Source organism: Lycium barbarum, chromosome 11 (assembly GCF_019175385.1).
Source record: "Lycium barbarum isolate Lr01 chromosome 11, ASM1917538v2, whole genome shotgun sequence".
In the NCBI taxonomy this organism is placed as follows: Eukaryota; Viridiplantae; Streptophyta; class Magnoliopsida; order Solanales; family Solanaceae; genus Lycium; species Lycium barbarum.
The window spans coordinates 122,428,821-122,562,132 of record NC_083347.1 but is presented as its reverse complement, the minus strand read 5'-3'; the positions used below and the strand labels follow the sequence as shown (position 1 = coordinate 122,562,132).

At 34.7% G+C, this 133,312-nt stretch overlaps 8 protein-coding genes and 2 pseudogenes across 11 annotated transcripts; 3 read left to right on the top strand and 7 right to left on the bottom strand.

Annotated features, from left to right (window-relative positions):
* Nucleotides 1-1,584: 1,584 nt before the first annotated feature.
* Nucleotides 1,585-2,019, bottom strand: LOC132620264 (protein S40-1). The gene has a single exon (XM_060334937.1). It carries the CDS (start codon nt 2,017-2,019, stop codon nt 1,585-1,587), a length of 435 nt encoding a protein of 144 aa, XP_060190920.1.
* A 32,216-nt stretch (nt 2,020-34,235) lies between these two features.
* LOC132618513 (GDSL esterase/lipase At5g45670-like) lies at nt 34,236-40,094 on the top strand. The gene is made up of 5 exons (XM_060333548.1): nt 34,236-34,606; nt 35,455-35,579; nt 37,379-37,624; nt 38,679-38,934; nt 39,693-40,094. The coding sequence occupies exons 1-5, from the start codon at nt 34,348-34,350 to the stop codon at nt 39,914-39,916; spliced, it is 1,110 nt and encodes a 369-aa protein (XP_060189531.1). The 5' UTR covers nt 34,236-34,347; the 3' UTR covers nt 39,917-40,094.
* A 14,685-nt stretch (nt 40,095-54,779) lies between these two features.
* On the top strand, nt 54,780-60,863 carry LOC132618514 (GDSL esterase/lipase At1g29670-like). Its single transcript, XM_060333549.1, has 5 exons — nt 54,780-55,087; nt 56,108-56,232; nt 56,859-57,104; nt 57,988-58,231; nt 60,509-60,863. The coding sequence occupies exons 1-5, from the start codon at nt 54,838-54,840 to the stop codon at nt 60,733-60,735; spliced, it is 1,092 nt and encodes a 363-aa protein (XP_060189532.1). The 5' UTR covers nt 54,780-54,837; the 3' UTR covers nt 60,736-60,863.
* Nucleotides 60,864-61,690: 827 nt separating this feature from the next.
* On the top strand, nt 61,691-66,200 carry LOC132620263 (GDSL esterase/lipase At1g29670-like; annotated as a pseudogene).
* LOC132618516 (sphingolipid delta(4)-desaturase DES1-like) lies at nt 63,728-64,887 on the bottom strand (annotated as a pseudogene).
* Nucleotides 66,201-72,418: 6,218 nt separating the features above from the next.
* Nucleotides 72,419-86,917, bottom strand: LOC132618009 (integrin-linked protein kinase 1-like). Of its 3 annotated transcripts, none has more exons than XM_060333077.1 (12): nt 85,471-86,900; nt 80,176-80,250; nt 79,110-79,205; nt 78,408-78,493; nt 78,157-78,277; nt 77,354-77,433; nt 77,086-77,145; nt 76,830-76,948; nt 76,053-76,138; nt 75,631-75,752; nt 74,466-74,577; nt 72,419-72,861 (listed from the first exon to the last, which is right to left on the bottom strand). In XM_060333077.1, the coding sequence occupies exons 1-12, from the start codon at nt 85,783-85,785 to the stop codon at nt 72,754-72,756; spliced, it is 1,380 nt and encodes a 459-aa protein (XP_060189060.1). In that variant the 5' UTR covers nt 85,786-86,900; the 3' UTR covers nt 72,419-72,753. The 3 variants fall into 3 exon arrangements, 1 of the variants encoding a protein (XP_060189060.1); XR_009573914.1 differs by lacking the exon at nt 72,419-72,861 and adding an exon at nt 75,296-75,503 and having other exon boundaries at nt 85,471-86,914; XR_009573915.1 differs by lacking the exon at nt 75,631-75,752 and having other exon boundaries at nt 72,825-72,861; nt 85,471-86,917.
* A 2,849-nt stretch (nt 86,918-89,766) lies between these two features.
* On the bottom strand, nt 89,767-94,994 carry LOC132619281 (cyclic phosphodiesterase-like). Its single transcript, XM_060334228.1, has 3 exons — nt 94,384-94,994; nt 91,226-91,280; nt 89,767-90,128 (listed from the first exon to the last, which is right to left on the bottom strand). The coding sequence occupies exons 1-3, from the start codon at nt 94,783-94,785 to the stop codon at nt 89,923-89,925; spliced, it is 663 nt and encodes a 220-aa protein (XP_060190211.1). The 5' UTR covers nt 94,786-94,994; the 3' UTR covers nt 89,767-89,922.
* Nucleotides 94,995-96,631: 1,637 nt separating this feature from the next.
* LOC132618475 (oil body-associated protein 2A-like) lies at nt 96,632-99,222 on the bottom strand. Its single transcript, XM_060333519.1, has 4 exons — nt 98,877-99,222; nt 98,227-98,309; nt 97,617-97,731; nt 96,632-97,257 (listed from the first exon to the last, which is right to left on the bottom strand). Exons 1-4 carry the CDS (start codon nt 99,142-99,144, stop codon nt 97,001-97,003), a joined length of 723 nt encoding a protein of 240 aa, XP_060189502.1. The 5' UTR covers nt 99,145-99,222; the 3' UTR covers nt 96,632-97,000.
* A 5,091-nt stretch (nt 99,223-104,313) lies between these two features.
* On the bottom strand, nt 104,314-110,305 carry LOC132620261 (protein NRT1/ PTR FAMILY 4.5-like). Its single transcript, XM_060334936.1, has 7 exons — nt 110,264-110,305; nt 109,756-109,852; nt 108,813-109,030; nt 107,430-107,873; nt 106,837-106,964; nt 105,685-106,028; nt 104,314-104,885 (listed from the first exon to the last, which is right to left on the bottom strand). The coding sequence occupies exons 1-7, from the start codon at nt 110,303-110,305 to the stop codon at nt 104,314-104,316; spliced, it is 1,845 nt and encodes a 614-aa protein (XP_060190919.1).
* A 6,964-nt stretch (nt 110,306-117,269) lies between these two features.
* LOC132617473 (uncharacterized) lies at nt 117,270-126,557 on the bottom strand. Of its 2 annotated transcripts, XM_060332473.1 has the most exons (4): nt 123,280-126,557; nt 120,893-120,970; nt 120,428-120,691; nt 117,270-120,063 (listed from the first exon to the last, which is right to left on the bottom strand). In XM_060332473.1, the coding sequence occupies exon 4, from the start codon at nt 120,049-120,051 to the stop codon at nt 117,937-117,939; it is 2,115 nt and encodes a 704-aa protein (XP_060188456.1). In that variant the 5' UTR covers nt 120,052-120,063; nt 120,428-120,691; nt 120,893-120,970; nt 123,280-126,557; the 3' UTR covers nt 117,270-117,936. The 2 variants fall into 2 exon arrangements, with proteins under 2 accessions (XP_060188456.1, XP_060188455.1); XM_060332472.1 differs by lacking the exon at nt 120,428-120,691.
* Between the last annotated feature and the right edge of the window lie 6,755 nt (nt 126,558-133,312).

Genomic DNA, 133,312 nt, shown 5'->3' with positions numbered 1-133,312 from the left:
TCGAAGGTACTAGGTTCATATGAATCTGATGCCACTACGCTACTGCTGCCTTTGCATTACAGGGAAAACACTCCCTATTAAAGTTTACATACCCACAACAAACAATCAGATATACAGAGAATGGTGAGACGAATAAGATCCCTTCACTCGAAATTGGAGGTCTCAGTTTCGAATTTTAAGAATGAAAATACTTCTCATAAGAGCGTTTTTCCCTTTTAATTAAAGGTCTCGATATTGTGCACTAAGAATGGCGAAACCCTTGGTAGGAGTTGTTTTTTGCTTTATGGCCCTATCACTTGCCATGCGAATCTGAATTAGTCAAACTAATAAATTACAAATATCAAATAACAATAATAATAATAATAATAATAATAATAATAATAATAATAATTCAAATGATGATAGGATAATCCAAGAAAACCGACTCCCTAATGGTTCTCTTTTTTCCTTTTGTTAGTATTGAATAACATAAACTATAAATAAAAAATAGTAATATATAGTTTATTGGTCTTTAATTTTTATACATTAATTTATGTACACTTCACACTTATTAAAGAAACATAGCCCTGCCATCCTTCAAAACCAGCTGTTTGTGTTTGGCTTTTTCTTTTGATGAGACAAAAGAAATGTGCCATTACTTGGATTTGCAATTCTCGTCACCAATTCTTTCACCATTGGCATTGTCACTAAAAAGACAGATCTGGAATTTAAAATTTACAAATTTTTATATCAATACCGAATTAATTTATAATAATACTTGAGTTGATAGTCGAAAGCTATTGATCAGTTCACGTAAACTCGTAATTTATATGTAAATTCCGCCGTGGCGTAAAACATAATTCTAGAATCTATTATGTATTCTAATGGAATAATCAAAATTCAAATTCTTGTTTTTTTTTTTTTTCTTTTTGAACATTTTTTTTTTCAACTTTGAGATCATACATGCACGCATGCGCACATGTTTATATACACACATGCATACATATTCAGAAATGATTTTAAGAGCAGAACGAAAAGAAGTACATAGAAGAGTTAGTCAAAATCAATTGTTTTGATGGAATGTTTTAATCGACTAGTGCTTCAATAACTCTCCGACTTCAACAGTTCAACTCGGACTTGATAATATAGGCGGATCCAAAATTTATTCGAACTTTATGACTTCGGTATGCTACTAAATTTGCTGCCCATTAGGTTACCGGATTCAAAATATATTAGTACGTATTCAATAGATATTTCTTAACATACACATGGTCCGAGCTTCAATCATTGAGTTAGACTAAAGTCTAGTTTATATTGTACATCTGCCACTACATGACCTCTTCAAAAGCTGCATAATAGAAGTAATTTACAACTAAGACTAAGGGTAGTAAATTCAAACATCATATTTGTAATATTTTTCCACACTTTATTGAGTTTTTTCTAACTAGTGGAATAATGAGTTTTTGTTTGAATTACTTGTATTTTCTCCAATACAATGATGAATGGAAATTAATGAGCCTCCATAATTGGAACTCAAAAAAAACAAAAAGATGCTACAAATATATTTTTTCTTTTTTCCATTTTCCTATCGACTGAACTCTAAAGTTATGTTTCAAGAAAACCAGTCATCCTAAGAATTGAATTCCTTACTTGACTCAAATCTCTTCCCTTTAATGTCCTTCCATAACCACTACAAACAGAAAATGTCATCATTTTTCCGGCGATTCTCCGGCTGGTGATCACATGTGGTGGCACCATTTCTCCGTCATCGTATTCACCGTCTTCCAAAAACCGCGATTCATTATTTTCCACGTACTTGAACCATGAACTATTTCTAGACAAGTTCTCGGGAATATTAATGGGGACGGAATTGGACATTCGCTTCGGCCTCTTTCTACTCTGCAGCTTCCTAGTGTTTGAACGGATAGAATCTCGATTTTGGAGTTTGTAGTACTCTTCTTGATCATTTTCTTCGTGGATTTCTTCGTTTGAAATGTTTTCTTGAAAAATGACTTCGGATTCTTGAAATTCCTCCTCCATGGGAAAAATGTGTATTTGAACAAGGGAAGATGAGGAATTGGATAAAGTGAGGAGAAATGAGAGGAATTTATAGGGAATTGTGGGGAAGTAGTGAATGATTGAGTTAACTTTTTGAAGTCAGTATATGGTGTGGGGTGGGGTGGGGGGTTGGGGGGGGGGGGGTTGAGTGTGGTCCCCGCATTCGAAGTTGTAAATCCAAAAAAAGACGAAGCTTTCATATATTGTTACTTGCGACTCACGGCTTTTGGTTTGTGTGTAACTATAGGTTTGCTTTGTGCATGCATTAACTACTTGACTATATATCTAATGATTGGGAAAGGAAAGTGTTGGTGGTGTAAAAAATATTTATGTAATTAAATTGTTTATAAGGCAACTATATATAACTCTTATGATAAGTGCTACTCGTATTTGGCATACTTATGGTAGGAGTAAATGCTCTCGTTTTAATTTACATGGTAAAGTTCAAATAAATATAGAGTTTAAGAAAGAAACAAATAATTTTCGAACTTGTAGTAATAAAGATCACATATTATTTGTGTGGTTAAAAAAAATTGAAATACATATTTATATTTCATATAATCTATGTGGTTATAAAAGCTCTTACACAACAATAAATTTGGTGTGATCTCATAAGTGGGTCTAGTTAGAAACAGTGAGATATACGCTGACCTTACTCCTATCTTTATATATAGTTATAAAAGCTCTAATTAAAGATAAAATAAAAAGTTTCAGCTAAATTATTTCTGAATTTAGAAAGTAGTCATTCGTTTAAAAAAAACACTAAAAAAAAAATATTATCACATAAATTGATACAATAGAATAACTAATTTGCTATCATAAGTTACACTACAATTATAGTGCGTAAAAATGAAGTATATTTCATACTTTTAAGTTTTAATGTTGAAAGTGTCAGAGTTCTCGAAGGTACTCAAGGACGCAATCATCAAATTTCAACTTCTTTCAATTTGTAAAGAGATTGTGATAAAAAACACACTTGAACTATCATTTTTTCGCAAGTTTCACACCTCACTTGAGTTGTTCCCATTTCTTACCTGAATTATCACCGTCTATCTATCAAAACACACCTTGATGATAGTTCAGGTAATAAAAGGGAACTCGAGGTGTGTTTTAATATATGCATATGATGATAGTTCAAGTAGAAAAGGTGAAAAACTCATAGTTTTAATGTAAAATTCACAAAGAAAAGCATAATTCAAGTGGTTTTTTTTTTTAATCATTAACTTATTTATAAAAGTTGAAGCTTCATGACATTATCTTTGAGTTCACTTATGCAGAAAATAATTAGTACAACTAACTTTTACCTTGGAAAAACTAGGCAAAAGACAAGATCGTCGTTCTAAATTTAATAATATTTGATAAATAAATGAACAGAATCCAAAAACAAAACCTACATCAAAAGTAAAAACAACGCAGCAAATACTGAGGCAAATAAATGACTTATACTTCACTATTAGGCTTAAAAAACCTTATCTAGCTTTAGATTTGATTCTAACCGTTGATTCGAAGCTACCCACACAGCTTGGCGCATCTGACGGTCCATCTTTCGTGGTCCACGCAATTATGAATTATCCACAACCCAAATGCAAATAATTTTAAACACGACAAACCAATATATAATTGTGCCATCACACGCCACATGCTCGGAAGAATCTGGATTATTCTCTCTTCTTTCTTTCATTCAATTTCACCTAATGTTCGATATCTCAATTAAATTCGAATTCATATGAGGATATTTCACATTGGGAGATAAACTGTTATGTAACAGAGATGATTTTATGTGTAGGACTCAAACTCGAGATCTCTGATTAAGGTTGAAAGAATACTTATCACTATATTCGATCTTTTGAGTCGAGGGTCTATCGTCAGAAACAACGTAACCTTTCTAACCACAAAGATAGGGATAAGGTCTACGTACATCCTTCCCTCCCCAAACCCCACTTGTAGAAACTACACTGGGTATGTTGTTGTTGTTGTTGTTAGTACTTACAACTCCATCCCAATTCTTGTTGGTCGATTATTCTCTCTTTACCACTGCTAAAATAGTCTCATATATCTTAAGTTCCAGTTATATCCATGTTAGTATAAGAATTTTTTTTATATTATTAGGTTATTTATTGTATACTCCCTCCGTTTCAATTTATGTGAACTTTTTCGGAGTATGAGGGTCAAACTTTATAACTTTGACCTAAAATTTTGGCATAGACTTTTCGAGTTTGTAAAAATAAAATTTATATGTTTAGAAACTACATTAGAAGTACTATAAGTCATGATAATTTATAATTCAAATTATTTAGAAAAAATATAAGGAAAACGTGGTCAAAGAACCACCTCGTAGACTCCCCAAATAGTAAAAGGTTCACATATATTGAAACAGAGGGAGTAGTAGATAACCTCTTTTTATGTTCAAGATTACAAATTCAATATTTTAAGAAGTTTATCTATAGATATACTTTGAGTGACCTGTAAAACATTCTTTACACTAAAGGTGTATATAATTTTTAAAACATTTATGTCAAAGTTTCCAAGATATGAAAATAGATAAATGATGTAGGGATGTATTGAACCATTTTCTTAGTATATTACTATTGTATAAGCAATACCATATGGTACTTTAATAATTACAGAATCATTGAATGAAAAGTTTTATTGAACTTTAAGAGTTAAAGCTCACGAGATGAATTGTTCAATATAATGTGGAATGATCTAAAACCATACATCTCCATATTCTAAGCATGTCGAGCATGAACAACATAACATAAAATATAACCATAAACCACATATAAATAAATCATGACTAGGTTAAGAGAATCTAGAATTAAGCCTAAAATGGCTCAACGACAAAATTTTGCACGTCTGGAAGAGTTTTGAACTAATCGAATACTTCGAATTGACCATTGTAAATTTTCAAAGAAAATGACTATAGTTACGTAAGACCTTGAACAGTAGGTTTGTTTGACAATAACTGAAAAGGATGGACTAATTCCTTCTCATCTTCAATCACTGACCATAAATGGTGGCACAAAAACCTTTGAACTTTTTCACTCCACGCCATTATTGAATAGTTGAATTTATTAAGGATAAATTTAAAATAAAAATTAAATACAAAACATAGAATGCATTAAAACTTGGAGAAAATTTAAAAGCCAAAAGTAAACGTGCATGCATTTTATCTAAGCATAAATATATAGATCAATTATATAACTATCAGTTGTATTCAAATATTTAGAGAGCTTAATTAACAGCATATGAGATCTTAAGCCTTTTTTTTTTTGGGTTTCTCACCACCAGATGTCTGATACATAAGTTAGGTGTCTGACTAATTCGGATACGCGCCTAAAGTCTCACTTTTCAGGTTAAAACACTCCTATCAAAGACAATTTTATTACAATTTTATTTCCAGATGTTTTGAGGTTGAGTTAGGCCCATGATCCATTTCTTTATATGGTATCAAAGCAGGACCCATCTCACCCGATGTTAGGCCCCCAAATTAAATTGCCCACGCTCCAGATGTCCAGCCCTGGGCGTGAGGTGGGGTGTTGAAGAATGAAAAAAAGTCTCTCATCGGTGGTTAATGAGATGGGTGGTCTCCTTATATGGACTTGGGCAATCCTCCCCATATAAGCTAGCTTTTGAGGTTGAGTTAGGCCCATGATCCATTTCTTTACACCAGAACTCGAATATGAGACCTCTTGTTAAAGATAGAGGAGTACCAAAAGCTCCACCAAAAACCTATCGTGATAGATTTTAAACTTCACGGTCATCTCGGAGTTTTTTAGAGGCCTCATCACATCCTAAGGTGAGCCGTATTTTTCTCCTTTTTATAAATGGTATTTGTTACATTATGGTATGCTGAATTCTAGAGGAACTAGTATCACATGCTTACTTACTATTTGAGTAGAAAAAACTGACTCTATACTAAGATCTCCGGTATATTATTTACAGAATTATCTCATATGAAAAAGGTCATATAACTAACTGGTAGCTCTGTACAATTCCATGTTTGTAGCTTAATAAGTAGTGTATGTTTATAACAAAAAAGTTATAAACGAAAGAGGGGCCAGTTGCAAAGCATCTTTTTTGCGCGGATTGTCCTTCAAACGGACTGGTCTTTAATATTTGTCCCTAATATTTGTGGTCTTTAATTTTTGTCCCTATTACTTATTTAATGAAAATATCCAAACCTGCGTCACAAGACATAATTTATATAACATTTTTATTTTCGGAAACTGAATTTTTGTCTCGCTCGCACAAATTCTGCAGGAATTAAGTTATGCGGCATAAGTTCTGTATAGTATTTTTCATAGTATGTTGGGGGTTGAAAGTTTTGTCTTGTCCGGCATAATTTGTGTGGATGTTATGATACATATGGCGAAGTTAAACGTAAACTATGCGGAGTGAAATCTAAAATTAAGTCATTTTTCAGAGTATGTTGAGTATTGAAAGTTTTAACTTGTCCGCCATAATTTGTGTGTATATTAGAGACATAAGTTACACGTAAACTATGCCTTGCGAAATCTCTAAATTATGACGCGCCAAAAATGTTGAAGGCTAAAAATTAAAGACCGCATTTGAGAGCCAAAAATTAAAGACCACCCACAAATTGTGACATTTGTGCCAATGGCCCTTGCAAAGTGAGAACGTGTACTAGCCCAGATACATTTTAGCCAAACTTGAACAGAAATGGCCCATTATAGACATCATAAAACAGAAGTCTTGAGGACCAGTGGGTCATTTGCACGATTATCCTTCAAAGGCACTGGTCTTTAATTTTGTCCCTCAAATTGGTGGTTTTTAACTTTTTGCCTTCGTCTAATATCATGAGGTTTGGGATTCGAATCCCGGCTCAGTAAAAAAAAATAAAAAAATCGCAAGATAGAGTTTCGTATCAAAATTAGGCCTATTCGGGCCAAAGTTAGGCTTCAGGCAGAGTTTTGAATGCAAAACTCTACCTCAGGCAGAGTAAATGTTATCCAGTGGCAAAGTTAGCCCAGTACAACCAATTTTTTGCGCGGATTGGTCTTCAAAGGCACTGGTCTTTAATTTTTGTCCCTTAAATTGCTGGTCTTTAATTTTTGTCCTTCGCTTAAAAAGGTGGCCGAAAATACACCCGAAGTTCTGGGTTCGAACCCCCGTCAGTCAAAAAAAAAATCGCAAGGGATGACTTTGCAAAAAGTCTGCCTTTTGCGATAGAGTTTGACTTAAGACATAACTAAAGTTATGCGGCAGAAGTTGCCTTAAGGCATAACTAAAAATCTGTCTTATAAGGCAAAGTCTGCTACATAGGCCAGACTTTTCGTGAAGCCTTGCATTGCGAATTTTTTTTTTTTTTACTAGCCGGGGTTCAAACCCATCTCGGAGTATTTTAGGCGAATGACAAAAATTAAAAACCAGTAATTTGAGGGACAGAAATTAAATACCAACCCCAAGAAGGACAATCGTGTTCAATTGGAGTAATTTACAACTAAGGCAGCTGCATGTACAGTAGAGTTAATTTACAACTAAGGCCTACGGGTAACAAATTCGAACATCATATTTGTAATATTTTTCCACACTTTATTGAGTTTTTTCTAACTAGTGGAATAATGAGTTGTTTTTTGAATTCCTTGTATTTTCTCCATTACAATGATGAATGGAAATGAGATTCCATAATTGGAACTCTAAAAAAAGAAAAAAAAGAGCTTAAAATATTTTTTTCTCATATTTTTACCCTTTCCTCTCGACTGAACTCTTAAAGTTAATTACGTTTCAAGAAAACCAGTCATCCTAAGAATTGAATTCCTTACTTGACTCAAATCTCTTCCCTTTAATGTCCTTCCATAACCACTACAAACAGAAAAGGTCGTCATTTTTCCGGCGATTCTCCGGCCGGTGATCACATGTGGTGGCACCATTTCTCCGTCATCATATTCCCCGTCTTCCAAAAAACGCGATTCATTATTTTCCACGTACTTGAACCATGAACTATTTCTAGACAAGTTCTCGGGAATATTAATGGGGACGGAATTGGACATTCGCTTCGGCCTCTTTCTACTCTGCAGCTTCCTGGTGTTTGAACTGATAAAATTGCGATTTTGGAGTTTGTAATACTCTTCTTTATCATTTTCTTCGTTAATTTCTTCGTGTGAAATATTTTCTTGAAAAATGACTTCGGATTCTTGAAATTCCTCTTCCATGGGAAAAAAGTGTATCCCACAAACGAACTTTTTATGTTATTTGGAGAGAGGGAAATAGGAAATGGATACAGTAGAGGAATTGGGATAAGGGATGGAAAAGGGAAGAATTTATAGGGAATTGTAGGGAAGTAGTGAATGGTTGAATTGATCGTAGTGAGTATAGTTTTTGGTCAGATGCGTCATGAGTATCATTCCCTCCCATTTTAAAGGTAGGTTTAGCTCTTTTCACGCCTACTACAAATATAATAAATATAAGGTATATAGTTACTAAGTTATTCTAATTTATTATATATTTTTTCTAGAATTAGATAATAGTAAAAAGAACAACTACTTTAATACTAAGGCTATAATTAGAAATAATTGTCAATCTTATCTTGAATTTTCAAAGTGACACTCATTTTGAAACGATATTTTTTAAGTTAAAGTGGCATTTTAAAATGAGACGGAGGAAACATATAATTGGGTTTGCGGTGGGGGTGGGGGGTTGAGTAGTAAATCCAAAACAAGACGAAGCCTTTTCTCTATTACTTGCGATTCACGTGTCTTTGTGTATATCTGTAGTTTTGCTTTGTGCATTAACTAATTGACTATATGGATTTAATGTAAAATACATAGTTTATCCTTGACATTATGGCTAAATTTTGTGACATGCCTTATCAATAGGGATAACATTTTATATATTTAATTTTTCTTAATTGTCTTTTGCACACTACTTTTGTGCTTGATTAATTTTTGAAACATGAATACCTTGTGCCCCAATATGATCGTGTGCAGTGGCGGAGCCAGAATTTTCACTATGGCGTGTCAAAATATAAAAAAGTAAATTCACGAAGAAGCCAAAAAGTGTCAATTTGTAATATATATAATAATAAAATTACCTAATTATACAGTGTAATTTTCCGACAAAGGGGTTGACACCCCACAACTACATGTGGCTCCGCCACTGGTCGTGTGAACTTGTGATACATGTCATAAATATTTAAAAAAATACCAAAATTTACCATTATACTACCTTTTTTTGTTTTTTGTTTGTTTTAATCTTTCCGTCTTCTCTTACTATGACTGCCAGCACCATGGTGTCCGTGAGAAAGTTTTGCAATAACACTAAAATTCAGTCACAACATCTAAACAATTAATTGATCAAAGCTTACCAAACCCAAAAATCAATAAGGCCAAGTTGAATTTTCAAGTTTTGTTAATAACCCAACATTAATGGTGGAATTTTAGATTTTTGAACACTCATAAAATCAATGTTTACGCTTTTAAATCTAGTATTCCCTCCGTTCATAAAATCAATGTTTACGCTTTTAAATCTAGTATTCCCTCCGTTCACTTTTACTTGACCGGTATTCGAAAAATAGATTTCACTTTTACTTGTTACTTTTAGCATAAGAGAAGACAATTTTAGTTTTTCTGTTTTACTCATAGTATTAATTACTCACTTCAAATCATTTTTTAAATTCAATCAAAATATGCACTATTTAATGTGGGCAGAGGGAGTACAAATAATCGATTTTCACAAGATTTGAATAACAACACTCAATTTTTAGATTCTAAATTTTGTATCTCCTATATGGGAATGAAAAAGGGGTTCTACGGGGGATGTGGGACAAAATATGGGTTGAGACGAAATTTTCACAGGCATAACGAGCCTATTTGTGAGCAAAATGCACGTTTGTCACATTGCAAGAATGGTATGGCTTAGATACATTTTGAAACAGTTGAATGCGTAAAAACTTACCCTTATTGGAGAAATGTCTCACAAAGATTTGATCTCAGTGAATAAAAGTTGGAAGTATCGACGGCATATATCTTTTTTTTACTTAATCCGCCCCTAAGGTTGTGTCGAGTTACATAGGGAGCAAAAAGAAGAGCTCCTAAAGAAGGGTAAAAAAAAAAAAAAACATGCATCACGGTAAAATGATACTCCCTAGTTATACTGTAATCGGTAAAAACTTATTCCCGTTGGGTGTTTGCACATCAAGCCAAGCCAATAGATACATGATATGTGTCACTGTTTGTACTTAGAATTTTAGTATTTAATCATTTAATCATAATTAACTAACATGCATCTCATTAAATCAATTTTAAAAGTTAATTATTTAATCATAATTAATTAACATGCATCTCATTAAATCTCTTAACTGTGAGGAATTTACATGATGTGGTTTAAACATTTGGTGCAAATAATTTTCTACCAAGAACAACTAAATTTACTTCTCAACAAGGGAAAATAAAAAGGAACAGCAGAAGTAAATGATTAATTTCATTAAGATTTACATGAATCCAGATACAAAACAAAACCTACAACGAAAGTAATAAGAACAACGCAGCAACTAAATGACTATTACTTCACAATTAGGCTTAAAAAAAAAACCCTTATATTTCTAATGATTTTATTTGAGCCGTGCATTTGAAGCTCCCAACACAGCTTGACAAATTGGACGGTCCGATTTATGTGGTCCACGCAATTATCCATACACACACCACAAGTGCAAATAATTTTAAACACGACAAGCCAATAATTATGCCGTGACACGCCACACGCTCAGAAGAATCTGGATTATTCTCTCTTCTTTCTTTCATTCTATTTCACCTAATGGTCGGTATCTATATTGCGTCTCAATTAAATTCGAATTCATATGGAGAAATTTGACATTAGGAGATAAAACACTCCGTAATAAAGACAATTTGATACTTAGAATTCAAATTCGAGACCTCTAATTAAGGATGAAGGAGTATTTATTACTCCACCACGATTCTTTTCGGTCGATTATTCCGCCACTAAAATAGTCTCATAACTTTCTTAATTTCCAGTTATATGTATGTTAGTATAAGAAATTCTTTTATAGTATCAGTTCTATCTTTATTTTATACCAGTAGATAACCTATCTTATGTTTAAGATAGCAAAGTCAACATTTTGAAAAAGGTTCATTCATGATATACTAGTGATCTGATACTATAAAATATTCTTTACGTATAACACTTGAACTCTTATCACTCTTAGCTTGTTTTATCTCACAGTAGATAACCTATCTTATGTTTAAGATAGCAAAGTTAACATTTTGAAAAAGGTACATTCATGATATACTAGTGATCTGATACTATAAAATATTCTTTACGTATAACACTTGAACTCTTAGAACTCTTAGCTTGTTTTATCTTACAAGTATACAGGGTTCAATCTGATTTGGGGCTGATTATAATTTTTTTAAATTTTTTACATCAAACTTTCCAAGATATGAAAATATACAAAATTTAAAGGGTTGTATTAAACCATTTCTTAATATATTGTATAAGCAAGTATATATATATATATATATATATATATAGACTAATTCCTTCTCATCTTCGATCATTGGGAGATAAAACGCTTCGTAATAAAGACGATATATATATAGAATCATTGAGATAATACTCTTAAGTTTATTTGGAATGGTCTAACATCATATCTGCATATTCCAAGCATGTCGACCGTGAACAACGTAACATGAAAATATAATTATGAATAAATCATCATGACTAGGTTAGGAGAATCTAGAATTAAGCCTATGGCTCAATGACAAAATTTTGCATGTCTGGGAAGAGTTTTGAACTAATCAAATACTTCGAATTGACCTTTGTAAATTTTCAAAGAAAATGGCTACAATTACTTAAGATCTTGAACAGTAGGTTGGTTTGACAATAACTGAAAAGGATGGACTAATTCCTTCTCATCTTCGATCATTGGGAGATAAAACGCTTCGTAATAAAGATGATATTATACTTGGAGCTCAAACGCGAGATTTCTGGTTAAGGATAAAAGAATACTTACCACTCTATTCGACCTATTGAGCCAAGGGTCTATCGTCGGAAACAACATCTCTACCCCACAAAGGTAGGGATAAGTTTTGCGTACATCCTTCCCACCCCAGACTCCACTTGTAGAACCACACTGGGTATGTGGTTGTTGAGTACGTACTTTTTTTTTTCTTTTTTCTTTTTTTTTGTTGAGTACGTACTTACTACTCCATCACAATTCTTGTTGGTCGACTATTCTCTCTTTACGGCCACTAAAATAGTCTCATATACAGTCAAATCTCTCTATAACAGCATCGTTGGGTCCCATTTTTTTGGTTTGTTATAGAGAATTGTTGTTATATACCTATAACAGCATTTGCCATTTAAATAATAGTTGGCTGTTATAGGCAAAAAAAATATATAAAATCTATTTTATTTTTATTTTTATTATTTAATGTTGTAAAAAAATAACAAATTATTTGAATTTTAAATCTCAAAGATATGAATGCTTCACTAACTAAACATTAAGGAAAGTTAATACAATTTTAATAGAACGCTTGAATTTATGAAGATTTGCGTCTAAACTTTCAGCAAACGGGTATTCAATTACTTTCCCTTGAAGGGAATCTAAGAGTTGAATTGTTGAATCTTCTTACCCAGTGCAACTAACAATAGGTTTAGGTTCTCGTCAACACTTTCATTGTCGTCTTCGACTTCCATAGTCTCTTGTTCTTCCACTATAATGACATGGGCAATAATCTCTTCATCGGTGAAAGTTTCAATGATAGGAAGTATTGCATCAAACTCCACATATGTATTCATATGTAATATTTTGTCATAAATATGGGATATTAATGTATCAAATTAAATATTTGGTCAAAATCTATACTACTTATTATTAGTAATCCTAGATATTCTATTTTTTTTATAAAGATGGTTAATACTTACATTACCAAAAAAAGCATATAGCTGTTATATGGGGGTGATTTTACAAAGAGCTTAATGTTATAAAGTTGATTGTTGCTATTATACGTAAAATGTTGTTATACAGAAGTAAAATGTAACATAAAAACGTGCACTTTATCTAAGCATAAGAAAATAGATCAATGATATAAATAAAAGTGATCTTCAAATATTTAGAGATATTAATTAACACAATAATGAGATCTTAAACCTTTTATTGGTTTCTCACCCTACATATTTTGGTGTTTGGCTAATTCGGCAACCCGGCGAAAAGTCTCACTTTTCATGCTAAAACTCTCTCTATCAAAAACAACTTCATCTCAGGGCTCGAACCGAGACCTCTTGTTAATAATGGAGGAGTACCTATCACTCCACCATAACTTTGGTGATTGATTTTAAACTTCACGGTCATCTCGAGCCTTTTAGAGGCTGCATCATCTTAAGGCAGGGTCGGCTCATCAACAAATCAACTAAAGCAAACGCAAAGTTGGGGCCTCACTTTTTCCTAAAGATAGTATGTATGTATGTATGTAAATGTGTATATATATATATATATAGACACACACATATACTATTAAAACAATAATCTATGTATGGTTAATTTGATAAGAAATTTGTGGAGAGAATAACTTTTTACCTTTTAATGTATATCCCTCTCTCTCTATATATATATATATACTATTAGAAAAACAATTTATGTATGGTTAATTTGATGAGAAATTTGTGGAGAGAATAACTTTTTACCTTTTAATGTATCCATCCTTTAGTGAGTACTTATTTTATTGGCTCATTTATAGTTAACAACTAACATGAGGCCACATTAGTATTCCTATATTTGCTTTTTTCATTGTCACTTTTACTATTCTTATTCTCTTATTAGTATTGAATTTCTGAAGTCTCTCAAACGATGAACCCTCTGCATTCTCCAAAACTTACCGCTCTCTGCTTACAATTTACAAAAGATCAAAACTTGATTTTTGGTGTCTTCGCCAATATTTCAAGCATTTCCACGAGCAATCATTATATTGAAGCAACGCAACACTATTTCGATATCGTTATATCAACTTACAAATTCTTGAGCTAGGTTTTGTTATTTTAACTTTATATTATGTTTTCTCATTAAAAAATTGTGATTGTTGATATTCTTATTTCATAAGTATATATTTTTGTTTAGCTTTTATTAACATTTAAATTTAAATATGTCGACTAGAAAATATGATTCCGGTTACTTAAAAAGAAAAAAAAATGCTTGATTCTTTTCCAAATACATATATTGCTCATAGAATAGTGTTAATAGTTCCTGTAACTATTGCATCAACCGAAAGAAGTTTTTCAAAACTAAAATTGATAAAATTTTATCCAAGATCAACAACGTCTCAAGAGATTGAATGGATTAGTTATATTATCAATTGAAAAGAATTGTTAGAACAAAACGATTATAAAACAGTAATTAATAACTTCACATCTAAAAAAGCTAGAAAAATAAATTTTAAATAAAAATTATATATATAGCGATCTTTCCCTTTAAAAAAAGTTAGGGTCTCTCTATGAAGTTTGGCTTTAGGCCCCCAATCTTGTTGAGCCGACCCTATCCTAAGGTGAGCCATATGTTTTCCTTTTTATAAATAGTTTTTATCACATTATAGTGTGTTGAACTCTAGAGGAACTGATCTCATATGCCTACTTACACTTTGAGTAGGAAACACTAACTCGATACAAAGATTTCTTGTGTTTTATTGACATAATTCCTAGACAATTTTTTACGAATCTCGATCGTATTAAAAAAGTCATATAACTAATTGGTAGCTCTGATCAACTTTGAAATTGCTCGGTACAACTCCAAGTTTGTAGCTTTTTTTATGGCATGGGAACCCGCAGCCGTGCGCACAGGGTAAACCCAGCTCCTTTGCAATAGCTCGCAAACCACACAGGAGAGATAACCTGCACTAGGTAAGCCCCGTGCGATGAGCTCGACCCAGAAGGCAAATCCCCTGCTGTCGTAGGCAGGGGGTTTCGAACCTGAGACCTCCAAGTTTGTAGCTTAAAAAGTCAAGGTGTTTGCTTAAGGTAAAATTACACTGATGCAGGATGTTAAAAAGTAATTTAAAAGAAGAACATTTTTTTTATGCGGATTACCCTTCTTTTTGGGGTGGTCTTTAAATTTTGTCTCTCATATTTGTGGTCTTTAAGCTTTGCCCTTCGCTTGAAAATGTGAGTGAATACTTGAGGTTCTGGGTTCGAACCCCCGCTCAGGGATAAAATAAAATAAAAATCGCAAGGTAAAGCTGGGGGGGGGGGCGTGTATACCGTATCCGGCATAACTAAAAGTCTGCCCCATAAGGCAGAACTTTTCCTTAAGGCATAGTTTAATTATGCCTTATGGGACAAAGTTTTAGTTAAGGCATAACCAAAAGTATGCCTCATAAGGCAGAACTTTTTCTTAAGGCATAGAGTTAGTTATGCCGTAAGGAAAAGTTCCGCCTTATAGGGCATACTTTTAGTTATGTCTTATGGGGTACACTTTTAGTTAAGGCATAACTAAAAGTATGCCCTATAAGGCGAAATTTTTTCCTTAAGGCATAACTAAAAGTTTGCCTTGAAAAGTAAAATAAAATAAAATAAAATATATGCCTCAAGGAAAAGTCTGCCCCCTCCGGCAGACTTTTAGTTAAGCATAACTAAAAGTCTGCTTGAGGGGACAGAACGAAATTCAAATTTTGCCTTGCGAATTTTTTAAAAAATTTTAACTGAGTGGGGGGTTCGAATTTGAAACCCATGAGTTTTAGGCGAAAGGCAAAACTTAAAGATCAGTAATTTGATGGACAAATTTAAAGATCACCCCAAAAGAAGGACAATTCTGCGAATTGTCCACTACTTTTAACCGAAAAAGGAGCCAATTGCAAAGTGAGAACCTGCACTAGCCCAGATACATTTCAGTCCAGACTTGAACAATGGCCCAATAGCCATCTTAAAACAAAAGGGACAATTTGCACGATTGGTCTTCTTTGGGGAAGGTCTTTAATTTTCGTCCCTCAAATTGTTGTTCTTTAATTTTTATCCTTCGCCTAAAGCACCCCGAGGTTCTAGATTCGAATCCCGATTTAGTCATAAAAATTTAAAAAAAAAATCGCAAGGCAAAGGTTCGCGAAAAGTTTGCCTTATGCGGCAGACTTTGCCTTGACGCATAACTAAAAGTCTACCGGATACGGCAAACTTTTAGTTATGCCTGAAGGTAACGTCTGCCGCATAAGGTAGACTTTAGTTTTGCCTTAAGGCTAGGGCTGGGCGTTCGGTATTCGGTTCGGTATTTTTAAAGTTCGGGTTCGGTAATTCGGTAATTGGTAATTGAAAGTATATACCAAATACCGAACTTTCAAACTTCGGTTCGGTAATCGGTAAATCAAACTTCGGTTCGGTACGGAATTCGGTAATACCATTTTTTTGCTAGCGGCTGCATTCATTCATCATGTGCAAGAGATATTTTCAATATACAAGCTTACTTGAAATTCACATTTTGTAATTTCACAGTTTTATTTCACAATTTCACAGTTTTATTTACTTGAAATTCACATTTTGTAACTACATGATATTGAGATGGATCCGCGAAGAGGAAGAGAGGATAGCAGCCAACAAAGAAACTGCAATCAAATGTGTAATTATCGACATGACAGGTCAGTTGAAGAAAAAAAAAATGACAACATTTGCTCATCTTTTGTATCCAATATGTTGAGTAACAAAATTATGTCTTCCTTCACCAACTGTATCAACCATAGATTCAAGTGGAATCGACACTATATGTGAACTAAGAAGGACGCTGGATAAACGATCTCTTAAGGTAAATCCATCAGCCACATAAAATATGCTTCTTTGTTTCCCTTCATTAGTCAAATATTTTTCTTACAAATATTTGTTGTCCTTTTTCACTTTTCAGCTTGTGCTGGCAAATCCAGGTGGGAATGTTATGGAAAAGTTGCATGAATCTAGTGCTCTTGAGGGCTTCGGATTAAATGGAATATATCTAACTGTTTCTGAAGCAGTGGCTGATATCTCATCTTTGTGGAAGAATGAACCTGAATTGTCAGTATAAGATTTGCATTGTCAAGAAAAAAATTGAAGTGACATGTGATGATGATACAACTCCAACTCAAGTTGGAAAGCTTACAATATCGAATCGTTAGTTGAAGTTTTTTATATTAGAGTTTCGTTCAAAGTTAGTAGAATTATCTTTGTGGCAAATACATGAAAACATTCAGTAATCCTAAATACTACTAGTCAATGAAAACTTCAGTATGTAAGTATGATGTATCACTAGTTTGATAGGAAAAACGCAATACTCCCCCATCCCTTTCATCCCAGTAAGCATTCCAACAGCCACAAGAATCTTGTAGTGCAAAGACTCAGGATTTCAGTTTGGATTATTCGGTATTCGGTATTTACCGAATTATCGAACGGTATAATGGTAAATACCGAATACCGAAACCGAAATATTAAATTTTACATTTCAGTCCCGAATACCGAACTGAAAACCGAATTCCCGAATACCGAAATAGCCGGTTCGGTTCGGTAATTCGGTTTTCGGTATTTTATGCCCAGCCCTACTTAAGGCAACTCTGCCGCATAAGGCAGACTTTCGCAAAGTCTTGCCTTGCGATTTTTTTTTTGACTGAGCGGGGATTCGAATCTAGAACCTCGGGGTATTTTGGACTACCTTTTTAAGCGAAGCACAAAAATTAAAGACCTGCAATTTGAGGACCAAAAATTAAAGACCAATGCCTTTGAAGGGAAATCCGTGCAAAAAATTGAAACAGAAGATCAGAACCAGTTATCTAGTGGCAAAGTTAGCCCAATACAACTCATATTGAAGTTCAAATACTCCATCTTTCCCAATTTATGTGATATAGTTTGACCCGTTACGGAGTTTAAGAAAAAAATAAAGACTTTTAAATCTTGTGGTCTAAAACAAGCCAGATATATTTGTGTGGTTATAGATGATCTCGTTAAGTATAAAAAATAAAGTTTAAAGTTAAAATTGTTTCCAAATAAGAAAATGTATCATTCTTTTTGAGACGGACTAAAGAGAAAAGTGTATCACATAAATTGAAACAGAGGGAGTAGGAGTTATAGCGAAAAATTCACAAATAGCCACTTTTACGACTTTATTTTGAAAATAAGTCACCGTTTTAAAATTAATCAATTTCTTCATTTCATTAGTAAAAATAATATATGAACAAAAATACCTCTAATTTTTAAAAGTGGAACAAACCTGCTTCTTCATCTTTTCCGCTTTTCTTGAACTCCATTACAATATGCTGGAGTTCAAGCTTCTACAAGTTAAATGTGTTGGGAGTTCAACCTTGAACTTCAATAGACTGGCGTCTTTTTTGTCTTTTAGCTAAAGGTATTCTGCAGTATTTGTTATTCAAGATTGTCATTTTGAGTTTTGGAGCCTGTTTGAACGGGCTTATGTCTATAAGCTTGAACTTCAATATACTGGCGTCTTTTTTGTCTTTTAGCTAAAGGTGTTCTGCAATATTTGCTATTCAAGATTGTCATTTTGAGTTTTGGAGCCAATTTGGATGGACTTATGCTTATAAGCTGTTTGCAGCTTATAAGTTAAAAAAAATAAGTTGAGGTAGTCTAACTTATTTTGTTTTAGCTTATATTGTTTTCAGCTTATAAGCTGCTTTAGATAAGCTAAGTCAAATGGGCCCAATTATTTTTTTGAGCTTATTTTAAGCACAAAATGACTTTAAGCTAACCAGCTAGCCTGTTTGGCCAAACTTATTTTCTCCCCAAAAGTACTTATTTTTTCAATAAGTACTTATTTGAAAAAAAGTGAGGTATTTGACCAAGCTTTTGGGAGAAAATAAGTGCTTCTGGGGAGTAGCAGAAGCAGTTTTTTGGAAGCTAAAAAAATAGCTTTTACCCAAAAGCACTTTTTTGAAAAGTACTTTTGAGAAAAATACACATAGAAACACTTTTTAAAAGCTCGGTCAAATATTAATTGTTGCTCAAAAGTGTTTTTTAAATTAATTGGCCAAACACAAACTGCTTTTAGCCAAAAATACTTTTTTGAAAAGTAAGTACTTTTTAAAATAAGCTGATTTTAGAAACTTGGCCAAACAGGCTATAAACACTCAAAAAACTTGAAAACGACTTATAAGTAACTTATAAGCCAATCCAAACAGGCTCTTGGTCCATTTTTGCTTATGTCATTAGCAAGTTATCTTCTACTCCCTCTGTTTCAATTTGTTTAAACCTATTTCTTTTTTAGTCCGTGCCAAAATGAATGATCTCTTTCCTAATTTGAAAACAAATTCACTTTATGAATGATTTACAGTTACACAAATTTTCAAGCCTTATTTTGAGCCATAAGTTTCAAAAGTCTTCCTTCTTTCTAAAATGTCGTGTCCAGTCAAATGGATTCATATAAATTGAAACGGAGGGAGTATTTGTTAGTGGCATTAACCAAGCTTCTTAAATGGTTGGGCTCCATTTAAAATTACCCTCAATTCGAAACTACGTCAATGTATTACGGCAAAACAAGACTTTTTAAAAATGAAAAGGATAAATTAGACCAAAAATCTAAAAAATGACAAAATTATTCAATTCTATTATGAAATAAAACTATGAAGTAAATACACAGGAGAAATATGTAGAGATAATATGTAGAGAGATATCAGATTATATTACTTCTGCTCTTTCAACATTGCATCTGTGCATCCTATTTATAGGAGCAACAGGACATGGGATATTTTGAGATATTTTGGGATATTTATAACTTAATGGATATCCACTACTTGGGTTATTTATAACACTCCCCCTTGGATGTCCATTAATAGATGATGTACCTCGTTAAACCTTATTAAAAAAAAAAACCCTGTGGGAAAAATTCCTAATGAAGGAAAAAGAGTGCACATATCTAGAAATACGTTTTGAGAGCTGCCTCATTAAAAACCTTACCAAGAAAACCCAATGGGACAAAACTTGGTTAAGGAAAAAAGAGTACAACGCGTATTTCACTCCCCCTGACGAAGACCAAGATTCAGATGTCGGAGTCTTCGCATTCTAATCTTGAATATCATCTTCTCAAGAGTTGAAGTTGGCAAAGATTTAGTGAACAAATCTGCAGGATTGTCACTTGAACGGATTTGTTGCACATCAATACCACCATTCTTCTGGAGATCATGTGTGAAAAATAACTTTGGTGAAATGTGTTTTGTTCTATCTCCTTTTATGAAACCTCATTTTAATTGAGCTATGCATGCAGCATTATCTTCATATAATACTGTGGGTATTTTTGTATCACACTTCAAGCCATATCTTTCTCTGATGAAATGTATCACTGATCTCAACCACACACATTCTCTACTTGCTTCATGAATAGCGATTATCTCAGCATGATTTGAAGAAGTAGCAACAATGGACTGCTTGGTCGATCGCCATGATATAGCAGTACCTCCGCATGTAAACAGATAGCCAGTTTGAGATCGAGCTTTATGTGGATCAGATAAATAACCTACATCTGCATAACCAACAAGATCTGTACTACCTTTGTTAGTATAAAACAGACCCATATCGCTAGTTCCCTTCAGATATCACAATATATGCTTAATCCCGTTCCAATGCCTCCGTGTAGGAGAAGAGCTATATCTTGCTAGCAAATTAACAGAAAATGCTATGTCAGGTCTTGTAACATTAGCAAGATACATAAGTGCACCTATTGCACTAAGATATGGTACTTCAGGACCAAGTAGCTCTTTGTTTTCTTCCTGAGGTCGGAACGGATCTTTGCTCACTTCAAGTGAGCGAACAACCATAGGAGTACTTAAAGGATGCGCATTGTCCATGTAAAACCGATTTAAAACTTTCTCAGTATAGGCAGATTGATGTATAAAGATCCCTTTTGCGAAATGTTCAATTTGCAAACCAAGACAGAGTTTTGTCTTTCCGAGATCTTTCATCTCAAATTCTTTCTTCAAATATTCAATCGCCTTTTGGAGCTCTTCTGGAGTTCCAATGAGGTTTATGTCATCAACATAAACAACAAGTATAATGAACCCTGATTTTGTTTTCTTAATAAAAACACATGGACAAATTTATCAAGTACTCATTTATATATCCTTCATTTATCAAGTACTCACTTAGGCGATTATACCACCTACGCCCTGATTGTTTTAAACCATATAATGATCTTTGTAATCTGATTAAATACATTTCTCGAGACTTTAAACCAAATGCTTCAGGCATTTTATATCCTTCAGGAATTTTCATATAAATTTCATCAAGTAAGCCACATAGGCCGTGACAGCATCCATCAGTATAATTAATGTGACATCTTCTGTTGTTTAGACTGCTGGCCCAATAAACATTACGTTTACCAAGATGGATCATTTTACTTGGTAATTATTCTACGTCAACGTGTTTTAAGAGACGTAGAAATCAAATCCTCACAACCTTATACAATATTGCGCGCTATATTGTATATTGTCGACAAGATATCATGTTGTATCGGTTCGCAATTCGACATAACTTACTGAGATCTCATCACTTCATTATTTTCAGGTACCTGAACCTCCTATAAGGTTTATGAAGTGTTATGTCGTAGCTCTTCAAGAGCACATTGCCTCCTTATTATGATCATTTGCTCCTCCTTTTTTCAAGGATTATTATATTTGGAACCGATTGGTCTACCATGCTCCATGCACGCTGTAGACTTTGTCCTTCAGGGACATTAAGAGCATTTTGCAGATGAAATATGAAATAGTTGGGTCAGCAAATGCTTCCAGCATTTGACTTGAATTATCTGAGGATCATACTGATGATAATTCACAACATATTTCTTAGCTGCTTATTCTCTCCCCCTTATTTTAGTGACATACGTCCCCATTTTCTTTGGGAAAATCCATCTGTGTGCATCATGGTATATCCATTAATCATGTACCGCACATCAAATGCTAAAAGATGAAAATATCTAGTTCCTGACCCTGAACCAAATATGAGGGGAGAATTTATCAAAATTTATTGATTTGAAGCATACAAGTGCTGTTGTAAGCAATATATCATATCTGAGACCAACATCTGAAACTCTGTTCTCATAAGTAATGGTTTAGCTGTATTATGGAGGCATCCAATGCCAAACCAACTTAGATATAAATCAACATTATCAAGATGATTGTCTTGATTACATATTCTGAAAATTGTGCTTCCAACTCAATTATTTTGAGCAAGCAACTTTGTAAATGTCAAACTGCCAGTTGACAATAAACATACATGTGACTGTCTTAAATAGATGCATCTATTTAAGACATCACATTGCAGGTGAAGGGGCCCACATTCACCTTTTATATTTTTCAGAATTTTGGGGATTCAGTCCCAACATTAGCTGTTGTAATCAACTTATTATGAGAACAAGCAACACAAACAAATTCTTGAAGAATCTTCTAGTTCTTCAATATGTTTTTTAATACTCAATTAGCACATCAGATTTAAATCAGGACGATCAAAATGGTCTTGTCAACTGATAAAATTATCTGTACCCGTAAACTTCAAGTTTACTATGACGAGTGCTATATCTTTTAATAAACTTCTGGTTTACTATTGCATAAAATTTTATGTCAAAACTTCTGGTTTGTTGTGACATGCGATCTCATCATGCTCGGGTAACGCTTTACACACGTGACCCTACCCGTAATAAGTTGGAGATATTCAATCTTCCAATCATCTGTAGTCTCAATATGATGACCATTTTTCTCGCTAGTAAACTTCAGGTTTACTATAATTTATTTTCCGATCGAAATAATTATGATCTGAGATGAATGGTACTATCATATATAAGCTCTTCGAGAGACATCAATTTGTTCACCATAATCATATATTATTTGGACACTGCTAGTGTCATGATACTTGTAAATAAATAATTAGCTCTTCTGGAGCCTTTGATCATTAATTTCTATTACCAAATATTTCTTAAATACTTCTGGTACCATTAAAGCAAATTTCGACACTACTGGTGTCACGAAATAAACATTGAATTCTAAACTTCAATATTTCAAACATCTCCTTCAGGGAGATTCATCATTAACTGAGAATTTTGTATCTAAGCTCAAACACATAATAATCAAATCCTTCATAAAGAAATATTTAATTGTTATTTCCTTCAAGGAAATCAATAACAACTAACCATAATGTATTAATGTGGTTATAGGAGAAAGCATTCTACTCTTCTTCCTTTTGCCTTAGAAATATGTTTCGACGTACGACATGTACATATAGCAATGTCTGACTTTCATACCACCAGAATATAACATCTACATTCCTTGTATTTTATCCCTCCAGGAGATAAGTTGTGGTATTTGTTCATTCACTTCGGGGAATGAAACCTGATTATTTAAATGTGCTTGAAATACGACGCTCATCAATAGCTCGTTATTTTGCTCAAACACAAGAAAATATTGCTTCAAAGTATTTCTCAGATATTTTGGTAATTCTTTCTGCTTCAGGAGTAAAGTTTCAGAGTTTTACTGCTTCGGGAGTAAAGTTTCAAGTTTTACCACTTCGGGAGTAAAGTTTAAAGGTTGACTAATTCAGGAGTAAATTTCTGAATTCTACTACTTCGGGAGTAGATTTCAGAGTTGTTTCAGGAGTAGAATTAAAAACCTTACTACTTCAGGAGTAAAATACATAGGCTTACTACTTCTAGAGTAGAATTGAAAGTTTGCTACTCGTGGAGCAAAATTATGAGTTTAGTACTTCGGGAGAAAAGCATATAATTTTCAGAATATTTCTTTTCAATTATTCTACCTCTTCTGGAGATGGATCATGATATTTTCACAATCAAATGCATGTTTATATTTATAGGCTTTACTACATATTATCACATTCACTTCAGGGAATGGATCTATATTTATAACATTTATCAAAAGTTTTAATTCTTCAGGAATAAAACATAATTATCTGAACGCGCCTTAAGCATATCAAATCGTGATAGCTTATAGCCTCTTTTAAGATATTGCTACTTCAGGAGCAAATCGAGGCATACATATAATGTGGAGAATTTTTCTCTAACACATCTTCAATCATAAACACAATAAGCCTGTAAAAATATTACCACTTCTGGTGTTCACGGATATAAACTCATTTAATCAATTCATATTTGCGAACTAACCTTCCAGTATAATATTGGCATAAGGCCTTCAGCAACTTTGGTTTCAAGATATTTTGGCAAAAAGAGGCCGAAGTGCTATATTCCATAGTAATATTTAAAAAAAAAAGGCCATGTTTCTTACTACGTTGATGGTGAGCTTCTCCCAAAAATCAGTTTAAAATTTTCATAGTTGTTAAAGTCAACAACAATCAACCATCAAAACAAAGATAGAAAAATACTTGGAACATGTTACCTGAACTGTTTAGACTAAATAAGTACTGCAAGTCCTTTACTTTATCTCCAGGAGGCAACGACTTGTACTCAGTGTAATTCCAAGAATTGCACCTTCGAGGCTTTCAAAGTATTTGCTCAAGATGGCTGAGGCTCGTGCTGATAACGTATTATGAAATAAAACTATGAAGTAAATACACAGGAGAAATATGTAGAGATAATATGTAGAGAGATATCAGATTATATTACTTCTGCTCTTTCAACATTGCATCTGTGCATCCTATTTATAGGAGCAACAGGACATGGGATATTTTGAGATATTTTGGGATATTTTGGGATATTTATAACTTAATGGATATCCACTACTTGGGTTATTTATAACAAATTCCATATAGTACAGACATAAATTTGATCAATTCCTCTCAATCAAAGTCACTATCTAAATAAAACCCCATCCCCTGATCTGTTTGTTGCCCCAGCCAATGTAAGTAATCCACAGCTTGGTTGACCAATGTGCGATAAATTTAACGTCAAATGTCATTTTCGCTTTACCCTAATCTCCATTCGGTAAGAATTTAATAGCACCTGATATTATATCAAACCGATGATATATATATACACGTATTCTTCATGATTTATTTTTATGGATTTTATTAACTTTATTTCTCTATTTTCCATTACTTTCACTGCATCATCTACTTTAATCTTGAATTTAGTATTACTATTATTTGCCATCTTTCCTAAAAATCCTACACATATTAATAAGTTATTTCCATTACTCATTTCTTCATATCCTTTAGTCTGTATCCCTATCTTAATATGTTTTCCGAATTCTGCTAAATTTATCATAAAGTTTGAACTTATAAACAATAATAGAAATTTATAACGTAATTATGGTAAACCTCATTAATTTAGTATAAACACCAAATGCGAGGGAGTTCTTATCCTCTCGACAATTATGCCTCATTCCGAAGCAAGTTAGGATATGTTATATGAATCTTCACTCCTTCATTTAAACTCAATATATCATCATCATACTACTTACTATAAAATAAAAAATAAGTTTAATATATATCATAAATAATTATAATATTAAAAAGTTTTCAAACAAGTCTTTTTCTCTACTATGTTCTATATTTAGCTATGAGGGTTTATAGGTCTTCCGAAATAATTTCCTTTCACGTGATTTTAGGGTTATCTCATCCCCTTTTAACACCTTTACTTATCATAATTTTACACTTAGGGACCAGTATATCTGTAAGGTGACATAGACTTATCCAAATCATTTCAGATTGCTACTCGCACATTTTGGCGAATACAAAGAACACTAGAGAAGGCCATTTCAAGACAAGACATGTTGGCAACTTGACTAATTAATGGGCAATTAATTTCTGCATATTAATTGCACAGCAAAGCCACGTGGGCAACAATATAATATATAGTACATTCATTTAATTCGCCATACCTATAAAGCTTCATTTCACGATCAATTCAAAAAGTCAGCCATCTTTGCATTAACCTCCACGTGACTTAGTTTTGTAACCCCGATAGAAAATATTTAATAATTTTAATTATGGAAAAGGGTCAAAAATACACCTAACCTATTGGATTTGGCTAAAAAATACTCTCCTTCAGCTTGTTGGTCCAAAAATGCCCCTCCATCTATCTATTTGGACAAAAAATGCCCTCAACGTTATCTTTTGGCTTAAAAATGACCTTAAAACTAACGGTTGACTAGATGGGGCTTTATAAAAAATCAAGTGGCAGATACTAATTCAATGTGAATCAAGTTACTCAACCCATATATATTGATGCAACTCAACTCCTTTCTTCTTCCTTATATATTTACGGGAATGTGATGACTAATATACGTCGCTCATATTTTGTCATGTACAGATATAATAGACGATCATCACATTAGTTCGATACAATTATATTATTACTGCTACTCTCAAGTCTAAGAAGCAACAACATTTAGTAAAGCTATAGGAAATTAGTCACAAAAATATAACGAAGAAGAGACTTATTATGGTTAAATGAAGTGATTTTCTTCTTGACTTCCTACAACAAATTACTCTCGCCTTGGTCGAAATGAATTTTTCACACAAAGTAAGGTGCAATGCAGATGAAAGATGTTGGGGTGGTGGTTAATAATTAGGAATTAGGGTTTAATTATATGGGTGGGTTGGATTAATACATATGAGCTGAGTAATTTAATTCACATTGAATTAGTATCTGGACAATCATACACTGCCACGTGGCTTTTTATAACGCCTCATATAGTCAACTAGTCAGCCGTTAGTTTTAGGGGCATTTTAAGCCAAAAGATAACGTTGAGGACATTTTTGGTCCAAATAGGTAGACGGAGGGGCATTTTTGGACCAATAGGTGGAAGGAGGGTATTCTTAAACCAAATCCAATAGGTTAGGGGCATTTTTGGCCCTTTTCCATTTAATTATGTAAGCCTTACGTTTAAACAATACCATTTACATCATAGTTAAAAGATATAATGGTACGATGAATAACCAGACTTAAATATAGTTACTGGAGCCATTCTAATTGAAATTAGCATTACTTGATGAAAATTTTAGAATCAATTTCAAACTATCTGCTAGAAATTGATATATGTACGTATTTTGAAATTGATTCTAAAATTTTCTATGAAATCAATCTACGTACATTATTACTATATAGAAACGTCAGTTTCTATATAGTTCTCGTTGTCAGTCACTATTTTTTTTTTAAAAAAAAGGTGGGCCCCAATCTTCTTTAATAATAGTAGAAAAATTGTAAAAAAAAAAGGTGGGGCCCATTCTTCTATAATAGTAGAGATTAAAAAAATAAAATAAAGTGGAATTCGCGTGGAGAATTAGGAGACAATTGCTTGGAAAAAAAAATTAAAGTAGGGTCCAAATTAAAAAATAGTAGTTCTTCGTTTATGTCACACCCTAATCTCACTAGGGTGTGATGGGCACCCGACTCTTACTTAGGGCCGAGCGAACCCTCAGACCCTTAGTGCACACATAATCTTCTTAGACTTTTAAATCAAATAAAGATGAAATACATATTATAGCTTTCAGAAATATTCTTTTTTCATCGTTATTCTCAAATCAAACAAAATCTGTAATCATGTAGAATTTATCACATAACACAGAGTGACATATCGGCTGATGGAGCCGCTTACAAAACTGACATTCTATACCCACAACTCTGTCTGCAAAGTCTCTAACATCTATCAGAAATCATAACATATATATTCAGACTCGGCAACACTCCGGGCGGAAGTGGAGCTCGCCAATCCTGCTGAAACATCTTCTAACAAGATCTTCCAATCGTCTGGGTGTACCTGCGTGGCATGAAACGCAGCCCCCAAAGAAAGGGGGTCAGTACAGAATATATACTGAGCATGTAAGGCATGGAATACAGAACAGAGGATCATAACTGAAACAGAGATTTACCAGAATCAAGTATGACCTTTTAAAACATCAAAACACTTGCCTTTTGAAACGAAAATCATGTAGGTCATCATCATAAATCATAAATGAAAGTCATGTATCAATATAATGCCGTGGAACGTACGGCATGATCCCTATATCATAATGTATCAATATAATGCCGTGGAACGTACGGCCCGATCCATATATCATAATATGTCATGTATGCATAACGTGTCCCGGCCCTCACGTGAGGGACTCGGTGGATAGAATCATGCATGTCAACATCATATATCATGTATACATATAATGTGTCCCGACCCTCTATTGAGGGACTCGGTGGATCAGATATACATAACGTGTCCCGACCCTCTATTGCGAGTCTCGGTGAATAAAGTCATCATATGCCATCCTGGCCGCCATCCCCATATCATCATATCATCATATACACATACATATAACGTGTCCCGGCCCGCAAGTGAGAGGGACTCGGTGAACAATGCAGAGGAGTGCGCACGATAACATACCCGGCCCGGGACTCGGTGAATAGACATATTGAGACTTGCGCGAACAGAGTAGTGCGAAACCACATGCACATAAATCAAGACTCGATAGATACGTACTCTTACCGACATCTGCAGCTCAATTGGTATGAGGCGACTCCCTCGGGAGTGTAAAGAGGTGTAGCGTCGCGGGTTCGAAACCTCATGGCCTACGCGCCTGGGGGCTGCTGCATGCAGTGGTCAGGGACCGTCGGATTAGATTTGCGCGTACACGTGGACAGTACCTGAGTGAGTCGATCCTCACAACAACCCTTGTCACAAAATTCCACGACATTTCATTTATATTCAATTCAATCACATTTAGTCAAGCTAACATCAATGACCTCACATCCAAGTATTAATCCGAAATCCTTCAAACATGGTTCAAGAATACTTCAAACAATTTTCATAATATTCCAAACAACCCAATCAACATATTACTTCGTCCGAAACCTTCCAAATTCAATAAGAATAATAACGACACATTTCATTCTTTCAAATTCAAACACAACAACCCAACTTACAATATTCCAAACACATGTCTTACTTCCAAATTCATGAATTATATTTACAAGCTACACATTAGCAATATCATTCCTACAAGTATACGAAACCATACTAATGTCATACTAACTTCTTCAACATTCCCACAACAATTTCAACTTCATTTCAAACCATTAATTCTTCATTTAACATCATAGAATCCACAATACAACAACCAAAATACCAAATAAAATCAATTCATTTGTGTTACACAACACAACTATATTCGGCCACCACCAACATACCCATATTTCATGAATTTCATCCTTTCCTACATACTACAATACTCACAATCATCCATAACACATGAAAGAGGATTGAATACATACCTTTTTCCACACATCTCTTCACTTGGCTAGGGGTGTATGTTTGCACAAATAAATGGTTTGCTTGCTCCAACAACCACTCCATGTTAAAGAGGACCTTCCAATTGCTTGGAATACTAGAAGAAATAATTTTTCTTGATCAATTTCCATGACTTCAAATTTTGGCCATGGTGGCCGAATGCTTCTCTTTCTTTCTTCTTCCTTTCTCTTCTTCTCCAAGCTTCTTTGATTTAAAGAATGAATATGTATTATTTGCCACCACATATATATATATATATATATATATATATATATATATATATATATATATATATATATATATACACTTGAGCCCTACAAATAAAAATATGAACACATGGCCATGGGTGGGGCCCATATACACCACACGGCCATGGTGGAGCATTCTTGATCTTTCTTGAATTTTTGTGAAATGTCCTTCTTGCCCCTAGCCTTTCTCAATGTTACCATGAGCCATCTTGTGAATTTCCCTTTTTACCCTTAGCCTTTCTCAATATTTTCATGCCAATAATACTCATAAATAATATTCATAAACAACTTGTACATTAAAATAATTTTGGAAAATAGTCTTGCCCTTAACTTCTCGCAATTATCTTGAATTATCCGAACGTACAAAATACGGGCTATAACAGTTTAAATAGAAAATCGAATTTCTACTTTGTTTCGTTTTAAACATGTAAAATTAATTTAATAATTTGAACAATTTGAACTAATATAAATTTGATTTAAATTTAGAATTATCCAAATCAAAATTTGATAAAAAATAATAAGTATTGTTTATGTCCAATCAACATACATATTAACAATAGAATATTTTACACCTTTAAATTAATCCAATTAAAATTCAAGTTATCAACCGATGCTTAAATATTGCTATTGTTTTGTCTCAAAGAGGGGAAAATAGTTTCCTTTTAAACAAGTCTTCTCTTTTAAAAGGTATTAATAATTTTTTGCAAACTTTATATTCGTAGCAAACATTAATATAATAAAGTTTTGGATACGGAGCACAAACCACAGTGTTATATTAATCATGTTTTGAACATACAACTTATTAGTAATATAAGTACAAAGATTGAATAAATTTTGAAATAAAAGAAAAATATATGGGTCAAAAAAATAATTTGATGTGTAACTATATAACATAAACTTTAGTAGAATTTAAATTAAATTTTAAAGAAAATACATTTATGATGTGAGACTACACAATAATATTTTCACTGAATTGATATAAATGATAAAAATACTTATTAACAATATATCATTTTGTAATTATGAAAGAAGAACAGAAGCAAATATTGTATCATGCTAATAACTTTTCTGCTATCTGACGAGATAAATTACACATTTGAATTATGCGCTGAACTTTCTAATTTTTATTTGTGAACGGTAAATAAGAAATGATTGATCTTCAGGAGATTAATGTATAATGACTCACGGTTATTGTATAAAATACAATTCAATCTAAAAAGCAAATATATATCTTTGCAAACCTAATAAATTATAGCATTGAGCGATGGTAAAAAACAGATAGAATGTTAAATTCTTAGTGCTTTACAACTTAAAAAATGAATGTTCTCATAATTAAAAATAATAAGTTGTGTTACTTTATTAAATAATAGAAACTCACGTTTCTATATAGTAGCAATAAAGTAATTTAAAAAAAAATAAGGTGGGGCTCACTCTTCTATAATAGTAGAGAAATTTTTAAAAAATCAAGTTGGGGCTGACTTTTCTATAATTGTACAAATTAAAAAAAACATTAAGGTGGGATCCACGTGAAGAATTAGGAGATAATTGTAAAAAAAAAAAGTAGGGTCCATGTGAAGAAGAAAAAAAGTAGGACATTTAAATAATGATAATAAGTTCAGAAAATGGTAAACGTACGCTCAGAGAAAATTTAAAGAAGAGAAATTCAGGAAAAAAAGAAATAACGATTTAAATTGAACACAAAAACCACTAAAGAAGTCATAAAACCAAAAGATTTAAAACTTATACATTTGGGTATAAGTTTAGACACATTACGTCTCACACAAATAATGGAGAATAACATCGAGAAGACGAAATATAAACGGTCAAGAAACGTATTTGGCCACGTGCCACTTTTAAACTCTTTTACTTTTTACTATTTTATCATGCTCACATAATTCCACTTAATATACAAATAATATTTGTGTATATGTATTAATGTTCATCTATATATATGCATCGACAGTGCAAATTTAGGTATGTTTATTATCAATATAAAGTATATATAATATCACTACCCAATACATAAATCTTTATAATTGTACACAACTACATACACACTAAAGTGTTGGGCTGTGAGCAGCACATGCATATATCATCTAAGTATATTTAAAAAGAAAACAAATAAAAGCTAGCTGGAAGTATATTTTTAATAATAAACTCTTGAATCATGACCTTGATAAGCACTTTATTTTACAATCATTGAGAAAATGATTTCTTAGACGCCAACTACTATGGAATTCACAGTTCTTTTTTTTTTTTTCCTTCTTTCTTCCAAAGATAAAAAAACCAACCCTATCCTAGTCCGATGCCCATGCAAACTCGTAGAAACTTAAAAGTGTAAAAATTTACTAATATGTTACTTAATTATCATACATATTATTATAGGCTATCAATAAATACTTATTAAAATAATATTTTTTACAATTATATTCTACTAGTGTATATATTATTTACGTTGTATAAAAAATTTAATTTAACTTAAAATCTAGGAAAATGAAGGAAAATTAATGCATGCATGGCTACCAAAAGAAAATTAAAAAAAAAAGTGGATCTTTAGTGTCACTGCATGAAATCTAACGCACACAACATGTCCGCGTGAAATTTAATGCTTCCAACTAACTTCCTATCTGTAAAAGTGTTGAAGCTATAAGATTAATGATTGGAAGTTGTTGTGAACTTGAAGTTCCCACATCGCTCGCACACGGGATTGTGTGCGTGCTTATAAGCAGGGCCTGAAGCCTTTACTCGTAGACGCGTTTTAAAGCCGTGAGGTGCGCCAAAGCGGACAATATCTACAAGTTGTTTATAACACGTTATCAGCACGATGCTCGCGATGGGAGGGTGTGTTGTGAACTTGAAGTTCCCACATCGCTCGCACACGGGATTGTGTGCGTGCTTATAAGCAGGGCCTGAAGCCTTTACTTGTAGACGCGTTTTAAAGCCGTGAGGTGCGCCAAAGCGGACAATATCTACAAGTTGTTTATAACAGAAGTGTAATTATTTGAAATTTGTTTTTTTTGGAAGAATCTGTCCCACAATTTAATATTCTTTAAAATACAAAAAAACTATTTCAAATAAATTAAGAGAGAAAAATCTAAGCAAAGAAAGTTGTTCTTTCCCCCTTTGAATCAAACAAACAAAGAAGGGAATTTTGTTGAGTTACATGTTGACAACTCAAATCATTCGATATAGGAATAAACCCAATTCAGATTGAATATGAATCATAAAAGAAAATACCTTTTAACCGGTTACAAGAATACTATAGTTACAATACATGTACCAATATTTAATTATAAATATTAGTTTAGAAGCTTATGATTTTCTCCTTGCGGAAGCGGATCTATGACAACCGCGACTTGATTCACCGATTGTTGAGAACCCTCAAGATACAAACGAATTCCTTTTGTCCACAGCCTAAAAATCCTCTTCTAAGATGCATATATTTTTTTCTTTGCAAACCCGAGCCGACATATCTTTGTGGAAAATTCGTGTCTTCCAACCAGTGGCGGAGCCAGAGTTTTCGGTAAGGGTGTTCAAACTTCGAAGAGGTATATACATATAAAAAATATCTACCGATGGGTGCACCGAGAAATTTAAGTTAAACTATATATAATATTAAGCCAACTCATAAAAGTACTTGTTATAAAATTAACAATAGTACAAATCAAAAGTAACGTAAAATTCAACAAACGAAATTCTGTTAGTGAAAGTATAATTTGAATCTGTTATTCAAATCGTTCGAGAAGGTAAATAATTAATACTAGATACTTTTATTTATATAAGCCACTACAGAATCCCAAAAAATTCATTATTCATGTAGTGCAGTTTATTTAGAAGACTAAAATTCTGTAGTATTTAAAATATTTTCCTATTGAAATTTCAAACTGTATCACAAGGTATTTTAATTAGAAAAGATATAATCCAACAAAAAAAAAAAATGGAAAATAGAGCTAGGCAACTGTGCTATTATCACCAGGATATTCATGGACAATGAAAAGGGCGTTTTTACTTTGCACCTAATCTTTTTATGCATATAAATCAATTTTAGTGCAAAGACAACAAATTAATTCTCTTCTTTAAATAATAAAAATTATTATTCTCATCAAAATTTTAGTGTTCTTCCAATAATAATAGAAAGAGCCCTTACAAGAATTATATTATACGAGGGAATCATGTTGTTAAAATAAATAAAAATATAAAGGAGGAGAGAATATTTCAACAGATAAAATTAGTAAACAATAAAAATAAGATGCTGCGAGATGATAGGAATCGAACTCGCGACCCTAGGGTATATTTGAACACCCTTGACCGCTGAGCCATCACTGTTGGTATTGTCAAGGGTGTTCATCAGTTCGCATTTATCCGATATATACAATATATTAACTATATATACAACGTAATTTTCCGGCGAAGGGTGTTCGGCTGAACACCCTTCCACTAGTGTAGCTCCGCCCCTGCTTCCGACACCAATAATTAATGGTTTATTTATATGTTATAATTAGAGTTTAGTAGGAGGACAAACTAATGACCTATTAGCGCCAGTTATGAGTGGTTCCAACCCAATAACATTTACTACAGTACCTATTATATATCCAAAGAGGAATTCTTTCAGTAGTATCAGCTATTTACCCCACTTCCCTTCAAATTTCATTAAATTTTTAATATTTGGTTGTAAGAAAATGACTTATTTTTAGAAAGTATTTTTCTTTTATTTTTCCTACCAAACGCACCCTTCAATTCTTAATGGTCTTCCCATACTCTTCTATCTTTCTCTCATCACTTTCCTTCAATATATATACACACACACATTGACAACACAAGACACATTGCCTTCAATCTTTTCCTTCTCTCAAAAGACTCTTCTTTCTTCTCTTTATTTATTATTTTTTGAAGGATTCACAATGAGTGAAGATCCCAAGAGAATATGGATAGTGTTAATGTGTGTGATGGTGTTAATGTTGAGTTTATTAGGGGATAATTATGGGATTAAAGCAGAACCACAAGTTCCTTGTTACTTTATATTTGGTGATTCATTGGTGGATAATGGGAATAACAATGTGATTAGGTCATTGGCTAGAGCTGATTATTTGCCTTATGGTATTGATTTCGGTGGACCAACTGGCAGGTTCTCCAATGGTAAAACTACTGTTGATGTCATTGGTGAGTACAATCATAATATACTTTTATTTATTTAATTATGTTTAACACGTACATCCTTCACGTGGGAGATTCTTTCTAATAGGTCAAATACGTGAAGAAAATCTTTTTTGTCAATGGCTAGCCTTAATTTAATATCCCTAATGCTAATATTATATGTGTTAAATTATGTGATCATCTTATTCAAAAGTTTAAACTATTAGAGAGAGTAATTTTTTATTTATTCGATAATAATGCATACAACAAATGGGTGTGTGTGAAAGCCTTACCTTAAGATGTCACTTAAGGATCTGGAAGAATAAAATGGTACTTTAAAGTTCACAAATGCTAAAGATTTGTGTTTTAATAAGATTCTACATATGTACCGCAAGATAGAATTAATTATGTGCATGCATGGTGCAGCAATTAATTATGTGCATGTATGGTGCAGCTTGCTTTACAAAATTTTATTATGATAAGCAATTATTTGAGCAAGTTAATTATACCAATAACTTATTGGTTTAAATGATTGACATGTCATATCAGTTCATGGAGACAAAATAGGTTAATTATTTAAGCTTAAGCATATGAGTATATGTGCTATAGTAATATGTTAACCTGGAAAAATTAATGTTAGTAACCACCAAAAAGATATGTGATTTGAACCAATAATCCAGTTTAAAATAGTTTAACAAAACCAAAAGAGATATTATTAAAAATTCAAATTATGTGCCAACTTTAAGGTTTGAGCCATATGTGTACCTGTAACTTCAAGGGCTATTTCTTTACAAAATTTTGGTGCTTCCTAATTTTTCTCATCTCTTTTATATTTTCTCACTATATTATTATGCTATTTATTTTTGTATTTTCAGCTAGGCTTTTGGGGTTCGATGATTATATTCCACCGTATGCAAGTGCAAGGGGTCGAGAGATACTGAGGGGTGTCAATTTTGCATCTGCTGCTGCTGGAATTAGAGATGAAACTGGCCAACATTTGGTACCTTTTTAAAAAAAAAATGAATTTAAGATCTTTTATATACTGTCGGTGAACTTTATTCCGTGATAGCAATTTAGTTATAACTTTATTAGACTACGAATTATTCCTCCGTCTCGATTTATGTGGTGGTATTTGACTGAGCACGGAATTTAAGAAATAATGAAAAATGTTAGAAATGTGTAGTCTAAAACAAGTCATATAGATTTGATTGGCTATAAATCATCTCCTTAAGGGAAAAATGAGATGTTTACAGTATATCACATAAGTTGAAACGAAGAGAGTAATCAAGAGATTTACTTGTAATTACTTAATATATAACCTGATTGTGTAAAGATTATTTTAACTATCAATGTATAGCATTTAAACTTATTTTGTATTCCCTCAAACGTATTTCATCTTATATGATATCTGGTGCATAACATTTGCGAGGCTATAAAAGATAACGATAAAATTAATGAAAATTTTAAGTTAAATAATTAATAAAATTTCGAAAGGAGTTCATTTTTTTTTTGAAACAGACAAATGAAAAAAGGGTCACATAAGCTAAAACAAAGGGATTATCTTTCCTCTTGTTTCTCCTATTCTTTTTAACTAGTATCCGTACTCGTGCGTCACGCGATGCGCGGTCGATATTAAAAAATATTAATTGTAATAAATTGTATATATCAAATTATTAAATACATAAAATTATAACATTTGAGACTTCAAACTTGCACCCCTCTCCCCCCCCCCCCCCCCCCCCCCCCGCCAAAACCCACAACCAACATTTTATTTATTTTATTTTTAGCTTTGTCTTTTATTTATGTAGTCTTATCAATAGATAGAGTTTTTCTCACATAATTTCTTTATACAAATTTCTCATATCAAACTCAAATAGGCTATCCTTACTTCTTCTTCTTTTTCTGTAAATTTTGAATTTTTACTTTTTTTCTCTTTCTTTTTATATTCTTACAATACCATATATTTTTTAAAGCAAATATATTTTTCTTCTTTACCGTAATTCTACTACAAATACAAAATAATTAGTTTCTTATCTTGTAACGTTTTTAGTAAACTTTCTAATAAATCCATACTGTAGGTTTCTTTGGGATTGATGATTTAAAAACATTTAGCATTAGACACAATCTAAATTTTAAAAAACTTTATTTTCATATTCAAGGATTCGATTTAATATCACATTTGTGATTACATTAGACGTTTTGATATAACAAAACTAACATTTCTATAATATCCCGTTAATATATATATGTATGTATAAAATTTATAAATCATTAATATAAAAACATTTTGATTTAGTAAAATGATTTTTTATTATATCCAATTTGACATATTTTAACCAATTAAAAATAACTATTAAACATAATAAAGCTTTAACATCAACAACCATGGTATTGATATTTTTATTCAACAATTAATGTGAACTAATAATGAGAAGACCATATAGCAATATACACGGAAATAAATAATTTTGTTGTTGAAATGAAAATAAATTTACACAGCTACAAATAACAACTCTATAAAAGAATACCATTTTCTTTTCTTGTCTCATCTCCTTTTATTAGATCTCCTATCCAAAAGAGAAAAGTACTCTTCGCTGCATTTTGTTGTGTCGTTATGCCTCTACTTCAATTTTTCAAATTTGAGTATTGAAAAGCCATTGAAAATTAAGGATTTCCCATGAAAAATCTGTTTGAAACAACTACGACGGATTTTCGGCATAACGTCCATCGAAAATTCTAATTTTTTTTAAAGTAGTGAGTGAACACTTTTAATCTCCGTCTTTTTAACTGGTTTTTCAGGGAGGAAGGATAAGTTTTTCAGGTCAGGTAAACAATTACAGGAACATAGCTCAACAAATAGTGAGAATAATAGGAGATGCAAATTCAGCTGCAAATTATTTGAGCAAATGTATTTACTCAATTGGAGTTGGAAGCAACGATTATCTCAACAATTACTTCCTGCCTCAATACTACTTAACTAGTAGACAATACAATCCTCAACAATATGCCGATGTTCTTATCCAACAATACACTCAACAACTAAAGGTAGCTAATTATCTCTCTTTTCTTCTCCATTTATACATAATAGATCTCGAATCCAGTAAATCAATCCCTTAAATTCATGTGGTAGAATTCAAGCTGGAACTGATACATGCAATGTTCAAATTCTGAATCGTCTCTAACAAATTCCTTGCTAATGGTGTCATCCACATCCATTCGCGAAAAAATTAAATATATATAGTAAGTTGACACTCGTTGAATAAATAATGTAAGTTGCACGTTAATTTGGGATCGGAAGTAAAACCTTAGAACCTCCGGCCTAGAATCAACTATGTGTACAAGTCGAACTGTGATAATATATAGATTGATATTATATCCCATGTGTAAAGTTGTGTATGTCAGTGCCGCTCATCCAACACCCTCACCCTGACATAGAAACAATAGAGAAAAACAATGAAAGCTATATCTTGTTGTAGTTTACTTTTTTTTTTTGTTCTAAGGATAAGAAGTTATGTCACATTCATGTGATGATAAAGAGCCCGTTTGGATTGGCTTATAAGTTGGCTTATAAGCTGTTTTCAGCTTTTTTGAGTGTTTGGCTGGCCAGCTTAAAGTCATTTTATGCTTAAAATAAGCTCAAAAAAATAATTGGACCCATTTGACTTAGTTTATCTAAAGCAGCTTATAAGCTGAAAACAACTTATAAGCCAAAAAAAATAAGTTGGACTACCCCAACTTATTTTTTTCAGCTTATAAGCTGCAAACAGCTTTAAGCTGTAAGCCAATCCAAACGGGCTCAAAGATGAGAATGAAAATTAACAAGTTTCACATTTATTGCAGATTTTATGTCCTTGATCATTTAGACCTAATATACCCTGAAAGATCCCTGCTTCATTTTATTTACCTTTCCTAAATACCTTACCTAATTTTCATGAAATTTAAATATTTTCATTAACTGATATATCACTCTCCCTTTATCCAAGTTTTTATCTTTTTTTTTTTTTGAAATAAAATTTATATATGTTAAAAAAACACAAAAGTACTACATTCAACTGGACTTGGTCTTCCTAATTGTGGGCGTGTGGGCTTGTTGCTACAGACATTACACAACTATGGAGCAAGGAAGTTTGTGTTGAATGGAGTGGGCCAAATTGGATGCAGCCCAAATTCTTTGGCCCAAAACAGCCCAGATGGCAGAACTTGTGTTCAAAATATTAATGTGGCAAATCAATTATTCAACAATAAGCTGAGGGCACTTGTGGATAATTTAAACAGAAATACACCAGATGTCAAATTAATCTACATCAACGCTTATGGAATTTTTCAAGATTTAATTGATAATCCAAGAGCTTTTGGTAACTTTCTTTTCCTCCCTACTGTTTCCATTTTAATATTTCGTTTTGTCCATATTATCTGTTGTTTAAGGTTCTCTTGGCGCTTGAACTTATGGTAAAAGTATTTATCTATACTATCTTTTATATTTATCTAGCTAACACGTCTCAATTAACGCTCAACCAATTGGAACGGTAAGGTCAGATTTGAGAAAAAGAAAATTTTATAACTTAGTATGTGCCCTTTATCCTTTAAAAATAATGCTCATTGCATACTTTTTCGGTCCTGTTTATAAAAATATCCACTGTGATGGAGTTTTAAATTCCACTTTCCCTTATGAATTTAAAACTCCAAGATAAGGATTATTTTTCAATTATGTGGGCTGAAAAGTGACTGTGTGAATTAATTATTTTCCCTTTTTTCCTCCCTACTATTTCTTTTAAATTCTTCATTCAATTCAAGTAACTTTGTAATTTGTATGGTATATTATTCAAGAGGCAATATTTTTCCTATTTAGACAACACTTTTCATGAGACAAAAATACGATTTACACAAAAGCATAACCATTTAATTGACCAAAGGCCACACTTGTAAACCATTTAATGAATTGTTTTAATAATTCATCAGTAATCCATTGGTAATGACGATGGAATTTTATTTTTTTATGACAGAAGTTGTCCGCCGCTAATTCCTCTTCTTTTTGTAGCGATCAAAAAGAATTTATTTCGACCTTGTACATTGTTTAAAGACATTTCTGACGTTCGACTTTATTAACCTTTAGGATTTAGCGTGACGAATGCTGGATGTTGTGGAGTAGGACGGAATAATGGGCAAATAACATGTCTTCCATTTCAAATTCCATGTCAACACAGAGATGAATATTTATTTTGGGATGCATTTCATCCAGGTGAAGCTGCTAATATAGTTGTTGGGAGAAGATCTTATAGAGCTGAAAGGCCAACTGATGCATACCCTTTTGATATTCAACGTTTAGCACAATTGTGAAGAAAAAATAAGATGGTTAAATATATATCAATTAAAATCTACATTCTAAACAATTTGTTATTATATATGCCTATCACTAATATATATTTATTCAAGTTATTTTTATATATCGCTGTATTCTATTTTTCGTGTCGTATTTTTGTTCTTTATATGAAAATCAAATATTTTGTTTCTCGTACACCATGGCATCTCATTTCCTCAAGCATTTTTTACATGAAGAGGCACATCGTTCAAAGCTAACTCAATTACTCTCTCTTTAACTCATTTTTAACCTTAATTAATTAGAGAATTTGTGAGACTTTACATAACGAAAAGTGTATTGTTGGATGCCTGTCACGTCCCACGAGAATATGTAAGTCGTGACGCTAGTTTCGTTCTTTGCCAAACATGCTATAACTTAAAAATGTGCTCTAATTTGACATAAGTGTATCTAATTTAGAAATGTTCCCTTTTTAGAAATGCAAAAGTGCAATCGCAAATGGCAAACATTGAAACAGAAGTATAAATTGTTATTAAATTAAGTCCATTAATTACAATAGCACTGTACCCAAGTTCTTGAACTAATTTTTCACTAATTGCTTGACCAAACGCTAAAAGCCACACACAACGTAACAAACTAAGTTAGTTTAGCATTTTAATATATATAGGGATAGGGATTTAAAGTCCAGCTTTACGTCAAATCGTGCCTAAATTTGTAGGAATTTTCCTATTTTATCTTTCTATTCTCTTTTACTATTTCGCCATACTTTTCGAAATTAAGAGAAGAAGGAGATGAAGTCAAATCAATATGGTGGTATGTGGAAACAATTGATTAGGAATGTTGAGCTAACCAAACCAAGGTGTGATAGTAACTTATATCGTATTCATCAAGTCTTTGAACGCAAGTTGGCCCCGAAATAATAGATCAAGGACACGTCTGTCTCGATGTAACACAAAGAGGTAAAAAAATTTTTTTTAAGTCGAACTCTACCAAACTTCTAAAATATTAAGCCAAGTCCAACCGGAGCCAATTAGTTCAACCAAACTTTTCTATAATATATACTGCCTGACTCGAGCTTTCTAATGTTTGTCTGTGTATATGCGATTAGACATTAAAAAAATTCATAATAAACTTTTGATTAAGAAAAAAAATACAAGCATCAAGCCATCAATACTTTAGATTGAGAAATGAAATCAAATACGATTTAAGTATATAAACTAAATTGTAATACAATACATTGAATATAGAACATAAAATTGAAAATTTTGAAGCCATTAAAAAATTTAACAGTAAAATAAAAAATAGTTGAATCGAACTTCATTGACTTTTCAAAATTAATAAATTAAATTAAATTTAAATTCATCACAGTTTCGTTATATTTGAGAGAGACTAAAAATGCTCATTTTAACGAACCCAAAGGACCGGTTGACCATCTTTTTTAAAACTATTTTCTCAAAAAGAAAACGCCTCTCTCCTAGGTGCATATGGGCAGAGCAACAACGGGTGAGGATGGTCACAATCTTTTTTATTTCTGTTGACTATGAAATCGTTATTATTTAAGCACATAATGCTATAAATTATACAGTCTTACGTACAATACAATTCACCCAACATTACCAACAACTAGACCAACCCACAGAAGTTGCAATTTCATGACGTGATTTCCTTTGATTTCTTCACAATTCTGAAGTCAAAGAAGAAAAAAAGGCAATGTCCATATGGAAGCTAGCTGGATTTGGATTCCCCACAATTTTCTTTTTTCCACTTTATTATATCTCTAGCCAATATTACGTGTTTGTATACATGCCATTTAAAATAGAGTTTGTAGTATATTTTAATATAACAAAAACATCATATAACACTACTCCGGTTCTCCCTATATATATGGAGTTTGGAATCTAAAGGCAATTATTGAGGTAGCTGGACCTTTTGAAATTTATGTTAGTTGACATAAGCCGTACTTTACTATTAGGTAGGGCTCGGCCTCCGAACTGTACGTGAGCAGGGGCGATTTTAGGATGTAAAATTGAAGTACGTGAGCACATGGTCTCTCAGTAAAATTAGGTATTTTATGTATATATTTTTTAAAATTAGTATAATACTATCTGATGGAACACATGTTACAAAAAAGTTACATGGTGCACTTAGTTGAAGATTTAGTTGTTTAGCTAAAGGTCTATGGATCAAGTCCCATTTAATACATTTTTTTTCCTTCTTTTTTTAGTGGTGAACTCATGTTCCAGAAATCCTAGATTCGCCTCTGTATGTGAGATGAGTTTTTGCGTTTGTAGTATTCCAATTATAAATATCAGTTTAATAGACTTAGAAGTTTCTCCTGGTAGAAGCGGATCTGCAACAACAATGACTTGAATTATCGCACTACTACAATACGCGTTTTTTCAAGGGAAAAAAGCGACAGAAATACGTCGAAAATTATAATTTCAGTGAGGAAAACCGATATACACCGTCGGATTGTTTGATAGCCATCATTGGGTAAGTGTACATGCATTGCACATGCGTATTGCGTGAGCCAATAAGTAATTTATAAAAGAAGAGTACATTTTTCACTAAAATAAATTGTCTATATGATGAAAATGAATATTATTGCGTGGACATAATAGTTGAATTCAATATTTACAATCAATGTGAATTTAGTTAAATTAATTCAATTATTTGTAACTATAGATATTTTAGTATATGAGAGACAAGTATTTATGTTGTTGTATCTAACATAATATCTCTTTATAAACGGCGTTCTTAGCGTATTTTACGTTCTCTTATATTGTTTTAGTTGCTCTATCATGCTTTAACCTTTTTATCATAGAAATTGATATCACTTTTGAAAGTGTAACCTATAGCTGTTCAAGTGAAAAATCATGTTGTAACATATATAACATAATATTTAATATGCTTTATTTATTTCGTGCTTTTAATATAACATAGATAGATTAATTTAAAACGAAAATGGTATTTTTTGACAACTGGAAAAATTAAACGAACACCAACAGAGTCCCTCGTTATTGTTTACCCCGGATTCGGATAATCAATTGAATTTGTAAATGGGTATAGGATATGTGCTTCGTTCTTGATGTGTGTTGGATAAAGAAAGCAGGTATTTGAGAGCACCTTAATAAAACGGCTAAAGATGATAGTTGGCTAATAACACAAATGTCCGTGTATAATGTATGATACTTGATGGATTGAATGCAATGACAATAATGACGAGTGGCCTTGGCCGAATCAAATAATGAGAGAGATTGTATATATGAACTCTTCTATTACAAGTGTTCTTTAGAAAGTAAAAGGAGCCAACCCCTCTCAGGGAGGAGAACATTCTCTATTTATAGTGCCCTGCTCCTAGATCTCACACAAATGAGGACTAATAAAATAATCATGACAAGGACAGCCCTTCACGGATTTGGTGGGATTGGACTGACGGCACCGTCTGACACACGCATGGTAGGTAGTTGACTATGGCAGCACGCTACTGGCGCGGGGTCCGTATGCAACGGCCACTCAAGTCATCGTTCTCGGATGCTCGGGTCCCCGGGCTTGGGCGTTCCGACAATGCCGAAGGCGGATCAGTCGATGCCCTACTCCGTCCCAAACAATACCCCGGTCAAGGGCTAATAGTACCCGGTGCATTCTTATTCTTGCCTCGGGTTTCGGTCCCACCGGTTTGGCTTACATCCGGTTTTTACCGTATACAGATAGCCCCACACTTCTCGGATCTGCGGTCTACCGGAGTAACGGGAAGTGGATTATCCCCGAAAACCGGTGATTCCTGCAGCTCGTTGTTATCTTTTCATTTTGGCGGGAACGGCTGCGCAATGTCTCCGCTTTCGTCGGCCACGTGTCCCGCTCCGGATGGTTCGCCTCTGCCAACCGCCTTTTTCACGTCGTTTCGAGTCATTCCAAATTAATGACGGGACACGTGGCGCCCCCTGATTGGCCATCCTCGGTAACCGCTCCTTTTCTTCGCCTATATAAGGCCCTCCATCTCCTCATTTCTCCACTTTCACGCATTTTGCTCCTCTTCAACTTCACACCATTCTCTGCACTTTTTCATCTCCATTTCACCCAATCAATCTTCCCATTCGATCTGTAGCAGGTTCTTTGGTGCACACAATCGTGCGAAAGAGCCAATTCTGTTTCCTCCTCTTATAGTCGTCACTAGTCTCTTCATCTTTATTAAATCCCTCTCTCGGGCCTTCCCTCTTTCTCGTCATCTCGATGTCTGAATCCACTTCTCATGATGCTCCACCGGTATCGTCCCCAAGGGCCGAGCCTGCGACCCCGGTTAAATTCGAGCCCACGGCCTCGGATATCATACCGGCCAAGTTCAACTTTAACAAGGACCTTGAGGTCGAGAAGCCTTCCTCCGTTTCAGACAAGGGTTTTGACGTGAGGCGGTATCCCTCGTCTATCACCGAGGAGAGGCTCGACATAGTCCGGGCCGATTGCGGGTGGGACACCCGTCCGGTTCGAGTTTTCGCCCCCGGGCCAGGTGAATCTGTTACCGACCATCGTGAAGGGTTTTTATATGTTTATACATACCCCTTCACTCTCAAACTCGATCCCCCGGTGGATCCGGTCATCCTCGACATGTGCCGGACCTACGGTGTCACATTGGCCCAGATCGGCCCAAATATTTGGAGGGTCGTAGCGTGGCTCCGGTTGTTAGCCAACAGTGCTGATAAGGAGCTCACCTTGGCCCACCTGATACGCCTATACTCCCCGAGGCTGTTCCGGGGTGGCGTAATGAAACTGGCCAAACGCAGCCGGAATCCCTTCTTCTCGAAAATGGACGAGGACAGGGACCGGGGGTGGTTGGAGCGGTATGTCCGGGTGAAGACCGAGGACATCATCCCGGCCGATCACATGCCCTTCCCGGAGAAATGGAACAACAAGCGTAAGTCCTAAGTCTCGAATAATTGCCTTAGCGTTGCCTTGTTAAATTTTTATTCGGCCTTCTCACTGTCTTTTCTCTGCTTCCGTCAGCCAACGGGTACGTTCCTCCCGTCATTCGGAATCTGAGTGACTGGGTCACCGTTCTCCTCGACCAGCATCCTTATGACGACCGGACATGGGCCCACTTGTCGCGCGGCCGATGGGTCGCCCAGAACCACGGTAGCCCTCTACCTCCATTCAGCTGCATCTTCCTTTATTCGTTTCGTCCTTCGACCTTCTCTAACATCTTATTTTTTCAGGTTTGCCCAAGGGCTCGGTAGCCCCCAGACCGGAATCGGGGACCGTTCCCTCAGTACCGGCATCCGAGTTTGACACAGCGGGTTCTTCCCGTGTTCTTGCCGACACTGCAAAAAGAAAACGGCCCTCCGAGAAGGGGCAGACGCCGAAAAGGAAGAAAGCAAGAAGCGTCGCTCGGTCCTCAAGGGAAGAGACGGAGCCCGACATCATTATCTGGAGTGTCGGCTCTGTTCCCTCCGTGGCTCCAACACCGGAGGAGGCGGTCTCCGTTCCACCCCTTCCTTCTATCGGCGAAGGTCTGCTGGTTCCTGCTCCACATTCAGGTGCGGAAGAAATACTTTCACCGGCTCCTCTTCGGTCGATTGACTTTGTCGACATTTCAGGTGAAACTTCCTCGGAAGACACTCCCCTGCAAAGGAAAAGGTCTGGGGAAGCGACTGCTGCTGAAGCCGACAAAAGGCCCGCCCCAGTACCGGAGAGCGAGGCCCCCATAGGTGCTCGCTCGTCTCCCGAGCATGGGCCTGCTAAAATTGCGGAGCCCCCGGCCTTTGCCGAAAATATTGAGGCTGCTCCAAGTTCATCTTCCCCGGCTCTGCGGGTGGATGATTTCGATGATATGTTCTCCAGAACTCCCCCCGCCACTGGTGAAGCTGCGGGCTTTGGTCATCTCCCTATTCCTCGGGCCACGAGGTCGGCCAACCGGACCAACGACTCTGGTGCCAGGGATAACTTGGTGAATATTTTCCCGGCCCCGAGCGTGGAACCAAGGAGAACCCGATCGGCAGTAATCACCGTCCCCGAGGACTGCAGCTTCTTGTCGTGTCCGGTGGGTGTAGCGAGCTTTTTCCGACCCCTTGTATCTGATTCGGACAGGCGCAAAATGACCGGGGTCACCTGGCAGTGACTCATTAACGAGGGTGTGCACGCGGGCAACCGGGTAAGGTTCTTAGCCATCTTCGTATAATTTATCTGGGGATTTTACCCTTACTTCGCCTAAGTCTTCTAACTTGTTCTACCTGCAGAGTGTGGTGCTGGTTAATGAAGCTTTCATCCGTGCCCAACATGAGATAGACGATCTTCGAGGCCAACTGGATGCCCAGGGCCGAGAAACGGAGAAGTACCAGCATCTTCTTCAGGAGAAGGAGGAAGAGTTGAATCGGGCGGCCGTGCTGGCCAACCTCCGTCCCGAGCTTGACGCGGCTAAGGACGAGAACCGTCGTTTGAAGAGTGAACTGGTCGCTATGTCCGACTATAACCGGAGCCTTGAGTCTGAAAAAATCGGCCTTAACCGGGATAAAGCCCAGTTTTCCTCGAGGCTAGATGAGCTCGAGACCACGGTTTCCCGACTCCGAGGAGAGCTGGACTCGGTGAAGGCTGATGCAACGGGCTTGGCCGAGAGGAACCGGCAGCTGGAGTCCGAGGCCGCCTTGTCCAACGAGCGTAGAAGGGTGTTCGAGGAAAAAGCAGAGGAGCGGTCTCGGATATGCGAAGGCCTAAGGGCCGAGCTCGAAGAGGCGGTTATCGCCAACAACGACCTTAAGGCCGAGCTGGAGGCAGCCACTGGTAGGACAAGTGTCCTTGAGGAAGACCGGGCTGATCTGGAAGCGAAATTGGCCAAGGCTGAGGCCGACTTGGAAGAAACCTGGAGAAGTATTGAGGCGGCCGAGGCTCACACCGCCATTGTTGCCGAGTATGAGAAGTGGAAGTCTCGGCGGATCACTCTCGAGCAAGCCTAACACGGTCTCTCGGATCTTCCGGCCCTGATACTCGAGGCCAAGAGGATGGAGGAAGAAGCCAATCATGCCCTCGGGTCCGAGTCAGACGACTCCGAGCGAACTGTGTCCGAGCACTCATCCACTTCCAGCCATGCCGGATAGTATGGGGCTTATGCCTTGCTTTTTGTTTTTGTTTTTTGCCTTTGTAGGACTTTGTTTTTCTTTTGATGTAAGAGATATCCATTGTATAAATAAAAAATGCATCTTTGTTGCTTCTTCGTTTGAATGTTTACTCGTTGCTTTTGCTACAGTTGCTGATCCGTTCTAGGACAAGTCGACTCGTAGTCGTTAAATCATCGTGCCCGTAGGTCTTATCCGATATTTTGGGGCCGGTGGCTTATCAAATTTTGGCTAGGATCATTATGATCTCGTCGCCTTTGTCGAATTTCGATCATGGTACCCGGCGTAGGGTATGCGAACGAGGCAGTATCGAATACGGTTTTTATCAACTGGGCAAAGTATATTTGATAGGAAGTTGTTATCCCAACTTTTGATAACTTTTTGCAGAATGCTTATACATATGAGAATTTTAACTCTTTCTTCTTTAGCCGTAGCAAATGTAAAATGAGACACGATTCGTTATGATCGTTTGGTCCTTACATTGGAGGCTATGGCCGGTGGCCGGGCCTTAACTTTGCCGTAGCAAAATGCTAAATGGGACACGATTCATTATGATCGTTTGGTCCTTACATTGGAGGCTATGGCCGGTGGCCGGGCCTTAACTTTGCCGTAGCAAAATGCTAAATGGGACACGATTCATTATGATCGTTTGGTCCTTACATTGGAGGCTATGGCCGGTGGCGGGGCTTTAACTTTGCCGTAGCAAATGTTAAGCTTCTCCGTCTGCTTTAACCGGGGTCATCTTCAGTGTGGCATAGTACTCCCCTAGCACTTATCCGATGTCCGAGGTCGGATGAGTGCTATTATGTCCCCAATCGGAGGATGTGACACCGGGTATCCGGGTACTTGCCCTTCATATCCGTTAAGTAACATGTTGTACTCGTTGCCTCATTAAAAACCTTGTCGGAAAACCCATTTTGGGATAAAACCGGACTAAGGAAAAGAGTGCAACACGTGTTTTCAGGCCTAAGACTCTAACTTTATCCCGCTCTTGACTTCCTGCAAGATAGAAAAGTTAATAAGAGAATGTGGGTAGACCATACCTCAGCAGTAGTATCTCTTCAGATGGGCCACGTTCCAGTTATTACGCAGACGCTGCCCGCCCATGGACTCCAATTGGTACGATCTTTTGCCTGTTATTCCGGTTATCTTGTACGGGCCTTCCCAGTTCGGCCCCAGCTTTCCTTCGTTGGGGTTCTTGGTGTGCAAGGTAACTTTTCGAAGCACTAAATCCCCAACTTGGAAATACCGAAAGTTGGCTCTTCGGTTGTAGTATCTTTCCATCCTCTGGTTTTGGGCCGTCATGCGGACCGACGCGCTTTCGCGCAGTTCATCTGCGAGGTCGAGCTTCACGGCCATGGCCTCCCCATTTGACCCCTCGGTGGTATACTTGAAACGGAGGGTCGGTTCGCCGACTTCCACGGGGACAAGGGCTTCGGCTCCGTAAACCAATGAGAATGGGGTTTCTCCCGTGCTCGATTTGGACGTGGCTCTGTATGCCCACAGCACCTCAAGTCTTTTCCTCATATTTTGGATTATTGTTTTGTTCGTGGATTCTGTCTGTCCGTTTGCACATGGGTGATACGGGGTTGACACGATTTTCTTGATCTTCAACCCCTCGAGGAAATCGGTGACCTTGCCACCCACGAACTGAGGACCGTTATCACAAGTAATCTCGGAGGGGACGCCGAAGCGGCAGATGATGTGATCCCATATGAAGTCGATGACTTCCTTCTCTCTTATCTTCTCGAGGGCCTGTGCTTCAACCCATTTAGAAAAATAGTCAGTCATAAACAGAATGAAACGGGCCTTACCTGGTGCCTGAGGTAACGGACCCACAATGTCCATTCCCCACTTCATGAAAGGCCAGAGTGAGATCACCGAATGCAGTACCTCCTCGGGCTGGTGGATCATCGGAGCGTGCTTCTGACATCCGTCGCATTTTCGGACAAAGATTTTAGCGTCATTATCCATCCGATTCCAGTAATAACCGGCCCTGATGATTTTTCGAACCAGAGCTTCCGCACCGGAGTGGTTACTGCAGGTTCCCTCGTGTACCTCTCTTATCACGTATTCCGTTTCACCAGGACCCAAACACTTGGCCAAAGGACCGAGGAAAGAGCGTCGATACAGTTGACCGTCCACTAAGCAAAAGCGGGCAGCCTTGGTCCGTAGCGATCGTGACTCCTTCGGGTCATTTGGGAGCTTACCATCACGCAAGTAGTCGATGTACTTGTTGCGCCAATCCCAGGTCAATCCCATTGTGTGTATTTCAGCGTGCCCGGTTTCTATGGCTGTGTTCGATAAGTGCACCGTTGCCCCGAGGTCGATTTCCTCCCCCTCGACCGAGGATCCCAAGTTTGCTAATGCATCGGCTTCGTTGTTCTGCTCCCTTGGTACATGCTGCATGATCCATTCTTTGAATTGATGAAGTACCACTTGGGTTATTTTGAGGTATCGCTGCATCCGTTCGTCCTTTACCTCGAACACTCCGTTCACCTGGTTCACGACCAAAAGCGAGTCGCACTTTGCTTCGATTGTTTCGGCTCCCAAGCTCCAAGCTAATTCCAAACCTGCAATCATAGCCTCATACTCGGCTTCATTGTTAGTCAGCCTAGCAGTTCTAACGGACTGTCGGATGACCTCCCTGGCCGGGGTCCTAAGGACAATCCCGAGTCCGGAACCTCTAAGATTCGAGGCCCCGTCTGTATGTAGAGACCAAACGCCCGTGATCTTTCCCGAGGTAAGCAAAAGTTCCTTCTCGACCTCGGGGACCATGGCCGGGGTAAAGTCTGCCAGAAAATCGGCCAAGATTTGGGATTTGATGGCTGTTCGAGGTTTGTACTCGATATCGTAACCGCTAATTTCTACAGCCCATTTTGTTAATCTACCCGATAACTCGGGTTTATGCATTATGTTTTTTAAAGGGTAAGTGGTTATTACATATGGCATTGAAAATAAGGTTTGAGCTTTCTGGAAGCGCTTACCAATGCTAATGCTAGCTTTTCCAAATGGGGATAACGGGTCTCTGCATCCCCCAAAGTTCTACTCACATAATAGATAGGGAATTGCGTACCTGATTCTTCTCGGACCAAAACGCCGCTTACCGCCATTTCGGAGACTGCTAGGTAGAGAAAAAGCGGCTCATCAGGCTTCGGTGTGTGCAGTAACGGGGGGCTGGACAGATACTTCTTCAACTCCCTTAGGGCTTCTTGGCACTCCGGTGTCCAATCGAAGTCGTTCTTCTTCCTGAGCAAAGAGAAGAAACGGTGACTCTTGTCCGAGGACCTCGAAATGAAGCGACTCAGCGCCGCTATCTGCCCGGTGAGCTTCTGTACCCCCTTTATGTTGTTCACGACCTCGATGTCCTCGATGGCCTTGATCTTGTCCGGGTTGATTTCAATTCCCCGGTTTGACACCATGAACCCCAGAAATTTACCGGACCTTACGCCGAAGGCACACTTTTCCGGGTTTAGTTTCATGTTGTATCTGCGGAGTACATCGAAGGTTTCCTGCAAATGCTTTAAATGGTCCTCTGTTTCCAGGGACTTAATAACCATATCGTCAACATAAACCTCCATTGTTTTCCCTATTTGTTCTTCCAACATCCCATTAACTAGGCGTTGGTAAGTTGCACTGGCATTTTTTACTCCGAAAGGCATGACGTTATAACAGTAAGTCCCATAACGGGTGATGAAGGATGTTTTCTCTTGATCCTCCGGGTGCATCTAGATTTGGTTGTACCTGGAGTAAGCATCGAGAAAACTTAACATTTCATGCCCGGCCGTCGCATCGATCATTCTGTCGATGTGAGGCAATGGAAATGAATCCTTCGGACATGCCTTGTTTAAATCCTTATAATCGACACACATTCGAAGTTTATTACCTTTTTTGGGCACCATCACCAAGTTAGCAAGCCAGTCCGGGTATTTGACCTCCCGGATGGAGCCTATATTCAAAAGCTTTGTTACCTCGTCTTTCACGAAGGCGTGTTTTTGCTCTGACATGGGCCTTCTCTTTTGCTTCACCGGTTGAAATTTTCCGTCCAAGCTGAGTTTGTGGGACGCTACTTCCGGCGATATACCTGTCATGTCTACTTGCGACTATGCAAAGCAATCGGCGTTAGCTTGAAGAAATTCAATTAATTTATGCCTGAGCTCCGGGATAAGCCCCGTGCCCAGGTATACCTTCCTGTCCGGTAAGAACTCGAACAAAATGATCTGCTCCAGCTCCTCCACGGTTGACTTGGTCGCGTCCGAGTCATCCGGCATGACGAAGGATCTGGGCATCCCGAAGTCATCCTCTTCATGTACTGGATCCGGTCCAGTGCACTTTAATTGCTATTGGGGGACCTGCCCTCCGGTTGTACCCTTCTCTTCCTGAGCCGGTTTCTCGTCTATTGCAAACATTTCCTTTGCTGCGGGCTGCTCGCCCCGGATGGTTTTCACCCCCTCCGGAGTGGGGAATTTCAGCAACTGATGCAGTGTTGAGGGAACTGCCTTCATGCTATGTATCCAAGGTCTGCCCAATAACGCATTATATTTCATGTCTCCTTCGATCACATAGAACATTGTTTGCTGTATGGTGCCATCCACATTTACGGGCAATGAGATCTCTCCCTTCGTGGTTTCGCTAGCCATATTAAACCCGCTGAGTACCCGAACTACCGGCACAATCCTGTCGAGCAACCCTAGCTGTTCGACCACTCCCCATCGGATGATGTTGGCCGAGCTACCTGGGTCAACCAAAATTCGTTTAACCTTAGTTTTAAAGACAAGTACAGAAATTACCAGTGCATCGTTGTGCGGCTAAACGATGCCTTCCGCGTCTTCGTCATCGAAGAAAATAGATCCCCTGGTCGAATGGTCTCGGATGCGTTTTTCATGAACAATTGAGACCTTGGTCCGTTTCATTACCGGTTCCCGAGGGACGTCAATACCTCCAACTATCATGTTGATCGTATGCTGGTGTTCGACCGGTTCGACCCTTCGATGAGCTTCCCGCTCTTTGTAGTGACTTTTGGCTCGCTCGCTCAATAGATCTCGAAGGTGGCCGTTTTTTAATAACCGGGCTACCTCTTCTCTCAATTGGCGGCAATCCTCAGTTTTGTGACCATGGATTCCGTGATACTCACACACCACGCTAGGATCCCGCTGTCCCGGGTCTGACCTCAGTGGTTTCGGCCATCGCACATCCGGTACTCAGCCGATAGCCGATACATGGCCCGAGGTATTGACGTTGAAGTTGTACTCCGAAATCTTCGGCGGACCCCTATGGTTGACAGAACTTCCGGCGTCGCTTCTGAACGAGAGTTCCCGGCTGTTCGACGGGCGCTCGACCCGCTTGCTACCTCGACCGGAGAGGTGGTTTGGGTTCTCCTTCGACCCGTCCGACCTGGAGTTTGGTCTCTCCGGGTGGGAGTATGGTCGAAACTTTTCTTTTGATGATTCAGACTTCATCTCATAACCCTTCCTCGACTTCTCGAAACCTCTATCCACTTTTAACTTTACCGGGGAGAGCTCGAACTGATCATCCTCCACCCGAATCTTCGATTCATACCGATTGTGGACATCGGCCCATGTCACGGCCTCGTATTCCAGCAAATTTTCCTTCAACTTGGCCGAGGCAACTGAACTTAGCATGTTGAGCCCTTTTGTGAAGGCTTGTGCGGCCCATTCTTCTGGCACCGGGGGTAGCTCCATCCGTTCCCTCTGGAACCGGGTTACGAACTCCCGTAGTAGCTCATCGTCCCTTTGAGTTATCCAGAATATATCGGCCTTGCGGGCTTGCACCTTTATGGCACCGGCATGTGCCTTTACGAAGGCATCGGCGAGCATTTCGAAAGAAGTGATCGAGTGCTCGGGTAGATGGTCATACTACGTCAGCGCTCCCTTCGACAGAGTTTCCCCAATTTTTTTTAGCAATACCGACTCGATCTCATCTTCTTCCATATCATTGCCTTTTATGGCACAAGTATATGAGGTCACGTGCTCGTGCGGGTCCGTGGTGTCGTCATACTTCTGTATGTCGGGCATCTTGAACCTCTTCGGGATCAATTTCGGGGCTGCACTCGGTGGAAAAGGCCTTTGGATGTACCTTTTCGAATTCGGCCCCTTCAGTAAAGGTGGAGCCCCCGGTATCTGGTCCACCCGAGAATTGTATGTCTCGACCCTCTTTTCGGTCGAATCTACCCGTTTCGCCAAAGTCTCGATCATCTTTAGGACCTCTGTCGAGGAGCCGGCTCCGGAGCCGCCGCTCTCGACCATTCGTACTTCGTTTCTTCCGGTTCCGACTGTACCCTTTGCCTTTACCGGCCCTGCTTCACCCTTTCCGCTCTGCAGTTGGGCAATTGCTAACCTTTGCTCGGCGATTGCCGCCCTCTGCTCCTGCAGCATTTCAAAAATTAAACGTAAGTTAATGTCGTCGTTTGGCGCGTCCGGTTCTCTCCGGCCCCTATCCCGGGATATCGTAACGGAATGGTGAGTGTTGAGAGGATCGGTGACCGGTAGGGCGGCGTTCTCTTGATCTACGGTATTTTGCCGGTTTAGTCCTTCCCTCGAATCAACGGGGTTCGGATCAGCGGGGTTCGACAATGCCCGCAGTCCGTTCCCTTCGTTTTTCGCCACGATCTCGGTATTATTGACATGACCGGATTGTTCGACGTCAGCCATTCGGACCGTTTTCACAGAGATGGGTAGGGACGTTTTCGGTTTCGATGAATATGGTAGGAATCAAGGCTGAAGACCACTATTATCCTAGCCCCACGGTGGGCGCCAAACTGTTTACCCCGGATTCGGATAATCAATTGAATTTGTAAATGGGTATAGGATATGTGCTTCGTTCTTGATGTGTGTTGGATAAAGAAAGCAGGTATTTGAGAGCACCTTAATAAAACGGCTAAAGATGATAGTTGGCTAGTAACACAAATGTCCGTGTATAATGTATGATACTTGATGGATTGAATGCAATGACAATAATGACGAGTGGCCTTGGCCGAATCAAATAATGAGAGAGATTGTATATATGAACTCTTCTATTACAAGTGTTCTTTAGAAAGTAAAAGGAGCCAACCCCTCTCAGGGAGGAGAACATGCTCTATTTATAGTGCCATGCTCCTGGATCTCACACAAATGAGGACTAATAAAATAATCATGACAAGGACAGCCCTGCACGGATTTGGTGGGATTGGACTGACGGCGCCGTCTGACACACGCATGGTAGGTAGTTGACTATGGCAGCACGCTACTGGCGCGGGGTCCGTATGCAACGGCCACTCGAGTCGTCGTTCTCGGATGCTCGAGTCCCCGGGCTTGAGCGTTTCGACAATGCCGAAGGCGGATCAGTCGTTGCCCCACTCCGGCCCAAACAATACCCCGGTCAAGGGCTAATAGTACCCGGTGCATTCTTATTCTTGCCTCGGGTTTCGGTCCCACCGGTTTGTCTTACATCCGGTTTTTACCGTATACAGTTATAATTGGGACTCATAGTTTTCTTTAAAAGAAAAATAAAAGATTCATATTTTCGCATATTTAACCGATGTTCGTCCGTCTATTTTCTTTTAAAAAAAAATAAAAACCGATGAATTTCCGTTCTTAAAATAAACTTTTTGATTTTCGATTGGCTCTGTCGGTTATTTTAATGGAATATACAATAGACGGCGTCCATTAATATTTTTTTTAATCATAAAAGCGCATTTTTAAATAACGTCACAAAAGCAAAGAATTGTTTTATTTCCACAAACTTGATATCTTCTATAAATAGGTAGTGTAAGTTCCATTTTTTGAATCTATCATCATTCTTCCTATTCTTCTTTGATCTCTTCATTCAATAACTCAAGAATGTCTTCTAGTGGGAATGTAGTAATATGGTTCATTTTGATGGTATCAATGTTTATTATGATTTCAATGGTAGAAGGGGAACCACAAGTGCCATGTTACTTCATATTTGGAGACTCCGTGGTTGATAATGGGAATAACAATGACCTTATAACAACAGCCAAGGCCAATTATTTTCCTTATGGCATTGATTTTCCCACTGGTCCTGAAAATGGAAGATTCACCAATGGCCGCAATAAAGCTGACTTTCTAGGTTAATTTCCTATCTTAACTCTTCTTTTGTTCGTGGATGATGTTCGAAATTTAGTACATATATAAACTCCTTTTTTTTTTTTTTAAACATATATAAACTCCTTTTTTTTTCTTTTAAAAACAAATTGTTTTCTGTCAGTCACCTTGTAGCTAATCTGGATCTTACCATTAAAGGATGTGGTGCAGCGGATGGGGCTGCTCCTCACCTAACCAGAGGTCTTAGGTTCAAGCTCTGGTTATGAAAAAGTCCTTGGTTGGGAGCGCTTCCTTTTCTTATGAAAATGGAAGATTCACCAATGGCAGCACAAAAATTGTTAGTTTTCCTTTTCTTTTCTTTCACCTCAAGTCAAGATTTCGTTAATGATGTTCAAAATTTAATACATATCTAAACTCTATTTTTCTTTTAAAAATAAAGTTTTTTGTCAATCACGTTGCAGCTAACCATTTTCATCTCATCTTTTCTTTTTCCTGAGTTCTTATTCACGACCAACGCACCAGAATGATCGTTGGTCACGCGGTGGGAAAAACTTTATTATACAGATAAAGTGATACTATTTGACTTATATATAGATTATTCTTACATTCCAATTTATGTGACACACTTTCCTTTTAGTTTATCCTGAAAAGGAATGCTTTTTTAATATTTGGAAACGATTTAGCTTTATAATTCTTATATTACGTTTAATTAGAATTACATTTATCTACATAAATGTCTACAACTTATATTAGAATCATGATTTTTTTTTTCTTTTTCTTTTTCTTTTTTCAACTTTATAGCTAGTCAAATTAGTGCCACATAAAATGGGATGAAAGGCAAGACAGAGCTACATTAGCCGAAGGATGGTCAGTTGACCATCTTTTGTCAAGACACACACACACATACACACACAAATACATGTGCTTGAAAATTTTTAGCAAAATTTCTGACTTCGTCAGTGGACAAAGGAAATATAATTTTCCAAAGAATCTTCGCAGACGGCGGCACCGCCCCCTCGACTAATCACATTTCATTTCTGTGCAGCTGAACTTATAGAATTTGACAATTTCATCCCACCATTTGCAACTGCAAGAGGCCCAGAAATTCTTAAAGGTGTCAATTATGGATCAGGAGTTGCTGGAATTCGTGATGAGACTGGCTATCGATGGGTAAAAACACTTATTAATTGTGATTATTCTGTTATTTATTTTTGACTTATATACACATATATGATTTTCGACGAACGAAATTTAGTTAGACCCCTCCCACCATCACAATTCCGCCCTTTTCGTGTACCTGTAGTTTTGTTTAATTTCATTAAAATTTCATGTACTGATCATACGTGCATGCACGTTATGGGAGAATATTCATGTGAAACTTTCACAAATTTTACACGTGTAAGACATGTTCGTCCTATTTCACCAAGTAAACCTCTTCACATCACAATGCCTATTGCATAAGCTTGGCCTTTCATACATGCAGATAAAATAAATTGCATAATAAAGATGTTTACTATCGGTTCTTGATTTAACACACTTTCACTGTAATGTTCGAGTAGATCCTGCTATTGTCTTGTATAGTAAATTTTTTGAATTCCCTTAACATAAGAGAAATGCTTCAAATTCCAGGCACGGTATCTTTAAATGTTTTTTAATCTCTTTATCGGAATTTTGACTGCGTCACTGCATGATTACTCAACATTATATAGTTTCAAAAAATTAAAATTGTTTCCATTTTCACTTCGTTGCATGTAATTGAGAGATTAATTAATTTCTTGGAAATGACTATGTTATAGGGTGATCGGATCAGCATGAACAGGCAACTATTGAACCATCAAGTCACAATATTAAGAATTAATTCCATACTTAGAAATGTTACTGCAGCTAAAAGTCTCTTAAACAAATGCCTCTACACTGTTGATATGGGCAACAATGATTACCTCAACAATTATTTACAGCCCAAATATTACCCAACTAGTCTTTTGTATACACCAGAAAAGTTTGCAGATGTCCTTGCTCAGCAATTTTCAAGACAACTAAAGGTATGTAATTTGTACTATTTAATTACTATTACTTTGTTTTACTTTCCATGAACGTTATATGGGTGATAAAATTAGGTTATGAGAATTTGATTGGTGCCATTCCTCTAATTGTTTCTTTGGTACTCAAGTTAGAAACCAAGTCTTGTCAATCTAGAAGTTGGGTTGAAATTGAAACATTAGAAAACTTGTCAAAATATTTTCTAATCTTTTTTATTTAATCAGTATCTTTTATTTGTTCTATTAGTTGTGTTTGGTAACTAAATAAAGGCAAAATAAAGAAATTAAAACTTGGTTAGAGTTGGACGAGTTGAACTATGACTCAATATTTAGATAGAAATAGCGCTCACTGACCAATTTTTGCCCTTATTTTTGAAAAGTACCTACTGTCGTGGAGTTTTAAATTCCACATGTGAAACTCCATGACATTGTCTTGGTGTTTGACCTATGAAAATTTGAAATTTCAGGACAATGACTATTTTTTCATTACATGGGCTAAAAAGTGGCTATTTGTGAAAATTTTCCAATATTTTAGATAAAAATAGTGTTTACAAGCCATTTTTCGATACTATCATTAAAAGATTAACCATTGTAACGAAATTTCAAATTTTGTAGGTGAAAATCCAGGATAATGTCATGAAATTTCACATGTGAAAATTTAACTTTATACAATGAATATTTTTCACTTTAATGGGATGAAAAATGACTAATAAATTTGTGAATTTTACGCTATCTTTAGCTTATGGTGATCACTCAGTCCAAGTAACCTTCGAACGAGTCATTATTAATCAAATTAATATGTTCAAAGTTAATTCGACTTGCCCATTTAACACTCCTATATATCTCCAAAACATTTTCTTGGATTAATTTTTTGGGCATGTTTTAGACTTTGTATGGCTATGGAGCAAGGAAGGTGGCTGTATCAAATATTGGTCTATTAGGTTGCTTGCCAGAGGAGACAAGAGTATTTGGAAGAAATGCATCTGGATGTGTTGATTTTATAAATAACTATGTGCAGCTATTTAATGACAAACTCAAGCCTCTCATTGACGATTTGAACACTAATCTTTCTGGTGCAAGGTTCACTTACATAAATATTACTAGCATTTCATCAGGGGGTCCAGCCAATGGTAGGCTTATTTCTTTCACTCCTCATTTATTATGTTTCATATTTTTCTACATTAGAATTGATAAACAATTGTTGTCACCAGAAAAAATGCACACACACACAAAGAAAAAAACAATGTTAGTTACCAAAAAAAAAAAAAAACACAAAAGAAAACAATAAGTTGTTTTCTACACTGTCACAATAACTTACTTCGTCTCAATTTATATGACATTTTTTCAGAACGGTTTAAAATGCACTTCTTTTTTAATCCTAAGTTATATGTTATACTTTTCTTTTTGGTTTTATTTGTTCCAACAATAATTTTACTTGGGATAGAGGGAGTAACGATCTATCCGATTCATGTAAACGATTTTTTTTAGATCTTCCATAAAAAATGATAGATTTCAGAGTTAGAAAAAGAATAACTTAAACTCAATTTTACTTATAATGACAAGTTCCAAAAGTCCAACAGTCACACAAATCTTATGACTAGTTTACGATCATATATTTCAGAATTCTTAATTTTTGTGTGCACTCCTGCTAAATTCAAACTATGTCAAATCAATTCAAATGGAAAGAGTAATACTCCCTCCATTCTAGTTCATATGATACTATATATTTATTTCTTAATTTGTTAAGAATAACATAACTATAATTTGAAAATAATTACTTTTTTTATTTTTCATTTTATAGTAAATGAAAAGCTTTTATAGTGACACAAATGTTATGACTTGTTGAGGCCGCCATAACATGTTCAAGACCTCAAACTTCATTTTTTTTTCTTTAACTTTATACTGTTTCAAACTATATCACATTAAATAAATTACTGAAGGTATATTTAATATGACAAAACTGAAGAAAATCTAACATAATGAGATGGGCTAAATAGCACAAGGTTGAGTCAATTGTAATCGTTGGCAACAATTAATCTTTGTTCATGCTTAGTTACCAACCTAACCAGCCTACCCCTATTGCCCACCCTACCCCAGGCCTCGCCCACTTTAAAAGATTTATATTTTGTTTCGCGTTTGATTAAATTTTTTATTTTGAGATACATGAATTCAAAATTATTTATATTGTAATTGTTATTTTATTTTTATACAACACTCATTGTTGCACTTCTGCATTTTATGTCTAATATTGGAATTAAACAAATTTTCATTTTCTTTGATGTACTTTCAGAGTTTGAGACTTTGAGTTCGTCGTCCTTTGTTTAATTCTCTTCACTCTATTTAGTTCTTCCTTTGCTTAGTTAAATTCTTCCTCCGTTCACTTTTATTTGTCAAATATACTAAAAAAAAAAAAAAACACTTTTACTTGTTAGCTTTAGCATATCAAGAGAGAGACAAACTTTTTTTCTTGTTTTACCCTTACGTTAATTCTTCATTTCTAAATGATTTTTCAAGTCTATTGAGACTATACACCAATTAATATGAGTATCATGTTAAAATACATATTTCATTTATTAATTCTTGGGACGTGTAAAATCAAAAGTGGACAAGTAAAAATGAACGGAGGGAGTATTACTATTGAGAGATGTCACTCTATAACGTCTACTTTTACAATGTATCATAACTTAAAGAGGTATTGGCCTATAGCTACAAAGTTTTTTTTTTTAAATGTTCTAAGAAATAAAAACTCTCACATCTTAATTCCATTATTCTTTCAATGTGTTCCTTCATTGAATTTAACACAAAAGCCGAAGGGGATGTAGTATTTAGCTAGCTAGGGGTTAAACCAGTCCCGGAATTTTCCATACATAGTATATATTTGCATATTAAAAATTATTAATATATCGACAAATATCAAACCCATAATTCTAAAAGTTCAACAGGTTTAATCAAAGGACATTAGTTAAATTTCATCAGTTGTTTTTTTTTTTTTTTGTAATTTATGAACTTTCTATATCACGGTTTAAAGATTTTTTTTTTTGGAGCAAATAAAACATCTTATGAGAAAACTAAGATCACAGTCTAAAATTTTATGAGTTATTACAAATGTTAGACGACTAATATTTTATCTGTAAGATTGAGAAATATATAGGGAAACACTAGACCCCAATCTAACATTATCCGGAAGAATAACTTCCCAAGGATTATATTTGTACAACATTTTAAAATAGCGACAAAATAAAAACGGTGGCCAGAAAAGGAACATTTGCATAATTCATCCAATATTTTAAAGGTCAAACCCATTATATTTAAATCTTGGATGTGCCTCTGAATTAACGAACTTATAAACTACTTACATTAGGTACTAATTGACATTTAAGTTTTTGATTTTCATGTTTTTGTTTCAGATTTTACAGTTTTCGACAAACCATGCTGTATAGTATCAGACACAATAGCTAAAGGACAGTGCCAAGAAGGCGAAATCCCATGCAGCAATAGGAATCAATATATTTTCTATGATAATTTTCATCCAACAGAAGTTGCAAATCTGGCCACTGCTAAAAGATCATACAATGCTTTTCTACCAACTGATGCACATCCAATGGACATCAGCCAGCTGATACAAACCCAATAATAATAATTCATTTACAACAAGACTGTTGGTTACACAAAATACTAATAAATAGTTAACTGGTATTTAATGCAGTTGTTGGGGAAATTTGACACAATAAAATGATATAAATTTATATCTTCTGATCGGCATATTTCAAATTCGTGTCGCCTAGGGCCATGAATCCACTGTCGATTAATTTAAATTTGCATCAAGTGGTGCCAATTAAAGGGGAAGCGATCTCTACCATGAATGTACGAATGCGCAGTATTTACTGCAATTGCCAATTTATGCCTTCAAAGACATCCCATGTTAACATGAGAAGGTTTTTTTTTTCTCTAAACCATTTGGTATTCAAAATTTACTGACATGATTAATCCAGATTAGCGTTATATAGGGCCCAGAACTGACTAATTAATCAAGATTCACATCATGTAAAGCAGATTTAGAGGAAGTAATCCCCACCAAGAATTTACCACTTGCCAATTCTCTTCAGTGCCCGGCAAAGACATCCCATGTAACATAAGAAGCTCTTTTTTTTTTTTCCCCAACCATATGGTATTCGGAGCACATTAATCCGATTAATCTAGATTGTGTTGGGCAATAGATCCACTGATCAGATTAATTCAAATCCGCCTTGTGTAGAAGCGATTGAGGGAGTAGCAATTTCTACCAATAATTTACTAATGAGATTCTTTTCGATGCCCCAAAGACATCCCATGTAATAGAAGAAACTTCATTTTTCTAATCATCTAGTATTTTGAAAGGGCAACTTACATAAATAATTATCTTTTAATTCTTGCTTTCAATCAATAACTACCTTTTTGTTATTTACAATTCGTAGCTACATTAGGCATTTTCAATATATATGATGTATTTCAATGTATTACACTGTTTAATTATATCCAACCTTATCTGTTGCTACATGTATTTGAATGTATTCGAGCTGCCATCCGTGAATCTTCCATTTTTAGGACCAGTGGGAAAATCAATGCCATAAGGAAAATAATTGGCCTTGGCTGTTGTTATAAGATCATTGTTATTCCCATTATCAACTACTGAGTCTCCAAATATGAAGTAGCATGGCACTTGTGCTTCCCCTTCTACAATTGAAATCATAATAAACATTGATATCATCAAATCTCTCAACTCTTTTTTTTTTCTTTCTTTCTTTTACCTCAAGTCGGGATTTCGTCAATGGTGTTCAAAATTTAGTACATACATAACCTCTATTCTTCTTTTCATTTGTTTTCTATCTGTCACCTTGCATCTAATCCTCTTCGTATTATCTTTTTTTTTTCTTTCTTTCTTTTGAATGTTGATTTTATTATTGTTTAATCATCTGGGAGTATAGATTATCACTTTTTAGATAGAAATTCACGATCAACGCACGGAGATGATTGTTGGTTGGTTGGGAAAACTTTATTAAGTATACGGATAAAGTAACATTTGACCTATGTATATAGAGTATTCTCCCGTACATCTAAATTTATGTTGCGCGCTTTTCTTTTTAATCTGTCCCAAATTAAAATAATGACACTCTTTTATATTTAGAAATGAGTTAGCTTTATATTACACTTAAGTAGATGAACTATACCTACATAAATATCTACGGCTTATGTTAGATCATGATTTTCAAAAAATCTTTTATTTTTATTTTTTAACTTTATGTCTAATCAAATTAATGCCCCAGAAATGGGACGAAAGGCGGGGCAGAGCTACATTAGCCAAAGGATGGTTAGTTGAACATCCTTCGTCGATACACACATATGCTTGAACAACTTTAGCTAAATTCTTGGCTTAGTCACCGGACGAATAAAATATAATTTCCGACGAATCTTCGCTGATGGCAGCACCCGCCCCTCGACTAACGGCATTTTACTTCCATGCAGCTGAAGTCGTAGGATTTGATAATTTCATCCCACCATTTCAATTGCAAAAGGCCCAGAAATTCTTAAAGGCGTCAATTATGGATTAGGAGTTGCTGGAATTCGTGATGATACCGGCTATCGATGGGTAAGAAAACTCATTAATTGTGATCATTCTATTATTTTTTTTTGACATATATACACAATATATAATTTTTCGCCGAACGGAACTTAGTTAAACCCCTTCTTCCAAAGAAACTCCCACCCTTAGCTTTTTGTGTACCTGTAGTTTTATATATATTACTTCTCAATATACTTTTCTTTAATTTCATTAAAGTTTCATGTGCTGATTCTTGCATGCCCGTTTTAATAGAATATTCATGTAGAACTTCCTCAAATTTTACCCTTATAATACATGTTTGGCTTATTTCAACATGTAAAGCTCATCGCATCAGCTTGACTTTCATAAGTAGAGGCAGAATAAAGCGTCTATAATAAAACATTTATATATTGTTTATCCTCAAGTCAATGCACTTTCACTATAGTGTCCGTGTAGGTATTCCTACTTTTTCAAATAATTGTTTTATTCCATTAACATACGAGAAATGCAAATTCAAATCCGGGTACGGATTTTTTGATTTTTTGTAATTTTCTTATCAGAATCCTAACTCTGCCACTGCCAGAGTGTATGCTGTTAATATTCTATTAATTCAATTTTGGAATACCATACTATTACCATTTTCACTTCATTTGCATGTAATTGTGACATTAATTTCTTGAAAATGACTGTTATAGGGTGATCGGATCAGCATGAACAGGCAACTATTGAACCATCAAGTCACAATTTTAAGAATTACTTCCTCACTTGAAAATAATGTTACTGCAGCTAAAAGTCTCTTAAACAAATGCCTCTACACTGTTGATATGGGCAACAATGATTACCTCAACAATTATCTACAGCCCAAAGTTTACCCAAGTAGTCTTTTGTACGCACCAGAAAAGTTTGCAGATGTCCTTGCTCAACAATTTTCAAGGCAACTAAAGGTAATTTGTACTATTTAATTACTAGTATTACTTTGTTTTACTTTCCATGAATGTTATCATTTTTTTTTTTTTAACCCATAACTAAGGATTTTATAGAAGTTGAATAGATGAACTTCAGTCACTGCTACATCAACTCTATTGCACATGAAGCCGGAACTCTCTATTACATTGTTACAAAGAAGACAAGAGGGAATGGAATAAGAAACATCACATAGTAATACTGAAAGAATCAGCAATAAAGAGATCTGACTATGATCACTGCACCAACTTTCTCTTCATTCTGCTGAAAGGTCCAACAGTTGGATCCATTATGTACATGTAGATGACTTGGCTCCACGACTTGTATGAGTCCAAGTTTTCATAATATTCCGGTGCAGTCTCCTTCACCTTGTAAAGCTTGCTTCCAGGAATTCTAGGAAAATCATGGTGCTCGTTGTGGTATCCTACACTCCAAGTGATAAGGTTAAGTGGCCCGTAGTAGGAGTATGTCTCTTGCTCGGGTTTGAAGACATAATGCTCGGAGATGAAGTGAGCAGCCATTGGATGCATCCCACCCCCAACAAAGGTGGATAGGATCAGATAAGCGAGCGATTTCCAGCCCCAGAAGTAAACCATAGCTCCATCTAGGGATAGCTGGACAGTGAAATTAATGAACTCCCACAAGCTAGGTGGTTTAGGTTTGAGAAAAAGAGGCCTGAAAGCATAAAAGAAAAGTTGGGCAATGACCCATATAGATTTTGCAACAACATTTTTCACAAAATGGGCTTCAGTAATGCTGGGGATATCCATATCAATTCCATCAACTCCCTGGAACCGATGGTGCTCGAGGTGATATTTTTGGAAGGTAACAGACATGGGCACACCAATGGGAAGGTTGGCAAATATTCCAAGCCAACGGTTGTAGACTGGAGTAGAGAAAGCGAGGTTGTGACTTAGTTCATGAATGGCCAGAAGGAGATTGTGGTTTAGGAAAGAGCCAAAAAATTAGGCAACTATTAATATTTTCAGCCAAGTTGCATCATGAAGGAAGGTAGCAGTCCAAAGCTGAAGCAAAACAACTCCTGATATCTTGAGAAAGGCAGTAGGGTCAGGGCCAAAAAGGTGTTTGATCTGAGAGTACTGAGAGAGGATCTGTCTTCTACGTGAAGCATGTGGTTCATCTGTATATGACCAAAAGAAATCATTTGCCATTTTTACTCCTTCTAATTCTTCTTCTCTCTTTTCCCCTTCAAATCCCATTTCACCCTTTTTCATTGTTTCTTTCTGTGTGTCTGGCGTTTTGTTGTTTGTGTGTGTCGAATGCCATCTTAAATATGGGTGATAAAATTGGGTCATGAGAATTTGATAGGTGCAATTCCTCTAATAGGTTGTTTGGTCAAGTTAGAAACCAAGTCTGTCAATCTAGAAGTTGGGTTGAAATTGAAACATTAGAGAACTTTTCAAAATATTTTCTAATTTTTTTATCAGTATCTTTTATTTGTTCTATTAGAGGGTGTTTAGATTGACTTTTAAAAAGTAGCTTATAAGCTAAAAGCTAAAAGTCATCTGTTGACTTATTTTTGTACTTTTCATGCCTAAAAGTAAGTGCTTTTAAATATTTTTTATCTTTATCAAACATCATAGAACTAGAAAAGTACTTAAAAGTCAATAAACACTTACAATAAGCCAATCCAAACACCCTCTTAGTTGTGTTTGGTAACTATTTACAAAAACAAAATAAATAAATTAAAAATTAATTAGAGTTGGACGGTTGTGCTATGACTTTATATTTACGTAGGAATAGCGATCACTGGCTATTTTATGACCCTCTCTTTAAAAATTAGCAATTATCATAGAGTTTCACACTCCACGTGTGAAACTACTTGATAATGTCCTGGAATTTCACATGTGGAATTTGAAACTCTGTGATAGTTCTATTTGTGAATTTTACCTGATATTATTAGGTTGAAGTGGCGTTACTAGCCACTTTTCGGCCCAGTCTTGAAAAATTAGTCTTTGTTATGAAGTTCCAAATCTCACTGGTAAAATTCCATGACAAATATATATCTTGGAGGTCCATTTGTGAATTTAAAACTCCATGGAAAATATATATCCTAGAGTTCCACTTCTGAATTTTAAAACTCCATGACAATAGTTTTTTTTACTAGTTAATATGACAATAGTTATTTTTCAATTATAGATGCTAAAAAAGTGGTTATTTGTGAATTTTATCCAATATATTTAGCTCATCTTGACTCAGTCCAAGTAACTTTTTGTCAGATCATTATTAATTCAGCTCATTTTAACCCGTTCAAATATAGTTTAAACTTGTCCATTTAACACTCCTATATATCTGCAAAACATTTTATTGAATTAATTTTTTTGGTATGTTTTTAGACTTTGTATGGCTATGGAGCAAGGAAGGTGGCTGTATCAGATATTGGTCTATTAGGTTGCTTGCCAGAGGAGACAAGAGTATATGGAAGAAATGCATCTGGATGTGTTGATTTCATAAATAACTATGTGCAACTATTTAATGACAAACTCAAGCCTCTAATTGATGATTTGAACACTAATGTTTCATTTTTTCTAAATTAAAATTGATAAACCAGTACACACAAAAGAAATGTTTGTTTCTTACACTACCCACACAGACACACATAATGATCTCAATTTATGTAACATTTTTCTCAAAACGGTTCAAAATGCAATGTTTTTTTAATTCTAAATTATATGTCATACTTTTCTTTTTAGCTTGTTCCAACAATAAAGTTACTTTTCTATATAGTTAGAAATAATTAACTTTAATTTTTTTAATTGTATTCTTAATAAGATGATTTATAATCACACAAATGTCTTAAATTCTTTACGCAGTCAAACAATGCAACATAAATTGGGATGAAGGGAGTAATTATCTATTCACTTCAATTTATGTGACGACATATTTTTAATTTGTTCCATAAAGAATGGTAGATTTCAGACACAAAAATTAACTTAAACTCAATTTTACTTGTACTGAGAAGAAAGTTTAAAAAATCTAATAGTCACACAAATGTTATGACATATGTTTAACCGCATATTTCAAAAGTCTTCGTTTCCGTATCACACTCGGTGCTAAATTCAAACTATGTCAAAGCAATTTAAATGAAAAGAGTAATATTCCCTCCATTCTAGTTCATGTGATACTCCTTCTTTCTTAATTTGTTAAGAATGACACAACTATATATTTAAAAATAATTAACTTATTATTTTTCATTTCATTCTTAATGTGAAGTTTTTATAGCGACACAAAAATGTTACGACTTTTTTAGGGCTGTCATGACATGTTCAATACCTCATGTTTAACTCTCTTTTTTTTTTTTAACTCTACACCGATTTAAATTATGTCACGTAAATTACAACCGATGGAGTAATTAGCATGACACAAGTGAAGAAAATCTAACATGACGATACGGGCTAAATAGCACAAGGGTTGGCAAAAATTAATGTATTTGTTTTGCATAGAAGGAAGTGCTTAGTTCCCAGCCTAACCAGCCTACCCCTATTGTCAACCCTACCCTAGGCCTCCCCCACTCTCAATTTTTTTTAATTTAATTTCGCGTTTGATTAAATTTTTATTTTGATATACATGATTTCAAAATTAATTATATTATAATTGTAATGCTATTTTCATACAACACTCATTGTTGCACTTCTTCATTTTATGCCTAATATTGGAATTAAACAAATTTGCATTTTCTTTGATGTACTTTGAGTTCGTCCATTGTTTAATTCTCTTCTTCCTTTGCTTTGCTAAAGATTATTGAGAAATATCATTCTATATCATTTTTGTTTAAAATGTATCAAAACTTAAGACGTAAAGCTAATAAAGTTTGTTAAATAAATGATTAGAGAAATAAAAACTCTCACATCGCAATTCCATTATTCTCTTAAACAATTCATATTTAATGATAAGATTTTAGTTAAATTTCATCGGTTGTTTATTTATCTTGCAATTTATGGACTTTTTAGACCACGGTTTAAAAATTCCTTTTAAGCTAACTGAAACTCTTATGAGAAAACATTAGATCACGCTCTAAAATTATGAGTTATTGCAGATGTTGGATGACAATTTATCTGTAAGATTGAGAAATATATTAGCAAACATTAAACCCGAGTCTAACGTTGTCCAGAAGAATAATTTCTAAGGGCTGTATTTGCACAACTCTTAAATATAAGGACAATCTAAATGATGGTCGGAAAAGGGACATTTGCGTGAATCAGCCAAGATTTTAAAGGTGAAACTCATTACATTTAAACCCTGGATCGATCCGTCTCCGAATTACCAAACTTATAAACTACTTGCATTAGGTACTAATTGACATTTAATTTCTTATAACTTCATTTTCATGCTTTTTCAGATTTTACAGTTTTCGACAAATCATGCTGTATAGTGTCAGACACAATAGCTAAAGGACGGTGCAAAGATGGTGAAAGAAATTCCATGCAGCAATAGGAATAAATATATTTTCTATGATAATTTTCATCCAACAGAAGTTGCAAATATGGCCACTGCTAAAAGATCATACAATGCTTTTCTACCAACTGATGCATATCCAATGGACATCAGCCAGCTGATACAGACCCAATAATAATAATTCATTTACAACCAGACCTGTTGGTTACACAAAATACTAATAAATAGCCAACTGGTATTAATGCAGTTGTTGGGGAAAATTGACACAATAAAATCATATAAATTTATATCTTCTGATCGGCATATATCTGATTCGTGTCGCCTAGGGCCCTGAACCCGCTGACTCGATTTCTTTTAAATTTGCATCATGTGATGCCTATTAAAGAAGAAGCGATCTCTACCATGAATGTACTAATGCGCAGTATTTACTATAATTGCCAATTTATGCCTTCAAATACATCCCATGTTAACACGAGAAGCTTTTTTTCTTCTTTTCAACCATTTGATATTCAAAATTTACTGACATGATTAATTCAAATTCGCGTTATATAAGGCCCAGAACTTACAAATTAATCAAGATTCACATCGTGTAAAGTAGATTTGGAGGAAGTAATCCCCCCAAGAATTTACTACTTGCCAATTCTTTTCAATGCCCGTCAAAGACATCCCACGTAACATAAGAAGCATTTTTTTTTCTCAACCATATGGTATTCGGAGCACATCAATCCGATTAATCTAGATTGTGTTGGGCAATAAATTCACTGATCAAATTAATTCAAATTGGCATTGTGTAGAAGCGATTGAGGGAGAAGCTATTTCTACCAATAATTTACTAATGAAATTCTTTTTTATGCCCCAAAGACATCCCATGTAATAGAAGAAACTTTCATTTTTCTAATCATCTAGTATTTTGAAAGGACAACTTACATAAATAACTAGTACCTGTTAATGCTTGCTTTCAATCTGTAGCTACCTTTTTGCTATTTACAATTCGTAGCTACATTAGGCATTTTCGTTGTATTTGATGTATTTCAATGTATTACATTGTTCAGTTGTATCCAACCTTATCTGATGTCACATGTATTTGAATGTATTCAAGCTGCTACGTAATTGAATGTATTCACTATATTTGAATGTATTTCAACAAAATTTCAAATACATTGTGTACATTCAAAATACATATAAAGCCCAATACATTCAGATACAAGACAAAGTCAAAATACCTTCAGATACAAGACAAGAAGCTAAATACATATGAGATACAAGACATATAAGCCAAATATATACGAGATACATATGATGAAATGTACTCAGATATGAGATACAAAGGAGAAGAAGCCATGGATTCCAGCTAGATGAAATACAATCAGCCAAATACATTAAACTTATATTTACAGTAAAAAAATGATGAAAATACACTCAAATTCTGAAATACAAGAAGGAGAAGAAGCAATGAATTCCGATCAAATCTTTGGTCAATCTTTTTTTAAAAAAGTTACACTAAAAAATTGACTAATGTATTTAAAAAGGAAGAATACAGTGAAAACCGGTCGGATCTCCGGTGAAACACAAAGTACCACTATAAAAGTTCCCAACTTCTTGTTGTTTGTTTATTTTAAACACTTCTCTATTTTGCCAAACACCCAAAAAAGTTTTATAAAAAATGGCTTATAAGCGACCAATCCACCCCGCTCTAACTCATGCCCTATAACTTTGATTTTGTGCAACATGTGATTTGTAGATTAAGCTCACCGCACAATCATGAGTCAAATAAAGATCAAGTTGACATAGCCAAAAAAAAAAAAAAAAAGAGAGAATATTCATGAATTTATTACTATTAAAATTTTACAAAAATAAATTAAAAAGAGAACTAACAAAACTAACAAAAACATTCTTATATGATTGAAATTTTAACGTAAACACTAGCTTAGTGTATGATAAAAACAACTATCTTTAAGAATTAAATACGAATTACACAGAAAATATAACAGAAGCCTTACAAACTTCAACCTTGTTTGATTTCTTAAAAAATGAAGGAAAATAATGTCGCATCGACCCATTCAGATCAAAAAAATCGAATTAAAAAAAAAAAAAAAAAACTTAGGGAAAGTATTATCCCAATGACAAGAATAGAAGATTTTGAAACTAGAAAATAATCCAACAGCCTAATACTAAAAGCAACTGAAAAAATCTGCAGACGTGTGGAGTGTTATAAAATGAAAACTATAAAGTAAATGCACAGAAGAAATATGTAGAGAGAATATGCAGTGAGATCTCAGATTATTTTTTTGAATTTTTCTTTTGCACAGCTTCATGCTTTTCATCCTTCCTTTTACACTGCTGGTGGTGAAGGGTATTATTTGTTGCAAGACGAGAATCATGATTAAAGTTCCTTCCTCGACCACGATCATGACCACGACTGGGGCCATGACCTCTTCCACGCCTAGAATGGCGAAAATTTGCCTCATTCACTTCAGGAAATGGGACAGTACCAGTGGGTCGGCTTTCATGATTTTTCATTAATAATTCATTATGTTGTTCAGCCACTAGAAGATGTGAGATTAGATCAGCATATTTCTTGAACTTCATCTCTCGGTATTGCTGCTGCAAGAGCATACTCGAGGCAGGAAAAGTGGAGAATGTTTTCTCCAGCATATCATTATCAGTAATATTTTCACCACATAATTTCAATTGAGAAATAATTTTAAACATTGCAGAATTATATGCCTTAACAGATTTAAAATCTTGAAACCTTAAATAGAGCCAATCAAAACGTGCTTGTGGAAGTATTGGAGCTCTTGAAGAGTTGCATCATCGCCGAATAACTGGTTGATGATCTGCATCTTCCTTTCTCAGATAGAGTTGCATCATCGCCGAATAATATTGTTGCAATCAGGACAAGTACATCATGACTTGCTTCATAATCTTTTGTTGTCTTTCTATCATCAACAATATTATTCGGCGATGATGCAACTCTTCAAGAGCTCCAATAATATTCAAGTCATCAACTTGCATAATAATATGAAAGGTTCTGATTATCATATAGAGACAAGGGTAAACATGATCTTATTTGTACCCTTCGTCAATAAATATTCATTAAGACGATTTCAGTACATCAGCCTTGATTCATTTAATCCATTTAAGGATTATAAACAAGTTTCCCAAGAATTTGTATATGCTTCAGGCATTTTGAATCCTTCAGAAATTTTCATATAAATTTTGTCAAGTAAGCCATATAGGCTGTGACAACTTCCATCAATATAAATAATGTGACATCTTTTGTTGTTTGGGTTGCTGGCCCAATAAACATTACGTTTACCAAGATGCATCATTTTACTTGGTAATTATTCTACGTCAACATGTTTTAAGAGACGTAGAAATCAAATCCTCACAACCTTATACAATATTGCGCGCTATATTGTATCACAGATATCATCGATGAGATATCATCTCGTATCGGTTCGCAATTCGACATAACTTACTGAGATCTCATCACTTCATCATTTTCAGGTACCTGAACCTCTCATAAGGCTTATGAAGTGTTATGTCGTAGCTCTTCAAGAGCACATTGCCTCTTTATTATGATCATTTGCTCCTCTCTTTTTCAAATATTATTATATTTGGAACCGATTCGTCTACCGTGCTTCATGCATCTGTAGACTTGTCCTTCCGGGACATTAGGAGCATTTTGCAGATGAAATATGAAATAGTTGAGTCAGCAAATGCTTCCAGCATTTGACTTGAATTATCTGAGGATTATACTGATGATAATTCACAACATATTTCTTAGCTGCTTATTCTCTCCCCCTTATTTTAGTGACATATGTCCCTATTTTCTTTGGGAAAATCCATCTGTGTGCATCATGATATATCCATTAATCATATACCGCACATCAAATGCAAAAGATAGAAATATCTAGTTCCTGACCCTGAACCAAATATGAGGAGAGAATTTATCAAAATTTATTGATCTGAAGCATACAAGTGCTATTGTATGCAATATATCATATCTCAGACTAACATCTGAAACTCTGTTCTCATAAGCAATGGTTTAGATGTATTATGGAGGCATCTAATGCCAAACCAACTTAGATATAAACCAGCATTATCAAGATGATTGTCTTGATTACATATTCTGAAAATTGTGCTTCCAACTCAATCATTTTGAGCGAGCAACTTCGTAAATGTCAAACTGCCAGTTGACAATAAACATACATGTGACCGTCTCATAGATGCATCTATTTAAGACATCACATTACAGGTGAAGGGGCCCACATTCACCTTATATATTTTTCAAAATTTTGGGGATTCAATCCCAACATTAGCTGGTTTAATCAACTTATTATGAGAACAAGCAACGCAAACAAATTCTTGAAGAATCTTCTAGTTCTTCAATATGTTTTTAATACTCAATTAGCATATCAGATTTAAATCAGGACGATCAAAATAGTCTTGTCAACTGATCGTCCTGATTTACTTAGCCAATAAGCATATATTTTCCTCTATAAATAGTGGTCATATGTAGAATTGAAAAAAGGGAATATAATATGATATCTCTCTACATATTTCTTTTCTCTCTACATATTTCTTCCGTGTATTTACTTCATAGTTTTTATTTTAAACCATGGAGAACTTTATCACTCTTTTATGCACAGTTGATTGAGCAAATGAACTTTTGCTTATTTCCAGAACTTGCTAGATGTGACGCGTAGACCGAGATGAATGATTCCGGCTGCTTAAATCTGAACTATCTTTCTTCCACATTGCCTCTAAATGCTGAAAGCATCTCAAAGGTCTAATTACCTGCATGTAACAAAATATTCATGATGAAAATAAGGCACTTAAGTATCAACAGAATGATATGTTATGCTAACTGCAGTAGAAGTCATGGCCATAAAACTAAGGCCATTGTGAGACTAAGTCTCTGTATAGTGTTGGCTTGAGATAAATTTAAATAGGGAACGTAACATGATTATCAGTGACAATTCATATAGCAGATCCCGTCTTGTTAGGGACTAAAGGGCCGTTATTGAGTCAAGCAAAGAAATCACATATAAGCTAAAAGCAAAATTTATAACCGTGGTGTCTGGGCCAGCTTGTGCACATCTCGACTAATACAACGGGGCGCCTGCTACCTCCCCCACCACAGGTACTAGATAACTCTATCCATGAGCAGATGGAAAGAAATCATTTAGTGTTTTTTTTGGGAATTGAACTTGTGACCTCATGGTTCTCACTTCACTGATGACTAGACCACGCCCTTGGGTGCACATCTGAGTTAATTATAACTAACTCATCCACTCATATTATACCAAGCAAGACCCTTTTGCAGTTTACTCATTTGCATACCGGTGGCAGCTTCGAAGAGGTTGTATTATATCAATTTCTCCTTCTAGAAACATCTAGAGGAAAGGGGTTTGTGCACCAATATCAAATAAAAGGCCGAGCCATAACAATTAGGCATAATAGTAGTTGTTGTTGTACCGACAATTCAAATACAAAATTACATGCCATATTTCTAGTGAAGGATTATGACAGTTCCACCCATTCCACCCATACTACTGGAAAATGGAAATAACTCCAAGAATCAAGGAAAAAGAACAAACTGAAACTACGCGGCAGCCAGCTATAGCTTGGACACCATGTTTATTTGGAAGAAAAAAAACAGAAAGGAAAGAGAGAGAGAACGAGACTAGCTCAAAACGGCATACTCCCTTTGACCCAATTTATGTGACTTTTCCCTGTTTAGTCAGTCCCAAAGGAATGACATTTTTCTATATTTAGTAATCATTTAACTTCAACATACCTATTCTACCCTTAATGAGATGAATTTTTGAATATAGGTAAATAAGTTTAATAACTGGGAATGTTCCGTATACCGGAAGAAGAGAACCTACACCAAAATATGGTTCTCAACAAAAGAGATCCAATCCTATATACAAATAGGGACCTCATAAGTACACCAAAAAGAAACTAACGACAAAACACTACTTTGCAATTTTACAAAATCCTGTTCCACCCCTTCAAAAGCCCTCCTATTTCTCTCTTTCCAAATGACCCACACAAATATCTATAGCTTATTTTAGACCACAAGTTTCAACAGTTTCTTTTATTTCTGTAACGGAGGGAGTAATACTTATGCTGGAAATCTAGGTGATTTGTATCTGATTCACATGAGCTACTTACCAAATCAGAGCTGGGATATCATTTTCACTAGAAGTCTGGATTTCACAAAAGCATGCAACTCGAGTGATTTAGCTAATACATCTCTCTATTTGATGAAACAAATGGCAAATAGTTTGATTCATTGATGACCAAAATTTGAAAAGCTCAAACATATAAACACCAATTACATAATAAAAAATGCACAGAAACAGTCGGCAGGGGAACGATGATGGAAATTTTACCTTCCAACGCTTGTTGTGGTCAAACTTTTTATAGATGGACTCGAGCCTTGGGATAATTTGCTTGAAACTTGGACGATTGGCTGGCTTTTCATTCCAACATTCTTCAATCAGCCTGAAAACCAAAATCACCCCTAAATATTACCACGTCGGTAACGGCAGCAAATGATGACCCATTTCTAAAACTTCTATTAGGAAAGGGGAAAATGAGGACATTTACCAAGATCCGAGTTTGTTAGAATGCTACAATCTATCAAGTAAACACCCCAGCTGATCAGTTATAACACTACTAATCGGTATATTAGCAGAATCAAGATTGATACCCATGCACTTGTTTTATTTTATTTAAACATTTACTATTTTTGACACGTCAATTTTACCAAGGATATGGGACAATACAACATGGTGTATATGACAAGAGTGACACAAACTTTGAGACAATAATGAAATCACTTTCTCAAGTTTGACAGGAAACTTTTTCCACTGAGTATATTGACCTAGACTTGAATGTCTTTCTCTAGTTGGCTTTGATATGATGTGAAGAGAGACAAAATCTTGTTAGGGAGCACTTCCCCCCTTAAATAGGCTTTACACAGCGCAAATCCGGATTAGTCAGGGCCCCACTGCGGGTACCGGACACCAGATGGGAAACCAAAAAATTTGGTGAATTTTGGCAAGTTTATCTTGACGAAGGTCATGCTATGCAAAAATGACTTCGCTCAAGTCAGAAACAGCTAAAACCATTGAGACAATGACCAAACATAGCATAAACTTGAGAAGTGATTCCGTTATTGTCTTGAAGTTTGTGCTCATCACAAACAAGTTGAACAAACCCAGAGTTTCATCACAAAGCAGTCGAAGACGAACACAAAGATCAGAACAACCCTTTTCACGGTTGAATGAGCATGTTAAGTGGTCCACATTGATTGAGGTAATGGGCTACTGTCTCCTCATATTATCTTCGGCAATTTTCACCTCATGATCTAACTTTTGGGTCTGAGTCACGCCCAAAGTCCATTTTTTTAGGTACATCTACTACTCCTAATCGACATGCATTTTCATGTTTCAGATTATAAGAATCGATATTTACCTGAGAATTGCATGGTTTATTATAGTAGTAAGGTATCATGATTTATAGTAGCAACTGAGAGGTAAAAATAGAACTTACTCTTTCAGTCCATGGGCATAAAACTTTGGCAGGGCTTTAAAAGGAGGGCGCTCTTTAGCAGCATATAATTTAGGTATATCATTTTCTTCCTTCGAATGGAAAGGGGGGTAACCTTCAATCATCTAAAATGCAACACATCATAAAATAAAATTACTTTAAAACTTTTGCAGGCAAACAATGTAATAGATCGGATCAGGATTTAAGTAAATGATAAATGTGAATTGCAAATAAATGATGTATTGGGATGGCAGAAAATGAAACCTGGAAGTATATAATGCCTAACTTAATATATGTTTTAAAAAGTTATTGCTTAAACATAAAATAAGATATTTATATACAATAAGGTCCCACAAGAGTGCAAAATGCAAACAAACTGTAGTTCCACAAATGTTAAAACATAAACACGATAAGACAAAATTTACCTCTTGTAAAATTAACGCAAATGAAAAGACATCAACTTTGGTATCATATTCCTCGTTCTTGAAAACCTCTGGAGCTACATATCTGCCTATTCATTGCACAATAATTGAAAAGAAAAAAAAATGAAAATGTTAGAAGAAATCCAAATATTTTTTCTCAAATATCAATCAACATGATCAGATCACAACATCTCAAATAAAGAAAGCTTTTTCCTGGAGCTATAAGCAAACTTGAAAACACTCCGATAGACGAGAAAATGACAAAACTGGTCCCTTATGTTACGGGTAGGTTCAAAATAGTCCCTTAAGAATGCACTGAACAATTCTGGTCCTTTAAGTTTGTCAAAATTTAATACTTTTAGCCTCCTTCAAACATTTACCGAACTTTGTCCGTTAGATTTGACGAAACAATGGAAAAAGGGAAATTAGTAGGAACTCATATTTAGAGGTACAATTTTCGTAATTTCTGCTACTTTTTATTTAGTATTAGAGTCTGATGCAACTTTTTGAGGTGTAAGTTTTATGTGTTGCATTTTTTAAGATTTGATGGGACATTCTTGGTGTTTATAGTTAGATCTTTTTTGCCACTGTTTCAGTCAAATCTAACAGATAGAGTTCGGTAAATATTTGATAGAGACTAAAAGTGTTAACTTTTGGAAAACTTAAAGGACCAAAACTGTTCAGGACTATTTTGTACCTACTCTCAAACATAAGGGACCATTTTTGTCATTTTCTCAAGGAATAGAGGATGATTGAATATCTAAAAGAAGCAATACTCACGATAACTGTCTTCGTACGTCAGAGGTTTGTTTTCTTTGACCCTTTTTGTAACTTTAAGTAGCTTGCTTACTCCAAAGTCAGCAACCTTCAGATGTCCGGTATCATCCCGCAAAATATTTCTGTTATCTTACTCAAAAATAATAAACTATTACTACATGAAGAAACTCAAATCACAATATAAAAGCTTTATCGTAATTGATTCTACTCGAAAACTTAGCCTGGAGTTAGTATAGACAAATGTAGAAGGGAAACTTACGAAGGCTCAAGATCACGATGAATAATTGCTTCTTTAGTTTCATGCAGATAGTTCATTCCCCTACAACCAAATATAATATATGAGAATTCTTATACTCAGCAGTAATACTCCAATCAAAGGAATAAATACATTGAAATTTTACTTTCCAAGAAAAGTTTTATAAGTAATACATAACGAAAAGTTGTTTATTTCAAAAATTTAAACCATTAGTCTTGCAAATTTATAAGGAGTTTATAATATTGATCAATAGCACAAAATGCATGTGAACCTTGCGATGTCCATTGCAAATCTGAGAGCTTTAGTTGGTTTAAGCGCTCCTTTTCTATTCAAATACTCACGGAGATCACCCTGGAAACATACGGCAATGGAAAAGTCATTGTGTAGTGATAGCTTTCTTGAAAACGTTTCAAACATATTACTTATTCGAGAAAATGACAAAAATGGTCCCTTAAGATATGTACTTAAAATTTTTGGTCCTTTAAGTTTCCCAAAAGTTAACACTTTTTCCATCAAATATTACCGAACTCTGTCGGTTAGATTTGACAGGAACCATGAAAAAAAAGGGAAATTAGAGGGAACTCATATTTAGAGGTACAATTTTTGTAGTTTCTGCTATTTTTAGATTATTTCTAGAGTCTGGTGCAGCTTTTTGAGGTGTAATTTTTGCTATCTTTTCTATATTTTTTTAGTGTTTAGTGTAGTTTTTTGAGTTGCATATTTTAGGATTTGATGGGACTTTCTTAGTGTTTATAGTTTTTTGTAGTTCCCATCAAATCCAACAGAGTTCGGTAAATACTTAACGGAGACTAAAGTGTTAACTTTTGGCAAACTTAAAGGACCAAAACGTCCAAAACTGTTAAGTGTATACTTAAGGGGCTATTTTGAACTTACCTTCAAGCACAAGGGACTATTTTTGTCATTTCTCTACTTATTCAAAAAGAAGAAAGAAAAATAAAAGGAGAAAACAGAGAAACAGAACAGGCAGACATGGATTGAACTATATAGTTCAACCAGTGTATAGAAATGCTGTCACATATAATTATGCATATTGATGTAGTTAATAAGTAAGACCTTTGGTAAGTATTCGGTCACTATCATCATAGGACTACTTTGTGTTACAGCACCAAGAAATTGGACCACATTAGGATGTCGTATCTTCTGGAGCAACGCAAGCTCATCTCGAAATGCGCTCCTGCAGAAGCTCTAATATTAGAGAACATAAATCAAAAATAAATAAATGAGAAGAGCTAAACAATGTGAAGTAGCAACTAAGGCTTTTTTTAATAGAAAAATAGAAGCAATATCAGTTTTAAGTTACTCACACTTTATCCTCATCAGCAATCACATCCTCCCCAAACTTTTTTACAGCGACTTGTATTCCACGCCATAAGGCAATATGGAAGGTTCCCTACATTATATTTGGGATCAGCAGAGAAGTATAGAGAAAAACAAATTCTATATTGGAGAAAAAAGATATACTAGGGCATTTAAGTAAGCAATAAAATGTGTTGCCTAACAGGAGACTTAACCCTTATAACTTACTAAGCTTGTAGTACGAATTTTCATCATTAGATGTAAATATAAGTAAAGAGAAAATATATAACTTGAATCATATAAATATTCAGAACAGGAGCCAAAAAATTCTATCCTGGACAGATGTTTCTATTATAAATCATCAACAGAAAACCGCAGCAAGTATTAACATATCCCTTATCAATTCATCAGTATTAATGACTACCAAAAACTAAAACCAGATATCATAAAGGCAAAGTATCACCAAAGAAAAAGTATTTATGACTGCAAAGGGATGAGAAATATGACAACAGTACAATTAAATAGATAAGACTAGGAAAAAGAAAAAGTCAGTACAAAGTCTCAGGCTGGAGAATGAAACTAACAATGATGGGAGAGATGGACAATGGATTTTGATGTATAATTCCATAGGGAAAATAAGGACTAGCGAATCAACGGAAAATAGCATGCATAAATCTCTACAAGACAGGAGTGGAAACAAAATATATTACCTTGCTCAACTCAACGCTATTAGTGAAATCAAGTTCTTTAGCATCAATCTCATATTCTGGAACTTCAGGGCAAGTGTTAACATGCATGGGAGCCATCTGGAGGAAAAATTAGTTTAGACAATCAAAAATGACAAAAATAGTCCCTTATGTTTGAGGGTAGGTTGAAAATAGTCCCTTAAGTATGCACTTAACAGTTTTAGTCCTTTAAGTTTGCCAAAACATAACTCCTTAGTCATTTACCGAACTCTGCCTGTCAGTGTTATCAAAAGCAAAAAGCGCAAAAAAGCTCTAAAGTCAGCTGGGGCTTTAAGCGCAAAACGCAAATAAAGCGTGGGCTTTAATGAAAAAAGACGCAATTGTGCAAAATAATAATATATATATGTTTATCCCAAGACTAATAATAATAAGCTTGGATAACACATATATGGACAAACAAATCGTAAAAACATAACGATAGAGTGAAATATCAATTATCTGGTGTCATCTCTTCAAGAGAGGCTAATTGGCAAGGAAAAGTATGTCTTAGAGCCTTGATGATGACACTGAAGCGCACATAAAGCAAGGCGAAGCGCTCAACACGTTTTGAGCCTCGCTTCAGGGCTTAAGCGCGCCTTTGACAACACTGCTGCCTGTTAGATTTAATGGGAACTATGGCAAAAAATAAGCGGGAACTCACATTTAGAGGTATCATTTTTGTAGTTTCTGCTTTTTTTTAATGTATTTCCAGAGTTTGGTGCAGCTTATTGAGGTGTAATTTCTGCTATTTTTTACATCTTTTTAGTGTCTAGTGCAGCTTTTTGTGTTGCGTATTTTAGGATTTCATGAGACTTTCTTGGTGTTTACAGTTAAATTTTTCTTTTCTATTGTTTCCGTCAAATCTAACAAACAGAGTTCGGTAAATATTTTACAGAGACTAAAAGTGTTAAACTTTTGGCAAACTTAAAGGACTATCTTGAACCTACCTCAAGCATAACAGACCATTTTTGTCATTTTCTCTCGAGCCAAGTCACAATATGAAATAAAAGCTTTTTCCTGATCAGTAGCTAGAATGGAATAGCAAACTTACTGGAGGCTTAGCACCATGTTTCTCCAGTAGCTTAATCACCGCATGATTTTTATAATGTATCGCATCTGCCAGGGGCTGTTCAAGCAAAGATTAGATTGTTGCCAAAAATGTAAACCCATAAGCAAAAACAGGACACTCAAACTTTTCAGATAACATTCAACTAAAAGTGTGTCCTTAATACTTTCAGAAATCAAATTATCCTTTTATTTGGTGATTCCTTTTATGATACTTTTGAGAAATCAAATTACCCTTTTTTGGTGATTCACGATAATAACATTGTCATTTCTACATTCTTTAGATTTTCAATGATAGATGAACGAAAATTTCCTTTATAAATAAGTCCGAGGTGCAATAATCAAGTGCATGAGATTGCAAAGCATTATTATGAACCAAAAGTGACTTAAACCTGCGTTCTACCGAATAAAACCAAAAGTGAATTCTTTCTATCCGCCTAAAATAGCTTTGCAGAGTTACCCTTACCCAATATCTATGTTAGTAGGTAGCAAGTACCTGATGGAAGTAGAGTGTCCAAATAATAACCGTAAAGGTAAGACGAGCTAAAGGAAGGGAAATAGCTGTCAATTCAGAAAAATTACCCTCAACAACTACTACATACCCAAAAAACAGCCTTTTTTAATTCATAAGCTAGATACCAAGAAGTAACTATACCAACAACAGCAAACCAACAGAAGATCAGAGTGATAAACTGATAATCAAACATTAACAAACCAAATGGGCAAAAGGAACGGTAATAGCTATCAATTGAGCAGTACTACCCTCAATAACCAGCTACATACCCAAAAAAAAAACCTTTTTTTATTGGCTGAAATGGTTAAAGCACCCCTAAACTTGGCACGTTTTGCAACTTCAGTCCCCAAACTATTGATGGACTTCAAGACACCCCTAAACTCGGTTAAATGGGTTTTATTACACCCCCGTGTTAGGACACCTCAGCAACGTGAATCCAAGCACTGTCCACTTGGCAATTTTTTGCTGTGCCACGTGGAAACACAGGGTGAATTTAAATTCAGTTGGTCAAGTTTAGGGGTGTCTTGAAGTCCATCAATAGTTTGGGGACTGAAGTTGCAAAACGTGCCAAGTTCAGAGGCGTTTTAATCACTTCAGCCTTTTTTATTTAATACCGAGTAGTAGCTCTTCCAACAACAGCAAACTACTCTCAATAACCAGCTACATACCCAAAAAGAAATTTTTTTTGTTCTTTCAGAAGCTAGATACCAAGAAGTAAATGTACCAACAACAGCAAACTACTCTCAATAACCAGGCTCCTGAGGCGCTACCGTAGGAGCCAGCACAGACATAAATTGCCCACCCCGCTCCCGATCAAAAAGAGCATGCAAGACTTCAAAGGGACGTTTACACTTTGATTCTTGAGCAACATTACAACATTGTGAAAGGGGGAAATGGCGGCTGTCCCCAAAAAAGAACCTTTTTAATAAATTTCATAAGCTAGATACCAAGAATTAACTGTAGCAACAACAGCAAACTACTCTCATTAACCAATTACATACCCAAAAAAGAACCTTTTCTTTCTTTGTGATTTCATAAGCTAGAGCCTAGATGCCAAGAAGTAATTGTACCAACAGAAGCAAGCTACTCTTAGTAACCAGCTACATACCCAAAAAAAAAAAAAAAAACCTTCTTTTTTTAACTTCCATAGCTAGATACCAAGAAGCAACTGTAAACGACAGCAAACTACTCTCATTAACCAACTACATACCCAAAAAAGAACCTTTTCTTTGTGATTTCATCAGCTAGATGCCAAGAAGTAACTGTACCAACAGAAGCAAACTACTCTCAATAACCAGCTACTCACCCAAAAAAGATACCTTCTTTTTTTAACTTCCATAGCTAGATACCAAGAAGCAACTGTACCAACAACCGCAAACTACTCTCAGTAACCAATTACATACCCAAAAAAGAACCTTTTCTTTGTGATTTCATAAGCTAGATGCCAAGAAGTAACTGTACCAACAACCGCAAACCGCAAACCGCAAACTACTCTCAGTACCAGCTACATACCCAAAAAAAGAAACCTTCTTTTTTTAACTTCCATAGCTAGATACCAAGAAGTAACTGTACCAATAACCGCAAACTACTCTCAGTAACCAGCTACATACCCAAAAAAGAACCTTTTCTTTGTGATTTCATAAGCTAGATGTCAAGAAGTAACTGTACCAACAGAAGCAAACTACTCTCAATAACCAGCTACATACCCAAAAAAGAAACCTTCTTTTTTTAACTTCCATAGCTAGATACCAAGAAGTAACTGTACCAACAACCGCAAACTACTCTCAGTAACCAGCTACATAAAAGAACCTTTTTTTTATTTCATAAGCAAGATACCAAGAAGTAACTGTACCAACAACAGCAAACCAACAGAAGATCATAGTGATAATCTAACATCAACAAATCAAATGCGCTAAAGAAAGGGAAATAGTTATTAATTGAGCAATACTATTCTCAATAACCAGCTACATACCCTAAAAAGAACCCTTTTCTATTTTATAAGCTATATACCAAGAAGTAACTGTACTTTTTTTTGATAAGGACCAAGAAGTAACTGTAATAAAAACAGCAAACCAACAGAAAATCATAGTGATAAACTGATAATCTAACATCAACAAACCAAGTCGGATAAAGGAAGGGAAATAGTTATCAATTGAGCAATACTATTCTCAAATAACCAGCTACCCAAAAGAACCCTTTTTTGTTAAATTTCAGAAGCAAGATGCCAAGAAGTAAATTTACCAACAGCAAACCAATAGAAGATCAATAGTGACAATCAAGCATCAATAAACCAAATAGGCTAAAGGAAGGGAATAGCTGTCAATTGTGCAATAATACTCTCAATAACCACCTACATACACAAAAAATAACTTTTTTTTTTTTTAATTCATAAGCTACATAAGATAAATGTACTAACTTATAGCAAACCAACAGAAGATCACAGTGATAATCAAACATCAACAAACCAAATGGGATTGTCATCATATCACAGTAAGGCCCCAAGGGTGGCCTAAAGATTGAAGTGCTAGAGTGATAATCCTGGGAACTAAGGTTCAAATCCTACCAGAGGCAACACTCAGTATATTCTTTCTGTCCACCTAAAGATTGCTAGGCAGAGTTACCATTACCGTACCTATGCTGGTAGAAGGTAGCAAATACCCGATGGATTAGTTGAGTGTCCACAAACTGACCCAGACACCAAATAATAATCGTACAGATAAGATGGGTTAAAGGAAGAAATAGTTGCCAATTGAGCATACTACTCTCAATAACCGCTACATACCCAAAAAGAACTTTTATTTAAGTTCATAAGCTAGACAGCAAAAAGTAACTGTACCAACAAAAGCAAACTACTCTCAATAACCAGCAACATGCCCAAAAAAGAAACTTTTTTTCATTTCACAAGCTAGATACCCAGAAGTAAATGTACCAAAAACAGCAAACAAACAGAAGATCATAGTGATAATCAAACATCAAGAAACCAGATGGGGTTGTCATCCATACCACGCTTCCCCAACGATCTTTGGGATCTTTGATTGTCATCTATATGCCTAAATTGCTACGTAGAGTTACCCTTACCCAATACCTATGTTGGTAGAAGGTAACAAATACCCATGGATAAGTAGAGTGCCAACAAACCTACCCTGACACAAAATAATAACCGCAAAGGTAAGATGACCTAAGTGAAGAGAAATAGCTGTCAATTGAGCAATACTACTCTCAATAACCAGCTACATACCAAAAAAGAACCTTTTTTTTTGTTTCATAAGCTATACACCAAGAAGTAAATGTACCAACAACAGCAAACTACTCTCAGTAACCAGCTAGGTAACCAAATAATAACCTTTTTGTTTATTTCATAAGCTAGATACTAGTAACCGTACCAACAACAGCAAACTGCTCTAACTAACCAGCTAGATACCCAAAGAAAAAACTTTTTTTCTTTTGTTTCATAAGCTAGATAACAAGAAGTAACTGTACCAACAAAAGCAAACTACTCTCAATAACCAGCTACATACCCAAAAAAGAACTTTTTTTTTTTTTAAATTACATAGCTAGATACCAAGAAGTAACTGTACCAACATCAGCAAACTACTTTCAACAACCAGCTACATCACCCAAAAAGAACTTTTTTTTTCTTATTTGATAAGCTAGATAACAAGAAGTAACTGTACCAACAACAGCAAACTGTAACTGTACCAACAACAGCAAACTACTCTAAATAACCAACTACTTACCCAAAAAAGAACCTTTTTTGTATTTATTTCATAAGCTAGATACCAATAAGTATGGGGTAGTTTGGTTAGGGTGTATTAGGTAGAATAATGCTGGTATAAAATTTTAGTACAATGTCTGGTTGCATATCTCATCTATGTACAACTACGACCAGTACTATTGATACACCCTATTCAGTACTTTTTTTTTTTTATAACCATGGTGTCCAGGCCAGCTTGCGCGCACCTCAACTAGTTCTACGGATACCCTATCACCTCCCACCCCTATTTAGTATCAATCTTATACATAGTAAACCATGGTATTTTTCAATACCAGTACTGTTCTTATACACCCAATTCGTACTACTATTCTTGATAATGCAATGCCTGTTATTTTTAATAGAACAAACCAAAAGTCGATAAGAAATAATGCAATGCATGTTCAATATCAATCTTATACATAGTAAACCATGGTATTTTTTCAATACCAGTACTGTTCTTATACACCCAATTCATACTACTATTCTTGATAATGCAATGCCTGTTATTTTTAATAGAACAAACCAAAAGTCGATAAGAAATAATGCAAGCATATCGCCGCATAACTTGTATTCACACCAAACGACCCTTAAAAGGGGTGAATTTACAAACTAAATTTGGGGCACGTGACCCATGGTGTATTTTATGTATATATTTTCTAAAATTGGTATAATATTATCTGTTGAACCTATGCTGCAAAAGGGCCAAATGGTGCACTTGGTTGAAGGTTGAGTTATTACCTAGAGGACTAGGGATCAATTCCTACTCAATACGTTTCTTCATTCTTTTTTTTAGTGGTGTACCCGTATTCTAGAAATCCTAGATTCGCATCTGCCCCTAAATGTACCAACAACAGCAAACAACAGTAGATCGTAGCAATAATCAAACTTCAAAAAAACAAATTGATTATCATACTTGCCTTCAAACCAAACGACCTCTAACAACAAACCAACAGGGCAACAAAAAACGCCAACCAATAGACATGTAATTAAAGAAAGTGAATAGGCCATCATACCGTGCTTCCCCATCGATCTTTCGGATCGACTTCAGCACCATTATCAAGCAACAACTGCACAACATCACTTGAACCTTGACAAGCAGCAACATGAAGTGCAGTCCTCTTATCAATATCTCTAAAATTAACATCAGTACCACATTCCAAAATCTCCTTTATACCTTCTATATCACCCTCATTCGCCGAATACATCAACCTTACCCTCGGATCAATAACAAATTCACTATCCTCTTTTTCACCTCCTATTACTTCCCTTTCTGGTGCTAATGATGATTGTTTACCTAATTTGAATCTAACCGGTGAATTCGGTTCCATTTTCGATAAAATCACACAAATTACACTACCCCTAACAATTAAATCTGCAAAAAATGTACTTAAACAAGAACCCTTTACAGATTAAAGGGTAAGTATAATTTGCTAAATTAAGGGGGGGGGGGGGGGGGGGGGGGGGAAGGGAAGTGAACTTTAAATTTGGGAAATGAAAACAAATTTGGGTTCCATTTTCAAGAAAATGAAAACAAATTTGGGTTCCATTTTCAAGAAAATGAACACAAATTACACTAACCCTAAATTTTTGAAGGAATTTAAAGATTTAAACAAGAACCCTTTATAGGAAATATGCTAAATTAAGAAAAAAATGAACTTTCTAATTTGGGAAATGAAAAAAAAAAGTGTTCTTTTTGAGAAAATGACAACAAAATACACTACCCTAACAATCTAAAAATAATGAACTAAAAGAGAGCTTTTTGAAACATTAAACTGACTAAGAGAGCTCAAACTAAGCAAAAGCAACAAACAAACAAAAAAAAAAAATCAAGAATCCATAATTGCAAAAGGGTATAAGCCAAAAATAGTAAGTTTTGAGAATTTAAAGGTTTAAACAAGAACCCTTTATCGGTAATTTGCTAAATTAAAAAAAAAAAAGTGAACTTTAAATTAAATCTGAAAAAATAATTAACTTAAGGGTAGCTTTTGAAACGTAAAATTGACTGAATAATAAAGAAGCTCAAAACTAGACAAAACTACCAAAAAAAAAAAAAAAAATCAAGAATCCATTATTGAAAAAGGGTATTAGCTAAAAATAGTAAATTTTGAGGAATTTAAAGGTTTAAACAAGAACCCTTTACAGGTAATTTGCTATATTAAGAAAAAAAGTGAACTTTCAATTTGGGAAATGAAAAAAAAAAGTGTTCTTTTTTAGAAAATGACAACAAATTACACTACCCTAACAATTAAATCTGCAAGAATTGTTCTTAAAGAGGGTTTTTTTGAAACATAAAATTGACTAAATAACAACAAAAAACTGCTCAAAACTAGGCAAAAGTACCAAAAAACTACTTCAAGAATCCATAATTGAAAAAGGGTATTAGCCAAAAATAGTAAATTTTGAGAATTTAAAGGTTTAAACAAGAATCCCTTTACAAAATAAGGGGGTAGGGTCCACTTTCTAATGTAAGAATTTGCTAAATTAAGAAAAACAAAAAGTAACTTTAAATTTGGGAAATGAAAAAAGTGTGGTGTTGTCAGAAACAGCTGGACTGTTGGAATAAAAGACAAAAATTAGGAATGAGGAATATAAGTAGGGTTTGGCCATAAGAATTATTCACGTTATTCTGGATTTTTTTTCACTTTTCAGCATTTGGCCATAAGAATTCCGATTATAACTTGAAGTTGTTTTCCGGAATTTTAAAAACTTATTTTTCAAAAAATTTTACTTTTGTCACTTTTTTATAATTACATTTCACTAAAAATTACAATTTCAAAAACTATAGTCAAACACAACTGCAACTTCAACTCCAAAATTCCAAAAAAAGTGATTTTTTTTTATTTCTATGGACAAACGGGGCCTAAGAAAGAAACTCTAGAAGCAACAAAAATATACTCCCTCCGTTTACTTTTACTTATCCAATATTCTAAAAATAGATTTTCACTTTTACTTATCACTTTTAGCATATTAAGAGAAAATAATTTTTTTTCTATTTTACTCATAGTATTAATTACTCACTCCAAATCATTTTTCAAATTCAATAAAAATATACACCAATTAATATGAGTACATTAGTAAATTATATATCAATTACTATAGGTACATTAATAAGTTAAGTACTCCATTTATTATTTTTAAATAGCATGAAAAGTTTAAAGTGGATAAATAAAAGTGAACAGAGGAAGTACTATAGTGTGTATATATATATATGTACATATATTATGTAAATATATACGAGGGATTTAGGGGTTGGGTACTTTAGGAAATGTTGGAGATGTTGACATTTTTGGATTGTAGGAGTGTAGAGGCACGCTCTAAGTGCTGCAAGTGGGGGATAATTTCATTAGTCCTTGTATAAAATAAAACATATTCTCTCCTAACCAATACATCATACATATATTACTAATATCTGCAGAAGTATAATCGACTACTAAATGGAGGAAAATTTCATTAGTTGTGACGGCGCAAATTGGTTTTTTACTCCACTTAGGGGTAGTTTAGTAGTCGATTATAGTTAAGCAGATATTAGTAATATACGTATAATGTATTAATTTTGAAGGAATCTATGTATTATCTTATGTAGGGATTAGTTATTCCACCTTCTATGCAGTATAAAATAATAAACTTTCTTATAACTTATACATGTGATACTCCTATTACTTATGCATCTTTCTAAATTGCAATCCAAACACCGAATTAATTTTATATATGAATATCTTACCTCATATTAACCACCTACCAAATATGATATTACTTATGCACGATTTAATACCTGCGTAACTAACCTCCAAAGCCAGCTACCAAACGACCCCTTAAGATCATAAGATCATTTTCTATAATATAAGAAGGATTGTAGCACAAAGTGTACTTCTAATTGATTGGCCCACTGAACTTTTATCTTATCTATATGGTGAAGAAATCAGGTAGTGAAGGGATTCTTATTTGTACAGAATAGTACTTGTAGCTTAAAACGAGCATGAAGAGATTAATGATATTTCTTTAATTTTTTTAGTTATTCTACCGCATTGGTCGCTCAAAATCTTTGCTCTTTGCCTTGATCTATAGAAAAAATGGGATCACTTCTTATAGACTCGTTGAGAATGATTTTGATCTAATTCATGATCTATTAAAAGTACTCGATGCTCTGGTAGAAACTTCACAAACAAGAAAAGATTACAGTCAGTGTGATAAATGATCGAGATAATAAGAAATTATTCTTGTTTTCCTCCAATTGGCAATCAATGCTGCGTCAAAGGTCGGTAGATAATCAACATGCACTCATTTTATTGGGAGTCAACCAGTTCTTAGGTCTTCCAACTTGTATAGTTGCATCGATTAACTATAAACTACTCCAAAGGAACATGGATAAGACTTAAAGAGGATGCAACTAATTATAGGCACTTAGACTTGTTCTTCTTTAGGTACTAAATGGATAATAATGTTGGGCTATTTCTAATGTATATGTAAGGTCAAAGCAATATATTCATGAATATTCTCTTCTTTTTTTATTTAGTTTTTTGTTACGTCAACTTGATCTTTATTTAACTCGTGACTGTATGGTGTGCTTAATCCACAAATCACATGTTACGTGTACTTAATTACCAACGAACCAAAGTTGTAGGGCATGAGTTAGAATACTGGAACTTCTGGTTTAGGTTGATTTGGCCATTTAGCTTTGGGTTTGTGTACACCTAATTCACACTGCACGTGTTGTGCTCTGATTAGGTAAGCAGACCCGCATTTCTCATCAAACAAATACTGACAAATTCATATTGAAGAAGCTATTAAGCCAGCCCCTTCCTTCGTAGAGCCTGTATATTGCAAGTGATCCAGAACCGCATGGAAAGAGCCTCCAGTAGAGGCAGGTGAAGTTAGCGAGCCCAAGAGTTCACATTGACAAGTAGGTTTGAGTCGTACCTATGATGTTGTAACTATCTCATTAGGTTCAAAGAGGACTCCACTATTAGCTAGGGTCTTTTTTTTTTTTCATAACCGTAGTGTCTGGACCAGCTTGTGCGCACCTTGACTAATTCGACAGGATACTTGCTACTCTCCCACCAAAACATGTATCGAATAACTCTGTCCACCAAAACGTGAACAGATGGTAAGGCATCGCCTAGTGTTTTCCCTCCTTAAATATTAAGAATCAAAGAGAACATATTGATTGCTACTCCATGGAGCTGGACTTGTCTATGAAATTCTTGGCAGAGTAAGCAAAGATCAAAGTATGGTAATTACAATGCTTTATATGCTTGTATTATTAACTTCCGGAAGTTACTGCAAAAACCCCAAAAAGTATACAGAAAAGGGAGGCCACAACAGAACAGTTCTTATGTATAGCACATCCAAAATACTCAAAAATTACAGGCAATGCAAAATTAAGGTAAAGATAAAGTAAGCATTTTCTCGAGTTAACAGTGTCGTTAAAACTAGTACATTTACTCGAGTTAACAGTGTTGTTAAAACTAGTTAGTGCTGAGATTGTACTCTTCGATCTTCTCCCACGATTTGAGGCTTTTGTCTTCAGTGTCTGTTTTGTACAATGCAAGGCGAGTTATTTGGAAGCTCAGGCTGCCAATGCTCTCGTCAAGGGTGTAAGCTTTTTCTTGAGCTTTCTTCTTTTCTTCATCCGTCAAATCGGCATAAAGCAGGCTCAGATGAGGCATATACGCTGCATGATCACAAAAACTAAACATCGGCAATAGAGAACCTAGCTCATGATAGGAAGAACAATAGCATAGAAAGATCAAAACAAGGGGGAAGGATTGGTCAGGCAAGTAATCCCATGATACAAACTCCGAGAAACATACGTAACATAAAAGATTAAAGATCGATTTCTAAGAAGGTGAACATCCACATTTTAAACTAGAATTGGTTCTGTTTTTCAGCAAGTAAAAGCTGGAACTTCAGAAGCCAATGACCCTCAGAAAGAATTCATGCACTAAATTGGTCAAGGACTTGAAAGTTGGTAGAAAGAAAACAAAGTGTTGACAGCTCGACGAGTAAGTTTAGGTCTGATACAAATTGTACGAATTTGCTGCTTTCAGAATAGCTATAGCATCTTGCTTTATCCTAGAGTTTAGGCGCACTCTGTATCCTGCCACCCCCCATCCCCCCAACAGGAGAAATAAGCTCTTCCTTGTTCTTCTTCAAGAACCATATAAGCATAACAATAACATAATCACAATCCAGCAAATACCACTTATGAAAAGACATGAGTCATTCACCATAGCAGGTCCAGACATTTAAGACTTTCGAACTTTTACAAAGAACCTCGTGTACGCTAACCGCTGACAAATCAACACCAATTCCAAGTTTCAGGCAAGAGGAGTCTTTCAATCTATGTTGCTCAGACTCTTCAAAGATGCTACCAGGTGCCAGTCGAATCCTCCCAAATTAGTGCATTTTTGGAGGACCAGACACGGATGCGGTAGCATTTCTGTAGAGTCCGAGCAACATAGCTTTCGATTTAGTTCTCAAACATATTGTATAAGGAATTGGGGAGTTTAATATTGCAATTGATATCTCTAAGCAATGGTGGAGTTCTATGTTCCAAACGAGCTATCTCTAAGCAAAAGGGATCGGGGTGTTATCCTCCCTACTATCTTTTTCTATTACTAGTATACTGGAGAAGTATCCTCACTTCTATAATGTAACAAGATGCAGAAACAAAGAGCAGTTGTATCCACAAAAGAGGCAAAAGCTTCTTGTGACTAAATTATGAAAATCGAAAGGCGAGAAAATCCAAAGAAAGAATGTATATCTTACGACTTGAGCTGTTGAAACCAAAGGTGCTGCAGCAGCGTGCACTAGCCTCAACAACCTGGTAGAAAGAATTTCATATTTATCATACATTAAAAGAAAATCATGGAAATGAATAAGTAGAACTTTCATAATTCCTAAATATGGATTTTGCTTTCCCTGTTCATCCAGTTGCACGATAGACATTTAAACCGACAGTTTTGCCAGTTAAACTTCATTTCCCAGAGGTTTCAGATAATTTAAGAACTCTGGCATTTTAGACCCTTCAAAAGTGGAAACACATTAGATCCAAGCTCTGACCTCTGATATTTTACTACTTTTTTCCATGCAACCTTAGTTTCCAACTTTCCACGCCATTCGGTACTTCTCTTATGTTATCTAGTTTTCAGGTTTCAAGCCAAAATTGTATACTATGTCAATATAGAGCATGCTATAACCAACAGCGGTAAAGTTAGAAATTTATGTAAGAGGATTCAATGTTCCTAAAATGTCATACTTGGGATTTGGAAACTATAACCTAAAGTAAATTTTGAACCCTATTTGCCGCTACACCAGAATCACCTTACATCAAGGGAATTCTAACAGTTTACATATAATTAAAACATTCACTTATACTCTACTTAAACGGTAGAAGGGGATTCAATGGGACCCCCTTGAATCTATATAGCCCCGCCCCATATTACTTGTCCACTTTCCTTTTTTAAAAGTCAAAGTACACAAACTTTGACAACATTTTGAGATATATTCTTTGACCATATTGATATGAGAAGAATTGCAACTTGTAGTACTTTTTGTGTAGTTTTTGAATATCTAAATTTTAGTTTTAAAAGTTTGAGTTGATCTAATTCAATTTAGCTCCGAAGGTTAGTCAACTTGACCCACGAGAAGCGAAACAAGACAACTAATGTGGGACAAAGGGAGTATAAGTGTATAACAATAGAAGAATTTCCCCCTCCTTGTACTTTGGCTCTTTTTTCATATATCTCTATCAAATTTATATAATTATCTTCTTCATGAAACTCTCCACTTATCATCATAGAGAGGAGGACTTTGGCATTTCGAGCTCTATAACAACCTTATTGTCTTCAATTCTAAATGTTTCGTCTTGAATTCACTTCTTCTGTTGTCTTACCATCTCCAACAGGGATTCTTAACTTATCCAAAAAAAAAAAAAGCAGATGGATTGTTTAAGAACCCTGATCACTTTTTTCCAGAATATTTTTTCACTTCATTTGAAAATCTTTGTTGGCCATGAAAATTCCAAATCCAAACTTGAGTTGTATTTCAAATTAAGTAAACAAGTTATAACCTGTTTTCCAACTCACTTTTCACTTTTGAAGTTATAAGCACATTCAATCAGAACATTATTCCAAATATTCTTTGCAAAAAGTATGACCAAACACAAGGTAGAGATAAGGTCTGCGTACACTCTACCTTTCCCAGACCTAAGTATGGTGTAGTAGTTGTTGTATGACCAAACACAACTACATCTTCAACTCCAACTCCGTAAATTCCAAATAAAGTGAAAATATTTGGAATCCTATAGCCAAACGCCTACTAAATACAATATTAAATGGCACCAAGGAATACCAAATCAATAATATACTAAATCTCCATTACATGATGCTTAAATATCACTCGAAATTAAATTTTAAGAAAATGAGAAAGCCTATTAATGTATGTCAAACACATCAAGAACGAGAAGTGTCACATGAACTAGAACGAGGGTACTAAGTACTCCCTCTGTCCCCATTTATATGACATTCTTTCCTTGTTAATCAGTCCCAAAAAGGATGAGTATTCATAGCAATTTAGCTTTAAAATTCTCATTTTACACTTACTGGAATGATTTACAATCACACAATATGACTTGTTTTAGACCACAAGTTTCAAAAAAAATTCTAAAATCTGTGCTCAGTCAAACAACTTTCACATAAATTAGGACAGCAATAATACTAACTAAGCTAGCTGAAAGTAAAAAAGAGTTTGCATCAGTCAACTGATATAGCAACAAAACTTATTAGTTCTGACTCATTTCTGTATCAATCAAACAAAGAACAAAACAGCATTAACAAAAATAACTTTTTACCTCAGTGGTTGGATGCAGGGGCGGATCTATAATTTAAATTAGGGGTTCAACATCTTAATTTTTTAGCACCAAACCATTATATTTCTAAAGTTATGGGTTCATATCTACTATTTATTATAATTTTAGTAAATTTTTACACATAAATTTATATCCCGCATTAAAAGTTTGGGGTTCAATTTAACCCCAAGTTATAGTGCTACATCGGCCTCTGGTTGGCTGAACCAAAAGATAAACACACTGATTAAAGAAAGTGCCTGTATCAACTTTCTTAACAGTAGCACTATACAGTATACACCATCTTCACTCCATCAGATCCCTTTGTAAACTTGCACGTGCCTCATCCTCCGTCAACCCAATTTGCCCCGACAACAGTCACGTGAGGCTCAAATTGGGGCCCACCAAACTCCAATCGGATCCCACTCATAAATTTATAGTCGCATAAATATATATAATTAAGGGTGTGTTTGGTATAACGGAAAATATTTTCATTAAAATTTTGCGGTGCAATATTTTCCTGATCAATAAGAACACACCAATGCATCCCAACTCACCCATACTATCCACCACCCCCTACGTGCCTCCTCTAGCCACCCCTACCCCACCGCCTCCTACCCCCACGGTCCCACCTACCCCCAACCCACCCCACACTATCCACTCACCTCCACCCACCCCTGAGCCTAACCCCAACTACCTAATCCCACCCCCTACCCCGCCTATCTCACCGATTTCTGTAACAATCAATATGAATCAAAAGATGAAAAGAATAGTTAGAGCCTGTTTGGATGCAAATAGCTTATAAGCTAAAAAAAAAAAAAAAAAATTGGTAGTCTAACTTATTTTTTTAATTTATAAGCTGTTTTCAGCTTATAAGTTGCTTTAGATAAACTAAATCAAATGGACCCAATTGTTTTTTTGAGTTTATTTTAAACACAAAATGACTTTAAGCTAGCCAGTCAAACACTAAAAAAAAAAAAACTGAAAATAGCTTATGAGCAACTTATAAGCCAATTCAAACGGGCTCTAATACTAATTTTCAAAACGAATAAAAATCGTTAAAGAAAAGATCGTTTTTTACCTCAGTGGTGGGGTCCAGCAAAAGGTAAACACACTGGTAAAAAAAAGTACCCGTGTCAACTTTTTTAACAGTCGCACTATACTTCTTAACATCTCGACATCCTTTTTGAAACTTGTCACGTGCCTCAACCTCATTTAACCGAATCGCTCCAACAACAGTCACGTGAGGCTCAAATTGGGGCCCACCAAACTCTGATCTAAGCCCACCCATCAATTTCTTGACCCGACCCGTTACTTCTTCTGATGGAAGCGCCCACACAGAATAAACTTGTGTTTCTGCTTCAGGGAGTTGTACTTCTTGCATTGAATGTGGTACTTCCATGAGGATTGAATAGAAGAGTAAAGAAATACCAATGAGTCCAAGAAACCCAAGGAATCTGATGACAAAAATGTTATTGAGCATGAATATGAAGATGATTAAGGGATTGTAAAGAACCCATTTTAAAAAAAAAAGATTTGATTTTTATATTTCTAAATAAAATTTGGTGGAATCTTTTGTATTGAGTTGAATAGTATATTGTTAGAGGTAATGGTTGAGAAGTTGGTGGAATTTTACAGAGATGTTTTAGCTGGGTTTTGATAGTTTATTAATGGTATTTATACTATATGCTAAAGAAGTGGGGAACATGATTCATTATATAAAGGTTGTTTTAATATTGATTGTGATTTGTGCATAATTGTGTGTATTTATTCTTTTGGGTCATTAACACAAATGTCCTTATTTGGGGTGGTCTTTAAATTTCGCTCCTGAAATTACTGGTCTTTAATTTTTGTCTTTCGGCATTTTAAGTGGCCAAAAATATTCTTGAGATTTTTTGTTTGAACTTTAGTAGAGTATAAAAAAAATCGCAAAATAAAATTTCATAGCAAATTAGGTCTGGCCTAACTTTTGTAGAATCTCAGCAAAGTAAAAAAAAAAAAACATGTCTTGTGAAATTCTGTCTTATAAATCCGAATTTGTCTTAAGGCATAACTAAATTCTATCTTATAAGGCATATTCATGAAGCCTTGCCTTGCGATTTTTGTTTTTTTACTGAGCGGGAATTTAAATTCAAAACCTCAAAATATTTTTTACTACCTTTTCAAGTGAAGGTCAAAAATTAAGACCAACGCCTTTGAAGGCAAATCCACTCAAAAAGATGTATTCTTTTTGGGAGAATACGTAAATACCCATTAAAGTAGTCTTGATTTTGATAAATGGGTAGTCTTGATTTTGATCAATATATTTTGGCATAATATATAGATAGTCCCTTATTATACTCAGACACTCCAACTAAGTTTTATTAATTCAATTAAACACCTCAACATCTAATAAAATACTTCAATTAGATATTTTCATTTCAAATTTTTGGAAAAAAAAAATGGATGTATTTTTATTCATCTAGCTAGGTAATTAAGTTAACCCCAAAAATATGCCATTTTTTGTAATTATACGTATCAACCTGATGAAGCCTCAAGAAATATGTATCAATCTCAAGTAGAAAATGTATGGAACTTTACAACTTATTGAGCTGAATGCGTATATTTAAATAAAATGACATATTTTATGTGATTAATTTAACTATTATGAAAACAGACAAAAAAAAGTTACATTTAAACCGAAAGTGATGTTTAATTGGAACATTTTATTAGGAGACGTTATATTAGGAGTTGAAATATCCAATTAGAACATGCATAGAATGGGTTGCATTAAGCAATATAATCTTTGTTCCAATTTATGTATCGATTCTTTTGTTGGAAGAATTATAATCCAATTTATGTATCAGTTCTTTGGTGGAAGAATTTTGATAGAAATACACTCGACACAATCATTAATAACATAAAGATAAATACTTGAAAGCTTTTTTTTTATTTCATATTTGTTTGGAAACCCCGTTTTATGGTAAAGTGTATTCATTCTGTTAACTCACAAAAGTCATGATTCTAAATCATGATCTAAAATGTTCACAAATTACTAAAAGAAAAAATGAAAAAATCATTTACTTACCGTTGTTCCAAAAGTAATTTGATTAAAAAAAATTGCTTTGTGTATAACCTAGATTCAATTTCTCCGAACCTTTACCAATCATGACCTAAAATGTTCATAAATTGCTAAAAATAAAATTAAAACTCATTTACTTACCATTGTTCCAAAAGTAATTTGATAAAGAAATTTGCTCTCGTGTAGAACTTAAATTCAGTTTCTCTTAACCTCTACCAATACAAATATGATTATACGTAGGATACAACCTATCAATATTACTAAAAGCTTGACATAAACATATTTTTTCATCCCAACATAAACATTACATATATATACACACTCATATATGCCTATACTGTACATAACCAGCAAAATATTAAACACAGATGCAAACTACGTGCTAGTTTTTTAGACTCATGGAAATGGTGCTCTCTTCTTCGTCTCAACATCTTCAACATCGATCTCGAAACCCTTGTGGTGCTCCATCCAATAATCCACAAATATGATTATACGTAGGATACAACCTATCAATATTACTAAAAGCTTGACATAAACATATTGTTTCATCCCAACATAAACATTACAATATGCCTATATTGTACATAACCAGCAAAATATTAAACATAGATGCAAACTATGTGCTAGTTTTTTAGACTCATGGAAATGGTGCTCTCTTCTTCATCTCAAGATCTTCAACATCAATCGCGAAACCCTTGTGGTGCTCCATCCAATAATCCGCCATGGGATTGAGATGCGTGGGCTCGGGTATATCACCCCTCGTAGTTTTTATGGCATCGGTCGATATGCCATACTTGTCATCTCTTTTCTTGACTAGCCCTATTTTCACAATGCCCAAATCCACTGGCTGTGGAGACATCATTAGTGATGGAGGCCCAATTGGTAACTTGTCACCTTTGAAATTGCAAGTTCAATTAATCATTAGTATCTCACTTTGATTTTATTTTTTTTAACCTTACAAGGAAAAAAATTAACTACACCATACACTTAGCTTGTATTATGACTCTAATTTCAAATACTTACACCCCTATATTATGAAACTGTTGCAGTTACATCCCTTTATAATGGACTTACACCCCTTTATAGAAGGGGCCTATATTATGAAAATCCTGCACTTACGGTAGGATTTTCATAGTCGTTAGGACCATAAGTGTTTGATTTTTAATCCTTAACAGAGTCCTAGTACAAAGGTGTTTAGTGTAGTTAGACCGTTTAGAATTATGATTTAAGTTGGTCTTGAAATTGTAACTTACCTCTGTCAGTCTGCCACGTACACCAGAATTTGCCATAGGTCTTGGTAAGGCTTTCTAGTTCAGGCCTTACAACCATTTCTGGAACTCTAGGATTCATCCAAAGTCCTGATTTTATCTAGATACATATTTTCACAAAAATCAGCGTCACCGTAACATGCTAATTAATGAAGTAAATATAATTACTTGCCAGCCCACATCGATACTACATAAGCTAAAGAAAAATCGTACACATGTTTACCCCATCTGCTCCAATTTTAATGTCTCACTCAGGCTCAAAATTAATATCACCTTCTTCTAATAACTCCTTAATTAGGAGATCCCAGTTAACATGTTCAAAACCACAATATTCCAAGAAAATTTTGGTATATCACATATATCTTCAATTTAAGATCACAATATTTAACGAAAACTTATTTGCTTTGTTAAACTTAATGTCCAACCAAAAATTAAACTGGGTGCACAACAAAAGGGGAAAAGGATTGGTGAGGTAAGACAAGGTCCAGCCCCCTATTGGGGATTAAGTTTTATTATTAATAAAACGGTCACTAGACAGAGCACTCTGTCTAGTGGTATAAATTCATATTGAGAAAAAAGGTGAAAAGGAGCAAACCTCGTGTGCATGAGAATGCCAAAGCTTTTGTTCTTCTTGAGGCAAACTTTCAAAGATACGATCAGATATTATATACTCCACTCCTGCACGTAATCCGTATAACAACAATTTCAATAAACCCTATGAATTCTTTAAGGAAAACGATACCAAATAACACTACTAGTTTAAGGACATCCTATCTAAAGTTTAAACTTTATTAATTCTTGATTCGACGATGAACTTGATTTTATATACACTACTAACTACTCCACTAAAGATTTTTTCCACCTACATTCATTTGTGCTATAAATTTTTTTCCCACCGACGTATATTTTCTCAGTGGGAAATTAGTGGGTTTTATATACACTATTAACTACTAGAAATAAAGATTTTTCCCACTAACATTCAAGTGAGAAATTTGTACTATAAAAGTTTTTCCTAACGGCGTACCGTGAAAAATAGCGATCGATATTTTTTTGGATGGAAAATAGAAATTTTTTAGTAGTGATATTTGGACAACGACCTCAGTGGTTAGTAACTGAATTTGACTAATTATACTTATTTCGCAAATTTTTCAAATAAAAAAAAAATGAATCAAAATTATTGATTCTGCCGAACACGTATATTATAGGGCCTATACATAAGTGGCCACAAGGTTCAGGAAACAATACCGATAAGGCGCCCGGTGGATTCATCGGAGTCGTAAACAGCACACTGGAGGAAATCTTGATTCACACGCGTAACGTAATGATGTGTCTCAATTTGACGGTGCATGTCATGGCTATACATGGCAAAAGTACAAACATGTTGGCTCATTTGCTTGATGGGTGTCAAAGATTGCAACATTTGTGCCCCTTTGTCTATCATGTGTTGCCCCATTGACATGGATGCTCCTGGTGGAACTTGCTCCCCACCATGGGTTTTTGTTGTTGCAGCCATAGTGATAGAAAAATATTGAGTTGATGAAATTAAAAGTGGTTCTTGAAATAAATTGTAGTAGTAATTGAAATGGATGATTTTGTTGCTCCATTATGAAGGGTTTTTTGATGAGTGGAGATGGATGACGTGGAGGGAATAGGAGTAGCACGTAAGCATGCATGAATTTTGAGGTGGCTGGTATGGATGGGACATGTTGACACGTTGAGTTGAATGTGGAAGTCTATTTTGATAGACACGTTTTCATAATACTCCGTTTAATTTGTTTGACACTTTTCGCTTTTTGAAAGTCAAATTTTTTAATTTTGACTTGTATTTGAACATAATATGTTTACATTTTTAGAAATAAAATTTACATAATTAGAAATTACGTAAAAAGTACTATAAGTCACCATTATTAATAATTTAAAATATTTAAAAGACATGAAAAAATTACGGTTAAAAAACCACTTATTTGTCTCTCGAAAAGCGAAAAGAGTCAAATAAATTGGGGGTTTGAAGTGGAATTATAGACCGACTGGTTTGAGCTAGAAACTTACATGACAAAGATGTATATCTACTCTATTTTCTTGTTTGCAAGCATCCAGAATTAAAGGTTACTGTATCTTAAAGTGCCGTCATAAGCGTATCACTTTTTTATTAGTATAAAGTTCGTTACTTTAGTTTTAAATCAACATTTAGGAAATGTAAGATTAATTTTTCTATGTTAATCTAACAACCATAGTCATATATATATTGCAGGATAAATGAAACCCCAAATTTAGAAGAGGAAAATAAAAAAGGAGTTAAAGTTGCATTAGAAGAAAGTAATACTATATATAGATGAAACTGGACAGATTGTTCCTTATTTAGGTATTGAAAGTTCGAGAAGGCCTTATATAGGTATAGTATTCCAGTTACCTGATAATTCATGAAAAGTTTATTTTTGATTATGTTCATCGTAGTAATTTTAGTATGTATCGAGGTCATATGACTAAATAAAAAAAGATAAAATCAATAATTGCTTAAAACACGAAATAACGAATTTCGCTCAAATTTTTTTAGAGAGCAATAGACCGCGAGATGAAATTAGAGGACACAATATGAAAGGGTTGTTATATGTATCGATTCCTATAATGGGCTGCTTGTAGGCTTGTTGCTGACCACAACACACATAAACAGTGTCCTATCAATTCGAGGAGATCAACAATGGGGCATGCATTCGCGAGAGAGAAGGATTAGTTCATGTCTGGGTTAAGGGGACGAGTGACTTGAACCCTCTTCCTCCGATAAGGGCTATCTAATTGTTGTTGTCTTGCTATAACCTAATCTTACTCGTTCTTACCTCCCAGCCTGTTTTCCTTTTCCTTTTTTTTTTTTTTCGAGAAACAAAGTCATGAGATGTAATTCACCAAAAATGTGAATGGACCAAATCAAGATATAAAACAGAAAGTTTTTTTGCTAGACAACCAATAACACCGCTCTAGCTCATTAATACTTCAAACAACTGAATTCCCAAGAACAAAAAAGAAGGTTAAAAAAGAAAGAGCAAATTATAGCAAAGACAAACACAACTTTCACTACTAAATATTCATAAGATCACTTGTGACTTCTTCATCTGATCCCCCAAAGCATGTACTCTGCTATCATCCTGATCACTAAGCATTTTTCTGTACCCTGTACTTCTACTTACTAGCAACAATCAAATAAATTCCAAAATTCAAACAGCACACACTACTAAAAAATATCTACTTTCTCACTAAATTTCCCAATGAAAAATGTTCAGTGGGTATTTCCCATTAAATGCCGGTAGGAAATATCTAAATAGTACTGATTTCACACGGAAAAATTAGGAAAATTCTCACTGATTCAATGGAAACCTATTTCCCACCATGTGTTTTCCTAGCGATTTAGTTCGGTAGAAATGAGGCGGAAAAATCATATTTTATAGCATCAATTTCCCACCGAATGTTGGTGGGAAAAACCTCTATTTCTAATAGTTACAACACAGCCAACATCAAGTAGAATAAATTCAAATGGTTCCTATTAAAATAATTCCCAGCTAGCCAGCCTCTACTATTTGTAACTTTTTTAGTTGCCTTGTTCACAACCTTCACAATAATTGAACACAAGAAGTAGCCTATTGACATTGAAGTCCAAAGGAAACGAGATAGACACATTTTTGGTCCATTCATATCTCTACCATCAATGTTGGAGTCACATAGATCAAAAGAAGGTCAGTTCAACACCCTTCGTCGGAAAGAAGGTCAGTTCAACACCCTACCAATTTTCCCTTTTTTTTTTTTGGTTTGAGAAACAGAGTCATGAGATGTAATTCACCAAAAATGTGAATGGAGCAAATCAAGATATAAAATAGAAAGATTTTTTGCTAGAGAACCAATTACACCGCTCTAGCTCATTAATACTTCAAACAACTGAATTCCCAAGAACAAAAAAGAAGGTTAAAAAAGAAAGAGCAAATTAATTTTCTTGCTAATTTAGCAAAGACCAACACAACTGTACTCTGCTATCATCCTGATCACTAGCATTTTTCTGTATCCTGTACTTATACTTACTAGCAACAATCAAATTAATTCCAAAATTCAAACAGCACACAATACTAAAAAAATATCTATTTTCCAACTGAAAAATATTCAGTGGGTATTTTCCACTCAATGTCGGTGGAAAATATCTAAATAGTAGTGTTTTCACATGGGAAAATTAGGAAATTTTCCAATGTTTCAATGGGAACCTATTTCCTACCATGCGTTTTCCTAGTGATCTAGTTCGGTGGGAATGAGGTGGGAAAAACATGTTTAGTAGCACAAATTTTCCACCGAATGTCGGTGAGAAAAACCTCTATTTCTAGTAGTTACAAACCAGCCAACATCAAGTAGAATAAATTCAAATGGTTCCTATTAAAATAATTCCCAGCTAGCCAACCTCCACTATTTGTAGCTTTTTTAGTTGCCTTGTTCACAATCTTCACAATAAATGAACACAAGAAGTAGCCTATTGACATTGAAGTCCAGAGGAAACGAGATAGACACATTTTTGGTCCATTCATACCTCTACCATCAATGTTGGAATCACATAGATCGAAAGAAGGTCAGTTCAACACCCTTCATCGGAAAACTATACTGCATATGTAAGGCAAAATCTTACTTTTTATACATATACTAGTTGCGGGAGGTCCGTGCTAAGCCCGTGCCCAACCTCAAAAAATTAAAATAACAATTTTAATTGAAATTTGTGATAACAAAATATTTATATAATATTAGTTTAGTGTCTTTACCAAAATCAACTTAATAATCTTATAAGAATATTATTAAATAATAATTCAAGCGCATGCATAAAGTAATAGATTTTAAATGTGGCTCCAAAGTCTTCTAAATTATACCAACCACAAAAAGTTACCACTACATTGTTCCATCTCAAGTTATCCATCGCGTTATTTTTACACACCCATTAAGAAAATATTAATTTTGTGAAGTTTTACGCTTATTTATTTTTAAGATATAATACCTCTTTATTGAATATTTACTCTATTTATGTGTTATATCTCCATAATTGAGGTGTTTTGTAGTTTTCAAGAACAATTACTATTAAGCGTAAAATTAAAAAGAAGTTGTCATAAGTTGAAAATGAGAAGTAATTTAAAATAACTATTTTACTAATCACGACAAATAAATTAAGACGATAGAATTACCAATTACTAAGATCAAAAATATTTTAAAGGGAATAAAGAGCCTGTTTGGATGGGCTTATGCCTATAAGCTGCAAACAACTTATAAGCTAAAAAAAATAAGTTGGGGTAGTCTAACTTACTTTTTTTGGCTTATAAGCTATTTTCAGTTTATAAGCTGCTTTAGATAAGCTAAGTTAAATGAACCCAATTATTTTTTTGAGCTTATTTTAAACATAAAATAACTTTAAGCTGACCAGTCAAACACTAAAAAAAAACTAAAAACAGCTTATAAGCAATTTATAAGTACTTTATAAGTCAATCCAAACATGCTCAAAATCTACACCATTCTCTTAAATCCGAATTTTTCAATGATTTTTTCTCTCCATTCCCTAAAAAGTTGACTATCTATCAAATTGAAGACACAATAATTAATGAGCTTTTGGCCAGGTGGGAATGCCCTTGAATGTGGGTCTTACAAAACGTCTCAAAATGTCCCTTTATTTACTAAATTATATAATGGCAACTGAAGCAATATAGAACTAAACAAGAGGCAAATTAATAAAAAAGGGATTCAAAGTGAAAGTTGGATAACACGTGTAACTCCTTCAGGGCTAATAAATGACAAAAATAGACTTGTGAGGACTATAAAAAACTCCCATTCCCTCTTATATATGGATTAATACATAAACACCCCCCCAACGTATAGCTAGATTAATTATGACACACCCAACCTTTGCGGGCGACCTATTACCCCCAGTCTTAATTTTTCAATATTTTAGTACCATTTTCTGACCGACATCACTGACGCGTCACTGACACGTCACCGACACGTCACTGCCACGTCACTGTCAGTGACTCGCCATTTTTTTTTTTGCCACGTCAATCGAAAATGGTACTAAAATACTAAAAAATTAAGACTAGGGGGTAATAGGTTGCCCGTAAAGGTTGGGTGCGTCATAATTAATCTGGCTATACGTTGGGGGTATGTATTTACCCCTTATATATAGTTAAAATAATAAACATAAACACCATCGACGAAATTCCTGACTTCGCCATTGTCTATTGTTAGTAAATCGTATCAAATTTTCCGTTTCCATTAGAGGAGTTCTAGCACGAAATGGGTGACCTGGACGTGTCTAAATTTTTTGAGAAAAGATTTCCAAATTTACCCCCTCAACTTTTGATTGAGGTTTAAAATTACGCTCGGATCGGAGTTTCGCTAGGAGGTAAAGGGCAAAACGATATTTTTTTGCCTAACAAGAGGAATAAAATTAGATCAAAAGTCTAATAGAGGGCAAAGCTACTCAATTTTGAATAGTACTAAGGGAAATTCAACCCCTTTTGCCGTACAACAAACAATACTGCTCTAGCTCACTTTAGGATAGCCAGTAATTTTAATAATCTCGAAGCTAGCTAAAAATTAATATTTCAAACAACTGAATTCCCAAGTACAACAACAACAAAAAAAAACATACAACTTGACTTTTAAATCTTCATCAAGACCATCAATTTTCCATTTGTGACTCCTCCATCTGATCCTTTAAAGCATGTACTCTACTATCATCTTGATCACTAGCACTTTTCTGTACCCTGTACTTATACTTACTAGCAACAATCAAATAAATTCCAAAATTCAACACGCATAACACAGCCAACAACAAGTAGAATAGATTCAAATGATTCCTATTAAAATTATTCCCAGCCAGCCAACCTCCACTATTTGTAACTTTTTTAGTTGCCTTGTTCACAACCTTGACAATAATTGAACTCAAGAAGTACCCTATTGACATTGAAGTCCAAAGGAAACAAGATGACACTGATTTCAATTCCTTTGGTGCTTGTGAGTAAAAGAATTCAAGAAGTCCCACATAAGTGAACATGTCTGCAATTCCAAAGATGAAGAATTGAATTGAAAGCCAGAACACACTAATAGGCAATGGCTGCAAGACCGGGATTGCGTCGAGCATGTTGTTGTCTCGCGCTACCTGTTTGCGCTTGACTTCTAAGATGGATGCTACTGTCATAGATAAAGCGGAGAGGACTAAACCAATTCCGACTCGTTGTAAGTACGTTATGCCTGTGGGTAGAGGTGACAAAAATTAGCCCATAAAACATGACATGTTCAAGTTTGGATGGATTAATAACCTGTCCGTTTATTAATTCAACCTATTTTGATCCGTCCAATTCAGCTCATCTAAAAGTTGGCTATCAATGTAGCTCAAATTTGAAAACTGGCAGAAGTGCATAGATACCTAAATTTGAGATTACTATTTAAACCATACCCGTAATGCGCAAAAATTTGCAAGTTTACCTACTTTGAAACAACTTCAGACATGCGGTGTCAAGTCTAACTTCAGACAAAATGTCTGAAGCTTTATTTAGCTGAAGTTTAGTCAATTTTGCTATGCCTGAAGTTCATCCATTTTTGTCTGAACTTTAACCATATGTGGCTGGATTCAGTCATTTTGGTCTGAACTACAGCCATTATTGTCTAAAGTTCAAACAAAAATGTCTGAACTTTAGTCATATGTAACTATAGACACTTTTGTCTATAAAGTCTAATTTCAGACATATCACACGCTAAAGTTGTTCCGAAGTGAGTAGGCGTGCAAAACAATTTTAAAAAGCGGGTATAGGTTAATAGTAATATCCCAATAAGATAACCCCCTGATTTTTTTTTGAGAAATCTTGTCAAAATATTTTTAATTTTATTTCAAATGCTAAATAAAGTCATAATTATGGTAAAAAGTTGTATTAGGTAATTAAACAAATTATAAGAAAATAAACGTGGGTCGGGTAAATTACCCACTCATTTATTAACTTAACCCGTTTTGACCCGCCCTAAACTAAGTCAAACCTGCCCATTCGATCCGTACCTGTAGGAATGCCTGTAAACTTGCGCAAGATTGGAACGACGATTTGATCGTAGACGGGGATGAGGATGATCAAGAACACAATGGGGATGATTGGTAGTGATGCAGGTGGTATGTGAAAGTAATTTGTGATCCTTGTGTCCATGGTGAAGCCTTGTTGGATTGAAAATGTCTGAAGTTGAGCTAGGCAAAGTGTCATAATAATTGTACAACAAAAGACTGGTATCATGCTTAGTAGGATTTTTGCATTTTCTACTTGTGTGACTCTGCAAAGCCTCCATTGATCAATTGGTTTTGAAGATTGTTGTTGTTGTGATGTCTGAATAATAGCTGCTTTGTCCAAGAACCTGATGAAGAAGATTACCATAAAATGACGATTCTCCATATTAGTGTATTTTAAAAGCGTAAAAATAAGGAAATCAGTTATACCGGATTTCTCGTGCCTATCCAAAAATTTCAATGTTTGAATCGAGGTTTCAAACAGTATAGCTTATCTGATATTTTCTCGAATAAATCATGAATTTTCTAGGATATTGTTAAGGATCTCATAAAAAACTTACAACTTATGTTGCTCCAACTCGTAGGAAATGTTACCAAATCTATGTCAGATCCTTCAAAATTGCATTACTTTTGGAGTATACGACACACACTTGTTGACATTTTTGAAGAATCCGAACAAAATAATTTACAACAGCTTGCCAAACAAGTCTAAGAGAAGAAAAGAAAAACACATGTATGACTTGCATAATATCTATGGTTGGATTAAAAAATGCATTGGCCTCAGGCAACTTGTTGAAGAAAAAACTACTTGAATTAATGATCGAATTAAGACAGATACCGATCAGACTAAAAGTATTAGCATAACAAACTGTTTATTCTCGGAGATAAATGCATTTTGATTGAGTTATTGATATAAGAAAAAGGAAAATAAGTAAGGTAATCAAAAAATCATCCATCCATCTTATTCTCTAGGTTACTAGTTCTGCTTATTACAGTCCGTATCTACAGATCTTTCAGGTGACTAGATAGTATAATAATTCTGTTACACTATCTGTTGTAGAGAAGATAAAGGCTTCTACTAATTGACTATATCCTTTATTATTGCGACGGTTCAAAGTAAGAGTCTTAGTTGAATGAAACAGAATGATAACTAACTTGTATGTATCAGTGTGAACTAGAAATTCTGCTGGAATTGCAGCTTCCTTGTCTTCGTCGATCTCATAGAGATCGGCAGAGTCCTCAGGAAGTTGAAGGTTTCTGTTTCTTATGGCTGCAACATACACCTATCAACAACACAAGAAAAACAAATAAAAATTAGAAAGATATTTGTCACAGAAAGAGAACTATAAGAGTAATAAGACTCGATATTGCTCTGGTCTTCTAAAAATGCGATTGCACCTGTGCCGGATTCCATAAAATGAATATTGCTTGGAGAATCCGGTTGCATTTTTGAAGGATTCGAGCAACATGTAGCTATGACTTATGTTTAACTTTCACAGGAACTCGGAAAATCTTTGCGATGGCAAGAATCTATGTTGCTCAGATCTTCTAAAAAATGGTGCCAAACCCGTGTCTGATCCTCCAAAAACGAGTAACTTTTAGAGGATCCGAGGCATCTTAGGCAGCATTTTTGAAGGATAAAGCAACACAGTAAGACTTAGGTTTAACTTTCACAAGAAACTTTATGTTGTTGAATCCACACAATTAGTGTTGTACTAATACTTATGTTAAAATAATTTCACAAATACCTGGAAAATCTCTGTGATGGCACTGCTTCCCTTAATAACAAATATCCTATACCATGGTAATCCAACACAAAGTATTATTGCACCAAACAACATAGCCAATGTGCTCACAAAAAATCCCCAATCCCATCCTTTATGTTCTTGAATCCACACAATAAATGTTGTACTAATTGAACCACCAATGCATATTGCTAATAATAACCAATTGAAGAAACTTGACATTTGAATTGCTTCTTTCTTATCATTTTCATCAAATTGATCAGCACCATGTGAAGGCAATGCTGCTTTAACTCCGGCTGAGCCAAGTGCTACTAAATAGAGAGCAATAAAGAGAAAAGCTGCATTTTTTCCATCAACTTTCTCACATGTTGAAGTTGGATCAAGAATGTTGCAAAGTGGTGGCTTGTATTTGGGAAAGTGTGCTTGAAATGCTAGCAGTCCTAGTCCCTGTCAAATAGTTGGGGATTCATTAGTGTAAGATTTTCATAATATAAGGAGTATAAGCTATGTTGCTCGGATTTTCGGAAAAATATGATGCACCCGTGTCGGATCTTTCAAAAATGTACTACTTTTGGAGGATCTGACACACACGTGTCGATACTTTTGAAGTGTCTGAGCAACATATGATATAAGTGTATGGTTTCTAGATTATAAGGAGTGTATCTGTATCTGAATCATATTAAAGGGGGTATTTGACGTAATTTATCAGAATATAATTAGATGCCATTCACAAATGATATGTAGAGGAAAAAACACAACATAAATCTGTATATGTCTTGCTCTGGAATAGTTAACATGATACAATATTATCCATTCAATTTTTGCTATTCTTACTAAATGAACCTAAGATAGCAGAGGCAGATCTAGAATTTATTTTTTATCAATGCAACATTTAAGGTTCTTATCATTGAACCCACTCAGAGGCGGAGCCAGGATTTGAGGCTTGTGGGTTCGGAATTCTAATTCGTTTAAGTTAATCGGTTCTAACGTAACAATTTATACATATTCAATAAATTTTTCAAGACAAATGCAGGATTTCAACCAAAATTACTGGGTTCAGCTAAACCCGCAAATACTATGTTGGTCCGTCCCTGAACCCATCGTATACTATTTATTGCAATTTTAGTGGACTTTTACATGTAAAATTATGTTTTGCATCGAAGTACTGATCATTTCAAATGAACCGAATGTCAAAATGCTGCTCCAACTCTACATGTTAGGTACCAATTTTATCAAGTTATCAATTGATGTTAATCATAAAAATTTATCTTTAATTACCCTATAAGTAATATGATTATACAAATGCTTTTTACACCGTTCATGCATAGTACTTAAAAACTCATTTTGATATGTATATTAAGCATCAGTTGAATATGAAGTACATACCAAGAACTCAATCCAACATGAAATAAGAACAGCTTTGAATCTGCCAATATAAGTGTCTGCTAGGATGGCCACAAGGACAGTTAGAATATAACTGGTTCCTGAATAATTTGTAACTTGAGTTGCTGCATCAGCTACATCATAATGCATCACTCCATTGAAATAAGTCACCAAGGTTACTCCTATCACAAATGATGCCAGGTTCTCACAAGCAAATGTACCTATAAATATTCAATATATAGTACACAAAACTGTAATGAATGAATTAAGATATGAAGGGTCTAAAAGAATGTAACTTGAAAATATAATGGCATTGGTATGTTAGATCTTAATGGTGATGATTTTAGATTTAGATCTTAATGGTGATGATTTTAGATCCCCCGTATGAATATTCTTGATAGGGTGAGGACTTTTGGAGAACACGCGTGAGGCAGCTTGATACAGAATGAATAATACCACACTATGTTAAGGATATCATTGGACTGACTTAACCCATCAAACTAGTATTTAAACTGATGGTTCGACGTGACGAATATGAAAATAGCTGAAAAGCTCTTATATTGTGGCCCAAGATTATATATTAAGTTGAAAACACCCTTAGAGAAATTCTCGATTTCACCATTGCTTTGGAGACACAGACAGAAAGAGAAGTATGTGGGCTTGATGGTCTTAAATACTTAATGATGTGAGTAATATACAGTGAATCTCCAGATAAGCCCATAAATCTTGGTAATATGCCGGCTATGTGGTTAGTTAGTTTGATTGGGAGATTATATTGTTGGGTGTAAAAACAAAGGTCTTACATTCGAAGCTGATAAGAAAAAGAAGTTGCATCTAATGTGTCAGAATATACTTAATTATATATGCGAAGCCTTTTGCAAAAAAATTGTGCGAACTTAATTAGTTAAGTATATGTTTGGGCTAAAGCATTGCGTCAATTCATTACCTAAAATGAGTGAGGAAGGACCTTGTCCTCCATGTTTATCCTTAGTAGCTATTCTTCCTCTCCAATCAACCTTTCCTTCAAGAAGCTGACTCTTTTCCTACAAGCAAGTAATTAGACAAAAAAATCAAGAAAACAAGAAGAAATAAAATTCATATTCTATGAATCAGTATGGAGATACTGAGAAATGGATTAAATGGCAAACTTAGTACCTACCATAGCTATTAAGATATTCTGATATCCTATTGCATGCAAAATGGAATAAATGTTAGAGTGGCAAGAATTGGTAGGAATGCTAGTACTATTTATTAAGAGAAAAATACAACGAGGTATTTGCTACTTAACAAGTTGAGACAAAATCAAAAGAAACCATCTTATGCTGCCGACTTTGATAGAGAGATTCTCATGAGTACATGACATATTCAAAATAATGCAAACTGTGAGAGCAAAAGTTAAAGTATACATGCTCAGAAGAAGGTGACAATAAATCATACTATGACTATCAACTTACATTGGCAATATAAAATGACATATAGTATATATCTGAACCCATACTTTTAGTAATATAATGAGTTTGAAGTCATAAAACTAAATCATGGATCCGCCTCTGTGTATGGCGCACAATAAAAATTAAAGCCTAGGATACTAAAAGGGATTTATGAGTTTAATTATATCAAAGTACTCCGTCGTTCGTTGAGACCATTTCCTTATTAGTGTCTTACTAAAAGAATGACGCATTTATGAATTTAACAACAATTTAACTTGGACTTCTCATAATTTGACTCCTAATTAATGAGAAGCTTTTATAATTCAAAGGCAAATATACCTTGCTCCAAGTGTCATGGGATACCACTTCATTGATTTTTTATTAAACGAGTATATATAGATAATAAAAGGTGGTAATGTCGTGGAAACGCTTGTTTCTTCCATATTTTGGACCTTAGCTCCATGGAAGAATATGTTACTGCTGAAACACGGAAGAATGGTAACAAGAAGTGGGCTAAAGCCACAAAAGGGGAACAAGATTAATCGATTAGGTGGTAACAAGGTTTGTGACTCTTTGATCTATCGGTTGACTCTGTCTTTTTAACATCCTTGATCTTGATTTGTTTGCAGGAGCAGAGATGGAATGAAATAAGCAATCAAGTCCGTCAAAAATAAAAATAGTGGATATAAATATAAAAATGACATTATTTGTTATTATAGTGATCTCTCTATCTCTACGAGTAGGGCAAGGTCCGCATACGTTCTACCCTCTCCAGACCTACTTATGAGATTACACTGGATATGTTGTTGTTGTTATTCTGTTCAAATCTTCGAATGCTAATACTATTTATGAAAAAGCTTACGTACGACATGCTAATATTATGGCATATTTAAGAAGACAAATTTTAAAAGACTTATAGCCACACAGATGTTATGAAATATTTAAGATCGCATATTTTAAAATTATCTTTTCACTCTTAAATTTCGTATCCAATTAAATTTTGTCATATATATCTAAATAAAGGGAGTATTAATTTGGAAATAATAGAGAAAGAATTTCAGATTGTTCAATATGTTAAATGAATCTCTCTCATTGCACATACTTAGAAGTGAAATTAAACCATGGAACGAATAATACTGAAAGGAAATAAAAAATAAATGGCAGGAATATTTCAGCAGACCTTTTTGTCCATGACGAAAATGAACACTAGCAAGAAGCTATAGCTTACTCATTTTAGATTAAGACAAAAACTATATAATATTTCACTGCATTTAATTTCACGTCAAGTTTACCTCAATTAACATTTACAGTTTGCAGTTTTCCTGGTACGTTATGGTGCAGTAGTTTTGAAAATATCAACTTGATAATTTCAAATTTCGATTTCAAAAATATCTAATTAGAAGAAAACAAATTAAATTATTCTCCATGTATTTTTGGACACGTGAAAGCAAAATAACCACTTAAATGTTTTGTTAGAAGAATGTGACTTTATTTTTTATTAAATTCGGTGTACGCTCGGCTCTTCAAAAATGTCGAGGAGTGCATGTGGTATTCTCCAAAAGTAGGGCATTTTTGAAGAATCCAACATGGATGCGACAATATTTCTGGAGAGTCCGAGCAACATAGTCAATCTCTATTTTGGGGCTCAACTAATCTCAATAAATTTGAACCAAGAAAATATATTCTATTTTGGGTTAAAATGATTCATACCAAAGACGATTTCATTTGTATAGCTAGAACCCGAGAGACATGTAATTAAGCATAAATTTACTATCACAACCTTCGATGATGATTATGGACTATCAAGAATTATATTCCTTGAGGGTCCATGTTAAATTAATAGAATATGTTTGCTTTCTTAATCTCTTTTGGCAACTTCCCAACGTGTTTCTAAAATGGCAAACAAGTTAGTCCAGTTTAGTGACGGAGAAAACAAACTCTCCATGTATTTTGGACACTTGAAAGCAAAATAACCATTTAAATGTTTTTTTAGATGAATGTGGACTTTAAAAAAAAAAAAAAAAATCTACTCGGCATACAATACCTATTTTTGGATTAGATTAATTCGGATTTACACCAGAAACAGTTACTCTGGAAATATACCGCTCTTCAAAGGTGACTTAATTCATTGAGCTGATCTGAAACTTTTGATATAAGATTTTTTTTTATATAAATGGAACAAAATCACACGTTTAAATTAATTAAAAACTAAATGTGCTTAACCAAATATCTTAATTCATAAGGACCAAAACTAGAATTGAGAAATAAGCAGAGGACCAAAAATACTATTATCCCTTAACATTAATTACCGTCAGCCAAAAAGAAAAAAAATTGTCTCAAATGAAAGTGAAACTCCCTCTATTTTAATTTGTTTGGCCCATTTAACTTGGCACGATGTTTAAGAAAATTAGAAGATTTTAAATTTGTAATCATAATATGTCATAATATTTGTATGACTATACAATTTTTGAAATTTGTAAATATAACCATGCCATAATATTTGTGTAAATACAATAAAAATTATTTTAAAAAAATATAAAAATCCTCCTTAACAGTTTAATAAATTAATACTATTCAAAGTAGCATGAAGGAGTACTTCTCTCTAATGGAAGCCTTTTGCAGGTCATATAAAGCGCCTGAAGTTAAAGATCACCCCTTAGAAGCTAGCGCAGATGTGTATAGCTTTGGAGTTGTCACACTTATACTTATCAGTGGAAGGAAAGTCATGACCCTGAGGGCAGGTGGTGAAACTGAATACCTCGTGGATGAGGTGAGTTAAACTCAACTAACTGCTAGTTATGTACTACAACAAGCTAATGAAATAACAATTAAAATAAAGAGTTTTTGGGACAATTTTCTCAGGTTTTATATTAACTGAATGAAAGAAATTACAACTAAATAGGAAATGAGAACTAAACAAGATAATTTGGAAGTTCATTGTTGACTAATTTGGGATACCGCAAATTAGTTATTACTGTAGCACTGTCAGGTTAGTTACAGGAGCCCACTTCTAATTAAATCTCCACCATTCCAGTTCATTAATTCCCGAAGATCTGACCTTACACGTGTATTAATATTCTCGATACTCTTGTATTTCCATTTAATTGCTCAGCTCATAACATGTACGTGAATAAACATTTTACGGTTGAAATCCAGCAAAACTAAACAAAGTTATTGGCTTTTATGGACTACTATAGGCACAAAAGAAGTATCGGATGGGAACTCTAATGGAACTAGTCGATCATAATCTGAATTATGACTGGGCAGAAGCAGAGATGATTTTACGATTAGCAATCCAATGCTTAGATTCACCGCCGTTCAGACCGACCATGTCAACCATCGTGAAGATTCTTAAGAAAGAATGCTCAATCGAGACCATATTGATCAATGCATCTAAGCCAGAGGGTGATTTCTCTATGTAGCATACTCAAATCTGGGAACACTTTGCTCCTATTGGCTTCTGTGACCAACTACTTCCCGGTGAAGAAAGCAACAAATCATATGTCTTAACTATTATAGAGAAGTAAAGGAGTATCATATTTGCTTTAGCTGTGTGCTTGATTAGGGGCGGAGATAGAAGGTGACTTACACGTTACGCGTTCGGCCGAACCCAGTAGGTCTGTCCTAAATCTTGTATTTGTGTTGTAAAATTTACTAAATATGTATAAATTTTAAATATATAGTCCAGTTATTAGCAACTTGAAGTCTTTATTGTAAAATTCAAATCGTTGGTCCGCGTCTGTTCTCGACTGTTGTGCTAGTATTCACCAGGATTTGACATTCAAGGAATTTGCCAGGTTATGTAAAATTTATGGTTGTGTTGTCTTATTGAGTTAGAACCTTGTTGTATCTATTAAAGATGATAAGATATGATGAGGATAAATGTTTTGGTGATCTTATCGAAATTAAAAGTGATTTTTTTTTAGTCAAATTAGAGTACTCCCTGGCTTGTTTTGGAAAGATGATACTATTTCCTTATTAGTCCATTCTGAAAAGAATAATATATTCTAAATTTTAGAAACAATTTAACTTGAACTTTTCATTTTACTTATGATGACAAGCTTTGATGTTATGGCATGTTTAAGAATACAAATCTAAAGAGTCTTATAGCTTATCATTGAAGATGTTATGGCACATTTAAGATTACAAGCTTCAAAATTTGATATTCTCTCTCTTAAACTCCGTATCCAGTAAAACTAATGTTATATAAATAGGAAATGTAGTATTAATTTAGAAATAGAGGAAGTGCAAATAAAAGTCTCACATTGATAGCTAATATGAAAAGGAAGGTACATGTGCAAGAATACCTTATAATGGGGTGAGGACTTCTGGTAAAAGCATGCATGTTTGATTCAAAGCGGATAAAATCGCTTCATATTAAAGAGTATCTTCGGCTGACTTATTAGTCCAACTAGTATCAAAGCCAATGATTTGATGACGAGCATGAATGGTGGAGTGATGGCTGGGGTTCAGTTTACTACCTTTGCCATACCAAAGGTAGCTTGGAGACAAACGCACACAAGGAGTAGCTAGCTCTCGGCTTTGGTGGTCATAAATGTGCAGCCATGTGGGTGGCACACAATGCTACATGTATATCGTGGTGATAGGCCACGTGAAACTTAGTTCAGAAGGCTTAGTGCAGGTCATGTGAAACTTAGTTTAAGAGGCTTGGTGACAGGTCATGTATTATTTTTAATTTTTTCTAGAATAAATTGAACAAACATACAGCCCATCTTCTATATACTAGTTTAAGTGTACGCGCTTTGCGTGTGATCAATTTTGTGCCTCGTTTGACAAGCTAATCAATAAAGAAAGAAACTGTCAAATAAAAGTCCTCAATCATCGGTCAATATATTCAACTTAATTTTTTTTTTTTTTTTTTTTTTTATACTTTTGTCCTTCAATTTCTCAGGTTATCATGCGTCTTTTGCAGTTATCAAATTCAAAAGTCATTACTATTAAGTAAGACATTTTCAAATGACAAACTGTTACATTAATAATTATGTGTGTTGTACTTGATATAATTTTTACTCGTAGAGTTTATAGAAGTTAATATCAAATTATCAAAAATAAGAATGGCTACAAGATCCGTATCAAACAATTACTAGAATTATTATGTTTCTTATGTTAATTTAAATAAGTTTTTCATACCATGAATATATTTGTTCTTTTTTTATTCGACAATAGTATATGCCGAGAACCTTTCTTTGAGATTCCTTTTGCATGTCCTTTTTACCTCTTAAACATCTGGACTTTTGATTTATTTGTCGCATATCCTAATTTAGTAGAGTTTTTAGTTGATATTTATTGTTGTGATGTGATATGTATCTTCTAAAACTGACGTCTACATTAAAATTGCAAGAAAAATTATAGGTTGTGAATCTTAAATACGTTAACTCTAATGTAAGAAGTTAATAATTTAACTAATATGTATTAATTTGCAACTAAGAATTGTTATATTTTATTTACAGTAAGGGCCTTGAATTTCATTTTTCTTTGTAGAAATTAAAGAGAAATATATTATTTTGTTTAATGTTAATCGCGACTTGTCAATAATTTTTTCTTTTTCATGCATTTTATATTGATTGAATACACATGCAACACACATACAATAAAACTTTATTCAACTTAATTATATTTTTTAAGTTTTATACTTTTGTCCTTCAATTTCGCAGGTTATTATGTGTTTTTGTAGTTATCAAATTCGTGACTCATTACTATTAATAAGATACTTTTAAATGACAAATCTGTTACATACGTGATATGTTTTTACTCGTAGAGTTTATATAAGTAACGGTCAAATTACAAATAAGAATTGATATGTTTTTACTCATAGAGTTTATATAAGTAAATGACAAATTACAAACAAGAGTGGATACAAAATTGGTATCAAACCATTATTAGAATTTAACTAATACATATCCTAAAACATTATCTACTTAGGAAATAAAAAAAAAATTGTATTAAGAAATATTTTAATTAAAGAGTACAAAAGTTAATGTACGATCTATTTTAGTGATCCAACAGTATATAATAAACCAAAGGATGATAAATTATAGAGAAACAAAAGAAGATTGAGGAGGAATTTGACGATACATGAAATTCAATTTTAAAAAAAAAAAAATATACAACAGGACAATTGCATTTATCATTGTCAAATTTAGCTATTTGTTCAAATAAAAAGATGATTTATATAAGGTAAAAAAAACAATTATTTATAAAAGTACTACAGAATTGAAGTAAAGAAAGAATCAATAACCAAAATTTTAGTTGTATTTAATTTTCTAAAGATTAGAAAAATTACTAAATTACAATTATATTAAAAGGTAAAAAAGACGAACAATATTTTCCTAATATAACAAGATATAGATGCAAGCAAATAATAATTAATATCGATTCTCTGCAAATACGCAAATTCTCACCGTCAATTGAAATTGGTAAAAAGATTCAGTGAATGAATTAGCACTTCTAAGATATTTTCTATTTAGTATGCAATTTAAAATTAGAATTTACAACTAACCTAAATAAGAAAAGAAATCAAAGTATAGTGAACCAATTGTAAGAAGGTGATTCATCAAAAGTCAATAAAGACGCGAGAACCTCATATCTAAGTGGACTGGAAAATATTAGAGATATTGAGCAGATTTCTATTATAACGAAAAATACAATTAATTATCTGGCAATTTAACTTAGAAACATCAATTTATAATCAGAATTTTGATACACACAAGGAGAGGATTATGATTTAGTATTTGTTGCATATATATAGACAAGGACGAATTGTCATGAAGATCTGGGACAGGGGAATTGTCATGAAGATTTAGGACAGGGTAATGTTACTCGTAGTAAAATACTACATGAAACCAGTGGCGGACCCAGGATTTTCACTAAGCGGGTTCAATATATGAAAAAAATAGAGTGGACAAAAACATTCAAATGGGAGGTAGAGATATTATTTTGCGGTAGACCCTCGGCACAAGGACAAGCAATTCAAATCAATACAAAAAAAAAAAAAAAAAAAAAAACAACGGAAGCGAATAAGTCATGATAGAGAAATCTAAAAAGATGTGTGCAGTTCACCAAGTTGTATTGCATTTTCACATAACAAACTCCATCAAGGACTAAAAAAATAAAAATGACATACCATTCTAGTAAAGCTTATGAGCAGCAGACTCTTCCTTCCTTGTTTGTCCATCAAATAGGATGCCTCCATTGTAGTTGAAGCAGTTGGCTTTGGGGCACGATCATTAGTTGGAGCCTTTTCCTGGTGGCAAGTAGTCTGAGGATTGTACAGGCTCTCCACTTCCAAACAGATAGCTATAGAAAGTTACAGAGAATTCCAAATTCTTGACCATAAGATTGATAGTAGCACCAAAATAAAGTTTGATTAATTAAAATATATTATTACAATTGTATCCTACGAGTTTTCATTTTTTGAAACCTATCCATAATACTCTCATCAGAAACGGTCTTAAATATATTTTTTTCTACATAAGGCACCATACAACCGCTCATGAAGTCGTCATCCATTCGATTTCGCAATTCACTCTTTATCAACTTCATCGCCGAAAAAGCTCTTTCAACTGTAGCGGTGGCGACCGGTAGGAGCAATGCAAATTTTACAAGGCGAGAAACACAAAGGGATAATTTAAATGTTTCTTTGCCTTAACTAGCTCTTTAGAAAGATCACCAAGTCCTTACAGGTTGGAGAACCTTTCATCAACATCACAGACATCAACAATATAAGTCTTAAGCTGATTTTTAAGAGTAACCATTGTATCTTCACCAAAATCATCTGGATATAATTCAGCCATTCTCAATATTTTATTGATGTCAAAACTAGAAAATGAGTCAACTGGATTCAAGCAAGCAACTCCAATAAGCAAATCCGTTCTCTCCTCATTAAAACGATCATTGAGTTCTTGAAGTTGCCAATCAATAATCTTAAAAAATATATCGACATGATAGTGATGCGAGAAAGTATGCTCCGCAACTTTACGTCGATATCTTCCAAAATTAATATAGAACTCATCAAAATTAGGTATCAAGATATCATACTTGACACAAAATGCGGACACATTCTCGATAAGTGGATCCCATCCTTCCTCTCTCAGATCTTGCAATCGTTTCTTCGCCACTTTAACAAGTAACATGGCAATTGCAATATCTTGTTCTTTCTTTTGTAAGGATTCATTAAGCTCATTTGTAATCGCCAAAATATCTCTCATTAAGTGCAATATGAAAGCAATTTCAAATGTTTGACAAACTCTAAGATATCCTGTTGCCTTACAACTATCTTCAACACATTCGGAATCAACAACAATAGTATCAAGAACATCAGTAATAGATCCAAACATACTAATGAAGTTATTAAATGATTTGTAGTGTGAACCCCAACGAGTATCAGCAGCTCTAGCAAGACCAAGCTCTTGATTCAAGCCCTTACCAGTTTCAACCCCGCCCATATCTAGTGCCTCTTGAACTTTTTCTGCTTGAGATTCTCGAAGTTCATCCATGCGTTTAAAAGAACCTCCCACTACATTTAAGACATTAGAAACCAACAATACAAGTTCTCCAACTGGAAGACATTTTTTAGATACCCCGACAAGAGTCAATTGAAGTTGATGAGCAAAACAATGAATCGTATGAGCTGATCTACTTTCCTGTTGAATCAAAATTTTAAGGCCACTTAGACGCCCTTGCATATTGCTTGCTCCATCATAGCATTGTCCACGTATATTAGATACACTCAAAGAATGTTGAGCAAGGTAGTTAACAATTGCTTCTTTTAAACATAGAGCACTAGTATTACGAACATGAACAATCCCAATAAAGCGTTCCACCACAGATCTCCATCTATCAACATATCGCAAAACAATTGCCATTTGCTCCTTACGTGACACATCACAAGATTCGTCAACTAGCAATGAGGAATAGTCACCATTTAGGTCCTCCATAATAGCTTTAATTGTTTCCAACTTACTTGCAGTGATCATATCTTTTTGAATTTTATGAGAAGTCAACTGATTGTTTTTTGGAGCCTTCTTCAACACAAGATCACTAATTTTATCACACCGCTTCGCATACCATGAAAGAATTTCAAGAAAGTTACCCTTGTTTAATGATGATTCATCTTCACGATGTCCACGAAATGCCAATCCTTGATTCAAGAGGAGTCTCACCACCTCAATTGAAGCCTTTAAACGAATTTCGTGCTCAAGCTTAGCTTTATTATCCGGCTTTACAAACGCAACTTGAATTGACTGTTCTTGTCGCATTAGATCTTCACACTTCTTCTTTGCTTGGTTGTGATCACTGTTCAACTCACCAACGTGTGTATCTAATCTTTTCTTTTTGTGCCAACTCTTGAACCCTATACTTGAAAATGCTTCGCCTCCACCTTGATCAATGCTTTCATCTTTAAATAAATAACAACACAAACGATAAGCAGCATCTTCTACCACACTATACTCCAACCAATCATGGTATTTTTTATACCATTTACAATTAAAACGACATTTATATCCGTAAAAATCTGTTTGAGGAAACCTAGGAAGTCGAGGTTGATGAGAACCCCTTTGGATATATGCTCGTCTAATCTCATCACGTTCATCTGGATGATAGTCCAGAATGGGTATTCTTTTATTTGGATCTGGTGGTAGAGAATACAAATCTACTCCTTGCTTTTGTTTTTTAGCAGAATGATGATTTTCTTCTAACTGGTTCAAGTTTTCTTCCACACGAGGAACATTTTGAGCGGATGAACTTGGTTGTGGAAACTTGGACGATACCGTAGAGAAATATCTCTTCATTGGCCTTTGAAACTGGATTACAAAATTAAAATTCTAATTAGAAGTTAGAACAATAATATAACAGAATAGAGAGGCAGCAACAATAAGCTAAGACATAGGAAAAAGGTTCATTATCATTAACTCTTATATTCTATTATAGAGTTTTATTGTAACTGTAGAAAAAATGACATCATGCTTGAGAACTATTTTATTATGAAAACCTTGTTTTCATTCTACCTATTCCTTCCATTACGTGCTTATATTTAGCATCCAAAATCCCAAAATCAATTTTCTTCAATTTTAAGTGGTAGGGTTTTTCTCAAGTGAAGAAATCAAAAACAGCCACAATAATTTTTTTATTTATATGGAAGTACAGGTAAAGGACAAAGAGGCGAACTTGATCAATGCTTGGTGTTGTGTTGATGCAAGAGCCGAACTTGATGATGATATTTGCTTCAACTGAGACTTGGGGATTTCACTTTTCAGAACCCTTTTAGATTGGGATTTGGGTCCTTTTTGTATTTTAATTCTATTATATTAGAAATTGAAAAAAAAAAAAAAAAGGAAAAGGGAGTAAGCCGTAAGGGACGATTGTTGTAGTTGGGTTTCAAACTTGGGACCATTCGGAAATTTTTGAACCCGCTTGCCATTGCGCTGAGCACTGCACTTAGTTAAAGTGGAGTCAAATATTAAATATATCATTCTATTTTTTCACGAACTGAATAAATATACATATATATACTGTGTAATTTTATGACAAGTGGGTTCATATGAATCCACTTGAGACCATGTGGGTCCGCCCCTGCATGAAACAGACACGCGAAACACTTTTTATATATACTTGAGATATATAAACATATACCTCATCGGCTGACCAAGAGCAAGGGCAAAAATTAGGAGATATCTAGCAAGACTTTTGCTTCATCCTTTAACGTAGTTCCTGCACAACATTGAGCCCAAAATAATCTAACAATGGGTTTTGAGAAAAAACATTGAAGATATTGAAATGGACATTTATAGAACGCAGAGACAAGAAAATCAAAGAAAATACATTAATAATCAAAACAAAGTAGGAGAAATTCTAAACCACTGGAAAACAAGCAAATAAAAACAAAGATGCCGACATGCTCAACAGACCACGAACCCTATGAGGGTTTTATTGACGGGGGAGGCCAATTTTCTAGGGTTATGAAATACCAAATTAAATTAGACTTCAAACTCTTATTCTCTTCTTCCTTTTCCTTTTATACCAACGTATTTGACTTTGTATTTAATACTTAGTAAGTTTCCTACTTGTTCTCCTACTAATACTCTTTTCCTTAATATTAGGTTAATGGATAGTTTTAACTTATTCTCTTCTTCCTTTTCCTTTTAAACCTACGGTAATATTTGATTTTATATTTAATAGTAAGTTTCCCTACTTAATCTCCTACTAATACTTTTTTCCCTTTTTAACCTACGACAATTGAATTTTAATAGTAGAAGGAATAAATCTATTTTGAGGAAAATAGTAAATGACAATTTTGTCTATTGTAGAGTCTTTTAATGAACGGCAACAAGTTCAACAACATTTCTAAAGTATTTCGTGCTTTTAATATAGTACTAGAACAAAGTGAGCCTACTTCGTCAACCGATTCACTATCACCCAAATAGAATTAAACTTGCCAAGGGTCTTCGGAAGACCCGTGACAAAATCCATGGTAATCCTCTCCCACTTTCACTCGGTAATGGGTATCTTCTGAAACACCCCACTTGGCCGTTGGTGTTCATAGTTTACCTATTGACAATTTTCACACTTAGCCACAAAATCAACTATATCTCTCTTCATCCGACACCACCAATAGTGCTGTCTCAAGTCACGGTACATCTTAGTCGCCCCCAAATGAATGGAATAGCGAGAGGTATGAACCTCAGATAAGGTCAACTGAATCAAATCACCAACACGAGGAACTCACACGCGCATTCTAATCCGCAGAATGCCCTCAGGATCAATCACGGCCTTCTTGGCCTCACCTCTCAAAACTTTATCTCGGATCTTACTCAACTGAGCATCCTCAAACTGATGAGTCCTGATCCGATCTAATAAAGATGATCTCGCCTCTATGCAAGCCAAAGTCCTGCCCGGAGCTGAAATGTCAAGACGGATGAAACTGTTGGCCAGAGTCTGAACCTCCATGGCCAACGAACGCTCGAAAACTATCAATTGAGCTAAATTACCCATACTCACTGTCTTGCGACTCAAGGCATCAGCCACCACATTTGCTTTCCCCGGATGGTATAGAATAGAGATGTCATAATCTTTTAAGAGCTCTATTATACCCTATTTTAACTGGAATCAAAATAATTTATAACATTCCGGTGATTCCGGGGTTAAATAAAGTTAGGGAGTTGCCACCTAATTATTTATGATGAATTAGGACACCTAAGGTTAATTAAAGTAATTTTCTAAAGTCAACTCCGTTTTAATGTTTACGAAACCAAAAGATCTAAGTAAGGATTCAACTAATCTAAAGGAAAGGTATTAAGCACCCTTTAAAATCCGTTAACAATGGTTAACCGACCGAACTTATGTTAATTAATTAAGGCTAAAAAATGTAGATGTAACATTTTACAACATTTAAGAAAATATTTTTATAAGTATTGCTAAAGTTATAGATAAACATATCAGAATGCTATTTAAAATAGGACTTGTAGAAAATAATGATTTGCATAAAAGGGTTTAGTTATAAATAAACTGAAAAAGTGCAGGAGGTGTAACGTTTTATATATATTTGGAGAAAATGAGTTATGCCGAATATCAAATTAAAAAGAGTTATTGTAAGATTAATATTAATAAAATTTTAAGGGTTTTATAGAAAGACTATTAGTTCAATATAAACTGTGCAAAGGTTGTTTTAACAAATACGTATTTCAAGTATTGGAAAGGAGCTAAAGTGGAACAATTATCCATGAAAACTAGTTCGTTTTTCTTATTTCTCAAAACAAGCTAACGTTAGTGTGTAAAATTTATGACGCTTTGGAAGCATATTTTTCCTTCTAACTAAAAAAATGCCAAACTTACGAGGAACAATTAAACTCACTTGATTTAAGACCTAAAATTTGCTAATTAAGACATCCTAATATAAAATAGGCTCGGTTAAACATAAGCAGCTAAGTATTTATCATAATCACACAGCTAGGTAAATGTTAGTCACACAAGTCATTTAAATCACGCCAACAAATAAACAAAGTGACATAAAATGATTTTACCCATTTTCGGCTTTCACAAAGGGGTAATGATGCTCTGCAATTCTCTGTTTGAGCAAAGTAAAAAGCGAAGATAGTGGATGATATGCAGACTCCGTAAGAGGTGTCGTTGAGTCTCAAAATGAAACACTTCGGCTCCCGTGTACATGTCAAACAAAGAAAGAAATGATGAAGATTAGAAAGAAACCCGCTTGAAGCAATTATGGAGGATAAAGGAGAAAATTGAAGGACTTATGCTAAGAACCAGTACTTTTACAAATCATGCAATCAAACGACGAAGACACTTAGCTAACCATTAACCAACTGAAAGAGTTTTTTTTGTTTGTTTGTTTTAAGAAATAAACATTCTTATATTAAAATGAAACGTCAACATACCATAGTCAAGTAACATCATAAAGTGTCTTATATAAATCGACAAAAGATGACGAACAAATTGTCGCACCAAACCCACCAGAGGATGAGTGGCAAAGCATTGCTTTGGGCTATACTTTCGGCACAACAGGTAGTCCTAAAGGAGTGGTGCTGCACCATCGTGGCGCTTATCTTATGGATATGAGCAATGCTGTGATTTGGAGTATGCAAGAGGGAGCTATGTATCTGTGAACTTTACCACTATTCCACTGTAATGGATGGTATTTCGTTTGGACACTTGCTGCGATTTGTGGGACTAACATATGCCTTAGACAGGTAATTTCTTGTTTCTTTCCTGCACATGGAGATTCTCATGGCCTATTTGCTACTACTACTTAATATAGTGCATTGTGTAATTTGCTTTGTATAGATATGCCAAACTAATTGGTAAACGAAAGAATAAATTTCAGCTATAGTATGCTTTGACCTAAGAAGTATTGGGATAACAGATCGCAATTGTTAGCCAGAGATGGGGTAGAGGAAATCCGATTCTTGTGTCAAATGTAGAGAGTATATAAGTAAAGGTAAAATCACTCCATCATTCAAACCATCCATATTCTGTAAACTAGCATATTTTCACGTAATGAAAGAAAGCAAGGCAAACGTGCTAGTAATCATCCCAACATACGTTGTCCAAACAGTGCACTTAATTAAATTAAGAGATGTTCTCATTTTACTTAAAATCCGAAATCAAAAGGTAATGCTTCCTAACGACCATAGGAGAAATGAAATAATCAGAGATATTCCCATATTCAATATAGTTCCTACTATCACAGAGAAAGCAAAATTTTAGCATCTACACATAATACAAGTATGGAATTTCACGAATCAATTTCCTGTAAAGTATATGTAAAGATCTTAAGTCATGGTACCATCCCTTCTTTTTCTATTAAATTAGCAATCCATTTACGGAAATATCTTCCAAAATCAGAGTTCCTAACACAACAGGAAAGCAAAGTAGCAGCAACATTTATTTTAGCATATTTTACTCAAACCAAAATAAAGTGAGTTAAAATATATATAAGGTGGATGGGAGCCTTAACCATGTTGCTAACACATCATACTAAAACACAAAAAAATATTCATTTGGCTAGAATAACAAGATGTTTACTTAAGAATAGTTTCACAAAGCATGATTCCTAAAACGGCTGGAAGCTAAAATATTATCAAATGAAACTTTATATTCCGAAAACTCCAGAAACAGCCTTGACGTGATTTATTTCATGAACTTTTCACAAAAATAAAAATAAAAAATACATGTTCGGATATAAACCAGTGGCAGAGTCTAAGCGAGAAAAGGACAAAAATGGTCCCTTAACTATGATAGTAGGTTCAAAATAGTCCCTTAACTATGCACTTAACGGTTTTAGTCCTTTAAGTTTGTTACAAGTTAACAAAAACGGTCCCTTAACTATGAGAGTAGGTTCAAAATAGTCCCTTAACTATGCACTTAACGGTTTTGGTCCTTTAAGTTTGCCATAAGTTGACAGTTTTAGTCTCGACAAAATATTCATCGAACTCTGTTTGTTAGATTTGACGAGAACTATGAAAAAAAAGAAAAATTAGTGAGAACTCTAGATCGGTCAAATAACTTGGGACAAAACCGACGGACGTTAGTCGGTTATAGGATGGACTTCTGTGCATTTTTCCTCAAAAATAACCGATGGACTTCCGTTGGTTTTCGTAAAAAACAATAAAAATAAAAATAAAAAAATAGTGTCCCTCGATTTTATCCATCGGTTTCCGTCCATCATTTTTTTCGCTTGTTTTTGGTAGTGACAACTTTTTTAGTTTCTGCTATTTCTAATTTATTTCTAAAGTCTAGTGTATTTTATTTAGTCGATGGATTCCCTCAGTTTTAATCGATAGAGTCCGTCGGTCTTTGTGTTTCGAGACATCATTTTCTGACATTATCAAACCGTTAAGTGCATACTTAAGGGACTATTTTTAACCAACCCTCATAGTTAAGGGACCATTTTGTCAACTTATGGCAAATTTAAAGGACCAAAACCGTTAAGTGCATAGTTAAGGGACTATTTTGAACCTACTCTCATAGTTAAGGGACCATTTTTGTTAACTTGTAACAAACTTAAAGGACTAAAACCGTTAAGTGCATAGTTAAGGGACTATTTTAAACCTAGTATCATAGTTAAGGGACCATTTTTGTCCTTTTCTCGAGTCTAAGCCGTGTCTATTTTTACATAAAACGTACTAACCAACTGAAAATAGAATAAGGTCTAATACATGACTGCTAATAAAACTAAACACAGAATACGGATTTGAGACCAAACAAAATCAACAACCAACATAGAAATGTTGTATAATCATTTCATTATATCTAAACCCAAGTAAATTAAATTCATGACAGGATATATTACTTAAAACAAATAGAGCAAAAGAAAGAAAGTGCCGACCTGTTTCGAGGGCGTCGGCGTCGAATCTACTCTCTTACTCCCGAACAAATTCGAGCAAATAGTATGAAATTTTAAGAGCAAACCACGGAACTCAAAAAAAAAAATCTCCTCCTTCGTCTAAGGAGTTAGAAGTCTATATATAATAGACGAAAACTAGGGTTTTGTTCCTTGTTTTTGGGCGGGATAATGAGACTTAAAAATTTCGAAATCTAGTCAAAACTTGTTTGAAATTCGAACGTTCACGTGATTTGGTCAGATTTATACTCAAAGTGGTGAGATTTGGTTTGAATTCGGGTCTGCTCTGTTGTGGCTTCATCTGGTTTTTGATATGCTGGGATAAGTGTGGGGAAACTTGCACAAAAGTAGGATGGTCAAAGTCTGCCATTGTTGTTGGAACTATGGACCTTTGTTTGAAAGGGGAAAGAGATGAAAGGGACGAGTGCGTGGCTGCTGTCTTTAGAATGAAAATAGGTTTAGGGCATTAGGGTGTTAAATAAAGAAATGGGCCGGATTCAGAGGATTGGGCTGCTGATGAAAGTGCTTCGTTTGGGCCATGATTTGGACTCAATTTGGCCGAATTTCGCGGCCTTTTTCTCCCTTTAATTTAATTCCTTTTGGGCTTCTTAGTAATTAACTTCTACAACTTCTACGTGATTAACTTGTATAATATATATTATGTGATGAAAATTAGTGATTAATATGTAGAAAATAAAGGACTTAATAAAGTATTGACTTATAATTAATTTAACGAGTACAAATCGGAAAATAAAATGATGACGAACCATTAAAAATTGTGATAAAGTAATGCTAGTAATGTTAGTAGTAAAATAGTGAAGATGAGAATAATAAGAGGGATAACAATGTTAATAGGAGTAGCAACGAAAATAGCGGTAAAAATAAAGTATTTAGTTCGTTAATAAATTTGGAAGCCCAAGGAAATAAACTGCAATAAAGGAGGGGCAAAATTGGGTGTCAACAAGCTCCATCCATCGGCGCCGCCTGAAATTCAGACGCTCTGGGTAAACATATGTTGAAGGCTATGGTGATCGGTAAAAACCTCACAATGGGCATTGTACAAGTAGTGCCGCCAAAGCTTCAAGGCGAAGACTACGGTCAACAACTCCAAATCATGGGTAGGATAATTTTTCTTATGAACTTTTCACTGATGGGAGGCATAAGCTATCACTCTACCCTCCTGCATCAACACCCCACCCAAACCCATACGGGAAGCATCACAATAGATAGTGAAATTCTTACCTTCCAGAGGTAGGGCTAGGATTAGGGTTGTAATCAAAAGAAGCTTGAGTTTTTAAAAGCTCTCCTCACAATCATCTGTCCACTGGAAGGAACATCTTTTTGAGTCAAGTCAAAAAGGTAAAGTATAATATTTTTTTAAAAAAAAATATTCAATTCCTCCCGTCACTGTTATTTTTTATGACTTCATGGAAGTTTTCATGATGAAATATTCTTAGGAAGAAACAATTTCAAATATCTTATTTTCTTCAACATAAAGATTTATATCTGCCAACTTGCAAAAGATAATCAATTGATTTTATGATAACTATTCTTGTTTTTTCTCATCCTCCTACTTTATTTTAGTATATCCATATCTATTCCCAAAAAAAAAAATATCCTAACCGATGGTCATTCAATTTTGAGTTTATCACAGAAAAGTCTTTTTCTATTTTTTGTTACTAAAAATCATCCAACTTAAACTTTATTCCACAAACAACTACTTTTTCTATATTTATTATGTAAAAAGTGAATTTCTAACATTCCTATCTTAAATTTAAAAAGCAAAAGGAAAACGAGAAAAATTTGAAACTAAGAAAATAAATTAAAATAGTTTGTGTATTTCTCCAACAACTAAGAAAAGTAATTAAAGGGATGCAGGAAGAGTTGAAAGGACTTTCAAGCAAAAGGTTGAAAATTCGATTTTGAAGGTTCTAAGGTTTTTCATTTTATTTACGATCAAAAAGCTGAATAATATAAAAGGTATAGTTATATCGTTTAGATGATTTCTTACTGTTATTCGGTGTAAAAGTGTCATCTTCTGTCCAAGTTCAACCTTAGTTAACTCTAATTAAACAATTACTACGGATATGAATTGAATCCTTTAAAAAATCAATCTGAAGATGATAACAAATACCGATATTGTGGAACAAATCTTGGAAGACAACTTTGTTTTTAGATATCTTCTTCTCTTTAAATCCTTGCGGCCAAGCAGGGAACTTGCTTTTGATCAGCTCATTGATACGAAGAACTGATCGACGTTCATCACTTTTGTCTTTTTTTTTTTGTGAGTTCGTGTACCTTTTCTTTACATGTTTGACATGTGGAAGTTGTACAAAATTATTTGGATTGAGGTAATGTTATATCAATTAATTTGACAAAATTTTGATTGTTTACCTGATTTTTCTGTTCTACTAATGCAGGTTTTCGTTCATTCAAAAATAATTATGTCCATATTGGTTTAAGAATAAATATTTTGTTTCAATTACATGCCTATACAATTAATATTAATGCACCTAGAAATTATATAGTAAATGTTACCAGTAATTCTCTTGACAATAAAAAATAAAAGATTTTCCAAAGTTGAACATCAAAGAAGAACATATCTAAGACAAAGAAAATTCCATTTTTTTTTTACGTCTCTTGTTTTTATTTAGGAGAATGAGCCAAAATCAAGTTTGGGTGAATAAGAGAAATATAGGTAACGTACTAATGAAGATATCACTCATGGTTGGATTCAAATTCTATTTTTATTTTCTCCAAGTAGAATTAATATTTACATTGGCACCATATGTCTCGTTACAAATTTTAAAAAATAATTATTTTTAGTTGATTTCAAATTTCTTTTGTTAAGTTTTCAGCTTATAAAAATTAATATAAAAACAAAACATAGTGCAAAGGAGTATATCTTTTAAATAGATGTCATTTTCTAACTTAAAAAGAATAAGATAAGCTCCTATTACTTAATGAAATGCTCAGTTCCTACTTCCTAGTTGTAATAGGATTGTCCCAAAAGAATATTACTAACGTGGGTTTGTAGTTTGAGGTTTAAGAACTATGTCCAAAAGAAATATGATTCAAGCTCATTAAGGGTATAGAAGTCGTTTAATATTGTAGGTTATTTTGGTCAACCAACATTTATATTCATGCTTTTAAAATATTATAGATAGTTATTATAAAAGTAATATAAATATTGGTTGACCAAAATAGCCTTAAAATATTGAACGACTTTTGTACTCTTAATAAGCTATAATTCTATTCCTTATAACTACTTGACACAACTAAGTGTTATCCTATTACTACTAGCGTTACTAATCCTATTTCTATTCAACTACCTAAACAAAAAAGCCTCTTATTGAACATACTCTCCACATAAGTTTAGGACTACTAATTCTGTTACTACTAATGTTACTCAATATGGGTGAACTACTAATCCCAGAGGAAAAGGTCAAAAATACCCTTGAATTATTTGAAATAGGTCACCTATACCCTCCGTTAGTTTTTCGTGTCAAAAATACCCTCGCCGTTACCAAAGGAGGCCACCAATAGCCCTCTGGTTAATGGCTGGCCATTTAAGCTGATGTGGCAGTGCCACGTGGAAAAAATTATTCACATGGACGGCCACGTCAGCCTTTCGAATAGTTCAGGGATATCTTTGACCACACCACCCCCCCCCCCCCCAACCAAAAAAAAATTTAACAAAAGTTTTGAGATTTTTTCTTTTTTCTTTTTATTTTTCACCAGCCCTCCCTCCTCCTCCCACCCCTCAACCCCCTCCCCCCGCCCCCAACACCCCCTCCCCCCCAAAAAAAAAAGTTTTGATTTTTTTTTTGTTTTTTACACCAACCCCCCTCCTCCCACCCCTCAGCGCCCGCCCCTCCCCCCAAAAAAAATATCAAAAATTTTTTAAATTTTTTTTGAGGGAGGGGGGGGGGGGGGGTGGCTGGTGAAAAAACAAAAAAAAAATTTGGAGGGGGGGGGGTAGGGGAGCATGGTGAGGGGGGCTAGTGAAAAAAGAAAATTTCAAAACTTTTATTACAAAAAAATTTTTGGCGGGGTTGGGTGGGGGGTCAAAAATACCCCTGAACTATTCGAAAGGCTGACGTGGCCATCCACGTGGATAATTTTTTCCACCTGGCATTGCCATGTCAGCTTAAATGGCCGGCCGTTAACCAGAGGGGTATTGGTGGCCTCCTTTGGTAACGACGAGGGTATTTTTGATACGAAAAACCAACGGAGGATATAACTGACCTATTTCGAATAATTCAGGGGTATTTTTGACCCTTTTCCCTTAATCCTATTGCTATGTTTCTCAACGAAGGTTTACTACGTACGCAAAAGGACTATTAATCATATTACTACTAATGTTATTACTCAATGTACGTGAGCTCTTGATCCTATTACTACATTTCTCAATGAAGGCTAGGAATGTTATGATATTACACTAGGAAGTCAACTCGGCTACAAATTTAGCTTACGTTTCGATATAGGATTTAAAAAAAAAAAAAAAATCATATTTTCACATTCTCCATCGTAAACTTTTCAAGAAGTATTAATTTTAAGCTTTGCTACTGCTCCGGAAAGAAGAAAGCAAAATTCGGCAAACTTTTCGAAAGGTATTACTCCCTCTATTTCAATTATGTAACCTTTTACTATTTGAGGAGTCTACGAGGTGGTTCATTGACCACGTTTTTCTTATATTTTTTTCTAAATTATTTGAATTACAAATTATCATGACTTATAGTACTTTTTATGTAGTTTCTAAATATATAAATTTATTTTTACAAACTTGAAAAATCTGTGACAAAATTTCCGGTCAAAGTTACAAAATTTGACCCTTGTACTCTGAAAAGGTTCACTTAAATTAAAATGGAGGGAGTATTTCTTTCCATTATTATAATTTTTATTTTCAACTTTATTATTTATGTTTGGAGTTGTCTACGTCTACTTATCAACTGTGTTGTGTTGCTTTAGCGTAGGATTTTGATAGCTTATTACTCCATAGACTGAAAAACTCATACGTATAAGTTCTTATTGGTAGCGAAACTTATTACATTATTACATCTCCTCGACACAATGTAAAAAAAATAATATGATTGCAGTGTGTTTAATTTTCTGATTTCATGCGTGCAATGGGAGATTAATTAGATGTAATAATGACAACTTCTAATCGAAATAAGTCGATCAAATGGTTGTAGAGTAGATAGTCATACATAAGCGGTATGCTCCAGCTTTGAACAACTTTTTTGGATGGAAAAGCAAAGTATCACCTACCTGCGAAAGATAGTTATTTGAAATTGATAAAAAAAAAAAAACCTTATAAATAATATAATAATGATTTTCAGCATATAATGAATTAAATACAATATCTGGTCACTAGCTCAATTTCTAATATTGGATTATTTTAATCCTAGGATATTTTTCCACATAGATAAAAACATAAAGGGTATATATCAAAAACAATATTGTAATGGGAAGTATTAAGTGTATAAGATAAAAATAATATTTTTGTAGTGAGGTGATTAAATTCTTTAAGAAATTCTATTCTGCAATACCGGCAATGGAATTGCAGAATTTCAGCGAACTCAACTAACGGTAATAATCACACTTACTGTTTTGTCTTTTAAAAAATATGCAGAGGAGAGGAGATGAAAAGATTATGATTTTCAGTTTTTTCGTAAGTTGATAAAATGAGGCGAAGCCTCTGAAATTTTTTATAGCCATTGAAGAGGCACAAAGGCACCTCTTCGGGGAAGAAGGTGACCGTTTGGTTGGTTGTGACCATTGGAAAATAATTTATTTTCGCAAGAATTAATTAATTAAATAATAAATTTCACGTCAATTAATTATTATTAGGATAAGGAAATTAAATGACGAAAATGAAAATAAATTTGATCCAAAAAGATTATCAATCAATCAGATCATTTAACCAAATCCAAATCCAAGTCGAGCGACGCTCGGCGCGAGGAGATTTCATGTTTTCCAGTTTCTGGTTTTAGAATTTTCCAGTTTTTGCACCCTGTTTTACTGACAATGATTGCATCTTGAATGTGAGAATGCTTTATGGTGATGAATAAGATGCCTGTCGCGGCTCACAAAAATGGATTATGATAGTATAACTTTTTATTGTTGCTCAATTAGGTAATAAAATGAACCACATATGATTCTTATGACATTAAACAGTCGTAAAACGATTGCAAAATTCAGGAATTAAAAAAGGCAGAATAGATCGGGACCCCCCTGAACTTGTCGATTTTTATTCAGTGTACATCTAAACTTTACGTTGGCCTAATGTCACGCCCCAAAATCCACCCTAGACGTGACCGGCATCCGATGTTATGAACAACATCGGAAGAACCTAAACAACACAATAATAATACTTGAACCCGCCAGGTTCAACATTCGCCTCCAACAGTTTATAAATTAAATGTAACAACTCATGAATATATGAATTAAATCATGAATATATGAATTAAATCAGCGGAAGTCTTTATAATTCAAATAATTCACCCAAAACATGATAGTGTGCCCGAAAGAATTAAACGACAACTCTTCTTCTACCCACATTCGAATGTATACTAAGGAGCTTCTAAGAATAAGGAGTAAATGTCTAACCCATCGGGACGCAGCCCGAAAACTAAAATAAATAAATGGAATTAAATAAATAGAGTGTCCCACGAATGAATGTGTGGGCTCACCAAATCAGCAGCAACAACAAGTCCTTCCTAAACGCCTAGAGTATCAAGAACCTGCTCTTCTCCGTTACCTAACATACCATCAAAAACAACAATGGTATGCCTGAGTACTTCGTACTCAGTGAGGGCCTCGGGGACAATAAGTAATAAGAAAATAGAGTACATAATACATAAAGAAATTAATCTTGCCAGTCAAGTGAGAGTGATGTAAGAACAATTATTCAGTTATGTATCTCAATGATAAGTATCAAAACCCATTTATAAAGCCTCTTGTCAAGTTACAACTTCAAATATGTCTTTTTTGATAGTCATCAACAATTCCATAAGAGAATAAGAATGTTACACATGCCAATACAGGCCTAAGAATCAAGCATATCGCGCATAGCGCACCACACCGGAACATATAATTCTCGGTGGCTATCCTTCCTCCCGAATAGCTAGGGATAAATCACACCGGATTATGTAGTACGCGGTGGCTATCCTTCCTCCCGAATAGCTAGGCAT

Coding starts and splice junctions, on each gene's coding strand:
- LOC132620264 (XM_060334937.1), bottom strand. CDS start 2,019: ATGGAGGAGGAATTTCAAGAATCCGAAGTCATTTTTCAAGAAAACATT.
- LOC132620261 (XM_060334936.1), bottom strand. CDS start 110,305: ATGGGTTCAGATATATACTATATGTCATTTTATATTGCCAAT. Junction 109,031..109,755: donor TCCTTCCTCACTCATTTTAG/GTAATGAATTGA, acceptor GAATATTTATAG/GTACATTTGCTTGTGAGAAC. Junction 107,874..108,812: donor CATGTTGGATTGAGTTCTTG/GTATGTACTTCA, acceptor ACTATTTGACAG/GGACTAGGACTGCTAGCATT.
- LOC132618513 (XM_060333548.1), top strand. CDS start 34,348: ATGAGTGAAGATCCCAAGAGAATATGGATAGTGTTAATGTGTGTGATG. Junction 35,580..37,378: donor ATGAAACTGGCCAACATTTG/GTACCTTTTTAA, acceptor CTGGTTTTTCAG/GGAGGAAGGATAAGTTTTTC. Junction 37,625..38,678: donor AATACACTCAACAACTAAAG/GTAGCTAATTAT, acceptor TTGTTGCTACAG/ACATTACACAACTATGGAGC.
- LOC132619281 (XM_060334228.1), bottom strand. CDS start 94,785: ATGCTCAATAACATTTTTGTCATCAGATTCCTTGGGTTTCTTGGACTC. Junction 91,281..94,383: donor TGCTGGACCCCACCACTGAG/GTAAAAAACGAT, acceptor TCTTTCTACCAG/GTTGTTGAGGCTAGTGCACG. Junction 90,129..91,225: donor TGGTTTCAACAGCTCAAGTC/GTAAGATATACA, acceptor GTGATCATGCAG/CGTATATGCCTCATCTGAGC.
- LOC132617473 (XM_060332473.1), bottom strand. CDS start 120,051: ATGAAGAGATATTTCTCTACGGTATCGTCCAAGTTTCCACAACCAAGT.
- LOC132618009 (XM_060333077.1), bottom strand. CDS start 85,785: ATGGAACCGAATTCACCGGTTAGATTCAAATTAGGTAAACAATCATCA. Junction 80,251..85,470: donor AAGATCGATGGGGAAGCACG/GTATGATGGCCT, acceptor TTGCTTGAACAG/CCCCTGGCAGATGCGATACA. Junction 76,139..76,829: donor GACGTACGAAGACAGTTATC/GTGAGTATTGCT, acceptor TGCAATGAATAG/GCAGATATGTAGCTCCAGAG.
- LOC132618514 (XM_060333549.1), top strand. CDS start 54,838: ATGTCTTCTAGTGGGAATGTAGTAATATGGTTCATTTTGATGGTATCA. Junction 57,105..57,987: donor AATTTTCAAGACAACTAAAG/GTATGTAATTTG, acceptor GGCATGTTTTAG/ACTTTGTATGGCTATGGAGC. Junction 58,232..60,508: donor ATCAGGGGGTCCAGCCAATG/GTAGGCTTATTT, acceptor TTTTTGTTTCAG/ATTTTACAGTTTTCGACAAA.
- LOC132618475 (XM_060333519.1), bottom strand. CDS start 99,144: ATGGCTGCAACAACAAAAACCCATGGTGGGGAGCAAGTTCCACCAGGA. Junction 98,310..98,876: donor ATCCACCGGGCGCCTTATCG/GTATTGTTTCCT, acceptor GATTACGTGCAG/GAGTGGAGTATATAATATCT. Junction 97,258..97,616: donor TACGTGGCAGACTGACAGAG/GTAAGTTACAAT, acceptor GCAATTTCAAAG/GTGACAAGTTACCAATTGGG.